This window comes from Schistocerca serialis, chromosome 10 (genome assembly GCF_023864345.2).
Source record: "Schistocerca serialis cubense isolate TAMUIC-IGC-003099 chromosome 10, iqSchSeri2.2, whole genome shotgun sequence".
Lineage (NCBI taxonomy): Eukaryota > Metazoa > Arthropoda > Insecta > Orthoptera > Acrididae > Schistocerca > Schistocerca serialis.
In genome coordinates, this window is record NC_064647.1 from 75,114,757 (window position 1) to 75,258,935 (window position 144,179).

Below are 144,179 nucleotides of genomic sequence, written 5' to 3' on the forward strand. Positions count from 1 at the left end.
TGTTCTCGAATGAATATTCGACAGTGTTTAAAAGTGTTCAGTTATCCCATTGTGGTGGGTATACGTTCCGTTTTCAGGATGGGGTATACTCGTACATAGACGACAGACTCACGTTTCAGTATAATTTTGGAAATCTATTGGAGCATATCAAAGGAAAGTGACAGCATCAGTTCTGAGGGAAAATAAATTGTTTAAGGTACTGAACAGTCTGTTAAGTGGAATTTTAGTATGTTAATTAATATTAACACCGACCGCAGTGTTGTAGTGGTCAGCACACTGGACTTGCGTTCTGGAGGGCAACGGTTGAAACCCGCGTCCGGCCAACCTGATTTAGGTTTTCCGTGATTTCCCTAAATCACTTCGGGCAAATGCCGGGATGGTTCCTTTGAAAGGGTACGGCCTACTTCCTTCCCCATCCTTCCCTAATCCGATGGGATGGGTGACCTCTCTGTTTGGTCTCCTCCCCCCAAGTCAATCAACCAACCAACCTTTAATTATTGTAGACTTATATCCCGATGATTCCTTCATCAAGACAATGGCTGATTTTCTGCGGAGAAATTGTGCGACCTGATATGGTGATCTGTCTCCATTACCTTGTCATCGATATATGTTAACCGTAAACTTTCTCCATTTGCGTCCGTCCTTCACAAACGGAAATTAGTTCCACTATCGCTTTCACCCTTACCCACTTACACTATGAATAGTGTGTGAGAACGGCGACTGTCAGTGACACTCCGAATGTGTCCGAATTTCTCTGATTTTGTCGTCGTCGTCATTTCGTGTGGGAGGATACCATGTCTTGCCTCATCCTTCCTGGGACACACGCTCTCGGAATTTTAACAGTAAACTTGTCCGTGACGGACATTGCCCTGCTACTCTCTGCCTCTTATCTCCACTATTAATATTACCAGACGAGCAACAGTCAAGATTGTCCAAGTAGAAAAATGTCACTAATTACTACTTTTGTGACTGTGGTGCCCTCTATGAGCAATCCATAGAACGATTCTTTTGTAAGCTACCCTGTTAATTACATTGCTATATGATTTCCATCCGTAATACAGGGATTTTTGGACAGCATGGTTGTGGAGATGAAGCAGCGACTACTGTGATTAATCAGTTATTCAAAAACAGTCTGAAATAATAAATACGATTGAGACTGTTTTTAAATAATTGACGTAATAGTGGCCGTAGCGGTTAGCACATCTGCCTAATGAGGATCACTCCTCGTGAGGGAGAGGCGCTAACCTGTGTATGAATCCTGGTGTGAAGCATGATCGTTACAAAGAGCAATAAGAGGAGAGGGACAAGGGAAATAAATATTAGAGGACATGCACTAAAAATAATGAAAATTTATTCGAGTACCTGGGGAACATAATAGTAGAAAGCAAGAGTAAAAACGAGGAGATTAGTGAAAGGGGAAAGCAAGTCAATGGTGTCCTGCGATGCATAAGAAACCTGGTCTGGAGCAAGGGTTGCGCCTTGATTTAGTGGCACATGGCACACTTAAGCCCCACGCCACTCGCAGTTGACGTCAGGGCTGCTGATGTGTTCCTCCCATGGCAGAGAGCCCATGAATCAGGAACGCAAGTGATCGAAGTGCTACTATGAGTCGACAGCACGAAATCTACTGTGTGATGTCAAAGAAGCCACGGGCATTGTGCAGGGTGCCATATAGTGTTATGTATGGCCAGCAGTGGTTGCCTCCTTGGTTGGTTGGCACGCAGAACTGCTGCCTGGTCTTGGGGCCTACAATTGGGGAGAGAGTAGCGGTTATCAAGTCGACAACACAAGGGAGCGGCTCATACAACAGAAGAATTGGCCGGCTGGTGCTGTCTTGTAAACTGGCAGTTGGTCAGACAGCAGTGGAGCCTGAAAATTTGGGAGCAAGCATCTGGGATGACTGGTGGAATCTGTGATAGAGGGCTTGTATGTAAGGTGGATGTTGCGGTAGTGCCTGAAGATGTGTCCCGTAGAGCAATGGAACGTTACAGTCCTCAAGGGGTGAAGTGGCGACTGGCGACTACAGTTGGTTCAAATGGCTCTGAGCACTATGGGACTTAACTGCTGTGGTCATCAGTCCCCTAGAACGTAGAACTACTTAAACCTAACTAACCTAAGAACATCACACGCATCAATGCCCGAGACAGGATTCGAACATGGGGACTACAGTACAAGCATGTGGTACCGAAGGGTCGAATACGTTGTCTTGCTGTTCAGAAGTCTGTTCCCAGAGAGCATCGACTGGGACAGAGAGTTGGATTGCGTGTGTGTGTGTGTGTGTGTGTGTGTGTGTGTTTGTGCCTTCCATACAGTGTTTCCCAGGGACCAGGGCAAGTTGCAATTAAGTCTGTGTTCTGTATGACTGCGCTTGTACTTAGACGTAATAGAGAAGGCACTACTGCCTGATAGCGTATATGAGCAGTGGTTGTACGCAAAACTGACCATGTTCTTAGACTCCCGTTAACAGATTTTCGGTGTAATTGTTATGCTTGGTCTTTGGGTTAACATAATTCTGGACCATCTTTAAGCAGTACTGAGTGGACTAAATTTTGCATTTGTGATTTAATGATTCTTCGGGGAATAAAAGTATTCAGATTGTTCAAATGGGTCTGAGCACTAGAGGACTTAACTTCTGAGGTCATCAGTCCCCTAGAACTTAGAACTACTTAAACCTAACTAATCTAAGGACATCACACACATCCATGCCCCAGGCAGGATTCGAACCTGTGACAGTAACGGTCGCGCGGTTCCAGACTGACGTGGCCAGAGCCGCTCGGCCACCAGCGGCCCGCAATAAAACTGTCTTGGGGTAAATCAGTCCATAGTGATGTTCACTTAGTAATACTGTTTTTAGTTTTTTTTCCTGGTGTTATTTTAAGGAGTTTGTGAGCACAGTAGTCTAGAGAACGCATTTAGTATCAATTATTTTGCTGCCTGATGCAATTATCACTAAGCGTTATTATGAACTTTCGTCTATTGATTATTTTGTGACATATCCTAGCGTAAAATAATTCTGTTGTTTATAGTATCATCGACATTCTCGCTTTGTTCTTTAATTCTTGCTTGTAAGTCTCACTTTTCTAGTGTTGGATGTTGGTATTCCGCCTTGAGTAGGAGAGCTTTTAATGACAACTCGAATCTGCTGCTCTAGTGTGTAACTTAAGGAATTCTGTTAAGGGTCTGTTGTTGTTGTGGTCTTCAGACCTGAGACTGGTTTGATGCAGCTCTCCATGCTACTCTATCCTGTGCAAGCTTCTTCATCTCCCAGTACCTACTGCAACCTACGTCCTTCTGAATCTGCTTAGTGTATTCATCTCTTGGTCTCCCTCTACGATTTTTACCCTCCACGCTGCCCTCCAATACTAAATTGGTGATCCCTTGATGCCTCAGAACATGTCCTACCAACCGATCCCTTCTTCTAGTCAAGTTGTGCCACAAACTCCTCTTCTCTCCAATCCGATTCAGTACCTCCTCATTAGATATGTGACCTACCCATCTAATCTTCAGCATTCTTCTCTAGCACCACATTTCGAAAGCTTCTATTCTCTTCTTGTCCAAACTATTTATCGTCCATGTTTCACTTCCATACATGGCTACACTCCATACAAATACTTTCAGAAACGACTTCCTGACACTTAAATCTATACTTGATGTTAACAAATCTCTCTTCTTCAGAAACGTTTTCCTTGCCATTGCCAGTCTCCATTTTATATCCTCTCTACTTCGACCGTCATCAGTTATTTTGCTCCCCAAATAGCAAAACTCCTTTACTACTTTAAGTGTCTCATTTCCTAATCTAATTCCCTCAGCATCACCCGATTTAATTTGACTACATTCCACTATCCTCGTTTTGCTTTTGTTGATGTTCATCTTATATCCTCCTTTCAAGACACTGTCCATTCCGTTCAGCTGCTCTTCCAAGTCCTTTGCTGTCTCTGACAGAATTACAATGTCATCGGCAAACCTCAATGTTTTTATTTCTTCTCCATGGACTTTAATACCTACTCAGAATTTTCCTTTTGTTTCCTTCACTGCTTGCTCAATATACAGATTGAATAACATCGGGGACAGGCTTCAACCCTGTCTCACTCCCTTCCCAACCGCTGCTTCCCTTTCATGCCCCTCGACTCTTATAACTGCCACCTGATTTCTGTACAAATTGTAAATAGCCTTTCGCTCCCTGTATTTTACCCCTGCCACCTTCAGAATTTGAAAGAGAGTATTCCAATCAACATTGTCAAAACTTTCTCTAAGTCTACAAATGCTAGAAACGTAGGTTTGCCTTTCCTTAATCTATTTTCTAAGATAATTCGTACGGTCAGCATTGCCTCACGTGTTCCAACATTTCTGAGGAATCCAAACTGATCTTCGCCGAGGTCGGCTTCTACCAGTTTTTCCATTCGTCTATAAAGAATTCGCGTTAGTATTTCGCAGCTGTGACTTATTAAACTGATAGTTCGGTAATTTTCACATCTGTCAACACCTGCTTTCTTTGGGATTGGAATTATTATATTCTTCTTGAAGTCTGAGGGTATTTCGCCTGTCTCATACATCTTGCTCACCAGATGGTAGAGTTTTGTCAGGACTGGCTCTCCCAAGGCCGTCAGTAGTTCCAATGGAATCTTGTCTACTCCCAGGGCCTTGTTTCGACTCAGGTCTTTCAGTGCTCTGTCAAACTCTTCACGCAGTATCGTATCTCCCATTTCATCTTCATCTACATCCTCTTCCATTTCCATAATATTGTCCTCAAGTACATCGCCATTGTATAGACCCTCTATATACTCCTTCCACCTTTCTGCTTTCTCTTGGAAATCACATATATTCACGCCCGAGGTAGGATTCGAACCTGCGACCGTAGCGCCTAGAACCGCTCTTCCACAGCGGCCGGCTCCGCCACAGTTTCACAAGGAGTCCGCATAAATCCGTTCGCTGTGCAGGTCGACAGCTGAAGATGCCTCCGATGTCCGTCTGGCGTGTGTTGCGTCGATGAAACCGAACAAAATTTAGCTACTGCAATCTTCGTAAATGTGACAAACGACAACGTGTGCAGTTCTGTAATTTCGTTCTCGGTAAGGTGGAGAATGATAGTTTTCTTCCACGTTTAGGGTTTGGTGACAAGGGAACATTCCATTTAAATGGAAAGGTAAACCGTCATAATGTGGGAATATGGGGTACGGAACAACATCAAGTTGTACAACATGAGAGGGACTCTCCAAAATTTAATGTGTGTGCAGTTTCACAGGAAAAGGTGTATCGTCCATTTTTCTTTGCTGAGAACACTGTTACAGAGAGCACATGTCTCGATATGCTTGATAACTTTCTTTTCCCAAAGTTGGAGACTGATTCGAACGACTTCTTTTACCAACAGGATGGGCACCGCCACACTCCCACCTGGAAACCAGGGAATTTTTAAATCAAAGGAGTGCTGAATGATGTATTGGTCGCACTGGACTAAATGATTCAGCCTTACGTCACTGGCCTCCAAGTTCACCAGACCTGACTGTATGTGATTATTTCTTGTGGAGGCCTCCGTTATCAACAACAATGAATAAACTGAGACATCGCATGACAGCAGCTGCGGAAGCTGTAGCTCAAGACAAGCTCGCTGCACTGTGGGGACAATCTGAATACCGCATTGACATAAGCCGAGCATCTCATATTGAACACCTATGAAAAAGTATGAAAAAAACTTTTTGAGTTTCCCATTCATCAAAAAACAAAATTCATTGTATATGTTTATCGGTTTCAGAAAAATAGACGTGCCAAATCGGATTATTCTTTTTGATACACCCTGTATTAGATTTTTGTCATATTTGGCTAGCGAATTATTAACTTGTCATTTTGTTGCATAACGCTTTTATTACTGTGACTGTATTAACTCTATTATTATTTCTGTGAGAGGTGTTTGATGTTTCACAGAAGGAACACCCCTTACTCTATAAGATGGTGTTGTCTGTGAAATTGATCTTTTCTTTACTTGTAATTAAGTACACAAATATTTTGTATGAATGAGTCAATTTTTTGCTGACAAGTACACAAGTAAGTAGAAGCTTCTCTGGAAACCTCTGGCTATGATAAGAATAAGTATTGTATACATAGAGATGTGCTTTCGAAAGAACCATTTCTCAGTGTTGACGCAAGTGTAAATTTTTTTCACAGGCAGGCTGTACATGATCTGAAAAACAGGAACCAAACGCAATAGTTAAATTGAACGTTTTCCTTTCGGAACTGTTTCATGGGAACTGCTTAGTGGAAACACTGAGGAAAAACTTTTCGCTACCGGTACTGTTGGAAAAAACGTAATTACAAAGACTCAGTGTTTAGAATAAACTTTGAAGAGAAGTATATATTGTGAATAATACTAATTATAATGAAGAAGTCTATTTTATTTTTGGAAAGGCTATGACGAACGCTGTACCAACAGGTTTCTGAAAATGTCTCACATTTTCATATTCATGTCATTAGGATGTCATAAGTCATTCAATTCCTCATCTGAGTTTATAGTTTATAACACACATATTCATTCCAAAGTAATACAATCTGTTTTCTGAAGAATCTACAGTAATTTGGCTACTAAACATATAGTCATAATAAATGTACAAAAGTGTGTTCATTTACTGTCGCTTTATTTATTTAAATTGGCAGTTACAATTATTACTGGCCTTATTTATGATCATATGAGGGCTATCCAGAAAGATGATTACATTTTGGTATTAAAAAAATGAAATATAGGAAAAACTTATGTTTTATTCATGCGGAAGTGACACTTTAATGCTATTTTTTAACATAGTCTCCATTGAGGCGCTTTTCACAGTGGTGAACAAACTATGAAATTTCACTGTCATAAAACTGTGCCATCCAAGACGTCAGCTAGTTAGTCACCCCCCCCCCCCCCCCCCGCCCCGCAGTTCTACGTCGTAATCAAAGTGCTACATTATGAGCCAGGTCTTCATCATTGTAAACAGTATCACATACTTCAATCATTGAGAATCAGTTTTTTTTTAAATCTTCTCATTGACTTTTGCGACTAGGTCATCAGTCTCAATGCTTGGTCATCCACATCACTCTTCGTCATGAACATTAGTTCGGCCACTTTTAAATCTGATGCACCACTGGCGCATTTCACCTTCAGTGATTACATTCACTTTACATGGTTGCCAGTAAATTCCATTTGGTTCGTGGTTTTTTGCCACAAAAACGGTATTACTAATCACACATCACAAATCGTGGGATTTTTCAGCTGTAGCACACATTTAAAACTTTTATTGTGAAGTAATGGGAAGCGACATGAAATTCAACTCGTAATGGTGGATGTCAAATGCTCAGACAACAATACGGCCCTTCTAGCCCCACCCATTGTTGCTGTAGGTGAAAATGTAATCTAATTTTTGGATAGCTCTCATAATTAAATAAACTTATTGTACATATTGTCTATGCTGTTAATTTTGTTGTTTTGCTATTCAAGGTCAAACTTCACTGCCATTGTATATTGCAAAAAATCTCTATTGCTTTTCAGAAATCTACTAGTGATATTTATTTGTAATAAAAGCGTGAGTTGGTTCATGTACTTCTTTTAATTTGTATTCATCTTTGCTGCTTTTGCATCCTTATGTTTAGAGATTAATGTGAAATTTGGAATATTTATTTCATTAATGGCATTTATAAAATAAATCAGCTATGGTAAGGCTATATTGTCTGCTGGGAAAGATAAAATAGATACAAGAAAGTGCAAATTTGGCAAATATTGAATGAAATGGAATGACTAGGTTTATATACAAAAAAAATTGTAGTCACAGAATCTTACGAATTTTCTGTGCATATTATTCTGAGAGTGTATTATAAGCATTGGGGATCAGTTGAGTTTCATTTATGAAGTGTTCAACACTTTCCTGTGTAATTTACGATACCTATTTGCACTAGAGTTAAGTAATTCATTTAGGCAGGTAAAGTATAAAAAATCATTTAAAATTGATAGCAAATAAGAAGATTATGCCTTTTGGTTCTTATTTTTCACTTTACATAACTAGGGTCTACATTGTGTTATACGAAAGAGCTCATCATGCCAATATTTCTTGTGGAATTGGGAAAATAATTAAAGGTAAAATATGGAAACATTGAGGCAATTAGAACTTGATTTCTCTTTTGCACATTCCAGGTGACGCCTAATCAGGAACATCTAGTTCTCTGAAATTATGGAAGTTTTATTTGTAAGGGTCTGAACTGAATTTTATTGTTCAATACTTAATTAACTACCTCCTGATTCCCAATTATGAAATTAGTTTTGTTGAACACATTTTATTTAGAGAACGATAATTAAAAACCATAATGAAAACAAGTCTTTCAGTTCTCAAAGTTGCCACCATAAAATTTTTAATTTAATTTAAAGTACTGAAATTCCACTTTTATGCCAATACCAAATTACATTTGCATTTATTGTAATTACCGTTTGATGGAAAAGTTATGGTGCCTCTGAAAGTTTTTGTTCTTATTATTTCTCATGCCAAAGCATAACATAAATATCAAAGTGGAAAGCTCACGAGCAACAGTTCTTGTACAGTCAGCTGAGTACTGTATCGCAGTATCTCAGTCTGTCAGTACGTTTCAGTCCTTTTTCATTTCAATTTGTCTACAGTTCGTAGTGCTTAATTTCTTATGTGTCGTTGCTACGAATGTGAAAATATGAAAATATCATTTTTTTCTGTTGAAATTAGGTTTGTAAGAATGTGGTTAATTGAAAAAGAAACAAAAACCAAAAAAATATGGATGATTCCAAAAACAGCATATCAATCTGCTTTGAGACCTACCTGCCTCTTGTAAGGAAGACAAAGCTTATTACCTGGATTCAACAAACAAGGTTAGTGATCATGTGGATACTTATATTATTTCCTTCCAAAATTGAATCATTAACTGCCAAAATTGTATTATTATTAATACAAGTGCAATGCAGTTATCTGTGAACGATATTTGAATGAGTGAATGTTTTGCTATTTATGAATGAGATGAACATCATAAGTGAAATATTTTAGTGATCATCCTAAATTTGGAACAGAACTTTACAGTGACCAGACTGAAGTAAAACAGTTCTCTACATGTTGTAAAATAGAAGCCGCTTTACACTGAGTATTTCTGCTTGTCATGTAGCTGGCAAGACTTTTCAGTCCCTAAATGAAAATAACCAGGTAATTTGTTGGGTTATTTAAACGAGTATGGTTATAATTTTCTCAGTAATTTATAGGGATGCTTAGTATCTTGCTTCATGTCTACTGGGGTACTGCTGAAGACCTTCGCAAAAGTATACAGCACCACACTTTTAACTCTCAGCAATGAAGCATCCACACGTACCAGCTGAGTTTCATGTGACTTCCCATTACTCCACAATAAAAGTTTTAAATGTGTGCCGCAATTGAAAATCACACGGTTTGTGATTAGTAATAACGTGTTTGTAGTAAAAAATCCATGAACCAATTGCAATTTATTGGCAGCTGTGTAAAGCGTATGGAAACAATGTAATCACTGAAGGTGAAGTGCGCCAATGGTGCATTAGGTTTAAAGGTGGCAGAAATAATGTTCTTGATGAAGAGTGAAGTGGATGACCAAGCATTGAGACCGATGACCTGGTCACAGAAGCCAAGTGAGAAGATTAAAAAAAAACTGATTCACAATGACGGAACTGAGCAATACTATTCACAATTATGAGGACCTGGCTCACATTGTAGCACTCTGACGATGTGGCACTGCAGGCGGACGTGACTAACTAGCTGAAGTCCGAGGCGGCAGAATTTTATGACAGTGAAATTTCAAAGTATGCTCACCACTGTGAAAAGTACCTCAATTTGTATGGAGACTACGTTAAAAAGTAGCAGTAAAGTGACAGTTTCAAATCAACAAAACATAATTTTTCCCAATATTTCATTTTTTAACACCAAAATGTATTCACCTTTCTGGAAAGCCCTCTCTCTCTCTCTCTCTCTCTCTCACACACACACACACACACACACACACACACACACACACACACATACACACATACACACACACACACACACATATATATATATATATATATATATATATATATATATATATATATAAATAAATATATATATATATATATATATATATTTGTGTGTGTGTGTTATATTAACAATCAATACGCTCGACACTGCACATGGATCAACACTATGTGTTGTCTTGACACAGGATAGAGGGAAGACAAGTGGTGAGGCGCAAATGCAGGAAGACAAGTGCGCAGTGAAGGCAGGTTGCTGACTTGGATTAGCGCTAAACACTAGCGCAGGGCACCTACGAGCGATGCAGATTCTGCGACTCGACTGGACACTTCCAGCAGGAGACTCATGGAATTCAGGAGTCTGATTAAGACTATTTATTTGCTATCAGACTAATTTCTACGCTGAAGGCAAATTCTAAACATTAGAAAAAGCAAAGGAGGCAATTGGCAGCACAACAGAAGTCATTGACTGAAGTCACGGGTTCAGGTGCTATCAGAAGCAGCGAACGCCAGCAGCACGTTGAGTACACACTTGAGAACAGCACTCCAAGTGAGGAAAACAGACGTCGGAGCTTACCGACGCTGACCACGGCTCCCCAGCAGTCTGACAGAACTCTCCTCTGAACACAAAAAACATGGTGTTTTAGAGAATGGTGGCCGCGCACCGTTTCCCACTTCCCACAGTCGACCCAGCAATCCACTGGCACTTGACAAGCTTCGGCCAATCTGGTGAGTCGTTCTGCACCTTCAGAGAGCCTCTGGCCAACAACGTTTAGGTTCCTCCCCTACTCCTACCCGGTAGGTAGGGATGATTCTAGATTCCACATTAACAAATTCCAAGTTTCGTATCAACAGCGTTCAGCTGAAAGCTAAATGTCACTGCCACTCCTATTATTACCAGTCTGTGAGCTTGTGGGTTGCTATTCTGTCACTCTGCTTAATGGATTAATCTGAGATGTACCCTTTACCCTGTGGCACCTCCAAGATGCAATTTCCACCCCCACACCACTACAGAAGTCAGACAGACGCTCCTAACGTTCTAAAGAGAAATGCCTGAAAAACATTCAGCAATAAATATCTTCTGAAGTCGTCCACTGTAAGGAAACGACACAAAAATTCACAAAATTTCTTACATAACTATTGGGATACTTGGGTACTGGAGTGGTGCTAGTTAGTGTAAGAAAAACATGAAACTAACAAAAATTATTATTTATTTTGATAAAATTCTGAGAAATCACAATGGCACTTTTAGTTATGAACTGAACAAGTTATTTCTGGGTTCTTTTCGGAATGTGAAGTTACCTTTCAAGAATAGGATTCGCTAATGAATTTTCTATATTGTTATTGACTTGGCAGAATGGCTGAGAGCCGTGCCTACTCACCTTGAACAATTATCCGATAGAATGTTGCTAGGTAAGGTCGAGGCTGTCACGTGCGAAATGCAGTGAAGTGTACTGTTGTGGAGGAAATACGGAGCTCGCAAGAGGTGTAGCCCACAATACCGTAAGCTGCAATGACTGCTGTCTGCACCACTCACTGCTGACAAATAAGATAACTCTCGTACTATCTGGATTGACCTTCACCAATCAAACTCTCCCTACACCTTGATGAAGTCAAAGACACCTATTCGCTCCTAGTCTAACTACTGGCGTGGTACACCGTTCAGATAACCAGTCCACCGCAGTGCCACTAAAAAATTCGGTCGCAGGCGTTTGACTATAACTCCGTTCACACCGCACAGTAAGTGTGGTGGCAACAACAGTGAACAACGCTTTATCGCAAGGACTCAATACAGAGTCGCACTCCGATTCGCTCTCGGCAGAAGTGCTCTCCCAGTGAAGTACTGAGGAGAGACTTGTTCCTCGCTGTTTTAGTACACGTACGAGCGCACACGCTCTCGTTATGTGTTCTCGTTCCAACAGCAACAATGGAATGGGCCCTCTCCACGCCAGACGTGAAGGGGTATATCTTTCGGTCTCTTCCATTACTCCTTCAGCTCAAGGCATCAGGAAATTTGTCTGCCAATCAGCATTGCTCTTCTAAAATGGGAGAATGACGTTTCGTTTAAGGCGACCAGTCTGTAAATCTGTAGCATCGGCGTTTGGCGTTTGCTGTCTGCCTGTGAAAATCTCTGAAACTGCATGCTATATTTGTAAATAATGCGTAGCCACACAATGTAGCCACACAATGTAGCGGAATTTGCTTTTAAGCCGAACACGGGGTCGTTCCCCCTTTCACTCGAGCAAACGCTATCTGCTCTATGGGCGGTCACTGGCCAACATAGATACACTGAGTCGTCCTCTGAAGGGACCAGCCCCCCGGCATGTGGTTTGCATCTCCTGAACTAAAAGCCCCTGCGACCGTCGTGTCTTGAATGTGTGTGTGTGTATGCCAGCATCGAGTATTTCAATATCGGTGCGCATTTGCGATTTATTAGTTATTTGCATATCGTTTACATGAAGTCATAGAACATTGACTTTATCTTATCGAGTTTGGGTTCGAATGAAGCGTCTTGATGTGCGGAATATGATTATGAGGACGGAATATGTAAGCAATGAAGGTCAGGAGACCACGACGTCTTACAGCAGCAGCAAGTGATTTACGTCACTTGGCCCCACCCTCTGTCCATCTGTGGGTGGGGACTGTTGTGGTATCACTCTAGCCTGTGCTAACCCACTGACGTCACAGTTCTCAGGAGCAAGTATCAAGCTTGCCGCCTCTGTTAAGACGTATTTTCGTAGCCATTTTCTACAGCGACGCCTTACGATAGCGTCTGGGCGGTGGATGGAGTTACCAATTAATTCTCCGAAGTGAAACTTCTCCCCTGGGACAGCTGCACAGAACGTCAGCAGTTTGCGTAACTCTAGTATTACTACACTCCTGGAAATTGAAATAAGAACACCGTGAATTCATTGTCCCAGGAAGGGGAAACTTTATTGACACATTCCTGGGGTCAGATACAACACATGATCGCACTGACAGAACCACAGGCACATAGACACAGGCAACAGAGCATGCACAATGTCGGCACTAGTACAGTGTATATCCACCTTCCGCAGCAATGCAGGCTGCTATTCTCCCATGGAGACGATTGTAGAGATGCTGGATGTAGTCCTGTGGAACGGCTTGCCATGCCGTTTCCACCTGGCGCCTCAGTTGGACCAGCGTTCGTGCTGGACGTGCAGACCGCGTGAGACGACGCTTCATCCAGTCCCAAACATGCTCAATGGGGGACAGATCCGGAGATCTTGCTGGCCAGAGTAGTTTACTTACACCTTCTAGAGCACGTTGGGTGGAACGGGATACATGCGGACGTGCATTGTCCTGTTGGAACAGCAAGTTCCCTTGCCGGTCTAGGAATGGTAGAACGATGGGTTCGATGACGGTTTGGATGTACCGTGCACTATTCAGTGTCCCCTCGACGATCACCAGTGGTGTACGGCCAGTGTAGGAGATCGCTCCCCACACCATGATGCCGGGTGGTGGCCCTGTGTGCCTCGGTCGTATGCAGTCCTGATTGTGGCGCTCACCTGCACGGCGCCAAACACGCATACGACCATCATTGGCACCAAGGCAGAAGCGACTCTCATCGCTGAAGACGACACGTCTCCATTCGTCCCTCCATTCACGCCTGTCGCGACACCACTGGAGGCGGGCTGCACGATGTTTGGGCGTGAACGGAAGACGGCCTAACGGTGTGCGGGACCGTAGCCCAGCTTCATGGAGACGGTTGCGAATGGTCCTCGCCGATACCCCAGGAGCAACAGTGTCCCTAATTTGCTGGGAAGTGGCGGTGCGGTCCCCTACGGCACTGCGTAGGATCCTACGGTCTTGGCGTGCATCCGTGCGTCGCTGCGGTTCGGTCCCAGGTCGACGGGCACGTGCACCTTCCGCCGACCACTGGCGACAACATCGATGTACTGTGGAGACCTCACGCCCCACGTGTTGAGCAATTCGGCGGTACGTCCACCCGGCCTCCCGCATGCCCACTATACGCCCTCGCTCAAAGTCCGTCAACTGCACATACGGTTCACGTCCACGCTGTCGCGGCATGCTACCAGTGTTAAAGACTGCGATGGAGATCCGTATGCCACGGCAAACTGACTGACACTGACGGCGGCGGTGCACAAATGCTGCGCAGCTAGCGCCATTCGACGGCCAACACCGCGGTTCCTGGTGTGTCCGCTGTGCCGTGCGTGCGATCATTGCTTGTACAGCCCTCTCGCAGTGTCCGGAGCAAGTATGGTGGGTCTGACACACCGGTGTCAATGTGTTCTTTTTTCCATTTCCAGGAGTGTATTTATCTCCGGTAGCCTAAGCGTTACCACTTTTGCCTGTTCTCTGCATTGTGTCTCTGATTTCCTACCTTGGAGTGTCCTTGATGTCTCCAAATAGCGTTACAATGTAGTCAGTATATGAGAATTATATTTACTAGGAAAATATTTGAAAATAGTTATAAGAGTCTAGGCACATTTATTGAGAGGTGTACGGTTTCGATTATTACATAATCATCTTCAGACCTACTTACAGTCACTAAGCTGTTCCTGCTCCATACACAGTCATTGTCCATCAAAATGGCTAGGTTGAAGATGAACATGTAATGACCGTAAGTGGTCACCCTGAATAAATGCGCCTTGTGAGCTGGAGTGTTGCAACACCGGGACTCTGCCTAGCCGACAATGGTGTGTGAAGCCACGCGACGGACTTGGATCTACACTGTTGTCGATTTCCAAGCGGCATTAATTATACAGTAGTGTTTCCCAGAAAGGAGGGCAGCACGGGCTTGTGAATGCTGGTCATCTTGTGTAACGAATGTGGACTGGTTGCCGACGAGAGAAGGTTGCATGGTGAGAAATTCGTGAACTTTTTACTTCCCGTGTTGTCGAAGATTGTTAACGAGGCCATTCTAATTGTCGCCATGTAAGCCACCTGTAGTCGCCGGAATAACAGTTGATTCACCTTCAATATCGAGTGGATAAGTTGCTAAAGCAAAAATCAATATTGCAGTTCGGCTGTTCTGATAGTTAGATTTTCTTCTGGGTCAAGTTAATAAAGGTTATGTGTACGAACTGGATATACGTGCTTCCCCGGATTTGTACTCTTAATTCCATAGAATTAATAATGTAGATTTTAAGCCTATGTTTAAATGTGTGTTTTATCTGTTGCAGTAATGCTGTTGTCTGGCGTGTAAGTATTGTTGTTTTGAGGGTTTTTCTGGTCGGCCATTAAACCGCAGTTAATGTAATGTTACTATAAATGCCACTGGCATGAGGTAGTTCACCGTAAATTTTGTATTTGTCGCTAGTAAGCAGAAGCAGTCTGAATTTTGAACGTCCTTGCAACTGAAATAAAATTAATTTTACTATTTACCCTTGTAAATGTAAGGCATTTAACTTTCAGTTAGCTGAAACTTGGCATTTCTCCAGTTTTTGTATTTTTGTTTTGTTTCTTATGCTCATAACATATTTTCTTAACGCAGTAAGTTGACTTCTATGCAGTAAGAGTAATCTCGGATTCCAGTGAAATTGCCTGACATGTATATTTCTTTTAAAATAGTATTCCTGGCGCAATTGTAATTCCGTAGTAGTGCTTTCCCTTAGTTAAGCGCCTTCAGCTAATCTGTCCTGTGGTTCCTTTTAATCTGCATGCGTCCTTGTTAATTTCTGTTGTTGTTATGGGTGCACTTTAACTAACAAATTTATTGCATTCTCTAAATGCAATAAAGTCGCCCTCTGTCCAACCTTGCAAAATAGTAATTGTACACAAATTGTACTGTCTTCTAGTTCCCAATCGCCTTCTGATAAATCGGTTATCCTATTTTTGATTTCTCTTCAGTAATTTTGTAACGGTATCTGTTGCTACTTTCATTAAAATTCTTTGTAGCTGTGTCTTACACAATTATCAATAAACTCCTATGCAATATTCCTAACAAATAAATGTATCCCTGGTAGTTTACACCTCATTTCCCCCCGCACCCCCCCCCCCCACCCAATTATCAGCAACAGTGAACGATTAATCGAGTTATTTGGGAGAGCGGTGTGTGCAATTACACACGAAATCCGTGGGCAAATCAGTATCGCATTCTTAGTGAGTACCATCTCCTGGCGGGGGGCTGTATTATTACCTGAACAGTTATCAGAGTTACCGTGAATTGTTATAGCGTGAGAACTTAATTTGGAAAAGCAATACTGCAACTGCAAGCTTCTGAGGAAAAATGCAGCTGAAGTGAACTGCGAATGTGAGCATGATTGGGTCTAACAACTGTAGAAAGCCCATCACGTACAAAATAAATGGTATGAACTGTTATCCTTTCAAACTTTTCACTTTAATCCAATAACTGGATATATAGTTCCGTTAAACTTAAAAGCCACGGCTCACTCCGCCCACTCCTTATTTCTCTTCGTGCCACTGTCTGGTCACACTCCCAACCAATGTGATCTCTAACGTGAGAATGCATCCAGTTGAGGTAAATGTGGTAAAGAAACTGCCTATACTGGCTAATGAATGAATTTGCATGTAGAAATAAGAATTCGCGAATTTGATGGTTTTATTTTAATTGATTTTCCAATTTTGAAGGCACAGGGACACTGTTTTCCCTTATCATTGTGGGTTCATATTGCATACAGCTCATTTTTACTTGGGGTGGAACGAAACTGAGTGGAATCTAGAGAGAAATTATAAAAAAAAACTAAATAGTGCCAGATAAGAGGACCATTTGGGTCTAGCCAAATGTAAATTACATGAAATGTTACCAATTACATTTCTTGTAATTTACGTCATTTCACGACGCACAGAGCTACACACTAGTCTGATGTTATTGTATTTCTACAGTGAAAAGCAGTACTTTTGACGATGACATGTATACATGTCGGACGATTTTAAAGTCTGGCTTGTGCCGAAGCAAACTCTTTCGCATTGCTACTTGAAAATGGCCCTAAGGCCGTAACTGCAATAGTGATATAAATAATTTCTACAGTCAACGGCGAATATGATATCCTTTAAAAGTTTGCGTTATTTTCGTTGTTTTTAATTTCTGAATTTGGGCAACTGTGAACTACAAATAACTTAAGACTTGAAACTTCATGGTAGATTAAAACTGTGTGCCGAACCGAAACTCGAAATCGGGACCTTTGTCTTTTGCGGGCAAGTGCTCTACCGCTGAGGACGAATCGTGAGTCGTGTGCTTGGGTAATATCCGTAGAGCACTTGCCCGCGAAAGCCAGAGGGCCAGAGTTCGAGTTTCGGTCTGGCACACAGTTATCATCTGCCAGAAAGTTTCATATCAGAGCACACACCGCTGCAGAGTGAAAATTTCATTCTGGAAACTTAAGATTTCTTTGCTTATCTTCTCCTCCTGAACGTTGAAAGGTCTCTGTTGGATTCCTTTCATGTTTGATTTCTTAAATCTGTTGTCATTTATGGAATAAATTCCTCTTCTAAATTTACTGTGGCGTTTCTGACTATCTGGGAGAAGACTGAGTAGTGGAACGTGTTATTTTTACCCGTAAACAAGAACGATCTGTCACACTACTACACTTTAAAACACAGTTTATATGTAATTCATGTCACACAGTCTCATACGGAACCTACATCCGCTTTCTGTTATATAATGTATATGATAAGATACTGTCATCCCCCTTCCCTTCTGTGTGAGAGGATGAATGATCAAATGTGTTTGTAGTTGCATGCTTGAGGGTAGCAGACAAGGCTGTCTGCTAGAGAACAGTAGGACCAACGTCGGAACAGGTAGCTACGCTTTCTTAAAGCAGAGAGGTTTCTATCCTTAGTATGGTTCTGTCCGTCCGTTGTCATGTTGGTATAGGAAGCTGCTCCTCTGGCCACTTCCGTTTGTCTTTGTGAGCCACCCTCAGGAAGCACGCTCGGCAGTAGGCAGTTGCTGTGGGACCGTGGCGAGCGTCTGAAGTGGTAAGATCTCCGGCTAAGTGCGTGTCTGCTAAGTCCATAGGACAATGGATTTGTTAAGTTCAGCCTAACTGAAAATTTAATCATCTTTATTTCGGGTTTAGCTCTAAAATATCTAAGGTTATCTTAAATTGCAGCGTAGTGTAATTCTCGTGTGAAGTTCATATTATTTTCCGGTTGTTGCTTTGTTACTACTTTGTGAGTAAAGTGGAACCACGTGTTGATCAGTAACTCTAACTAAGTTCATCAATCTTAAATGTGAATGCTTGTGTGATTATAACGTCTCGTCTTGACAATATTTTACAATATAGCAACTTTTCTTTATGCTTTTCTTTATGTTCAACCCACGTGGAGTGTACTTTGCGAGACCAGTACCACGTGCTTATATAACTGTTTGACCCATCAGGTTAATAGTAAGACGTTAGTAACCAGTTCAAGGTTTTTCTTTTGTCAATTGCTTTTCGATCGAATTTATTTTAATTATCAAAATTACTGTGGAGTTATACGTTTTCTGTAAACCAAGTTGACCACGTGGAGCATGTGGTGTAATCATCAAAGTAGCCTTCAGCTATTCCTTTTGGGAAGATTTTACAAAGAGTTAATATGAATTTAGTATACCAGTGTGTGGTAATTACATGACGGCAGGATTGTGTTACGAACGTAATTTCTTTGGGTGAAAACTGAATCTGTTGGTTGTGGTTAATTTCTCCTTGCTTATGTTTCAACGTTCTTTGGGTGTTGTTTTGTGAATGCAGGGTTGTATGCAGTCTCCCAATCTTGGCTCCATATTTGATGTGTTCTGTAAGATTAAAATCTCACATTTTTACAATCCTTAATCAAGGCACCAGCTCAGCTATAACTCATGTATAATATGCTGAAATTTCAATGAACAATCTTAAAATAAACTTCCAAATATAAACTGATTTCTTTCTTTTTATTTAAATTCTCCTTTTCATATATAGATATATTACCGGTTGTTGTATGACTGTAAAAGATTATAATCAATGTTAGTCTGTTTGGGAATTTGGTAAACTTAGACTAGATACCTGATGAAACAGTTGCTTAGTAATACAAGATTAACTTCGCCAGACAGCTCACAGCTTTTAACCCGCTTTTATTCTACTATTAGCACCCGATTTCAGCATAGCAAAATTAAAGTAGCAACTTTACAACGTTTTCAGTCTTTTGCTTCTTTCTCTTCTCTCCTCCGCGGAAATAATCCGTTTGCGCCTCCAATTTGGTGGTTTCTCTTGAACTGATTTTATGCTATTAATTGTACTTCCAAATTTTCTTCTATTTTGGTGTAATTCCAACGACCGCTGTGATGTGTCGGCAAATGTGCCAACAACTTGTAGATAGAGGAGGCCCGAATGCACGCTATCTAACGCAGACGGGCGTGAATTCTGGAACAGGGTAAGTAGTGAATGTTAATAAGAAAAGTATGCAGCTCCTCGAATACTTAACTTTTAATTATCCTTGTGGTACATCGCTCTTGATAATACAAATAAGACTATCTTCAGATACGGTTAATGGCGCCTTGCTAGGTCGTAGTCATGGACTTAGCTGAAGGCTATTCTAACAGTCTCTCGGCAAATGAGAGAAAGGCTTCGTCAGTGTAGTCGCTAGCAAAGTCGTCGTACAACTGGGCGAGTGCTAGTCCGTAACTCGAGACCTGCCTTGTGGTGGCGCTCGGTCTGCGATCACACAGTGGCGACACGCGGGTCCGACATGTACTAAATGGACCGCGGCCGATTTAAGCTACCACCTAGCAAGTGTGGTGTCTGGCGGTGACACCACACGCTGCATCCATCTTCACCTCATCTACCATTTTAGATGTGGCTTTTAACCCCACCACGTCGTTGAAGATCCTTTGGACAGTCTTCATTCGTCGATCCTTAGGAGGTGTGCTTAAAACTTGAACCACCGCTTCCTCATTGCGTTCGAGATTTTTTCGGTGTACTTGTTTGTTGTGCTGCCGTCAAGGAAGGAACGACTTAAGCGTGTTCTTCGTCACAAAAACGCAAACGAACTTGTCCTTCTCCACCACAACACCAGCCTCACCCAAGCATCCGCACCCGAGAGCAGCTCACAAAATTACACTCCTGGAAATGGAAAAAAGAACACATTGACACCGGTGTGTCAGACCCACCATACTTGCTCCGGACACTGCGAGAGGGCTGTACAAGCAATGATCACACGCACGGCACAGCGGACACACCAGGAACCGCGGTGTTGGCCGTCGAATGGCGCTAGCTGCGAAGCATTTGTGCACCGCCGCCGTCTGTGTCAGCCAGTTTGCCGTGGCATACGGAGCTCCATCGCAGTCTTTAACACTGGTAGCATGCCGCGACGGCGTGGACGTGAACCGTATGTGCAGTTGACGGACTTTGAGCGAGGGCGTATAGTGTGCATGCGGTAGGCCGGGTGGACGTACCACCGAATTGCTCAACACGTGGGGCGTGAGGTCTCCACAGTACATCGATGTTGTCGCCAGTGGTCGGCGGAAGGTGCACGTGCCCGTCGACCTGGGACCGGACCGCAGCGACGCACGGATGCACGCCAAGACCGTAGGATCCTACGCAGTGCCGTAGGGGACCGCACCGCCACTTCCCAGCAAATTAGGGACACTGTTGCTCCTGGGGTATCGGCGAGGACCATTCGCAACCGTCTCCATGAAGCTGGGCTACGGTCCCACACACCGTTAGGCCGTCTTCCGCTCACGCCCCAACATCGTGCAGCCCGCCTCCAGTGGTGTCGCGACAGGCGTGAATGGAGGGACGAATGGAGACGTGTCGTCTTCAGCGATGAGAGTCGCTTCTGCCTTGGTGCCAATGATGGTCGTATGCGTGTTTGGCGCCGTGCAGGTGAGCGCCACAATCAGGACTGCATACGACCGAGGCACACAGGGCCAACACCCGGCATCATGGTATGGGGAGCGATCTCCTACACTGGCCGTACACCACTGGTGATCGTCGAGGGGACACTGAATAGTGCACGGTACATCCAAACCGTCATCGAACCCATCGTTCTACCATTCCTAGACCGGCAAGGGAACTTGCTGTTCCAACAGGACAATGCACGTCCGCATGTATCCCGTGCCACCCAACGTGCTCTAGAAGGCGTAAGTCAACTACCCTGGCCAGCAAGATCTCAGGATCTGTCCCCCATTGAGCATGTTTGGGACTGGATGAAGCGTCGTCTCACGCGGTCTGCACGTCCAGCACGAACGCTGGTCCAACTGAGGCGCCAGGTGGAAATGGCATGGCAAGCCGTTCCACAGGACTACATCCAGCATCTCTACGATCGTCTCCATGGGAGAATAGCAGCCTGCATTGCTGCGAAAGGTGGATATACACTGTACTAGTGCCGACATTGTGCATGCTCTGTTGCCTGTGTCTATGTGCCTGTGGTTCTGTCAGTGTGATCATGTGATGTATCTGACCCCAGGAATGTGTCAATAAAGTTTCCCCTTCCTGGGACAATGAATTCACGGTGTTCTTATTTCAATTTCCAGGAGTGTACATTGGACTGCTCGTCCTCCAAACTCTCGTGCCTTCCGACTTCCATCTGTTTGGTCCAACGAAGGATTAACTCCGCGGAAACCAGTACGTAGACGATTGGGAGGTTATTGACGCAGCAAGACATTGACTCCGACGTCGTCAAGTAGAGTGGTACCAATCCGGCATACAGGCCCTCATAGCAAGGTGGCGTAAGGCCGTCGCAGTGAAGAGAGATTATGTTGAAAAACAGGAAAAAATGTGTTGCATTAAGTATTGAACGTCTCTCGCAAATTTCTTAGTGCTATGAAAATATTTGTAAGGTTTAAAACAAAAAACGTGGGACGCAAGCAACAGGTAAAGGTATGGAAGTGAACTATTCGTGCATTAAGTAGTAAGTAGTGTAATAGTGAAGAGGTGAACTAAAAATTAAACACCGCCAAACAGGCGATGAAGGCCCAACGGTACCGACCGGCCGCCGTGTCATCCTCACCCGCGTCACCAGATGCGGATATGGAGGGGCATGTGGTCAGCACACTGCTCTCCCGGCTCTATGTCAGCTTCCGAGACCGGAGCCGCTACTTCTCAGTCAAGTAGCTCGTCAGTTTGCCTCACAGGGGCTTAGTGCACCCCGTTTGCCAACAGCGCTCGGCAGACCGGATGGTCACCCATCCAAGTCCTAGCCGAGTGCGGCAGCTCTTAACTTCGGTGATCTGTAGGGAACCGGTGTTACCACTCCAGTTGGCCAAGGAGGTGAAGTACTCATACATAAATTAGCCCTACGTATTGCATGCACCAAACGTTTTTCGTTTTAAGTCTTACAAATTAAAAATTTACAATTACAAATTTTCGAAACTTCCTCTAAGGGGTTACGAATCTGTATGTGGATAGGACAAATTACGCTGACAGAAAAATATCGCTTCACCAATTAATAAATAACGTGTTGTTGTTGTGGTCTTCAGTCCTGAGACTGGTTTGATGCAGCTCTCCTTGCTACTCTATCCTGTTCAAGCTTCTTCATTTCCCAGTACTTGCTGCAACCTACATCCTTCTGAATCTGCTTAGTGTATTCATCTCTTGGTCTCCTTCTACAATTTTTACCCTCCACGCTGCCCTCCAATGCTAAATTTGTGATCTCTTGATCCCTCACAACATGTCCTACCAACCGGTCCCTTCTTATTGTTAAGCTGTGCGACAAACTCCTTTTCTCCCCAATTTATTCAATACCTCCTCATTAGTTATGTGATCTACCCATCTAATCTTCAGCATTCTTCTGTAGTACCACATTTCGAAAGCTTCTATTCTCTTCTTGTCCAAACTGTTTATCGTCCATGTTTCACTTCCATACATGGCAACACTCCATACAAACAGTTTCAGAAACGACTTCCTGACACTTAAATCTATACTCGATGTTAACAAATTTCCCTTCTTCAGAAACGTTTTCCTTGCCATTGCCAGTCTACATTTTATATCCTCTCTACTTCGACCATCATCAGTTATTTTGTTCCCTAAATAGCAAAACTCCTTTACTACTTTAAGTGTCTCATTTTCCTAATCTAATTCCCTCACCATCACCCAACTTAATTCGACTACATCCCATTATCGTCGTTATGCTTTTGTTGATGTTCGTCTTATATCCTCTTTTCAAGACACTGTCCATTCTGTTCAACAGTTCTTCCAAGTCGTTTGATGTCTCTGGCGGAATTATAATATCATCGGTGAACCTCAAAGTTTTTATTTCTTCTACATGGATTTTAATACCTACTCCGAATTTTTCTAGAGTAATGAAATTTCGGGAATCCATTTGTCTAGGTAAGATTTGTAATTGATTCACACTATAAGATCTGAGGTTAACGGAAACGCGTTATAAGCCATTGCAGATTGTGAAATGCTTGTACATCAGTGAGCAGTGTAACCGCAAGAATCTTGAATGCAAGGATGTAGATGTGCTTGGATTGTGTTGGACAGGTACCGGATGTCAGTTGGTGGAATGGAGTTCCTTGCTTGTTGCATTGGTTCGTCAATGCAGCAGTGGTTAATACTGTTTGTGGGTGACGCTGCAGTTGTCGTTCGATAATGTCTCATATGTAGTCTAATGCAAACAAATATAGTCATCGAGCAGGCTAAGGCAATATGTCGACGCTCTGTAGAGCGTGATGGGCTGCAACAGCGGTGTGTGGGCGAGCGATAACGTGTTGGAAAACACATCCTGGAATACTGTATATTCATAGTAGCACAAATGTTTGAATCAGCAGATTGACGTACAAATTTGCAGTGTGGGTGTGTGGAATAACCACGAGAGTGCTTTTGCTGTGATACTAAATCGCATCCCAGACCATAACACCCAGGTGCATGTCCATTGTGTCCAGCAAACAGACAGGTTGGCTGCAGGCTCTCAGAAGGCCTCCTTATAACTAACACCCGGCCATCACTCACACCGAGGCAGAACCATCTTTCTTCACAAAACACGAGACCACCACCCTGACCTCCAGTGAACTCTCACTTGACACCACTGAAGTCGCAAATGGCGGTTATTTGGGCTGAATTGATTGCACGCTTCAGGGCGTGTGGCTCGAGCTTCTCTTGGAGTAACGGATTTGTAACAGTTCGTTGTGTCATTGTGGTGCCAACTGCTGAGATTACTGCTGCAGGTGTAGTACTATGCACCAGAGACAACGCCGAGCACTATGATCTTCCGTCCAGACACGAGTCCTCTTGTGACTGTAGATTCCCGTGGCCACCGCTGCCAGCAGTCGTGTTCTAACATTCTGCGCGGTGTCTGTTTGTTCTAGGTCGTGTCTCCCTACCACTTTCACGCAACGATGCTCCGAGCGTGTTTTTAGGAAACTGACTAGTCTGAACCTGGGACCTGTTGCTGGTAAAGAGACGCCAGACCACACAAGACAAGTAGAGTTCAGAAGAGTTCAGTCAGACTAGCGATGACATAATCAAATACTTAATGATTTCAGCGTCAGCTCCACTGCACTCACTGTAAAAGAATCTTAATACTAACTAAATTTAGCGGAAGGGATTAAAGGCATTCCTATTTTTAGTTAGCTGGTAAAGTAACGTCGAAAAAGCAGTTAAGTTTACCATTGGAATTTTTATTCTACTCACAAAACATTGTTTATAAATTGCACTATTGATAAAAGGAAATAGTTTAATACAGGATGATAAAAACCAACTGCGTTCAACAAAAATGTGAACGAATATTCCCTGAATGGGTTTCCAATTTCTACAATGGATCGAAGGATGACCTATGCCATATCACATCTATAATCTAGGTTTAAATTAAGTTTCATAAAAGAGAAAACTATCAAAAGTGGTCTACAGTGACCCTCAATTATCTTTAATTACTTATTTAACTTGTCGTAAATTACAGTGACTGATGTGGCTTCTCAGTAACTATATAACAGAAAAATCATAGCGTTTCAGATTTCAACTTCAAGTAGCAAATGTGAATACCACGAAGTTTAATTGACGATCGACATTAGTATTACGTAAAAAGGGGATGTAACAGATGAGACTTCTGCAGTTCTGAGTCAAGGCTTATGCGCTCTTATGCAGCATCACGTGCGTTCATTACCTTGTCGGTGGTTAGGCAGCATCAGGGGCGGCCGGCAGCGCAGCTCCACACACCTCGCCGTCTCGGTAGCAACTCTCTCCAACTTCTCCTTACTACTGTTTACCGAAGTTGGTTTAAGAAAAAGGTATCTGGCTGTGTCTTCAACTGAGCAATCAGCGTCTCAATGTTAACCTTAAGCTCCGCCTACAAAAATTCTGTCTATCCAATGAGAAACGTTATACTTTTTGTGGTGGGGCTATGTTTTTAATGTTTGCTACGTAACAGAGCCACGTTTAGTCTCACGCTAAAACGTGCAGCTGGTGTGGCCCTTTTAGTGTTATCGTACCATCTATACTGTTCTTCTGGAGGGCTCTATCTTTTAACATGGGCTGGTGGATGGAACTCTTGGCGGTCGGCGGGCGATGCGGGTGTCGCATTGTCCCGCTCTTATCGTAGGGCCTTCCAACCTACACTGCTCTGCCCTTGGCTTCTGTTCTAGTTTCTCCCCTCGGAACTGCGTCTGTTTCATGGTGGGAAGGTATGATATGCATTTAGATGTTCTTGTGTTAGTCTGTGGTATTCCATTTGCTCACTCGTTGATCGTATTACTTTGGTTAATTGAATGTAAGGATTTATTCGGAGCTATGTGACATATTGTCGGATTTGCTATCATGTCAGGGTTTTCGTGGAAGTTGTTGGATTTGCCTGACACCTTACAATGTACATTGGCTACATTCCTGTCAAGTCTTTCTGAAATATCAGAGAAGGAACTGTTCACGGTGGCAGACAGTCAAGGAATATTTTAGGGAATAGGTTTTAAAAAAAATTGTTTCAAAGGCCCCAGTGAAATCTGTACAAGTTTCCTCCCAGTACAACTTCGGCTGTGCCCAAGTGACAAAAGTTGCCTGCCTGCCAGAATCGAGGCAGTTCTGTCCAGTTAAAGCTGCTGACAAGAGATGCCTTGAGCCCTTTGCTGGAACTGCTAGCGAATTCGCGGCATCGGTTTTAGCGAATAGCGTGCGTGAGATACAGGTGCGGGGCGCCCCCCTCCCCTCCCCGCCGCTTGAGGGGCCTGCCCCATTGAAACCCAGTCAGCCCGCACGCTATTGGTTCGTTTCTTTCGTCAGTCGACTCGATTGAATCGAGTAATCTAGTAGTTGTACTGCCATAAGTGTTCCTCGTCTTACAAGCAGACAAAGACACAGGGAAAACTTCGATCACAATGATGATGCTACGACATATTGGAAAAGAACTGTTTTTATTCCAACACTGGACCATGTTATGACTGACATGAAAGAACGTTTTGCTGGAGAGAATATTTATCATTTAAAATTCAACACACTTTTGGCCTCACAACAACTGAAACATGACGGTAATGATGTGGCACGTAACTTGAATCAGTGCTTAAGTACCGTTTTTTGAAGAAGAATCACTCTTTGTGATTAAAAAGAGACTAACGGGAGAGAGTCTTCAATACAAGCAAACGAGCATAAACGCCTTTAGTGACCGTGATTCTGTTATCCAAGCGTTGTCTGTTTGTCCTAGATCTGACCACCCTACGTTGCACACGTACAAAATATTTGCCTGTCTAGCTGTATCTATTGCTACTGTACAAAGACATGGCTGAGGTCGACAATGAAGGAGGAACGACTTAACTGCTTATCTCTATTGAACACGCACCCTGACACTGATTGTCCTATTGAAGGTGTAATTAACCAATTTTCCAGGAAGAATAGGCGCATAGTATTCATCATTTAAGGAAGAGAACCACAACTGTAACTTTTATAAGATAGCATTGTCTCTTTATATGTGTATAAATTGAAACAAAACTTTCTTAAACTTGGCACCTGACTTGATTATTCTTTACTACTGTAGAGGACAAGGGGTTATTTTTAGCAAATATGGTGCGAAATTTTGATTTAGTGTGTTTCAGTGCGCGATGCGGCAGCCTCACGGCAGACGGCGGACGAAGGCTGGCCGGCACGTTATGCAGGTGACACAGTTTTGCAGTGAGCGTCGGTATGTGTGTACGTGCGCGGCAGCCGTCAACAGCCAGAACGCGGCATTAGCAGAACTACGCAGGCACAGGCCACGTGTACCGCGGTTGCGTTAGCCAACTCATCGATAACCTTCTAATAATCAAGTGGCTGCGTAACCGGAGGATTCAGCAGCAGTCTGTACCATTTAAGGGCATCAGAGGTGGGCGACGGTATTTGGTTCGACCGATTGGGTGTTCGGTCGCTGTCATGTCTTCATCAGTGACGCTGTCCTCGAGGACTGGCCGGCGGAGGGCATTGCGCGCTGCTGCACCGGCGAATGCCTGCGTTGTCACTAGCCGCCGCGTCTTCAGGAGGCGAGCTAGGCCGGGTCTCACGATTCTAACCTCCTACCGCCTACGCTACTGCTGACCGAGCACGGCGTCACGTTCCCCGGGCTGCGTACATAAGCACATCTCCACCACGACACGAGCAGAGGGGCTGAGCTACCGGAAAATGTACTGCGGGAACCAACAATAAAGATTGCTAAAAACAGCCACCTTCTTGTACCCAGCCACGCCCTACAACCCCAACCACATCACCTGACCCGGTCATCCTGTTACTCTTCCGTAAATGTAAAGGTAGCTCAAGATAGCGCCCCCTGAGGTTTTTCTGTATCTGCGACTAGATACAGGTCACGTTCGTGGACCCAGGGGGATTCTGGGTCCCTTGTGATTCAGAACTCGAGCAGAACAGGCGTCTTTCTTGGGAGGCAAGAGTCTTTGCCTCTGCATTCCAAGAGCGGCCACCAACATAACTTAAGATGAAACGCCTACCCCCTTCTGTTGCCCATTTACTCCGCTCTGAGCGGAGGCTTGGTGCTGTAGCGCTCTGCCAGACGCTGGCGTAGGTATGTACAAGCACCCGGCGCCAAGTGTGTCACAACATGTGTGCGCTGGGCTACACCGAGCTGCGTCTCGTAGCCCACGTGCCTGCTGCCTGCACCCAGCCCCATGTGATGGTCGCAGCAGGTCTACTTGTCAGCAGCCGCCCACTACGTCTGAACCGGGCGCCTAGGCACGGAGCAAATACGCGAGTTGCGTTCTTAAGGCTCCCGTGGCCACTGAGTGGACGGGCCCGCTGCGGCTTCCTCGACGCTGCCGCCGCCCGGCAGCTGCGTGCCTCCCACTGACGCCGCCTGTCAGATGAGTGCAGCCTGGCTGGCTCCGCTGCCACACTCCTGAGCAGCCGAGATGTCCGCGTGGCGGGCCGTGCAGCCGATGCTGCTGCCGGCTATCTGCGCGGCCCACCTGCCGCCGTGCCGCCCCCGCTTTCGCTGCCTGTCAGCCCCCAGTAGCCGTCAGAGTCCTGGTCTCAGCGCCGTGCAGCCAGCCGCCCCGCCGCCCACGCGGCTGCTACGCGGGTACCGCGTGCGTAGGCCCTCAGCCGCCGCCCCCACCTTCGCCGCCGCATTCTGCCGTTCATGACATTATCTTCAGTTTCCTTTTTGAGTCGCAATCCTTTCTATTTATTTTTTCATGTCATTTCTACGCCCTCTGATTTTTATTTAATCGTGTCAGAAGCATCGTACATAAAATCAGAATGATTAACACATACATATCAAGTACATAACAAATACAAAAATAGAGTATACAGATATATAAGCAGGGTCAAGTAGTATTTTATTTCATGGACCAGAACCTGGCCACGTCCAACGCTTCCGGGGTGTCATTCATCAAATCCGTCATGGTGCAGGTGCTTGGGCACAGCACACACTGCGTGAGGTGGATGGTGGTTTGAGTGTGTCCACAGTCACACAGTGCTGGTTCATTTGAGAGGCCCCATTTGCGCATATTCTCTTTGGATCGTGTGACATCAGAGCGCAGCCTATTAAGAGATTTCCATGTCGTCCATCCTTCCATATGGCCGGGAGGGAATTCTTCGTTTGGGACTAACCATTCCCCAAGGTGCGCATTTTCTTCTCACCACATTGCCAGCCTCACTTGCTGCGGTGTCTCGACGATGTTTTCTGCTGTGATTTTAGTCGACGGCGGGCTGGCTGGTGTTTGTACAGCGGGTGGGCAGGTGAGGTCAACGCCTTCGTCTTATCCTTCCTGGTCGTTACATTCCTTCTAATATCTGGTGGCGCCACGCCTGCCAGGCAGTACAATTTATCAGTCGGGGTTGGTCTCAGACAGCCTGTGATGATGCGGCAGGATTCATTAAGCGGTATGTCCACTTGCTTGGCGTGACCAGAATTGTACCACACTGGGCACGCGTACTCCGCTGTTGGATAGCACAAAGTCAGAGCTGTGGTTATCACCATTCCAGGCTGTTCCCTCCATGTAGTGGCCGTTAGTTTGCGCGCAATGTTGTTTCTCGCGGCTAATTTGTGTTTAGTGTTCATGCAGTGCTTTTTACAGGTGATAGCTGTATCCACCCCCCTTGAACCATGGACCTTGCCGTTGGTGGGGAGGCTTGCGTGCCTCAGCGATACAGATGGCCGTACCGTATGTGCAACCACAACGAAGGGGTACGTGTTGAGAGGCCAGACAAACGTGTCGTTCCTGAAGAGGGGCAGCAGCCTTTTCAATAGTAGCAGGGGCAACAGTCTGGATGATTGACTGATCTGGCCTTGTAACATCAACCAGAACGGCCTTGCTGTGCTGGTACTGCGAACAGCTGAAAGCAAGGGCAAACTACAGCCGTAATTTTTCCCGAGGAAATGCAGCTTTACTGTATGATTAAATGATAATGGCGTCCTTTTGGGTAAAATATTACGGAGGTAAATAGTCCCCCATTCGGATCTCCAGGCGGGGACTACTCAAGAGGACGTCGTTATCAGGAGAAAGATAACTGGTGTTCTACGGATCGGAGCGTGGAATGTCGGATCACTTAATCGGGCAGGTAGGTTAGAAAATTTAAAAAGGGAAATGGATAGGTTGAATACAAACATCTCAAAAATGACATCGACAGGAAGTGCAAAATGGCTAAGCAGGGATGGCTAGAGGACAAATGTAAGGATGTAGAGGCTTGTCTCACTAGGGGTAAGATAGATACTGCCTACAGGAAAATTAAAGAGACCTTTGGAGAGAAGAGAACCACTTGTATGAATATCAAGAGCTCAGATGGCAACCCAGTTCTAAGCAAAGAAGGGAAGGCAGAAAGGTGGAAGGAGTATATAGAGGGTTTATACAAGGGCGATGTACTTGAGGACAATATTATGGAAATGGAAGAGGATGTAGATGAAGACGAAATGGGAGATAAGATACTGCGTGAAGAGTTTGACAGAGCACTGAAAGACCTGAGTCGAAACAAGGCCCCGGGAGTAGACAACATTCCGTTAGATCTACTGATGGCCTTGGGAGAGCCAGTCATGACAAAACTCTACCATCTGGTGAGCAAGATGTATGAGACAGGCGAAATACCCTCAGACTTCAAGAAGAATATAATAATTCCAATCCCAAAGAAAGCAGGTGTTGACAGATGTGAAAATTACCGAACTATCAGTTTAATAAGTCAAGCTGCAAAATACTAACGCGAATTCTTTACAGACGAATGGAAAAACTGGTAGAAGCCGACCTCGGGGAAGATCAGTTTGGATTCCGTAGAAATGTTGGAACACGTGAGGCAATACTAACCTTACGACTTATCTTAGAAGAAAGATTAAGAAAACGCCAACCTACGTTTCTAGCATTTGTAGACTTAGAGAAAGCTTTTGACAATGTTAACTGGAATACTCTCTTTCAAATTATGAAGGTGGCAGGGGTAAAATACAGGGAGCGAAAGGCTATTTACAATTTGTACAGAAACCAGATAGCAGTTATAAGAGTTGAGGGGCATGAAAGGGAAGCAGTGGTAGGGAAGGGAGTGAGACAGGGTTGTAGCCTCTCCCCGATGTTATTCAATCTGTATATTGAGCAAGCAGTAAAGGAAACAAAAGAAAAATTCGGAGTAGGTATTAAGATTCATGGAGAAGAAGTAAAAACTTTGAGGTTCGCCGATGACATTGTAATTCTGTCAGAGAATTCTGTCAGAGACAGCAAAGGACTTGGAAGAGCAGTTGAACGGAATGGACAGTGTCTTGAAAGGAGGATATAAGATGAACATCAACAAAAGCAAAACGAGCATAATGGAATGTAGTCAAATTAAATCGGGTGATGCTGAGGGAATTAGATTAGGAAATGAGACACTTAAAGTAGTAAAGGAGTTTTGCTATTGAAACGTCCCCTTTGAACAATTTATACACGACTGTGCTTAACCTGACACACAATATTTTGTTAGCGCAACGCAATCTGACTTTCAAAATTCCCTACAAAAGAATGGCCCTGACTAACATTAAACTATACCTTTCACAAATCACTTACCTCACAAAAATCTTCGCTGCTCAAGCTACTGCAATACAGCGAGCGCCACTACTGCCAGCTAAATAAAAGATTCAAACTACTGAAGGCACTAACTACTCATAGGGATAGTTAGCAAATGAAAGATATTAATAGAGAACAAACAATGTATTTACCTTGATATCATCATATATAAATATAGCAGTTCATGACAAATTTCAAAACTCCGCCATCTCTCTCTCCACATCCACCACTGCTGGCGGCTCACCTCCAACTGCGCAACGCTACGCGCTGTTCACAGCCAGCTGCCGCTGCCCAACACTACAATAGCGAGTATTACAACAATGCAAAGCAGACACAGACTGCCCACAGCACAGCCAGTGATTTTCATACAGAGGTGGCGTTACCAATAAAAAAACCTAAACAGCCTACTTACATAGCCCCCATGCTCCCCACAAAAATTTTTACAAATTGGATTGGGCAGTGGCCAATACAGATTTGAAAAAAAATTTTTCATAATTACAATAACAAAGAAATCAAATGCACACACTTATTGATATTATGTTGGTCAAAAGCTCAAATTTTCTCACAGCCTATAAAGATAGTCCTGATTCATCACAGTAAAATAGCAGTGTTTTTCTCAAAGTCTGAGCAGTAGAAGAAAATGCACACGGAAGTAGTGGATTTCCATGCAGTCTTGAAGAAGTAGTGTTGTCCTTCCAACGGAAAGACAGTGCTGACTCTTGACATGCTGACAGGTAATGGGCCACAACAGAGCAAACCCACAGCAGAGTTCATTCGACGTTTTGAAGAATATTGTAGGTAGGTCATCACAGAGCAGACCCACTGTAGTCCTGGTAGAGATTACGGGTTTGGTGGGCCATCAGAGGTGCAGACCCACTGCAGTCCTTGTAGAAATAATGATATTGATGGATCATCAAAGATGTAGACCCACTGTAGTCCTTGTAAAGATAACCAACAGCCATCTGTTGTGACTGTGCAGGTGTACAATCACCATTGAAGAGTCTTGCGGATAATATAGCAAGTCCATAAACCACCACTTGTGCACTCACAAAGTTTTTGAAATTGTCCTTAGAACCAGCAATGCTGTTATCTAGTCCCTTGCTGAATTATTAACACACATGCAAACACTAACAGTCCCTACTTCTCACATATTGTCCATATACTATGACCAACAGAAACGTGTGCAGTGAAATGTAATTAACAAGTTAATAATATCATGAACTGGTGACAATTACAATTTTATAACATAATAATACAATAACAAAGGTACAGAATACATTATTAAAAACATAACAATACAGATAACATCTGCAGTACAGGCTTTACAAAAGAATCGAACTAACATATACATCAGTGGAATTATGACATGAGTACATACATAAAAGATCACAATAACTTTTGAAACATCAACTTCACACATGAGCATTAAAACAAAACAGAATTAATAATATCTAACATCTTTACAAAGTAAATAACATATTATTAATGCCAATTATATTCGAGGATAACAGTATTCCTCATCATAGTGAATGTAGCTTAATATTAAAAGAAGAAAAAATTCTATGAAACTACACAGAGACAGGAAGAAAACAAATACAGAAGGGTACACAAACACATAGTGGGATAACACCAATGGGAAAGGACAGGGTTCGTTTTCAGTGTAACATTTGGTACTGCAGTCCAACCCAAAACTTCATATATCTTTCCTCTTATTTCATCCTTTGTTTCCACCAAAAAAATTCTATCTAAGCATGCTTTCTGTATTTATATGTTCACACATTTCTTACCTCAACATTTATTTCCAAGAAAATCCTACCTAAACCTGTTTTCTCAATGCATTTCTTCCAATTCATCGCAACTCATTCTCTTAGAGGCTACCCCCTCTTAAGCTAACTTAAATCTACTGAGATCAGATATTAAACTAAGGGACGAGGCAATGCAGCAGCACAAAATAAGTAACACAAACAGCAATGATAAAAAATACAAAAGGCAAAGCAAGCAGCATAAATTACAACTCATATAATGCAATGAGCAGCAAAAATAAAAATAAATCAATAGTAAAACTAGCTTAACAGAGTAATACAAAGTGAAATTTAGTAGCATTATGCCTGGCAAATAGCAGCAGAAATAACTTATATCTAAACATGACATAGCTCAAGCAGAAAAGATATTACAGTAAAAACAACAATGCAGATAAGGGAAGTGTATATTCACATCTTAATATCTATGTAATTAAAGTGGTGCACCATAACAAATTATTGTAAAAAAAAAAATATTACCATGTACTTGAAAAGAAAATTATGTGTTACTGTTACTAGTTCCTTCTTATTGTTCTTTCCTTTCCAAGTGCTCCTTTTTTAAAGAATGTGGATCATAAAATAATTATTTAATAGATCTGTTGACAGAAAGTGTTCACATTAGCAAATGCATTTCATTTTATAAAAGCAATGCTGCAACACAGCTGGAAACGAGATATCAAATGAAATAAGCAATTACGCAAACCAAAGCATAAAAACATCATTCAATAGCTATGTGGAATTTCGTAAGTCAGTAGCTCTCAATTCTCGTAGAAAGACACTTGTCATAATCAGGTGTGCAGATGTAAAAATATTTCTTGTCATTTTATTAGGCATTTCAGTAAATATCATAAATTACGAGCTCCACAGTATGCTTTCAACAAGGAAATGTCAGTAGCGCAGACAATGGCCTTCCCTTTCTTTTTTTTCTACCTGTGCTTCTGATGAGGCACTCACTAATGACTTGTTCTCCCGGCGTCTGACACAGCTGCGTGCCCATGACGCATTACGTGCAGGTGGTCACTTAACTTTCTTACGGAAATATTTACGACGACAGCAGTTTTCGCTACAGTGACAGTCTCATATAAAAATTTCACAGGTCGAAAATTTGCGTTACAAAAGTGTAGAAACAAAACCCTATAAATATAAGTGTCCAAATAAAATATTCGTCAGCATTGTGATACAGTCACGCATTTACGCACATTTCATAACTCTTAAAGTACAATTCTTGGTTTCCAACATCCTGTTTCACAAGTCAAGAGTCCCTACCCACTATTCATTACTCCTTACCTTATTACACATATACGTATCCATCGACACTCGTCAATATTTCGTCATTATAAATATGAAGCATAATCAAATAACTCATATAGCCTCAGCCTATTAATCATAAACATACCTCAGCAGCATAATACACATCGTCGTAGCTTCCTCCAATAATTTCAAAACCTAAAAAAATTCTCTGCTCATTTCAATAGTGTCATCTACCTCAAACGTACTTTAAAAATCATGATCTCATACCAAATACATCATTCAAAGCTCTCATAGTATCACAATGGTTCCAAAAAAATATGAAGAGCTCACACAGTACAGACAAAATACAATTTCGTAAGTGTGAAGTTATCCAACTCTGTAATTGCGTAAACATCTGTCACTGATGTAGTAAAAAACATGTTTATCTCTCAGTTAAATGATCAGATAGCTGTGTAATTCTGTGTTTTAGAGAAATATGGTACCGATGTGTAAAGTTGTATAAGCAAAATACCTTATTAGCTAGGGTTCCTTGTGGTTGCCACACACATGGTACACAAAGTAAACGTGTACCCCCCTGAGGATTAATGTAATTATACCCTCAGGTGTTACAGATTACAGCAATGGAATGAAATGTATCATGGAAAACTTTCTTTGTAATTCAAAAATCTTTAAAAATAAATGTTTTAAGTACAAAATTAATCACTCAAATGCGTGTCCTGTAGCGCTAAATGTGCGTCTTGCTGTAAGATAATTCTGTGGAAGTGTCGTAATTATCGTCCTCCGAAAGCTAAGTTCTGCAGAAGTCAATGTACTTACCCCATCAGAAACGAAAGTGAAATGCTTTGTGTATAGATATCATAATTATTATGCACATTACTGTGATCAAGAAAATACTATACTGTAAAGTATTGTTGTGCTAAGAAAAGGGCCTCACATTGTAGCTTACTACTAAAACATGTTTTGCTTTCCAGAAGAATTCAGAAAAACTGTGCGGATATAAAACAGAAACACTGCAAAAGCAACATTGTAAATTGTCACTCATTAGTAGTGTCGTGATAAAATCGTGTAACTGTCACATAAACTAACACTGTGTCATCTGGTATCTCACAGAAAGTACTTTAAATCCAGAATATATTTTCAGGTCAACCAAAATGTTGCCTTAAAATCTCATTAGCAGTACTGGTAAATGTTCTATGTATGTGAGCCTTATAGTCGTTACGTAACCGTGCAACAAACAAGCAAGAATGTACAAATACAATACTGTGTCGTCTGTTCATTATAACAATGCATTCGTAATTTCTGTTTAAAATGTTCCCTAGGTTCTAGACTGGATATTGTACTTCAAACATTGTTGTATGTTAACAGTTTCTTAAGCATACTAGTAACGTGAAGCGAAACGTTTTATGGCAAAGACAAAGTTAAAAAGCAGATTATCTCTCAATAAACGGTTTTACGTGTGAAATGTGGTGTAAACCTTTACTCTTCCTAGTGCACAGAGTTTCAACTTCAAAGCAATTATCATGTTGTATACAACGGTAAAGAATGCTAAAATTTTTCTCAAGGCTAGCGTCTTATGTTATTTTTCTCGGAGTCAGCGGGCGCACGCGGCTGCCTGCTGTGCGAGTCATTGCCTATTGTCTCTTTATTGGCGCGCGTCGTTATTGGGATTTGGAGACCTAACTTCTACAAATTCACCGTGACGAGAGGGCCCTGCTCTGTTTGAATCCCGCCAGTTCTGATGCAATTCAGGTCTGTCGTTACGATCACATCGTCTGTCGTCATGTCGGTAGTTCCTGTAGAGTCTCTCTTGTCGGTTAAGTGGTGGAGAATTTCTCCCTGAATCGTAACTGCGCGCTGGACCGTTGCGTCTAAAGTTATTCTGTCTCCCTTGATAATAATTATTTTGGTTCCCAAATTGTCTGTTTCTCTGATTGTCTCTGTGGTGGTCATTACTACGGAAATGCGATCTTTCTCTGTAACAATTATTACTCTGCCAGTGGTTGTCATATGGGTGGTGTCTGTTTAGGTCACGATTTGCGTTGTAAGAATAGACCAGTCGTGTCCGGTTATTGTTTCTGTCGTCACGGAATTGTGACGGATGTGACCTGTAATTGTTGTGTCCTTGTTTTCGCGTTCCGCGATTATCAGTGTCAATTTCTAGTTCTTGTAACAGACCCTGAAATGCTTCAATGTCATCTTTGCAACGTCCTGCTAAAATAATATGTCGTAAATGTTCAGGCAATTTGAGTAAGCAAATGCGGATGAGTTCTGAGGGGCTGTATGGGTTTGAAAGATATTGATTCTTATGCAACATGTCTTCAAAATATTTGACAAGACTGGAAAATTCAGATTGTTCAAAGTGTTTCATCATCATGATGCTATGTTTTACACGGTCTTGTGTAGCTTGAGACCAATATGCTGGGAGGAAGGCATGGTAAAACTCTCCTTCACTGTGGCAATCGTGAATTACCGATCGCATTCTTACAGCTGGTTCATTCTCTAAGTAGCCACACATAAATTCTAATCTGTGTTCCAACGACCAGTTGGGAGGAAAACAATGAGAGAATTGATGGAGCCATGCTTGTGGATGAATGTCGTTGCCAGAATTCTTAAATGTTTTGAATTTACGTGTAGTAATGAACAGCTTATAGTCAAAATCATCATGTCGGCGAGTCGCATATCGGTCATTGTTAGGTCGTGTCGGCCGTTCCATCTCAAAATTCGGTGCACATTGCCAATTTCTTTCATAACTTCCGAAATGCCCTGTGTTATTATTTTGCGGCTTTTCCGTATTTCTAAGTCCCTCTTCCCGTGTTGGAGAGCGAGTGTCCTCTGAAATACGTAATTCTTGTATTACCTGTGTCAGCTGATCTTGTACTTCCCGGATATCTCTTTGGTGTTGCGTATTAATTTGATTCTGATTTTGTTTGAATTTCCTAATTTGTTCATACTCTTCTGTGTCAGTGAAGGCTACAGGTGTTGTGTCATTCAGATCATCATCTACCTTTGTAGATAAGTTAGTGAACTGATCTGAAAGTTCGGCTACTTTATCCGATAGTGTACTTATTTCCTGTGTGTTTTTCTGAACCAAGTTTCAGAGTATCTACTGTGTCCTTTAAGTTTTCCTGAGTTTTTGCAAGTTGCGTAACCGAATCGGTAGATGCAACTGAGTCAAATTTAGCTTGCAAGGTCTCATGATTTTCATGAACAATAGTTTGCAGTTCTTTTATGGCTGCTTCGTGATTCCGTAACGCATTTTCATGCCGCGAAAAAATAGGTTGAAAATGCTCACAAATTTGTGTTTTTACGTCATTACAGACTTTTTGACATTTCGATTCAATGTTATGTAACTCAGTAGTTAAGTCTTCACGTGTTTGTTCAAGAGTTTGTTCCAATGAGTCTAACTTTTTAAGATTTTGTTCCACTGTGTCTAACTTTTTGAGATTTTGTTCCACTGTGTCTAACTTTTTGAGATTTTGTTCCACTGTGTCTAACTTTTTGAGATTTTGTTCCACTGTGTCTAACTGTTGCTGTGTTTGTCTCTGGTGTTGTTCCATTGTGTCTAACTTTTCAAGCTTTTGTCCCATTTGTTGCATTAATTGTAATAACAATGCACTGGTGTCTGAAACATGTTCCTCAGTGCTTTTCGGGAGTGAAGTTGCACCGGCAACATTCACATTTTGACAAGCGGAAAATGTGTCTTGACTCATTTGAGAAAACGGTGAGAATCCAAAACCTGAATCTACAGTATTTGCGAGATCGTGTCGTGTCATTTCGGCTTCCTGAGGCGAGCTATTGCCGACCGATCGGTCGATAATGCTTCCCTCTTCACTAATTGTTTCACTGTCCGTGCCATTGTTTGCCGCCCGCTCCATTTCCCTATGCACGATTACCAAATTACTACTTTGAACATCAGTTAATTCATTACTCGGTGGCGCTAACACACTGCTTTCATTTTCACTGTCATTTCTAAGTTTACTTTGGAGCCTAGTATTACGTTTTTCACACGCCATTATTGTCACAGTATTTCACACGACAACACAGAAAAACACAATTTGAAGATCAAAAATAAGAGAACACATTAACATAGCACTGAAAATAATATCTAGTTAATTGCAAGCGCAGCTGCGAAATATTTGGTGCAAATCTACATGCATGCCACAACTGTTTTACTATACAACAATGAAAGACTGCAACTACAAAGGAAATTCTCTCTATGATTACGCGCTAGCAATAAACAAAATCTACACTAATTACACAAACTACAAGAAAAATCAGAAGATTCCAGTGAGGTATCCTAGGCTAAGGGTCGACATATGAAACGTCCCCTTTGAACAATTATACATGACTGTGCTTAACCTGACACACAATATTTTGTTAGCGCAACGCAATCTGACTTTCAAAATTCCCTACAAAAGAATGACCCTGACTAACATTAAACTATACCTTTCACAAATCACTTACCTCACAAAAATCTTCGCTGCTCAAGCTACTGCAATACAGCGAGCGCCACTACTGCCAGCTAAATAAAAGATTCAAACTACTGAAGGCACTAACTACTGATAGGGATAGTTAGCAAATGAAAGATATTAATAGAGAACAAACAATGTATTTACCTTGATATCATCATATATAAATATAGCAGTTCATGACAAATTTCAAAACTCCGCCATCTCTCTCTCCACATCCACCACTGCTGGCGGCTCACCTCCAACTGCGCAACGCTACGCGCTGTTCACAGCCAGCTGCCGTTGCCCAACACTACAATAGCGAGTATTACAACAATGCAAAGCAGACACAGACTGCCCACAGCACAGCCAGTGATTTTCATACAGAGGTGGCGTTACCAATAAAAAAACCTAAACAGCCTACTTACACTATTTAGGGAGTAAAATAACTGATGATGGTCGAAGTAGAGAGGATATAAAATGTAGACTGGCAATGGCAAGGAAATCGTTTCTGAAGAAGAGAAATTTGTTAACGTCGAGTATAGATTTAAGTGTCAGGAAGTCGTTTCTGAAAGTATTTGTATGGAGTGTAGCCATGTATGGAAGTGAAACGTGGACTATAACTAGTTTGTACAAGAAGAGAATAGAAGCTTTCGAAATGTGGTGCTACAGAAGAATGCTGAAGATAAGGTGGGTAGATCACGTAACTAATGAGGTGGTATTGAATAGGATTGGGGAGAAGAGAAGTTTGTGGCACAACTTGACTAGAAGAAGGGATCGGTTGGTAGGAAATGTTTTGAGGCATCAACGGATCACCAATTTAGCACTGGAGGGCAGCGTGGAGGGTAAAAATCGTAGAGGGAGACCAAGAGATGAATACACTAAGCAGATTCAGAAGGATGTAGGTTGCAGTAGGTACTGGGAGATGAAGAAGCTTGCACAGGATAGAGTAGCATGGAGAGCTGCATCAAACCAGTCTCAGGACTGAAGACCACAACAACAACAACAGCTCTATCCAAGGTGACGCCTAAGTATTTTGGTGTTTCGCAATGTTCCAGGGGCACTCTTTCCCAGTTAAGTTGTAGTCTTCTTGCAGATTGTCTGTTATTTAGGTGGAAGGTGCAGGTTTGTGTTTTCCCTGGGTTGGGTAGCAAGCTGTTCGAGGGCTTCTGACAGATTCTGTTCAACAGTTTCAAAGCTGTCTGCTTGAGCGGTAATGGCGCAATCATCTGCATATATGAAACTTTCGTTGCCTTGGGGGAGGGGCTGGTCATTAGTAAATATATATTAAAGAGTGTTGGGGCCAGTACGCTTCCTGAAAGTAGGTTCCTACTTCTTGCTCCACAGACCTGATCGCTTTAATCCCCTGTGCCTCCATCCCGCGTCTGCAAGTTTTCCGGAATCGTTGCACCGTGATGGAAGTGTGTTTTTATTGCAAACCCTGGCACAGACACGAAATAAGAGCCTAGGCGTTGTAACAAAAGCGACAAACCATTATACGCTGACGATCCTGGTATTGTCTATATTGTACAGTGTACTACTGGTACTAGGTGACTTGAGGTTCCAAGCGCACACACACAGTTGTAACTGCACGATTAGCTCTTGCCTTGCCACAACCGATAGGACGCTGCGTGGCATGACGGATTGCTCAACGAAAGGACAGAACTTTTTCTGCCATCTCTTTCTCTTCTTTCTCGTCTCTCTGCAGTCTCTTTCCTGACCTTCCATTCTTTTTCCGCCCATGCCTTCTGTTTTTCGTAAGTGGTAGTTGCTTAACTGGATAACTCAATGCAATAATCTACGAGCTATAATGATGAAAGAGAATTGATCTGTTGTATCCCTGTAAACTGATAAGAGAGAATATGATGGCTTCCGGCTGTTATACCGTACAGGGCACCGACGTTCTGTTGATTTGAACATATGAGGTTGTTTTGTTGAGGTTACTTGTAAGCAAACAAGAAGTCCTGTGCTTAACGTAGTTGAAGATAATTATGTGCAGGCAAGATTTCCCGTGTCAGTTGTTCTAACTGATGTTGTTTCTGCTATAGAGATGATTTTTTTTGCTGGGGTAAGCTGAGGAGAATACAATGAATGCTAATTATGCTGCTAATTGTATGAGAGAAGATGATTCAGTGATGTAAAATGGTCTGTTTTATGCTGTCGCCCCCAGAGGTCACAGTATAAACGTTAGTTTACCATGAGTCATTCTACCATGCAGCGAGTTTTCAGTTGAAACAACTATGTGTTTTCTGAGTCGTTTAAGTTGTATCTTCTGTCACCTGCGAACGCTTACTATAAGCAGAGAGCGTGTGGTACAAACACGTAGACTGGCGCAGCTGTCGCCTTGCGATAAGCCAGCCACACCCCCACACGCTACCATTTCCCATCCCCTTCTTCCTCTTGTCTGCCGTAATTAAGTCTAATTTTCGTATTTTCATATGATTTACAAGTCATTTATCGTATGGGTTTTGAATGACAATGTACTGAGAGCATTATATAGAGTGTGCACGTCAAGTGGTTTTATATAAACGTTAATGGTTTTGTGAGAACATTGGCTCAGGCCGTTGTGTAGAGTGTTTAAATATTTCTGCAGGTTCTGAGATGTTTAAAGGTACCCTCTACCAACTACTGTATAGGTCTTTGTCATGTTTGCCTTAGTCAGCTTGGCCGTAGAATTTTGGTGTTGTACTGTATTTCAGTTGTACACTACTGGCCATTAAAATTCCTACACCAAGAAGAAATGCAGATGATAAACGGGTGTTTATTGGACAAAGGTATTATACTAGAACTGATGTGTGATGACATTTTCGCGCAATTTGGGTGCATAGATCCTGAGAAATCAGTACCCAGAACAACTATCTGCACGAACCTTGATACGCCTGGGCATTGAGTCAAACAGAGCTTGGATTGCGTGTACAGGTACAGCTGCCCATGCAGCTTCAACACGATACCACAGTTCATCAAGAGTAGTGACTGGCGTATTGTGACGAGCCAGTTTCTCGGCCACCATTGACCAGACGTTTTCAATAGGTGAGAGATCTGGAGAATGCGCTGGTCAGGGCAGTAGTCGATCATTTTTTGTATCCAGAAAGGCCCGTACAGGACCTGCAACATGCGGTCGTTCATTATCCTGCTGAAATATAGGGTTTAGCAGGGATCGAATGTAGAACAACGGGTCGTAACACATCTGAAATGTATCGTCCACAGTTCAAAGTGCCGTCAATGCGAACAAGACGTGACCGAGACGTGTATCCAATGGCACCCCATACCATCACGCTGGGTGATACGCCAGTATGGTGATCACGAATACACGCTTCCAATGTGCGTTCACCACGATGTCGCCAAACACGGATGCGACCATCATGATACTGTAAACAGAACCTGGATTCATCCGAATAAATGACGTTTTGCCATTCGTGCACCCAGTTCGTCGTTGAGTACACCATCGCAGGCGCTCCTGTCTGTGACGCAGCGTCATGGGTAGCCGCAGTCACTGTGTCCGAGCTGATAGTCCATGCTGCTGCAAACGTCCTCGAACTGTTCGCGCAGATGGTTGTTGTCTTGCAAACGCCCCCATCTGATGACTCAGGGATCGAGACGCGGCTCCGTTATAGCCACGCGGATGAGATGCCTGTCATCTCGACTGCTAGTGACATGAGGCCGTTCGGATCCAGAACGGCGTTCCGAATTACCCTCCTGATCCCACCGATACCATATTCTGCTAACAGTCATTGGATTTCTACCAACGCGAGCAGCTGTGTCGCGATACCATAAACCGCAATCGCGATAGGCTACAATCCGACCTTTATCAAAGTCGGAAACGTGATGGTACGCGTTTCTCCTCCTTACACGAGGCGTCACAACAACGTTTCACCACGCAACTCAGGCCAGCTGCTGTTTGTGTATGAGAAATCGGTTGGAAACTTTCCTCATGTCAGCACGTTGTAGGTGTCGCTAGCGGCACCAACCTTGTGTGAATGCTCTGAAAAGCTAATCATTTGCATATCACAGAATCTTCTTCCTGTCGGTTAAATTTCGCGTCTGTAGTACGTCATCTTCGAGGTGTGCAATTTTAATGGCCAGTAGTGAAGATCTCTTTTATTGACAAGATTTTGGTTTTCTCTTTCGAAAGATTACGTCAAGTATACTTTACTCTACTATGCTAGTTATTCCAAGTCGGCTTCTTTGAATATTTCGTTTTGTTGTCAAACCTAGAATGTGCAGCCCCTCTGTTCTGTTTGTCTTTTATTGTTCAATAGATCGCAATAGTTCGAAATTTCATCTAAATTTTGTAACGAACGTTCCACTCTTCCACTGCTTTCCAGATCAGCTATGACCACTGTCGGATCAGAGTGTTCCCCTTTTTTCTTTCAACGCGTCACTAAGAGTTAAAAATAATTGCCTGTTTTTAATTCTGTTGTGCGCCGAACTGACTGTTTCCCTTCAGTCTCTCTTTATAAAACTTCCCTGACCTGTGTCCAGCGAAATTAACATTATTTTTTTTTTCTTACCTACAAGTTTTACACGGTATATTAGGTCCTGTACTACTCTGTCACACTCCGACCCTTACGTATCGGAATTTTCGTCATCTTGAGAAGGCCTTGTTGTAGTTTTTAAGAGGACAACAAAGTCTTATAAACGACTGGTCAGCGTCTTCTGAATTTTGTGTTTGCTGAAAATCGACGGAGAGATCGACCCTGCCATCCTGTACTGATAAAAAGAATATGGGTCAAATGGCTCAGAGCACTATGGGACTTAACTTCTGAGGTCATCAGTCCCATGGAACTTAGAACTACTTAAACCTAACTAACATAAGGACACCACACACATCCATGCCTGAGACAGGATTCGAACCTAGCCTACCGTAGCGGTCGCGTGGTTCCAGACCGTAGCCCCTAGAACCGCTCGGCCACTCCGGCCGGCACTTGTTTCAAAATTAAAACAAGTACTGTTCTAACTATCGGAACTGAACGGTCTTAAACGTTGTTTTCTGTGTTGTCTTGCGCCTTGTTTTGCCATACAAAAAAGATCCTTCCATGTACAAATTTGGTATCGCTCTATACTTGGTGTTTAACCTGCTATCAGACAATGAGGTCTTACTCTGTTTTTGCAAGTACTTATCGTTATACCACCGGTACACGCTATCAGATGCGCTTAGAAAAACGTTATCCTCAAGATCGGTGTAGTAAGTATACGTGTGCTGTGCCAAGTGCTGCAAGTGCCACCTCCCCCCCCCCCCCCTCCAGCCCTTTCTACTCCCTCGCACCTACCTGTCCGCTCTTTCCCCTCTCTCAAGATGTGCGTAACGCCGCAGCTAATACCCCCCTCTATCACCCTACTAGAGAGAAGCACCATTAAAGTTTGTCGACGTCACACACGCATGTACGAGGCCCACGAGAAAGACAGGCCGCGGCGCTCAGCTCAGCAGGCAGAATGCGTTTCTAGACCTGTTAACTCGCAGCTGGGTGTGTCCGTACTAACGAAAATTGCATCTTCTACTGGAATCTGCTATTATAAGTCTTGCTGATTAACAGTACTACAAAAAAATTTAATTTTAGTACAATATATAAATGGTATAACGGATTGTTTATAGCCGCTTAACAGTCCTCATTTCATACAAGAAGTGGTGCCTTATGCAACTGATAATCATTTTGGCCTGATTTTAATTTTATTGTACCCCAGTATAGCCTAACAAATTATAAGTAGTCCTATGAACTTCTGTTCATTGTAGGACTAATAACAGCGGATTGCAGTAGAAGCTGCAATTCTCGTTTGTACGTACACACCCAGTTACGAGTTAACAGGTGTAGAAACGTAGTTTGTCCGCTGAGTTGAGCGAGTGAAGCCCGCCGCTGTCACCGAGCGGTTCTAAGCACTTCAGTCCGGAACCGTGCGACTGCTACGCTCGCAGGTTCGAATCCTGCCTCGGTCATGAATGTGTGTAATGTCCTTAGGTTAGTTAGGTTTAAGTAGTTCTAAGTCTAGGGGACTGATGACCTCAGATGTTAAGTCCCATAGTGCTCAGAGCCATCTGAACCATTTTTTTGAGCGAGTGAGCGAGCGCAGGTCTACCTTCGTGACGTAGGCGCCTCGGCCTGTCTTGCTCTTGGGCCTCGTGCGTGTAGTGTCTTTTTCCCCGCTGTGGTGCAAGGCACGTGATCTTCTCCCGTCAGTTCGAAGTTTGATTACAAACTACGCGTGCGTTTCTCTAGCGCAGAATCACATTCTAGCTGTGAATATTTTTGTATTTTATTATAAAATTATAATATATTTATAAAATCTCTGCATTCTTCCTCTTCCTTTATGTGAAGTTTTGTGAGTAGCGGTTAGCTGTTCTGTCACTGAGGATACACGTTTTAATTATCTTTTCTAGAGGTTTCTATGTGTATTTCTCCACGTATATAACTTGGTTTTACATGACATCCCGTGGAAATCGGGTTTTCTGCCGGATATCGGCGTCTACCAAACACGATATTTCGACGTCATTACTTGACGTCTTCATCAGGTGTTCCCTGAGACTGGCTGCTTGCTGGACCGGACCGGGTCGCATATTTATGCCTGCCTGGTGCCTGGTGTTCTGTTTGCCGTTCTCTGGTCGGTCCGCGCCCGCGAGTCGCGCTATCCTGCCGCTCTAGGTGTTCCCTATTCCGTCCGCGCCCGCTCCGGCCGCCTCCAACTGCGGTCGTGGCCTCCTGGTGTTCCCTTCTCGGTCCACGCCCGCGAGTGCCGCTCCCCTGCCACTCTGGACGTTCCCTATTCCGTTCGCTCCCGCTCTGGCCGCCTCCAACTGCGGTCGTGGCCTCCTGGTGTTCCCTTCTCGGTCCACGCCCGCCGGTCCGCTTCATCAGAGTGTCGTCAACTTAGGAAAGGTAGTGTTTACCAAGGAGGAATTTACTACAAACAGCAGATTACAAGAAGGAAAGAAGGTACTTCACGTTTATTTATATGTCATCATGCTGGCGGTGGAGGAAAGAGAATCACAAGAAGAGAGCGCTACTTAGCAAGTTAGCGAGTAAGTAGTGCACTGGGCCGCTTGTAGCGGTCTCTGTCATGAGATGGAGCACCAAGGCTCCGGATGAGAGGGTTCGCAGATTCCGCAGAAGAATGATACAGTTGTCGTGCTTGGCGTTGGAAACGGGCGATGACGTAGTCCTTTTGGGCCGCCTCGTGGAGATAGTGAGACGGAAACGTGGCAGGAACGTGAAAAATACGGCGGAGAGCCTTGTTCTGTAGCTGCTGAAGGCGATAAACGTGCTTGTTGGCCGCGTTTCCCCAGACGGCGCTTGCATAATCCATCACCGGGCGGATAAAGAGGCGGTAGACCAGAAGCCCATTCCGCACGGAGAGCGCAGAGCGTTCGTTGAGGAGAGGGTATAAGGCCCCCAGACGTTGGTGCACTTTAAGGCGGACAGCCACTGCTTGCCGTTGCCACGTCAGTTGACGGTCCATGATGACACCCAAGTAGGTGGCGGCGTCGCTCCACGCAATGTCCACACCAAACAGGCGGATCGGTGTGACCGGCGGCGAGTGTCTCCTGGTGAAGATGACGGCCTGGCTCTTGAGGGCATTAAAGAAGACACGCCATCGCGTCGCCCACGCCTCGAGGTCAAAGCAAGCATCCTGCAAACGACGGTGGAGAGCTGCGGGCCATCGGCTACGGGTGTAGAGAAGGGTGTCATCAGCATAGAAGGCCCTCTCGACGCGTGGAGATCGAGGAAGGTCGGACGTGTAGAGAGAATAGAGCGTGGGGCCCAGGACTGAGCCCTGCGGAACGCCCGCCGTTATCAGCCTGGTCGAGGACAGGGCGTCGCCGATCCGCACCTGAAAGCGGCGTCCCCGCAAGTACGAGGCGAAGAGATGAACGATCTTCCTTGGGAAGCCCATATCCTTGAGCTTGTACAACAGCCCGCTATGCCACACACTATCAAAAGCCTTCGAGACATCTAGAAAGATGGCGCCGCAGAATTCCCTGTTGTTGAAGGTGAGGGTGATTTCCTCCACCACACGGATCAACTGGAGGCAGGTGGAATGCCCCTTCCGAAATCCAAACTGCTCAGGCGGAAGAAGACGTCGGTGGTCCAGGAAGTCCCGTAAGCGATGCAGCAGGAGCCTGGTCCACGCCCGCGAATGACGTTCCCCTGCCACTCTGGACGTTCCCTATTCCGTTCGCGCCCGCTCTGGCCGCCTCCAACTGCGGTCGTGGCCTCCTGGTGTTCCCTTCTCGGTCCACGCCCGCCAGTGACGTTCCCCTGCCACTCTGGACGTTCCCAAAAAAAAAAAAAAAAAAAAAAAAAAAAAAAAAAAAAAAAAAAAAATCGCCTGTTTTTTATTATTATTTATTCTCCTGCTCTTTGTCAGAAAATCTGTAGGCTGCAGAGCGGCGTCCTAAGCTGCTGCCAGCCCGCCCCCTTTGGGGGGAATTGAAATTCAATAAAGAAAAAAAAAATGGACGTTCCCTATTCCGTTCGCGCCCGCTCTGGCCGCCTCCAACTGCGGTCGTGGCCTCCTGGTGTTCCCTTCTCGGTCCACGCCCGCGAGTGACGTTCCCCTGCCACTCTGGACGTTCCCTATTCCGTTCGCGCCCGCTCTGGCCGCCTCCAACTGCGGTCGTGGCCTCCTGGTGTTCCCTTCTCGGTCCGCTCCCGCGAGTGACGTTCCCCTGCCGAACTGGACGTTCCCTATTCCGTCCGCGCCCGCTCTGGCCGCTTCCGACTGCGGCTGAGGCTTCCTGGTGTTCCCTTCTTGGTTCGTGCCCGCAGTGTGCGGATGTCTAAGGCTCGTTGTTGGTGTTGGAAACATATTTTCTCCGGTATTGCTTCAGAAGTTCAAATGCCAGGTTCCATGCAGTGCTTTGCTGGTATCCTGCTTCCCGGTTAATCAGGTTTTGTGCCATCTTTATCTCTATAGATTCAGTGATGACACTATCCCAGAACCTGGGGGTCTGGACAATGACCTTGGTGTTCTCATAATCCATGGAATGTTCCAACTCTAGGCAGTGTTCTGCTATTGCTGATTTTGTGGCCTGCCTTAGCCTGGTATGTCCCTGGTGTTCGTTAAGTCTGATTTCCACCGTTCTAGTCGTTTGGCCAATGTAGGACATACCGCATTTACAAGGAATATTGTAAATGCCAGGCTTCCTTAAGCTCAGGTCATCTTTGACTGTTCCAAGTAGACCCCTGATTTTGCTAGGTGGGCAGATGTTATGTTTCATTAGTATTCTGCTGAGCTTGGTAGAAACAGGCCCGGCATACGGTAAAAATGCCAGCTTCTTGATTTCTTCTTCTTGCTCGTTCTCCGGTGTATCCTGACGTCTAGCGGGATGTAGAGCTCTGCGGATGTCCCTGGATGAGAATCCGTTGCTAGCAAACACTTTTTGAAGATGTTCAAGTTCCCCTGCCAGGCTGTCAGAGTCAGACAGTGTCTGAGCTCGGTGTACGAGTGTTCTAAACACCCCGGTCTTCTGTGCTGGGTGGTGGCAGCTGTCGGACTGCAGGTATAAGTCTGTGTGTGTTGGCTTACACAATGTGGCTGAAGGTGCCATCCGCCTTCTTCTTCACCAGGACATCCAGAAACGGAAGCTGACCTTCCTTTTCTAGCTCCATGGTGAATTTAATATTCGGATGCCTTGAGTTCAGGTGGTCCAGGAAGTCTTCCAGTTTTTCGCGACCGTGGGGCCAAATGACAAATGTGTCATCGACGTATCTCAGGAAGCATGTTGGCTGGTAAGTGGCAGTGGTAAGAGCCTCACCTCCAACTTCTCCATGAACAGTTTGGCCACTACTGGCTGGTTTTACATGTTTATGTATGCTAGTGAAACTCCCCTGATAATCTGAAAACTGTAAACTCTAGAAACATTTGACAAGGAGATATGTTTCTTGAACTTTGTCATCGTAGAGGAAAAAATAAAGTTGTACCCGATCCTCATTTTCGATTGATAATCCAACAAGTGGTGGTTTTCGTCTTATCCTTCAGTTTTTCTAGTTGTAATTTTAGTCTTAGATGGCTGTTTGTTAACAAGTATTGCAACAAGTTTTCAGAATATTGTGGTTGAGTGTCACTATTGGGAAAAACATTAAAACTGTGTTTTATGCTAAGCACAAGATCTTATACTTTTTTGGTGTATTTTTGTATTCTATCTCCTCATACACTCCTGGAAATGGAAAAAAGAACACATTGACACCGGTGTGTCAGACCCACCATACTTGCTCCGGACACTGCGAGAGGGCTGTACAAGCAATGATCACACGCACGGCACAGCGGACACACCAGGAACCGCGGTGTTGGCCGTCGAATGGCGCTAGCTGCGCAGCATTTGTGCACCGCCGCCGTCAGCGTCAGCCAGTTTGCCGTGGCATACGGAGCTCCATCGCAGTCTTTAACACTGGTAGCATGCCGCGACAGCGTGGACGTCAACCGTATGTGCAGTTGACGGACTTTGAGCGAGGGCGTATAGTGGGCATGCGGGAGGCCGGGTGGACGTACCGTCGAATTGCTCAACACGTGGGACGTGAGGTCTCCACAGTACATCGATGTTGTCGTCAGTGGTCGGCGGAAGGTGCACGTGCCCGTCGACCTGGGACCGGACCGCAGCGACGCACGGATGCACGCCAAGACCGTAGGATCCTACGCAGTGCCGTAGGGGACCGCACCGCCACTTCCCAGCAAATTAGGGACACTGTTGCTCCTGGGGTATCGGCGAGGACCATTCGCAACCGTCTCCATGAAGCTGGGCTACGGTCCCGCACACCGTTAGGCCGTCTTCCGCTCACGCCCCAACATCGTGCAGCCCGCCTCCAGTGGTGTCGCGACAGGCGTGAATGGAGGGACGAATGGAGACGTGTCGTCTTCAGCGATGAGAGTCGCTTCTGCCTTGGTGCCAATGATGGTCGTATGCGTGTTTGGCGCCGTGCAGGTGAGCGCCACAATCAGGACTGCATACGACCGAGGCACACAGGGCCAACACCCGGCATCATGGTGTGGGGAGCGATCTCCTACACTGGCCGTACACCACTGGTGATCGTCGAGGGGACACTGAATAGTGCACGGTACATCCAAACCGTCATCGAACCCATCGTTCTACCATTCTTAGACCGGCAAGGGAACTTGCTGTTCCAACAGGACAATGCACGTCCGCATGTATCCCGTGCCACCCAACGTGCTCTAGAAGGTGTAAGTCAACTACCCTGGCCAGCAAGATCTCCGGATCTGTCCCCCATTGAGCATGTTTGGGACTGGATGAAGCGTCGTCTCACGCGGTCTGCACGTCCAGCACGAACGCTGGTCCAACTGAGGCGCCAGGTGGAAATGGCATGGCAAGCCGTTCCACAGGACTACATCCAGCATCTCTACGATCGTCTCCATGGGAGAATAGCAGCCTGCATTGCTGCGAAAGGTGGATATACACTGTACTAGTGCCGACATTGTGCATGCTCTGTTGCCTGTGTCTATGTGCCTGTGGTTCTGTCAGTGTGATCATGTGATGTATCTGACCCCAGGAATGTGTCAATAAAGTTTCCCCTTCCTGGGACAATGAATTCACGGTGTTCTTATTTCAATTTCCAGGAGTGTATTAAGGGAATTAGTAATTTTTAATGTCTTTCCAGTAAAATGGTACCGCGGTTTTGATGAGATATTGAGCGATATTCTTATGTAGGATAATGAATATTAACGATTTACAACAGATCTATTCCCTCAAGCACTTTTGCCTTATGTTCTTTTTGTAATTGTGATTTAATGATGTGACACGTGTTGATGATTTTATTTTGTAGTTCTGGGAATCGGATAAGCATTTAAAGGAGTATGTGTTTTCAACAATTAATAAGTCAAAACTATATTATGTCTAGGAAGCCCTTTCACTAGTTGCATTCACCCTATGAATATTTAAGATCATACCAGATCCTCACTTTGCATCTGGACAATATTGTGTTGGATCTTGAACACTAACTTATGAGAAATATTGATTATACATACCCATTTATGAGACCTTTATTATTTGTTGTGTAAACCAGTAACCATTTAGACCACAGCTTGGCCACATTTCAACCTTGTTAATTTTCAATTGCCTCAGATTTATCTAATTAATTTACATTCGAAACTAGTGGTATGCATAAGGACCGTTAGCCCATGAGGTAAATGGATTTTAAATGAACAGGTACATCTTTCCTTTTGCTTTACTGAGATTTTCATTATTACTTGACTGCATTGGCCTTTTTGCAATGATGTATCCAAATTGAGACGGCTCATCAGAGTCTCTGGCTAGTTTATGCTACAATTTTTCCAGTTGAAACTACCGGTTAATTTTGATCTATCTGTAATATCTCACTGTTTCTTTCTCCCTTATTGTGTTCTCCTAAGTATGCTACAGTGTGTCATGTTCTGAACAACTGTTACTGGCCGGCCGCGGTGACCGAGCGGTTCTAGGCGCTTCAGTTTGGAACCGCGCGGCTGCTACGGTCGCAGGTTCGAATCCTGCCTCGGGCATTGATGTGTGTGATGTCCTTAGGTTAGTTAGGTTTAAGTAGTTCTAACTTCTAGGGGACTGATGACCTCAGATGTTAAGTCCCATAGTGCTCAGAGCCATTTGAATCATTTTTGAACTGTTACTGTACGAGGTGGTATAAGGTATTTTAAATTGAGTAAGTGGAATGTTAATATTAGAAAGTCATGGATTTTGATAGGTAGCCCTTGCTAGCCCCTAATTTTATCCATAAATCCAGTATTTTGTCAGCATGTCGTCTTTTAAAATGATCCAGCGGAGTGGAATCAAACTAGACGCTAAATATTTGCCCGATTGCTTTTATGGACTTAATTTTACTTTTTTATTCATCTGATTTTGGCAGCTGGATTTAGTTGTGCACCAGAACTACCCCTTCAAGTGGACCAATCTGCTTATGTTCTTCAGTTGTTGTTTTATCATTACTGCACTTAAGCACTATTGTCAGAGTGTAAATTTCTGACGTTCTATGAAAATCAACCACTTCCTTGCATCCAATAATTCACTAAATGAAAATAAGTGTAACAGAGCCGTCCCATAGTATTAAGGCCCATACCAGTGCAATCCGTCTTTCTGGGGAGTGAGTGACAACCTTTTGTAAACAATGTGGGTCCTCTCTGGGAGGGGGAAGGAATGTACAGGGTGACAGCCACTCAAGGAATATTGTAGGGAATTGGTTTAAAAAATTTTATTTGAAAGGCCCCAGTCAAATCTTTTCAAGTTTCCTCCCAGAGGAACTTCAGCTGTGCCCAAGTGACACAAGTTACCTGCCTGCCAGAACTGAGGCAGTTCTGTCCAGTTAAAGCTGCTGTCAAGAGACATCTTGAGCCCTCTGCTGAAACTGCTAGTGAATTCAAACCATCCGTTTAGACCAGTAGTGTGCGTGGGAAACAGACCACGTGTGTGGACTCTGGAGGGCTCTGCAGTGCAGAACGCAGCTGCTTCTCTCTCTTGTGATCCAGACCCCGAGCACAACAGATGTCTTTCTTGTTCAGCCTCCAAGATTGGACTACACCTGGTAACTTACTCCCCAGGCGCGCCCCTCGGGTTCTGTATACTGAAATATGCTCTCTTAATTTGATTTAATTTCCTGTCCTGACATTTAACGGCAGCCCTGGATGCCCATCACAGGTCCTGACTGCTCGACCACCTGTACATTGTCATCGGCAACCAGATCCAACACCCACCTCCCTCTACCTGCGTATGTACAGATTATCTAGTTTCTCGTAAGGCTATTACACGACCTCGTTAAAATGCAGTGAGGTGTTAATAACGGCGGCTTTGTCGCCTTGAAGGCTTCTTAGCTAATACCAACTCACTACATCTAATCTCAAAGTTAACAAACGATCAACCGTTACAACGCGCGTTTAAAGCAAACCCCTACTTGCATCCTCCTAGTCGCGCTACTATCGCCATCTTACGCGACTGGTGCGAAATTGGAATAGACGTCATATTTCAGATGTAGGAAAATGCCTACTACTTTCGTTTATGTCTCTCGACTCCTTCTTGGAGTTGCAATATACATTTCCATTAGTGTAACTATTACATTTTTATCCAGTTTTTAAAAAAAATTGTTTGTTAAAAATTCGTTTTTATAACAATAATTGTGTTCTGATTTTTAGTTTTGTGGATGTGAAACTTTTCAGTCGATGTAAAACGTTTTGGTGAGATTACAACACAGACATGTAGTAAATTTTAGGTTTGTTTTAGTTTCTGTCCATCTGACTCAAGAACTGACGTATATCTAGGGAAAAGACTGTGAGGGTAAAAGTTAGAGAAATCTGAGCTGACACAGGGGCTTACAAGCAACTCTTCTTCCCGCAAACGGTTTCCTTTTGAAACATGCATGTTTTTCCAGTCGCTCGGGACCTTATGTTGGGCAAGAGATTCGCAGTAAATGCAAACTAAGTAAGGAGTCAATGCAGTAGAGTGCTCTCTGTAAAACCGAATTGGAATCCCATCAGGACCTGGCGATTTATTTATTCAGCTGCTTCACAACCCCAGGGATGTCTATCACTACATCCCCCATATGGGAATCTGTACGAGACTCAAACGGGAGTATGTTTGTATGATCCTCCTGCATGAAAGATTTCTCAAACTCTAAATTTAAAATTTCAGCTTTCGTTTTGCTGTCTTCCGTTGCCAGGCCAGACTGATCAGTGACTGGATGGAAGCCTTCGACCCGCTTACAGATTTTATGTAAGATCAGAATTTCCTTGGGTTTTCAGCAAGATCTTTTGCTAAGGTATGACGGTGGTAGTGGTCGTATGCTTCGCGCATCGCTCTTTTTACAGCAGCACGAATCTCTGCTAACTTTTGGCTGCCCTCATTCTCTTGATCTTTCTTGTACTGCAAGAGCAATTGTCTTTGCTTCCTGAGCATTCTCTGGATTGCGCTGTTAAATCACGGTGGGTCTTTTCCGTCCGTAACCCTCCAATATGTGATTTACAATGTGTTTAAAATTTGCCCATAATCCTTCCACATCCATCATACTGGAGGTAAATGAAGTCGATTCGTTTACTAAGTGGGACGATAACAGCTGCTTATCTGCTATTTCTAGTAACAATACTTTCCTAGTCTTCTTGACCGAATTTTTAACTTATGTAACCATAGTCGTAATGACAACATCATGATCACTAATCCCTGTCTCAACACTGACACCACTGTCGACGAGTTCTAACCTCTGATTAAAATTTCAAGTCGCTAGCTCATCAGGAAGATAGTTTAAAATCCATTGCAGAATTTGTACCCACTTTCTATGGTCAACTGTGCCCATCTGCTAGCATACTGCCTGGAACACATTCCAATACTAACCGCACAACACGTTAGTTCTGCAGGTAGCCGAAATACCAGGCGTTACCAATTCTTTTAAACCCCATCAGATGGGCCAGAAAGAGAGTTAATATCGCCTTATGGAGTTGTGAGCTATGCTTAAAAATTCAGGTAGCTAGCCCATTGAGAAGTTACCTTAAATTCAATTGCATAATTTGTACCGAACATCAGAGAGACAAGAAAGCAACCTAACAAGAATGTGGTAAAACATTATACGGCACAGACACCATTGGGGCTCGTGGGGCAGACACGTAGATGTAGGTGGAACTCCGTGGAGAGTGACAGCGACGCAGTTTGTGCGCAGCCCGTGTGACATTACACGGGAGGCAATATCGTACAGCCCGTAGTCCGGAGCCCTCGGTAGCCAGCAGAGTTCAACTGCGCCTCTGGCGTAACGGCCGGGGGCGTGGGTGGGGAGCGCCGCGGGACTGTTCGCGGTAACAAGCCGGGCAGACTGACGCGCAGGCCAACAGCTGCGCGGGGAGGACCCGTCGACGATAAAGCTATCTGCGCCGCGCCGCGCCGCGCCTCGTAAAGGCAAACTGCCCGCCCCTTCCTGCCCCCGCGGGGGCGGTCCGCTGCCGCCTCTGCCGCCCCCCGCAGGCCCTTTAGGGCGGGCGTTCCGTTCGCTCGCCTGGCCAGATGCGGCCTCGCAAGTTAGTGTCGGCTGCGGCCGTAACGTCGTTGAGTGTCTAGGGCCGGTCGCGCGGATGGCGTCGTAGACTAGAAGCTCCCGCACCGTTACAAAATTGTCGCCTTCACCGGGGAAGCTAGCGACCAGTCAACACTTGGTGTATGCGAGAGTCGCTTGACACGGATAGGGAAGCTGACACGACCTGAGGAAATACGTACATCCTATCTGATGTCAGCTATACTGCAGAGCTTTTTATCAGTACTGAAAGAAACGAAAACTAGGATGAGGGCATCAATATAATAATTTTTTAGTCAAGGACATACAATGTCCACCCGCATTAATTTGTTCAGCTGTAAAAAACTTGAACAACAATAACGTTCTGCAGCGTGGGCCGCTGTGAGATGTGCGGGAAGAGAGTCATTCAGGTTCTGGAAGGTACCGGCAGGGATGTGGAGGCATGGCGAATACAGGGCGATGACCAGTTGTGCTACGTTTCTCGTCTGAGGATCCGTGACGCAAACAGCCCGAGGTAGGCACAAATTTTCTAGGTTGTGTTTAAATTCTGGAGGACTGGTGACCACTGAAGTACAGTAAACACTTCCTGGTGCTCTTCGAACCACACAAGTGCGCATTGCGGTCCATCCCATCGTGCCGAGGAAAAACTGCATGTATAGGTGGACGTGATAAATTCGTTGTCTCCCAGAATGACGACTTCACCTACGGAATATCACAAAAACATACCCCAGACCATAACGCTCCCTCCTTCGGCCTGTACCCGTCCTTTCAGACATTCCATGCCCTACACGCCAACGTCCGTCTGTCCAATGCAGCATAAAACGTGATTCATCTGTAAAGGCCACCAGTAGCCACTCACAAGGAGACCGCACGACCGTGGGGTCGGGGATTTGTCCGAAATTTTGTGTGTTGAAAGAGGACCTCTAACACCTCACGTGGTTAAAATACTAGGACGCACTACCCAGAAAATCACGGCAAAAATAGATCCAAAGTTTCTTAGGTGCCGTATGAGCATAAAATGTTAGTCTATTGCCGAGCCGCCGTCTGGCGTAGATGTTTACCCCTCGGACTCTTACGCGAGAGGTCTCGGGGTCGATTCCCCCTCTGGCATTTTTTTTCATCTCTTTCATTTTCTTTTGTTATTTCACCAATTATTCAAAAGTTTTGCGAACCTACATTACCTTTAACAAATTAGTTACATTACTGAATAAAAATTATTTTCTTTTTGTCCAACAACAAAATTCATGGCGGTGGATTTTCCATTTTTAATTGTAAATTATATGAGGGGAAACATTGGGTATTTAATCAGAATAGCCGGCCGGTGTGGCCGTGCGGTTCTAGGCGCGTCAGTCTGGAACCGCGTGACCGCTACGGTCGCAGGTTCGAATCCTGCCTTGGGCATGGATGTGTGTGATGTCCTTAGGTTAGTTAGGTTTAAGTAGTTCTAAGTTCTAGGGGACTGATGACCTCACAAGTTAAGTCCCATAGTGCTCAGAGCCATTTAATCAGAATAACGAAGTCGATTGGGAAACGTTTAGTTTTTATACATATAATAATTATAAACATGAACCACAGTGGTCACTATCGTAAAAACAAACAAAACAATAATTTTTGCGACATCTTGCGCAACATATAAAGGGAGATATTTTTCAATCACATGGCGTTTGCAATAAATTTGTACAAAAACATGCCCCATTAACATTTACGAAAATGTTTTGAGTTTCGGACAATTTTTAGGCAAACCAGGCATATTGAATCATGTCTCGGAATATTGGTGACGATAATTGACGGTGAATTATAGAATGAATTTTTATACAATCTTCCCGGGAATTAATTTCAAGATTCTTCTTTAACACTGCACTGCAATTTTGCAAGCAACAGAAGAAAAAAAAGTGCCACGGGAGGAGTCGAACCCAAGACCCCTGGCGTAATGGTCCGAGCGCAAACCATGTAGGCCAGACGGCGGGTCGGCAGTGGACTAACATTTTATACTCATAACGCATCTAAGAAACTTCGGATTGATTTTTCCCGGTATTTTCTGAGTAGTGCGTCCTAATATTTTAACCACTTGAGGTGTTAGGCGTCCTCTTTCACCACACAAAATTTCGGACAGATCCCCGACCCCACGGTCGCGCCGTCTCCTTGTCAGTGGACGTCCAGTTTCTGTACTGGCGTGCAGATTCCAGCCTCCGTCGCAGATGAGCAGCAGTCAGCGTTGGTGTCCAGCGTGCTAGGTTTCTCTGTTGACGGTACATGGCTCGAACAGCCCGATTCAGGTTGTTCCACAGATTCTCGATTATTGGAGTAAACTCGTCGTGGTGCTTTTTGAACGACGCACGACCACACACGTAAACTGCGAGCCGTGTGACACATTGCATTGTCCTGCTGGTAGGTGCCGTCGTGCCTAGGAAAACTGCATGTAGGAGTGGACAAGGCCCCCAAGAACATATACTTACTTGTGTTGATTCATTGTGCCTACCAAAATCACGAGATCACACAGAGAATGCTACAAAAACATTCGCTGGACCACAGTGCTCCGTCTTCCAGCCTGGAGCCTTCTGACGATTGTTGCAGGGCGTTTGCTTTTAGACGCTGTTTCACGCCGTACACGCCAACGACCATCTGTCCGCTGGAGCATGTAACTTTATTCATCTGAAAAGACTACCTGTCATGGACCTCCAGCTGCGGAATTGGCGTGAAAATTTCAGTCTTCGTCGACGATTGACAGCAGTCATCATGCGTGGGTGAACCAGGCGCCCATTGCAGAGGCCCGTAAGCAGGAACTTCCGCTTCGTCGAGGAGACACTGTTGGTAGTCCCCTTATTCATCTGCGTGGCCAGTTGCACGTCTCTTCGCCCGTACAAATGTCCGTCGTTCATCCGGTTCATTCATGGCCTGTGATGGACCACTATTGCCTCGGCGCCGGTTTGTGACAACTCCTTTTTGCCATGGAAGGTATAATTTAACCACAGCTGCACGCGAACAGTTCACAAATTTAGCCGCTTTGGAAATACTTCCGTCCTTCTCCCAAAAGCCAATTATCATGCCCTATTGGACGTCACATAAATCGCTCTGCTTCCGCATTGCGACGACTGCACTGATTTGCACTCCCCCCCCCCCCTAATCGCTTTATATACCTTCCACTGCCAGTGCTGGCACAGTGGTAACACCAGTTCCCGTCAGATCACCGAAGTTAAGCGCTGTCGGGCTGGGCTAGCACTTGGATGGGTGACCATCCGGTTCGCCGAGCGCTGTTGGCAAGCGGGGTGCTTTCATCCCTTGTGAGGCAAACTGAGGAGCTACTTGACTGAGAAGTAGCGGCTCCGGTCTCGGAAACTGACATACGGCCGAGACAGCGGTATGCTGACCACACGCCCCTCCATATCCCCATCCAGCGACGCCTGTGAAGTGAGGAAGACACGGCGGCTGGTCGGTACCGTTGGGCCTTCATCGCCTGTTCACTTGCAGTTTAGTTTAGTTTTACTGCTAGTGCTTGCGCTGAAGCGCCGATCCTGTCGCAGCAACTCAGCAACGATGTCTGCAGCAGGGGAAAGAAAGGCAATCTGCAAACCAACAGGCTTCAAAACAGCCTAACCATGTACCCAATATCGACGGTCCGCCACAGATAAAATTATAAGTTCTTTTCCCAGTTACTTGAAAAATCCATAAAGAAAACATTAAGCTGTAGCAGATTCAACCTAGAAGATAAGGAAAGACGCAGCAAAATTCACCAGCCCCTGTTGTAGAAAAGTTTTATCGTAGAAATATTTTTGACAGTTCAACAAAGTCACAGAGTTTTTATATGTTCGTTGGGCGGTCTGACACTCCTTGATATCTGTGCCAGAATAAATTGAAATTCTCATTATTTTTCTTTAAATAATTAATTAATGCCACTAAATAATTAATCTTGTTCTCATTAAACGAAATATTCCACTTTAAAACCCATCTTCTTGACCACAATATCCGATAAAGTTTTAAAACAGAATTTTAATACACTTCACAGTATAGATTATTTTCAAAATGTCAATACGTGTCGACTTCTCATTAATAAAACTTTAAATTAGTTAATTATTGAAGATCGTCCACACTGCTGATAAAACTCTACCAGACTCTCTTCAAGAAGTCTGAATTTTAATAAAATTAGCAAATTTCACACATAAGTAATATTTACGATGTATGTCGTAACAACAGAGTCAACTGACCGTTTTAACTTCCAACTCGAAGTTTATTTAACAGTTGATAACCAATTGACACCAAATTACAAACTTTATCATTCCACCTTCAACATTGAACTCCTTTTCATTTTATAAAAAAAACATAAAACATATTTTAATAATGGTCAGCATGATGTTTCCAGGTTTCTTCCAGCCGCCGGCCGTCGACTACGATGCAATAGTGGTTGGCTCTCGTCGTCCGCCACGTCTGGAGTCCCCACTGGATCATCCTGCTGCCACGCTCGACATGAAAGAAAAGAAACAAAATCTGTTTAAATAACAAGTCTCCACTTAACATACTACAAATAAATAAATAAATAAAATATATATTAACATTTCTTACCTGGCGTCGCTCAAGCGGTAAAGAAACGCGATGTTTCCTTATTAGACTTTTGAAACACCACATGCTGCCATATGTCGCCTATAAGTGGCTATTGCACGTTGACATCGAACATAGGTTGTGGTCAGACTCATTTGAGTGGACCGTGTTATTCTGAGCGAAATATGATGCACTATTACTTCCAGTCTAAGGAAAAAGGCTTACACATCTTCCTGCCGATAAAAGAAAGTTTGCATGCTGCACGCGTGACATATTTTGCGCGGATTGGGCTTTTCGACTAGCACCAGCCATGCTAGTGCCAGTTTTTGTTTTAACATAGCTTGGTGTGAAACAAAATAGCTCTCTGCCTCTATGTCTACAAGGTACGTTTAAAAAGAACCGATATGGAGCTAGCAAAATAAAAAAAATTCATAACATTTTTGGGAAATAGCATTCTGGTAAGTCACATAAAATTAGTGAAAAACAGTCTAGATCGCTATGGTTGTCTTATTAAAATGTCAATTAACCATTCTAGGCATCGTCAACTTCAGCTGACGGTGATGTCTGAAGATGGCCTAAGACTAGACCGAAACCGGTCATTTGAATAAAATAACCATCGCGATATAAACTGTTTTTTCAAGTGGGTAAAATAAAAATCGCTGAAGGGATTGTAATACGACTGCCTACTGAAGAAGGTGCGCTGAGGCCCCAAACTCGCCACCGGTGCAGAGCCACGTGAGGTCAGAGCGAGCAAGGGAACGCGTGTGTCGGCCACCGTGCTCGATTCTGCTGAAAACGGAGGAATGGAGGCTTCAAAGGCGGGTCAAAGACATGTTGTGCGTTTTCTTTCAGCGGGAGCAGTGAAGGGGACAGAAATTCATCAAAGAATGGCAAAACTTTAGGGAGAAGACTGAAAGTCCGTTGCAAGGGTGAAGGCGTAGCACAAACAATTTAAGGAGGACGATGACAAACGATCTGGAACGCCACACCACATTACCGGTACACCTGCCCAACAGGCAGATGCGCCAACTATTCAAGACTGGTGAGTTACGGGGACAGCCATTCCCCACAGATCGGATTGAAGGTGGGAATTGTAATGGACGTGCAGTGCTCTCCATCCACTCGTTCCTTTCCTTCATGAATTTCCGTTCCCAGCAGCCCTCAAGAAGCTCGGTGCGTCCATTTGCTCCTCTTTCGAAGCCTCAGCTCCTCTGTGTCCAGTAGGAATGAGTGCGGTTCACAGTCGATGAGTCCACACGCTCACTGTGTGCGGCCGTGTTCCTCTAGCGGCGAGTTTGGGACCTCACAGCTTTTGTGCGGTCCGGGCCTTCTCTGTAGGCAGTGTCATTACGATCTCTTCAGCGGTTCTCATTCTACAGTCCCTGGTTCGTTTCACTGTGAATGCATCTTGTAACTCTGTTCGGACGCGTGGTCACCGGCTGCAGTTTCACGCCACCCGGCCTCAGTTCTTCAGGGTCATACGGCTGTATGCCCTTGGCTTAAACAACGCTTTGGAAGCGCATTTTGTTATGGCTCTACCGGAGATGTTTGGTTTTGAAACTCATTTTTAGGCTTGCTTCAGATTTCCATTGAAGGGGAATTTAGTTTTCCTTTTGATTAATTTCAAATCTTGTGTCTACAAGGACACATGTATCCTGGCGTCCTTTATTCAACTGTGAGCATATGTGGTATTCAATACCCCTTTAATTCAATAACAAGTGAGTATATTTGTTTAATAACATTAGGTTGCAATGCTTTTGCAGATGATATGGCCCTGTTTTCTGAAACAATGGAAGAAGCACGGGAGCAAATCCTTGAACTAAAGAAACAAGCAACTAAAATAGGTCTTCACATCTCGTTTGAAAAAACTAAGATATTGACAAACATCAAGCACTCATGTAAATACCTCAAAGTTCAAGAACAGAAGATCGAAATAGTAAAAGAATTCAAATATCTCGGAGAATGGATTAGTTGTAATGCTGGGGAAAGCAAAGCAATGGAATCCAGAAAAAATAAACTTGAATTGGCCTTACAACTAACAAAAAATACATGCAACAAAAAATCCCTTTCATAGGGGTCCAAAATTACACATTACGAGACAGTGATTAAGCCAGAAGCACTGCATGCAGCAGAAACACTTAACATGAATTTTAAAGGCCAAATGGAGAAACTTGAGCTAAAGGAAAGAACAATTTTAAGAAAAAACATTGGGCCAAAATTTCAAGACAATAAGATTATATACATCAAAAATGAAGCTCTGTACAAGACAATTGAAAAACTTTCGGATTCTATGCGAAAAAGAAAAATTTTTTATGGTCATCTTCTCAGAATGAATTCCAACAGATTAACTAAACAAATCTTTGACTTCTCCCGTAACCGAAAAACGAAGCCCAACTGGTTTAAGGAAACTGAGAAAGACCTAGTAGAATTAAAGATTTCAGAAAATTCACTTATTGATCGAACAGCTAAATTAATTACTAAAGATGAAAACACAAGGTTCAAAGACAAATCCACACAAAAGTCCAAACCCCTTATCTCGGAAGGAAAGAGGAGAAGAAGATCAGAAAGAACAAAGAAATACTGGGCTCTAAGAAAAGAACAACGCCCAAAGAAATGATTGATCCAGCGTATCCCAAAGAGGGTGAAACGAAAGAAGAAGAACATTAGTTTGTGAATACTGTAGAAATGTTCAAAGTCATGGCCCTTTGTGCATATAGTCTGATGTTTCTTGCAGCATTCTAGATGCGACTGCCTAATCTCTATTTGAAGCCGTTTCAGTTAGAGCACATTCGTGTCCGATATTTTGCTGAATCTTCTTTTTTGTTTCCGTAACCACGTGGTTATGCAAGTTCGCGACCTGCAACTGCGCATGCCGTAATTCCTCGTCCTATTGGGGAATTGGAATAGCGCAAAATGATAAAATATCACTTGATCAGTTTCTCAACCTGTAAAATAATATCGACCTTTCTGCTTAAATTAGTGCAAAATTTGTTAAGAAATTCTAATTAGAAGTATTTTAGTTTCATTTTGTAAAAATGTGTGTGCGCCCAGGAAAGTTATCCAAATTCTGATGTGTTCGTATTCAAACCTCGGCATTTCCGAAAACATTAGGCATAAAATATTTTACTCCACTGTTGTAGAAACGTTGTGCTTTCACTTGGTACCACTAACATAGCAACCACGTGTTCACAGTTCACTTCTTCATCTGTGAGTTAGTGTTTTGAGGCCAGAGTTTCGATTGTGCCTCGTTGAGAGTTTGTTACCTGTCTTCCTGTTTCTTTCAGTGCTGAGTAACATAGTTTATCCGGTCCCTAAGAGGATTAAAGAACTGGAGTTCCGTGGCAATCGATTTACACCGACCTTTTGTGTAAGTGATTACGATTGAATTTCTTGTCGCACTCGTAATACAGATGTACCCCCGTAATAATAACTTTTTGGAGTTCCCTATCACCATAGAAGTTCTATTCCAATGGCTCTTACGGAAGCAATCAATATAGAGACTTGAGGCATCCTGATCATCTCAAATAAAATGGCTCTGAGCATTATGGGACTTAACTTCTGAGGTCATCAGTCCCCTAGAACTTAGAACTACTTAAGCCTAACATCACACACATCCATGCCGGAGGCAGGATTCGAACCTGCGACCGAAGCGGCCGCGCGGTTCCAGACTGTAGCGCCTAGAACCGCTCGGCCACTGCGGCCGGCTGATCATCTCAGAAAACGTCCCTATGTTTGTACCTCGAATAAAAAAGTGTCCGTCGATAATCACGTATGAACTCGTGTGCCTAAGAATGTATTTGTTGGTACAAAAACTGAAATTTGAAGTCAGTAACAGTGTTACTTCATTCAGTAATGGTCATCTCCGCGCTTGACAATGCGCGTGATGTTAACTCCATGAAAGGTTTTCCACTTCTGAACAAACTGCGACTAAGCAACGCTCACTATGCAACTGAATTTATTCAGTGTTACATGTACATTTGTCTCACAATTAATTAAACCAATGACATTCAAATTTTCCGAAATAGTATAAAATAGTTGAAAGGTGCCAATGAAGTAGAATCATGGCAATAACTGGCTTATTGTCTGCATCAGGGAGATTTATATGAAATTTTCATCCGTTAAAAAATGGCTTAAAGGTACAAAATTAGTAAATATAATGTCGCAGAAGAAGCTGAGTAGCACAGTCATCGCGCTGTAGTGGTTATGATGCTAAACTGTTCCATGGAGGGTCGTGAGTTCATTACTCACCTAGACTGTACAATTTTAATTTCTGAATTCGTTTCGAGTACATTCTAGATGTATCCATAAATGTACTGGTATGTTCTGTAACTGTATGTATACCGTATGTGTTCTGCCCGGAGGCAGTTCTCTACCCGCTCTTGTATGTGCGAGTGCTGAATAAACCTTCGTTAAGTTAGTGTTCGTCATTCATGTAATTTGCAACTCCTTCTACGTCACAATATTATACTTACAGAAAAGAAACATTGATTCTAGTTCAGTGAACATGCAGAAAACACAGAATACATGAGTACTAGTTCTCACAGAATGTATCAGTTAAATGCTCTTCACTATTCAGGGGCTAGAAGTTTTGTAAGTAAATCAAATTAAGTTGTATTTCAGGTTCAACAGTCTGCAGGAACATACGTATTGGACGAGTGTTGATATATAAGAGAAATCTCTTTACAGTAAAAATAGCTATGCTCAGCAACTCTCTTTTGCTAATATCACCTGATTATTTCCTTCAGAGACGCAGGAACATTTATCCTACACTGCGCTTGCGAAAGTTAATAGTTGTCATTAAGTAACTTACTGCCAGGTGCGTTAACTCAGTAGCTTGCCTGAAAAACGGCTATGAATCAGTTCAGAATTTTGAACTAAATTTTTGGAATATAATTTGTAGACAAGGCTTATCTTCCGGAGTTATATACACGTACAAACCACAGAAAACGACGTACAGGAAGAGAGTGACGTGTATGGACAAATCAATGAAAGGAAAACAAGGAAACTACGTCGAACAGAAATATATAGACTGTGACTAGCAACTAACAAGGGAAACCATAAAAATGCGAGACCTTCCAACCTAAGTCAGAGCTCTACTGAATCGCCCTGTATACAGAAAAATTTCAATTAATTTACAGTTGAATGGAACACACTTTGCAGCCACTCCCAAATTCAGTACCTAGGATCTGACAGTGAAGAATAATCTCCAATAGCGTCGAATAAATATGAGACGACGTTCGGAAAATATTAGCAACAGTAAAGAGAACTGCTCCCAATAACACGACGCCAGCCACTTCTTAGTCTCGAACACTAAACCCGATCCAAAACCAAAAGAGGAATACTGGAGGCTGGATAAAGGCTCACACAGCCTGTTTCGTCATGGCTGCAAAAATAAAGAAGTTTTCTTTCGCCACATAACATCACAGCACTATGCACTAAGACAAACGAGAAAGTAGGGGGAGAGATATGCCAACTTCCTAAATAAGACAATTAGGTGAAGTACACCGGAATATGCCAACTGTCCTGCTGTAGTGGCCACACTTGTTCCCGTCAGATTAATGAAGTTAATCAGTAGCAGTATTCTGCCGTGACAGATTAGTTTGTTACATACTGTCTTTATACAGGGTCAGTCACTAACTATTGCCACCTAGAATAACTCCGAAAATATGATAGTTGCTGAAAAGTTTGTTGGACAAATATTGCATGGGAAAATGGGGGCCATAATATGACGTAGGTTTTTGGTTGCTATGTGGGGTCGCGTCAGAGATATGATGGTCAACTTTGTTTCTTTTTTTATAAAAAGAATGGGATGCTGTAGTTTGGTACTTATTTTTTAATAGCGGCCATCGAGACGAATCCAATATGTGTAACAGTAAGGTGTTTGAAGGTCACAAAGGTGGCACCATTTATAGAAGGTGTTCGAAGTGATGTCTACCGGTATCAATGCAGTGCTGCAATCTTCTTATCATGGACTGAATGGTATTCCTTATCAAAACCGGCACTTATCGAAGCACATGCTCTGACAATTCTCTCTCGTATATCGTGCAAATAGTAAATATTCGCCGAATATGGTGAATTCATCTAACGTGCCATTGACATGTAAACACCATTCGACGGTTTCGCAATACAACACTAATAGAAACGCTAAGACTAGTATCGTCGAATCAAGCGAATGTGAATGATATATTCCTTCGAAGAACAAGTCGATATGCTTCTCATTTACGGAGAATGCCAACAAAATTCAGTGAGAGTGACAGACTTATACGCTGAAAGATATCCGCAACGTATCACCCTAGACGTTGTACATTTAAATGTGTGTATGATAAACTGAGAACAACTGGATCTTTAACGCATCGGAAACATATCCGGCAAAGGAAAGTTACTAACGAGGAAACGGAAATTGGTACTCTTGCCACTGTGGTTCGAGATCCTTGTGTTAGTTCGCGTTAAATAGCGAGGGAATCTGGCGCGAGCCAGAGTAGTGTTGTTCGTGTTCTCCATCGCCATAAATATCATCCTTACCAAATCAGTCTCTACCAAGAATTAATTGGCACGGATTGTATGCGTCGCCTTGAATTCTGCCGATGGGCTCAACTTCAGATTCAGAGGGATGACACATTTATTAATTTGATTTTATTTACTGGCGAGGCTACATTCACGAACCATGAAAATGTTAATTTGCATAACATGCATTATTGGGCAAATGAAAATCCATGTTGGCTGCGGCAAGTTTACAGCAAAAACCGTGGTCGGTGAGTGTATGGTGTGGGATTATGGAGGACAGAATTATAGGCCCCTATTTCATCGAAGGAAATCTTAATGGTAGGAAGTACATCACATCCCTGCAAGATATATTACGTGTGTTGCTGGAAGAAATACCTTTAGAAACAAGAAACAGAATGTGGTATCCACACAATGGGTGTCCGGCACATTTTTCGATCGTGGCTAGAAATGAGTTGCAGACACAATTCCCAACTCGTTGGATTGGACGCGGAGGAGATGTGTCGTAGCCGGCTCGTTCACCAGACTTGTCACCTCTGGATTTTTTTCTTGTGGGGATTCGTAAAAGACATTGTTTATAAAGACGTTCCAACTACACCGAAGATATGTGAGAAATAATTGTTAGAGCATGTGCTAAGACAAGTGCCGATGTGATAAGGAATACCACTCAGTCCATGATAATAAGATTGCAGCACTGCATTGATACCAATGGTCATCACTTCGAATGCCCTCTGTAAATGGGCGTTCATGCCACCTTTGTGACCTTCGAAGACCTTACTGTAACATATATTGGATTTGTCTCGGTAGCCGCTGTCAGAAAATAAGTACCAAACTACAGCATACTGTGGTGTCACCGCCAGACACCACACTTGCTAGGTGGTAGCTTTAAATCGGCCGCGGTCCATTAGTACATGTCGGACCCGCGTGTCGCCACTGTCAGGGATCGCAGACCGAGCGCCACCACAAGGCAGGTCTTGAGATACGGACTGGCACTCTCCCCAGTTGTACGGACGACGTAGCTAGCGACTACACTGACGAAGCCTCGCTCATTTGCAGAGCAGATAGTTAGAATAGCCTTCAGCTAAGTCAATGGCTACGACCTAGCAAGGCGCCATTAGTAACATTGCATCTATCTAAAGAGTCTCACTTGTATCGCCACAATCTCCAGATGTACCAAAAGGATGGATTAAAGTTAAGTATTCCAGGAGCTACGTACTTTTCTTTATAGCATTCATTACGTATCCTGTTTCAGACCTCTCGCCATCCAGCTTTAGCTAAACGCATGCCTTTCGGCTTCCTCTCATTGTGTCTAGGCTGTCTTGTCTAGACACAACATTTTTTGGCGACGAGTCAATGGAAAGGGTCTTGTTCTTTCTAATTGCTTACATTTACTTGTGTCATGGCTTCGCAAGATGTACTGTCCGAATTTTATCGCTTGCAGAATCAGCAGACGCAGGCGTTATTGGATGCCCTTGGACAGCTCGTCCAGGGTCCACGTGCAATGCAAAACGATGCGGCGGCCGCCGCTTCACCGCTGCCGCCGCCACAACATGCTGTTGCACCCCAGTTTCGGCCCTACGATGCGACCGAGGAAACATGGACGGAGTGGTCACGCCAGTTTGGATTTCATCTCGTCGCCTACAGAATTCAAGGTAATGAGCGGCAGCCTCATTTGTTGGCGTGTGTAGGGGTGCAAACGTACCGTGTGATCGTGAAATTATTTCCCCGACGCGACGTAGCAACTCTGTCCTACGAAGAAATTTTGTCTGCTGTAGATGCCTATTACAAGGAAACAGTTAATGTAGTTGCAAAAAGGTATACTTTCTTTCGTACGAAGCGTACGGCCGGTCAGACTAATAGGGAGTGGGTTGCAACATTGCAAGGCCTTACTCGGGATTGTGCTTTTGAGTGTGAATGTGGACTCCCTTATTCAGATACAATGGTACGTGATGCAATTGCACAGAACGTTTCTGATGTTCGTATACGGGAACAGACTTTGATACTGGTCAATCCCTCCCTTCAACAGGTGATAGACATATTAGATAGACAAGACACACTTGACTTTGCTCAGGAATCATTTGCAACTTCGCCAGCCGTGTGTCACATTAACCGGCCCGCCGGGCGCGCTGCACGGACCGATAAACTGCCCTCGCGCACGTCCGCACAGCTGCCGCCACGCTCTAAACCAGGTGTGCCGCGCCAGCATACAAATGCAGTGAAATCATGCCCACTGTGTGCTACTAGACATTTGCGTGAAAATTGCCCGTCACGCCAAGCTATTTGCTTTTTCTGTAATAAGAAAGGACATGTTCAAAGTGTTTGCCAGAAAAAGCTCAGATCAGACAATCACAACCATTCCAGGCCCTTTGCTTCGCGCCAGAATCGAACCAAGAATACTCAGGCTCATGAACCTTCGCCCATGGACATTCATGTAGTTAATTCCACTTCGTCCAGTGCCACTCTTTCTAACAGTGACAGTGTTCGTCCCACACAAAGTGTGCGTCGACGTCGCCGGAAATCACGTCCATTAGCAAGTGATTCTGTACCAGTGTCTGTTCCTATTGCACAAAACAGTCGCTCTTGTCGTCAGCAGGACAATAAACTTTTTGTAGACTTGGACTTTGAAGGCAAAGTGATCCCATTCCAGCTCGATACCGGAGCTGCAGTTTCATTGATCAATCACGACACGTACAAACAACTGGGCAAACCTCCGTTGCGTGCCGCAAATGTTAAGTTAAATAGATATTCAGGTCAGAATATCCCTGTGTTAGGACAGTGCAGCCTTCTTGCAACATACAAGGGACAAACAAAACTTGTGTCGTTTCACGTTCTTCGTTCTTCTACTGCAGTGAACTTGTTTGGTTTAGATTTATTTCAGTTGTTTAACATGTCTATAGTAAATTAGGTCCTATCAGTGAATTAGACTGTGCCTTCAGACAGTGTTTCTCGTCTGTGTGAAGAATTTGCAGACATTTTTGCACCGGGCTTCAGTTGCGCTAAAAACTATGAAGCACATTTGGACCTGAAAGTCAACGCGCAACTGAAATTTTTCAGAGCGCGCAATGTTCCCCACGCATTGCGTGATGAGGTCGCAAGAACATTAAACGATTTAGAATCACAAGGAGTAATTGAACGTGTGCAGGCTTCTCTCTGGGCCTCACCCTTAGTAATTTTGCCAAAACCTTCCGGGAAATTGGGACTTTGTGTGGACTTCAAGGCAACAGTGAATCCACAATTAGTGATTGCAACTTATCCTTTACCCTGCCTGGAAGATCTTTTTGATAAACTGTGCCCGGGTAAATATTTTTCAAAGTTGGACCTAGCAGATGCATACTTGCAAATACCAGTGGACGAGGAATCCCAGCGCGTCTTGGTGGTTAACACGCATCTTGGTTTGTACCGATTCAAAAGACTGCCATTCGGGTGTGCATCCGCCCCTGCATTGTTTCAGCAATATTTACAAACTGTTTGTGCGTCGGTCCCTACTGCAGCGAACTATCTGGACGATATTGTGATCTCCAGAAAGACAGCCGACGAGCATTTAGCACACCTACGAATATTATTTCAGGTATTGCGACAAAATGGTCTTCGCTTGCGGAAGGACAAATGTGTGTTTTTTGCTCGTGACTTACCATACCTGGGCCATGTCATCAATGCCCAAGGCATACATCCCAGTCCAGAGCACCTCCGTGCCATACAAGAATTGCCTTCGCCGCAGAATTTGAAGCAGCTACAGAGTGTGCTGGGAAAAATTGATTACTACCACAGGTACATCCCGCGTGCCTCTTCCATTTCAGCTCCGCTTCATAGCTTACGCCGTAAGGGTGTTCCGTTCGTCTGGACGACGGAATGCGAACGCGCCTTTCGCCAGTTGAAATCGGCGTTGCTTTCAAATACTTGCCTTACGCCATTCGATCCCCAGAAACCCCTTTTGTTGATGGTAGATGCATCGGATTTCGGGATCGGTGCTGTGCTTGCGCACAGAGATGGATCGCATGATCGCCCTATTGCCTTTGCGTCCAAATTGCTCTCGTCTGCGCAAAGAAATTATTCACAGATAGAGAAAGAAGCTTTGGCTCTCGTGTTTGGTGTTACTACGTCCCATGATTTCTTGTATGGTCGTCACTTTACCATCATCACAGACCATAAACCTTTGACGTCGCTTTTTAATCCGAACAAGCCTGTACCTTCGCGTACAGCGCAGAAATTCATTCGCTGGTCTATTTTCCTCTCGCAGTACCGCTACGATATCTTGTATCGGTCCACTGCTAAGCACGGAAACGCCGATGCGTTATCCCGTTTGCCTGTTGCTGAGGATAGAGCATTCGATTCTTCCGAACTTGCTTGCATGTTCATTGATTAGGAAACCGATGAAGTGGTCGAACCGTTTCCGATTAATTTTCGTCGTGTAGCTACAGCCACAGCTGTCCTTGCTACCGTTTTGCGTTTTGTTGCTACGCAATGGCCTTTGTCAAAGTCTCGGATCGAGGATCCGTTGGTTCGCCGATTTTTTGCTCATAAGGAGAGACTTTTTGTTCGACGTGGTGTTTTGTTGTTGCGTTCTGATAATGATCAGTCCAGAGTCGTGGTCCCACGTTCGTTACAGTCCTCTGTCTTACGGCTTCTTCACCAAGGACATTGGGGTATAGTGCGAACGAAACAACTTGCTCGTCGGCACTGTACTTGGTTCGGAATCGGTGCTGCGATTACGAATATGTGTTCTTCTTGCATGGCGTGTGCCGAACAACAATCCGCGCCGCCGCGGAAAGTCTTTGCATGGCCAAAAGCCACTTCCCCTTGGCAACGCTTGCACATCGATTTTGCTGGTCCATTCTGGAATGCTCGATGGTTGGATCTGGTAGAAGCTTTCAGTAATTTTCCTTTTGTTGTCCGGATGTCTTCCACGACGTCATCTGCCAGCATCCAAGCGTCGTCTGCTATCTTTTGCATTGAAGGTCTTCCGCGGACTATTGTTTCCGACAATGGCCCACAATTCATGTCCGCAGAATTTCAGTCATTCTGCCAGGCCAATGGTATTCAACATCTGACATCTGCGCCGTTTTCGCCTCAGTCAAACGGTGCCGCTGAACGATTGGTCCGGACTTTCAAGTCACAGATGTTGAAGTTGAAAGAGTCGCATTCTCGGGAGGACGCGTTGTTGCTCTTTTTGTCCTCGTATCGCTCTCAGCCCCGAGATGGTCGCTCGCCGGCTGAGTTGCTCCACGGTCGTCCTCATCAAACCTTGATGTCTTTGCTGCACCCGCCGCATCAGGTTCCTGTGCAGCGGCAGACTTCTGCTTTTGCTCCACGCGACGTTGTATTCTATCGCAATTACCGAGGTTCACGGCGTTGGCTCGCAGGGCGCATTCTTCGCTGCCTCGGCCGCGCGATGTATTTGGTTTTGGGGGCCTCTGGTGAGGTGCGTCGGCATCTCAATCAGCTGCGCCTCTGTCGTCGCACGGGTTCTGCCGCTCCCCGTCTGCTTTCAGCGACGGTGCCGTCCGGTCAGCGCCCTAGGGACCCATCTACTGGCTCGCCTCATCCCCAGGTGTTACCGACGATGCCTTCCATTTTGCCCCATGGCGACGCGCCGCTGCCGCCTCCGCCGCCGCCGCCTGTCCTCCAGCCGGCGCCGCCCGCAGTGGACGCTTCGCTGCAACCGCCAAGCCCCTCCCTGGGTCACGCGCCGCCGATCGCTTCCCGTGACCAGCTGTCCTCCGCCATGGAACTCTTGCCCGCTCCGGACCACATGGCGTCTTCGCGCGTCGGGTACCCCGACGCAATGGCCACCACAAGGCAGGTCTCGAGATACGGACTGACACTCGCCCCAGTTGTACGGACGACGTAGCTAGCGACTACACTGACGAAGCCTCGCTCATTTGCAGAGCAGATAGTTAGAATAGCCTTCAGTTAAGTCAATGGCTACGACCTAGCAAGGCGCCATTAGTAACATTGCATGTATCTAAAGAGTCTCACTTGTATCGCCACAATCTCCAGATGTACCAAAAGGATGGATTAAAGTTAAGTATTCCAGGAGCTACGTACTTTTCTTTATAGCATTCATTACGTATCCTGTTTCAGACCTCTCGCCATCCAGCTTTAGCTAAACGCGTGCCTTTCGGCTTCCTCTCATTGTGTCTAGGCTGTCTTGTCTAGACACAACACATACCATTTAAAAAACAAAGTTTTCCTTCATATCTCTGAAGCGCCCCAACCTAGCAACATTAAAACAGCGTCATATTATGGCCCACGTTGTTCCATGCAACTATCATACTTTCGAAGTTATTCTTGGTGGCAATAATTAGTGACTTACCCTGTATATGTGATCACCAAGATGTTTACCACAAACTGAGGATGGGTTTTACCCGAAACGCGTCGAATACAGTCATTGATTTATCAGTAATTTATACAACATTTCCACGTGCAATATGGTCACATTCTTACTGCGTGAGTTGACCACTGTTGGGCTGTGTGACATGGTGTATACTCGCGGATTATGTCATTTCTGGAGACCGAAAAAATGTTCTCCGCAGAAATCTACAGAAATTCTGCAAACGACAATCATGTGAAACTCAGCTCGCTCTAACCGCAGAATGCAGGTTTTAACGGCAGGTATTTGCAATATTTCTGATATCTGTACAGCGATGGTGGCAATGCTACTGATTTAATGAGACCATTCTTTTGAATACAAGAAGTCAAAGGGCGTTAATTAGTTTACAATTCGTTAACCTCTTATTGTTGCTGATACAAATGCTGCAATCCGTTTTTTTAACCAAAACGCGCTGCAGAAGAACTATGCATAGAATGAGCCATACTGCTTTTGAGCAAACCACCTAGCAAAACTAAACGTGAGATGAAAGCTCTCCGAGATTTAAATTCTAATAAAGACATTCTAATTCTTCCAGCAAATAAAGGCAATGTTAGAGTAGTAATGAATAAGAAGAGGCTACCACAGTTAAATTTTGCATTTGTTAGAACCAGGAAGATACACTGAACTTGAGGGGGATACTTCAACTTCTGTTTTCAGGATAACGAATAAGCTAATAAAGACGTCTTCGTTTTCTCCTAAGGAAAAGGAGGATCTCATCGAAGCAGAAGCACTGTCACGAAAAATACACAAAGAGGGCATCCAACTGAGGCGAGTTGTCAGAGACTCTGATTATGTGATCTATGGGACTGCCGAACACTTATCCATACTCCTACATTTACAGAAAAACTGACACTTACATTAAAGATTCTGGACGTTTTATCAACACATTAAAATCCTTCAGGCTGAGTCCAAGTGATATGATGGTCAGTTTTGATGTTGCACCACTGTTTACCATTATTCATCTTCGTGAGGGGATGTTACAGTTGGAAAGTAGTTTGACAAACAGTATATCAGATCTCTTTAAACGTTGTCTCACACTAACTTACGTTCAATGGCATAACAAATCCTATAAGAAAACTGATGGCAAGGCTATGGGGCACCCACTCAGCGCAATTGTAGCGAATTTTATATGTAGAATTTTGAAGAAGCAACCCTTCAGAAAATGAGGTAGAAGGCAAATTACATTTTTTGAGGCACAGGTACATAGGAAACTTGACAGAACGTTAGCGCTTAAGCTCTTCAGAAAACCCACTCACACAGATAGGTGCCTTCACAGTCATCACCCCAAGGAATCTGAGAACCAAAGTGCTTGGAAGCCGAGTCGGACATTTAAAGAACGGTCTTCGGATGAAATGGTTGCTCTGACATAGAGATAAATAGGACACTACGTCATAAAAGATCTACAGCGTCTAATAAAAAGTAATCAACTTAAGGGAAACTTTTAGTATAGTTTGTAAAAACTATCATGGATCACGTCTCTCAGAAAACATGGTGTTGATAGAGTGATTAAATCAACAAAAACGGTGCGCAAAAATTTCAACGCAGCAAAGGATCTACGCTCACTGCTGACTACAGCAGGAATGTATAAAATCCGATGCAATTGTGGGCAAGCGTATATAGGAACCACAAAAAGACACATAAACACACACACGATGGGACACAAGAGCAACTCAGCACCTGACAACTCGGATAAGTGAGCAGTAGCAGATCACGCACTAGGACAGGCAAACCACCAGATCCGCTTCGCTGACCCATGGTTTCAGCATGAGCTAATAATTACTACGCTTGTATGTAGAGAGAGGACATAGAAATACCAAAGAAAAAAATTCAACAGTAAAGAAGAAGGGCTGAAATCAAACAAGTTTTGGGTCTTAGTTCTAAACAAAACAAACAGCGCCATCCCTTCCCCACTACAAACTCCATAACATACGTCGGCGCAGTGTTATGACACCCAGCAAATCGACCGTAGCTTGGATGCATATAAACAGTTCTAGAGAAGCCATTGTCTGACAGACTGACGGCACACAGGATACTGCGCGGGATGAGCGACAAGCAGTTCGGCTTTCGGCCGGGGCGATTGGCCTCTGACGCAATTGCAGTTGCGGCCGAGATCTCCAGCTCAGCCCCGCACAAGTACGTCGTAGGCATCATGGTGGACATCAGTGGCGCCTTTGACAACCTGTGGTGGCCCTCGCTCTTCTCCCGCTTGCGTGAGAAGGATTGCCCAGGGCCCCTCTATGGGTGTCTGTGGAGCTATTGTGAGGACAGGAAGGTTTGGCTATCGTCGCCTAGCGGAAAAACAAGTAAAACCATCACGAAGGGGTGCCCTCAGGGACGTGTACTGGGGCCACTCTTTTGGGATGTAAACATAGAACCATTACAAGAGAAATTACAACTGAGCGAGGATGTGCTAGATGTGACAGCCTACGCTGACGACCTCCTCCTGTTGGTCGGCGGCCGTAGCCGTGAGAACCTAGGACCCAAAGTGGAACAAGCAATAACATCGCTCGCTGAATGGTGCCATGAAGCAAAAATGAAGGTTGCACCAAACAAATCCACGTACCTATTGTTGAAAGGCAGCCTGGTTAGAAATCCAACCATAAGAACAGAGGGAATACCAGTTCTTCGGCGCCACGATGCAAGATACCTACGAGTTTTAATTGATGAGAAGTGGAATTACACATCACACACAGATACTTTATCGCAACGAGCCCTAGAAGTCTTAAACAATCTCATCAACGTAGGTCATATGAGATTCCATCTGCCACTGAATCTCATCAAACTCTACCACAATAGCATTTTAACGTCAGTAGTAGGATACGGATGTGTGGTGTGGGCAGATAGGCTCACGAGGGTGAGGCCTGCCATGACTGTAAGAAGGGTGCAGCGGCATATGTTATTAAGCTCTGTTGGGGCATAACGACCCACTCCTCGAGGGGGGGGGGGTTATTGATGTTAATGGGGCTGTTCAAATGGTTCAAATGGCTCTGAGCATCAGTCCCCTAGAACTTAGAACTACTTAAACCTAACTAACCTAAGAACATCACACACATCCATGCCCGAGGCATGATTGAACCTGCGTCCGTAGCAGTCGCGCGGTTCCGGACTAAGCGCCTAGAACCGCATGGCCACCCTGGCCGGCAATGGGGCTGTGTCCATTGGATATATAAAGTACGGGAACAGGCAGCATGGTACTGGATAACTAAAGGGAAAACTGAAAAGACTAGGGAGATTATGGGAGTACAGGTAGGTGATAAATTTGCTATTACAAGAAGAGGGGAGGAGCTATGGCAAGAATCATGGGAAAATGAAGAAACGGCGGGAATGGTACTCCAGTTACTGCCAAATATCAAGGAAAGATTAGAGATGGGTTGCTTTGAGCCAAGCAGGGGTCTGCTGCACTTCCTTATAGGACATGGACCATATCCAACATATCTAGGTCGATTTGGTAAACAGGCTACACCAGCGTGTGACTGTGGCCCTCAAGACGGCACACGCGAACACATGATCTATGACTGCCCATTGTATGATGACGTGGCGAATGAATTGAGAGTTCGACTACCTAACAGCGACACCTATTCCTTAATACGACGTGCTGACACCTTTCATGTATTAAACAGTTTGGCAAACGAGATATCACATAAAATTATGAGGGAATTTATTAGGAACCAAAATGGTTAATATATAAACAATCCACTCTGACTAAGGTGCACCTGCCCAATACCGCCGGGTGCGGAATGGACGATCGCCATCACGACCGGGATCTGCCGCGCTTCAGGATCAGGCAGGCAGGTGTATCAGAATTCATCAACAGTAAGAGTACTTCCAATTAGATAGTAGATATTAATAGAAGTATAAGCTAGAACGTAGACAAACTAACAGTACTAAGAAGACTAGGGAAGGGAACGATTTTAAGTAACTTGGCCAACTCAGTGCCAGGGGCACGCCCACTGGGATTAGCTCGGTGGTCAGGCAATAAAGAGTAGGTTTGTAGCTTAACTGGCACACCTGTAACGCTGCAGAATAAATTAGCTTAATAGATTAGACCTTGTCCACAGCATTGTGCCAATTCAACAATTTAAGTAGAAGTTGCATTTGTTACTGTATTAACTAAACTAATTAGTTACTGTATTAACTAAACTAATTAGTTTAGGTGGATGGTTATTTTGTATAACTATTATTGTATTGTATTAATAAAGAATTTTTTTCAAATAAAACAAAAAAAAAACAGTTCTGCCTGCTGAGCTCGTCTGAGTCTGCAACAGCTACCTGGGTCGTTAAAGCCTCTGATGAAGTCTCCAGCAGTGGAAGACGAAACGTTAGGCACAGAATTATGCCTCGGACCATGACCTAATGACCATAACACAAGGATGACCGATATTCCAGCTCACTCTGTTCGTCCATGAGACCCATGAAGAGATAGAGATACCTGTGACCAGGTAAGTGCTGTGTTCCTTGACTTCTAGAGGGCTTCCCATACAGTTCAGTCCAGCTGCCTAATGAACAAAATGCGAGTATACGGAATATCAGACCATGTCATTCTGAATGGAAAGAAATCTTCAGATTTAAAAGTAACTTCGGCTGTACCGCATGAGAGTTTTGGAGGTCATTACTTCCCACAGTACTCTGAGGTGACAGACGTCATGTGATACCTCTAACATCATGTCGAATCCCCTTTTCCCCGGCGTAGTGCAGCAACCCGACCTGGCATGGACTCAACAAGTCGCTGGAAGTACCCTGCAGAAACATTGCGCCATGCTGCCCCTATGGCCATCCATAGTTGCGAAAATGTTGCCAACCATAACCTCGATCCTCATAAACGCCCTTACGGAGCCACCAGCAGCTTACACAGTGCCTCGTTAACAACTTCGGTCCATGCCTTCGTGGGGTCTGCGCCACACTCGAACCCTTCCAGCAGCTCTTACCAATCGAAATTGGAACTCATCTGACCAGGCCACGGTTTTACAGTCTTCTAGGGTGCAAACGACATGGCCCCGAGCCCATGAGAGGCGCTGCAGGCGATGTCGTGCTGTTAGTAAAGGCACTCACGTCGGTCGTCTGCTACTATAGCCCATTAACACCAAATTTTGGGGCATTGTACTCACGGGTATGTTCGTCGTACATCCCACACTGGTTTTTGCGGTCATTTCACGCAGTGTTCCTTGTCTATTAACAGTGAGAACTCTACGCTGCTGTGTTACCGATAGTGAGAGGTACGAGGCGTATTCGGAAAGTAAGGTCCGATTAGGTGTGAAATAGAAACCAGTGTGAAAATCCGATGGAACTTCGTACAGATGTATTGGGCAGTGACTTTAGTGTGTCTGTCGATCGCTTCGCGTCGCTCTTTTCCGTTCAGAGCGCAAAGTGATCACTTAGAAATGCCTGAAACAACAGTGTCTCCCGCCAAGCATGTTGATCTGGTGAGAGATTTCGCCTGAAGCTATGCAGCCCACATAACACAAATGTCATGCGTTCCTTTCTTCAACACAATTTTCAACCGCATTCTGCAGGGCAGTGAAGACGCTTCTGTTGCGTTTTCGATGGGAAGTGTTTGATCACCCACAATACAGCCCTTAATTGGCTCTCCCCATTGTTCATCTCTGCTCACCTGAACGGCTGGATACGTAGACAACATTGTGGCACAAACAACGAAAAGCAGATCAGCATAGAGAATTGGCGGAAAGAACAGGCGGCTGCTTTCTGTGACGAGGGTACTGGGAAGTCTGTACAACACCACGACAAATGTTTAAGTCGGAGCGGCGACTATTTAGAGAGATAACTGGAAGTTATGGCTAACTGTTGTGAATAAACTTAAATTCATTTCGAGACCCATCGGACCTTACTTTCCGAACATCCCTTTTAATTCCTCAAATTTAATATTCTCAGCACACTCTTGACACTGTGGATTTCGGAATACTTAATTCCCTAACCATTTACGAAATGGAAAGTGCTGTGCGATTCAAAGTCCGTTGACTCCCGCCGTTCTGCCATAATCCCGTCTGAAACCTTTTCACATGACAGCTTGGCCAATGTAGTGCCCCATGATACCTTGTGAACACGATACTGTCGCCATCTGTATATGTGTATATCACTATCCCATGGGTTTTGTCACCTCAGTGTACATGCATAAATAGCCTAGTGGGTAAGGACTGAAGTTCTGTGTAGTTTTCGCTGACGATCCTGTGATGTACAGAGAAGTCACAATGCTAGAAAACAGTATCGATGTGTAGGACGAACTCCAGAGGATCGATGTTTGGTGCAGGAATTGGGAGTTGGCCTTTAACGTAAACAAATTTAACGTATTGAGTTTATGTACCCAAAAAGACCCACTATTGTATCATTGGACGACGGCTGGAAAATAAAAGGAAGGAACCGCATTCATTAAATATCTGGGAATATGCTTACGGAGCGATATAAAGTGAAATTATCACATACTCTGCACCCAGGAAAGGCAGTTACCAGACTGAAATTCACTAGAAGAATTCTCGGAAAGTATAGTCCACACATGAAGTATAGTCCACAACTCTCGTTCGACTGAAACTCGAATATTGCTCGCTAGGCTGGGACACTTACCAGACAGGATAGATAAGGAAAACAGACACAATACAAAGAAGAGAAGCACCTTTCGACACAATTTTATTTAGAAAGCGCGAAAGGGCAATGGGGACCCTCAGCCAGCTACAGTGGCAGACGCCACAAAAGAGGCATCATGCATTACTGTGCGGTCTAATGAACAAATTCTGAGAGGATTCGACCAATACATAGGGGTTATTCAGAACGATGTACTCAATATAGTATGTCGCAGAATATAAATAATACATGAACTGTTTACATATTAATGAAATGAGGAAGTTTCAAAGTTTTTTTTTAAATCGAAAGTCGCTCTGAGCACTATGGGACTTAACATCTGAGGTCATCAGTCCCCTAGAACTTAGAACTACTTAAACCTAACTAACCTAAGGACATTACACACATCCATGTCCCAGGCAGGATTCGAACCTGGGACCGTAGCAGTCGCACGGTTCCGGACTAAAGAGCCTAGAACCGCTCGGCCACTGTGGGCGGCAAGAGGTTTATATATATATATATATATAACACACGCTATAAATATTCAATGTGCCCCCTCTTTGCTGCATGGAAAAAGCTAAGCAGTAGCCAAACTCGTCCCACATGCAAACAAGCACGTCTTCTGTCACACAATCCACCTCAGTAGTGAAATCGTTACACAGGGTGGCCGGAACTGTTCGGTCAGGTGTGATGTGAAGGCCTGCTTAACACAGTGGCACAAGGAAACTTCACGGGACATGAGGTCAGCAGATCTTGGTGGTCACAAGTGTAGAGCAGGAATGACTTTCCCATTTCTCGTTGAGGAAACTACTTGTGGTGTGCATACTGTAAGACCTTCGGTACACACACCATCAGATTATTTGACTTGTCGCTCTAACGAAGTAGGCGAGTGTCAGCAATATGTCTCGTGGTCTTATCGTGGCGTGTTTATCTTCTGCCGTTAGGTCAGACGATAGAAATGCCACTTGCACGCTTAGAGTAGCAGACTGACGGTGACCAACTTTAAACAGAACTTGATTAATTTTCACACACATTTATTAAAATAATAACAAGCATAAAATAACTTAACTTGATTCTGGATGCTATTTACAATTGACAATCTGAAGTTCCTTTGGTCTTGGTACGTTAATCTTATCCTCACATATCTCTGATACTTGACAAAGTGTCTATACATTTCTCTTCATGGCTATGTATAGGAATATGGTAATCTTATTAGGCGCAGACTGAAACTTGACTATAGACTGGTACAGACAGATGCAGACTAATGCAGACTGACTAATCGGAGGTCTGTACACTCGTTATAATACCTTGCGTGTTCATATATCACTGCGCGAGTGTGATCCGCGAGGCGAAAAAGTTCTACGTTAGCAGCAATCTCATTGATTGGCATCTCGGCGGAAGCAGAATTTCGTCCGTCTTTATGGCAGCTCCATCTCATAGAGCGGAGACGGACGAGCGCTGCGCCTGCGCTGTTGTTCTTAGCGGGGCGCGCTCTAGTAGGAAAGTTGTGTACGTGCTGCCTATGCGGGACTATGTACACAACAGTACTGATTTAAAAATCCTTAGAAATGACGGTACCAGTGGGGAATCCTGTTGCAAAATAAAGTCTTGTGAATCTTTAATGAATTAAGGAAAAACCAATATGTCCAGGTATGGGATTGAACAAAGCTTTTTTCTTTGCAGAAATATCCAGTTTGCTATAATTGCTTCAACCGACAGCATACGCTTTTTCTAGTTGGTGGTTCAATGCTGAATCTGAGCGAAACGCTCTCTGCACTGTAACTGCCGACTCACTTCTTGTAAATTGAAGTAGCAGAAAACGTTTCAATGCATCAGAGCCATCTTATTCATAACTGCTTATCGGCGCTAACACCCTAGCGGCCATTTACGAAATTAGTTGTTAAAAAAACATAATTTTGTACCTCCCTCTTTTCTTTGGAATGTAGACAGTCTGTGTCCCATTTATATGTTGTGAAATGCAAAATAATTAGCTTGTGGATATCCATCTTACTCTATGGATGAGGGAAATCAGCTGATGATATATGTTTGAAAAAGTACCACCATAGCTGTATCTTGAGAATGTGTTTATTCTATCACACGATCAGTTTGATCTTCACATTACCATCACCGTCATGAGTAATGTATTTTTGAGAGTTCAAGGACAAAGAGTATACTGGATTAAAAATTCCATGTTATAAACCAAGACTCTAATTGTATAGTATTCCCCACTCAAATCTCATCACAACTCATTTGCCTATATCTGAAAAGCGAAATTACGATTTCTTAAAAAAAGAGACAATCTCATAAATTTTTACCTTTATAAATAAGAACTGTCAAACCTTCCCTATCTATATCATCGATTGAAATTTAAATTAATCATCTCAAAGGTACATTTTAACTGTAAACATTTTAATAACATAACTTAAACTTTATTGAATATAAATACAACCAAAACAAAATGAACACCAAAGCTGAGAAAATTATAAGGAAAGTATGGATTGACTTACAGAGATTTAAAAAAATTATTGTAAGGAAAATGGTTATGCAAATGTAACTAGACAAAATATGTTGGAATTTATTGATTATTTTAGTAGGAGAGAAATGAATAAAGAAATGAAGAAGGAAGAACTAAAATATAAAATTATAATACAACTTCGACCAATCTGTATAACAGAAAAACTCAAGAATTATTCCAAACTTAATAAACAAAAATTAATAGACCTTATTTTAAATCCAGATGACAACATTAATAACAATGATAATGAATTGAATAAAAGACCTTTAAAAGGCTTCTGTAAAGCTGGCCAGTGTGGCAGAGCAGTTCTAGGCGCTACAGTCTGGAATCGCGAGACCGCTCCAGTTGCAGGTTCGAATCCTGCCGCAGGCATGGATGTGTGTGATGTCCTTAGGTTAATTAGGTTTAAGTAGTTTTAAGTTCCAGGGGTCTGATGACCTCAGATATTAAATCCTATAGTGCTCAGAGCCATTTGAATCATCAACTTCTGTAAAGATATGAAATCAATAATTGATTACTTTGACACAAGTATTATCCAACAATAATATTTATGGACTTCCGCAAATCAATAAGAGCGTGTTAGGAAAAATGACAGATGAAAATTGTGGAAAAGTTTATTTGGAGCACATTAGTGAAAGATCGAGAATTTATGCTTATGAAGTTAGCATTAAAGAAGAGAAAAATGTAAAAGAGTTAAGAAACCTGTTGTAAAATGAAAGTACTTTTGAAAAAGTGATTAACTGACACAATAAAACAACATATAAAATGAATTTGAGTAGATTATTTAAACAGGAAATGTATATAGTTGAAAGTAATAAAATGATGATAGACATGGTGTATTACAAGAGGCTATTAATAGATTACCATATGGTCATTATAAATTAAAACCAAATAAAATAAAAGATGATGAAAATGATTTCTCATGAGAATTGAACAGTTGCATAAAAGATTAAATTAAATTCAAATATAAATTTAATGTTTTTCCAAATAAGTGATTCAAACAAATTTTCCACAAAAAGTTTAGCTTTTTGATAATTTCTCTCTTTATTTTTTTGACAAATTAAAGCTATTTCCATATTTTTGATTGATCACAGTTATGAATATAATTAGAATAAATCTTAATTTTCTTCCTATATTTTTCAGTTATAATTGATTTACTATGCCAGAAATGAAGATGTTTCTTTGTTTCATTTTAAAAATCACTATAATCTAATTTTGAAGCCATGTTCTGTTTTGTTATTTTTATTTAGTTATGAATTCCTTCTTCTTGATTGCACAGTGAACAAATTATTTTATTTTTCTTTTTCTTTCAGAAAGAAAAAATTTAGTGGAATATATAGAAATTGAGTCGCTTGTGGATTTAAAAAATTAACAAACTTATATTTAAAAACAAGCCAGTTTTAATAATTATTGATGAAAGAACAATCTATGGTTTTGTGAAAATCATGTTAGTGATACCTTAGGGTATAAACACTTTCGAGATGCTTTAAAACAGCAATTAAATATTGTAAAACATATGAAAATTTCAATAGTGATATGCCGCTGCTGTTTAAAATATTCATTCTTGTACAAAATTTATTAATGGACCTGGTTTATATTGTTTAGCTCTCATTTCACAAATACCATTTGCAGAAACTTTTTAAGATTAAGTTTATGAAGAAGTCGTAGCATCCATTACAAAACATGGAGAACATAAAATAAAGATAAATGTATAATGACTATATAAAGCATTAATAAATCATTTAAAATAACTGAATAAAATTAAGGTTGATTATATACAAAAATCAAATGAGCAATTTCATAAAGGTGTAGAAATTTTACATGAAAAGATTGAATGAATAAATAGCTTCTCACCTCATGTTGTTCCTCCATTAAGCAAACAAAATTTAAGAACAACTTTTGTTATTTTAATATTTCATGATTTTAATTATGAGTATTATGCATTGAAGCATAATTTACAAGTGTACAAAATCCATAAGATATTATCAGAAATAGACATTTAAATTGTGAAGTATTTTTAAGAAATCATTATGTTCCAAATTCAGTAATTTTATATCAACAAATGAAATAAACTTAAAGAATTAATTGCCACTGAAATAATTTCAAAATGAGAACAATCACATGATGATATAAATAATCTAACAATGGCTTCATAGAATATAAAACTAAATTTTCAAGTACTTATTTCATAGTTGACTTTAAAATAATATTCATGAAGATTTTTATATACTTCTACTAAACAAAATTCATTAAAACCATCTGATTCCAATAATTCCAATTTACAATCCTCAAATGATTTTTATATAAAGTGGTTGTTGTTAAACTTTATATGAATAACAAAATAAACTCTACCTCTTTTAATGAAACAATAAGTACAATGAATATTATACTCAATGAGAAAAAATGTTTGAATTCTCAGTAACACTCTCCACTTATATTTAAATTTTTGGTTAATATTAAGTTACTTTTATTTACCTAACATTTGTGTTATTTATCAAATCCTAACCATTTAACATATACTGTAATACCTTTCTTATATAAAACTGTTTAAACGAGATAAACATCTGGTATATTAGTTTTTAGAAGATCTTGGTCTTAAAAATCTTCTTTTATTTGTTTGCCATTTAAACCTTTCAGTTTGTATGTGGTGGGACTAGAATGAATAACAGTTACAATTTCTAAAATTTCTGATGACCAGTTAGCAGTATACCCATTTTCAAAATTTCCTTTTAATTTATTCTTACTTTGTCACCAAATTTACATTTAAATTCAATATCTAATAAATTTGTTTCACAAACAGTTTCGAATAAGATTTTTTCAGTTTCTTTGCTTACATCTTTTGGGAACATTTTTGTAGTTGAATTTTTCATGTTACAATATTTGACAATTAATTTAGAAACTAAATCAACCTCTCTATAATTTCCTTGAAGAACAAATTTCTTCCATGTATTATGTTTCAATGTTCCTGTAAATCGTTCAAAAACAGATGATTTTAATTCAATAATTTTTGAAAAATGATAAATGTTGAATTTTCTCATTAATTTTTGAAATTATTTATTATAAAATTATTTGCCACTATCTGTTCCATTATTTTCGATCTTGTGATGAATATTTTTTCGACAGAATCAACTATATTTTTACCTGTTGCATCTGTAACTGGAAAAGTCCAACCAAATTTTGGAAGACATCTATAACAGTTAGTCAGTATTTACATCCTTTATTTATTTTTAAAATTCCTTTCAGATTACCTGAGTCAGCTTGCCATAAATCATCTATTCCAAACGAAATTCAAATTTATTTCAAAATTTTTCATTTTTTTCTATTAATGATTTATTTATGAACATTTAGACATTTGCTTGGAATTTTTTTTTATCATATTTACTCTTTTTACTTTTGCACACTACGAAAAGACCTCAAATTCTTTGTCTTCCATTGTCATTTCTTAATCTATGGCGATTAGGTGTTTCAGTAATATTTTTGCACCTCAAATAGTAAATATGATTATCAGTCATCATTTAAATAGAACAAAAATAATTAAATTAATTCACCAAATACTATAATCTTTACATCAATGGGAACAGTCTTAATGTAATCTTTGAATACTACAGTTCCATTTGTGAACTATTTTGATTGACTGGATGCCAGGAGTTATTTTATGAAGTTTGCGAAGCACAAGCATCCAAATATCAGAAATGATTATATGTTAAATCTCTGTTTACATTTTCACCAATAGCAACACCTTTTTGAAGAATAAAATCATTGATGGCTGTGCATTTTTCTCTTGCCTCCAGTCATAATAGTAAATTCGTTTAATTATTTATCAAATACTTCATGATGAAGATTTCTTAACTTATTTAAATCTGGAGTCAAATTTATGTTTATGTGAGTTCTTCAATCCCCTGCTTTTGTAAAGTATTTACTTAGTAAATTCTAGCAACATAAATATTGCGCTGTATTAAAATACTTGTATATTAGAGTTTTGTAACAATATTTGATAACTCATTCTGTAAATATTGTTTGTTCACTAGATCTTTTGCCCCTATTGGATCATTTAGATTCATGATTCTTTTACCTTTAATACCACTACAACATCTAGCTGCTTTAAAAATGTGATTTATTTGTTTCTGAAGTTTTTTAATTTACATGAACTATTTGTGAGTCTACTGATGATTGAATATTTTTGATTACTGGAACTAATTCATTATTAATATTTGGTTCTAATGTTTGAAAATATATTATTTTCTCTAAATTGATATTAAGCTTATTTCCAAAAATGCCCATTTATTTAATTTAAAATATTATTAAACTTATAATTAATACATAATACTGTTAAAATAAATAGGCACAATTGGCAACAAATTACTTTACTGAAGTTTAGTATTCTCTCGATATTGCAGTACAGATTATTTTTCCCAAGTACTTATTAGGGTATATTTCCTCCATATGAATCAAAAACAGAGTCTATATATTTTTTTAATTGCAGTGGGTGCTAGCATGATCAGAAGTATCTAAATTTACTATTCCACATTCTAAAGATTTTGGCTCATTCGGTGATACACTAGTCAAAAAAAGGAGATGAAATTATTTGATATTTAATTTTTAACTAATTATTCTATGTCAAAGTTAGATAAGGGATTATTAAATTTTCTTATTATTTCTTTAAAAATTCCTTTAAATTACTTACTTTTCCATTACTAAATCATGTCTTTTTAGTTATTCTAATTCTTTATCACCTTTTATCTTATTTATAACTTTGTTTGCAATTCCTGCAAAAACACCAGGAAAAACCAAGAGCAGTTAAAAGTAATTGTAAAATTCTGTCATCGTGTTATCGAGAAACATCTTTCTTTTTTCGTTAGATATTCAACAATATTTTTCACAACAGAAGTAGTTAATGAAACAAGTAAATCTTTACCACTTGGTTCTCTACCTTTCTTTTTTGTGAATCAGTTAAAAATGGTATCATGTTATTTAACTGTTCATTGCTGAGTTTAATATTTAAATGAATTTTGCCGCTAGATAGCACAGACTACTCAATCGAAAAGTTATCCACTTATGTAGACCAACAATTAGTACAGAATGTTTTATATTCCCCATACATTTTAAACAAGTTCTAGTCCCATACCTAATTTTCGCTTTCCATCCGTTATTCCTCTAACTGAACTTGCAGCTATTTTTTCTCCTTATGAAACATCTGGAGAATGCGTTTTCCTTTTGCAAATAATTGAACTTTTTTACAAGCTTCATGTCGTTTTTCTAAATCTTTATTCTCTCTATAAGAAATATATGTTCTGTACATGTTTCATTTAATGAATTCATTCCTTTATCTCCTCTAGCTAAACTTTCTTCTAATTTGGTTCACATGCCACAAAAATTTATAGCCTTGAAGATGCATTTAAAATGGTAATTTGTTAATTACAGCATTAATTAATTGTTTCCTGTAATTTTAACAATCCAAAACGTGTGTGGTAAATTATTCAAAAGTCCAATTAAATAACAAATTCCTTTAGGATAATTAGTAATAAAATCACTAAGATCATTAGAGAACATTTGAGATATTGCTACTTTTTTCTTATCATTGCAATTTTCGATTCCAGCTAATTCTTCACCATGGAAAGTGCAAATCTATCAGTCATCCCTACAGCCATATTCTAATGGTTTTTCTGAATATTGTTTTACTAAACCTTTACCCCACATGGACCTTGCCATTGGTGGGGAGGCTTGTGTGGCTCAGCGATACAGATGGCCGTACCGTAGGTGCAACCACAATGGAGGGGTATCTGTTGAGAGGCCAGACAAACATGTGGTTCCTGGAGAGGGGCAGCAGCCTTTTCAGTAGTTACAGGGGAACAATCTCAATGATTGACTGATCTGCCCTTGTAACACTAACCAAAACGGCCTTGCTGTGCTGGTTATGTATATGGCTGAAAGCAAGGGGAAACTACTGCTGTAATTTTTCCCGAGGGCATGCAGCTTTAATGTATGGTTAAATGATGATAGCGTCCTCTTGGGTAAAATATTCCAGAGGTAAAATAGTCCCCCCTTTGGATCTCCGGGTGGGGACTACTCAAGAGGATGTCGTTATCAGAAGAAAGAAAACTGGTGTTCTTCAGGTCAGAGCGTGAATATCCAGGTCCCTTAATCGGCCTGGTAGGTTAGAAAATTTAAAAAAGGAAATGGATAGGTTAAAGTTAGATATAGTGGGAATTAGTGATGTTTGGTGGCAGGAGAATCAAGACTTTTGGTCAGGTGAAAACAGGAATATAAATAGAAAATCAAATAGGGGTAATGCAGGAGTAGGTTTAATAATGAATAAAAAACAGGAGTGTGGGTAAGATACTACAGACAGCATAGTGAACGCATTATTGTGGCCAAGATAGACATGAAGCCCATGCCTACTACAGTAGTCCAAGTTTATATGGCAACTAGCTCTGCAGTTGATGAAGAAATTGTAGAAATGTGTAATGAGGTAAAAGAAATTATTCAGGTAGTGATGGGAGATGAAAATTTAATAGTCATGGTTGACTGGAATTCGGGAGTAGGAAAAGGGAGAGAAGGAAACATAGTAGCTGAGTATGGATTGGGGGTAAGAAATGAAAGAGGATGCCGTCTGGTAGAATTTTGCACAGAACATAACTTAATCAAAGCTAACACTTGGTTCAAGAATCATGAAAGAAGGTTACATACATGGAAGAATCCTAGAGATACTAGAAGGTATCAGATAGATTACATAATGGTAACATAGAGATTTAGGAACCAGGTTTTAAACTGTAAGACATTTCCAGGGGCAGATGTGGATTCTGACCACAATATATTGGTTACGAACTGTAGAGTTTCATGGAGAGCATAAGGGAAAAATAGACAGGAATGGGGGAAAGAGGGACAGTAGATGAATAATGGGTAGCTCTGAGGGATGAGGTAGTGAAGGCAGCAGAGGATCAAGTAGGTAAAAAGACGAGTGCTAGTAGAAATCCTTGAGTAAAAAAAGAAATATTGATTTTAACTGATGAAAGGAGAAAATATGAAAATGCAGTAAATGAGGCAGGCAAAAAGGGATACAAACGTCTCAAAAATGAGATCGACAGGAAGTGCAAAATGGCTAAGCAGGGATGGCTAGAGGACAAATGTAAGGATGTAGAGACTTATATCACTAGGGATAAGATGGATACTGCCTACAGGAAAATTAAAGAGACCTTTGGAGAAAGGAGAACCACTTGCATGAATATCAAGGCCTCAGATGGAAACCCAGTTCAAACCAAAGATGGGAAAGCAGAAAGGTGGAAGGAGTATATAGAGGGTCTATACAAGGGCGATGTATTTGAGAACAATATTATGGAAATGGAAGAGGATGTAGATGAAGATGAAATGGGAGATATGATACTGCGTGAAGAGTTTGACAGAGCACTGAAAGACCTGAGCTGAAACAAGGCCCCAGGAGCAGACAACATTCCATTATAACTACTGACAGCTTTGGGAGAGCCAGTCCTGACAAAACTCTACCATCTGGTGAGCAAGAAGTATTAGACAGGCGAAATACCCTCAGACTTCAAGAAGAATATAATAATTCCAATCCCAAAGAAAGTAGGTGTTGACAGAAGTGAAAATTACCGAACAATCAGTTTAATAACTCTTTATAGACGAATGGAAAAATTGGTAGAAGTTGACCTCGGGGAAGGTCAGTTTGGATTCTGTAGAAATGTTGGAACACGTGAATGAATACTGACCTTATGACTTATTTTAGAAAGAAGATTAAGGAAAGGCAAACCTACGTTTCTAGCATTAGTAGACTTAGAGAAAGCTTTTGACAATGTTGACTGGAACACTCTCTTTCAAATTCTAAATGTAGCAGGGGTAAAATACAGGGAGCGAAAGGCTATTTACGATTTGTACAGAAACCAGATGACAGTTATAAGAGTCAAGGGAAACAGTGGTTGGGAAGGGAGTTAGACAGGGTTGTAGCCTCTCCCTGATGATATTCAATCTGTATATTGAACAAACAGTAAAGGAAACAAAAGAAAAATTCGTGGCAGGCATTAAAATCCATGGAGAAGAAATAAAAAATTTGAGTTTTGCTGATGACATTGTAATTCTGTCAGAGACAGCAAAGGACTTGGGAGAGCAGATGAACGGTATGGACAATGGCTTGAAAGGAGGATATAAGATGAACATCATCTAAAGCAAAAAGAGGATAATGGAATGTAGTCGAATTAAGTCGGGTGATGCTGAGGGAATTAGATTAGGAAATGAGACGCTTAAAGTAGTAAAGGAGTTTTGCTATTTGGGGAGCAAAATAACTGATGATGGTCGAAGTAGAGTGGATATAAAATGTAGACTGGCAATGGCAAGGAAAGCGTTTCTGAAGAAGAGAAATTTGTTAACATCGAATATAGATTTAAGTGTCAGGAAGTCGTTTCTGAAAATATTTGTATGGAGTGAAGCCATGTATGGAAGTGAAACATGGACGATAACTAGTTTGGACAAGAAGAGAATAGAAGCTTTCGTAATGTGGTGCTACAGAAGAATGCTGAAGATTAGATGGGTAGATCACATAACTAATGAGGAGGTATTGAATGGAATTGGGGAGAAGAGAAGTTTGTGGCACAACTTGACAAGAAGAAAGGACCAACTGTAGGACATGTTCTGAGGCTTCAAGGGATCACAAATATAGCATTGGAGGGCAGGGTGGACGGTAAAAATCTTAGAGGGAGACCAAGAGATGAATACACTAAGCAAATTCAGAATGATGTAGGTTGCAGTAGGTGCTGGGAGATGAAGAAGCTTGCACAGGATAGAGTAGCACGCTCAGGACTGAGACCACAACAACAACAACAACAAACTTTCACCAACTTTTTCAAATGAATCACGAAGATTTCTTTCTTAAAAATAGTGAAATATTATTAAAAAAATTATTTTTATGAAATTATTATATTTATTTCCTTTACCTGATTTAATTTTATTTTGATGATTTTCATTATATATGGCATTTGAGTCGAATAAAATTCTGTGGTGTCACTGCCAGACACCACACTTGCCTAGTCGTAGCCTTTAAATCGGCCATGGTCCATTAGTATACGTCGGACCCGCGTATCGCCACTGTCAGTGATTGCAGACCGAGCGCCACCACACGGCAGGTCTAGTCTAGTTAGACTCCCTAGCACTCGTCCCAGGAGTACAGCCGACTTTGCTAGCGATGGTTCACTGCCTACATACGCTCTCATTTGCAGAGATGACAGTTTAGCATAGCCTTCAGCTACGTCATTTGCTACGACCTAGCAAGGCACCATATTCAGTTAACATGAATGTATTCTTAACAAATAATATTGTGAATCATGTACCGTCTAGAGCGACTTTCATTATTAATGGATTAAAGTTAAGTATCAAACTAATTATGTCCGCTTACTGAATTCTAATTCCTTCTTATATTCCAGACCTTATTTCAGTAGAGTCGACAGTATATGTTTTTTTAGTTAAAAGGCTCATTAATCCATCTCTTCATATTCTTTTTCACAAACATTTGATTTTTTTTTCCATTGGGCACTAAAATTAAATTACTACCATATTTTAATTGATCAACAGACCTAATTCAAAATTTGCTTCTTCACTATGATGACAAATTCTAACATCGTTTCTCTTACATTTATTTATGAAATCTTTGTCTCCTAATTTTATTTCTTTCACATAATTCTGTAACAAATTATTTATGTCATACTCACTTAATGTGTAGTCATACATAGCAGGATTATCATCAACCCATTCATATTGTGGAGTTGTTGGTGTATTGTTTAATTCTTCTAAATAATGTCGTTATAATGAACCATTTGTTTTTCAACTTCTCTATTTTAATGAATTGCTTTTAAAACATTTTTCCTAATCCTTCAATTCTTTGTTTTTTTTTTTTTTTTATAAATTGTATCAATAACTGGTTGCTCTTGTCTTTTAAATTTCTTATATTCTGTTTTTGGTTTTTTCCATTTCTTAAGCTCTTCATTTAATTGTTCCTTTACTTTTTTATTTCGTCTGGCTTTTTTAACAACTTGTGGAGTGTATTTTGCAAACAATTACTAAGGATGAAAAAACACAATAATCATTTTTTATTTTACATTCATAAATTACATTCAAGTTTTTATGGTCAATGTTCATTTGTTCCTCATTTTTAAGATCAATATGTTTATTTTTAATGTTTAAAAAATCCCAAATTTTTTGTCTATATTTACCTTCATATTTCTTTAAATCTATTAAACTTTAAATCTCCACCAACAAATTCATGATAAATGTGATTTAAATTTGTATCATATTGTCGAAAAATAATTTAGAAATTAAAATTATCTCTAACTAATTGTTTTTGTATTTTTAAATATGTTTCACTTAGATAAGAAGACTATTCGTTTATGTCTATCTCTACTAAAATATTGTCTAGCTATATCTTGATTTTCAAGAATGAAAATATCTTCGCATTTATCCAATGGAATTATTTTGAATTTGAGTAACTATTTATTCATTAATTTTATCCTGAATTTTTCAATCTTTTTATAAATTCTTAATATTCTTGTTGTTCTACACTTTTTGAATAACCATTCAAATGATTAATTTTTTTCAGTTTAACCATCCTGGAACTAAAATGTAACTTTCGTTTATTAATGTAGTTTTTCCACAACCAATTGGTATTATGATTGCACATAAAACAGAATTTGAAAAACTGAGTGTTTATTTTTTAATTTCATCTGATTTTTAGTCCCCATTCCATCATATATTTACATAAATTTTAGTGATGTAAAAAAGTAGATTGTTTCAATTGAATGATAATTTGCCTGTTCTGAATCAGAGATAAACTGTTTCACTTGTTGGTTTTATTCAACTTTTTAACTCTGAATATTACATACAAAAATTAACTGTATTGTGACAGAGAAACTATAGAAATACCTGTAGGTCAGTATAGTTTTAAACATTTTGAAAAATTTATTCAAGCAAAAAACCAAATTTTCACATCAAATCAGATAAAATTTTAAATAGAATTGTTATCAAAAGTGACATATAATTACATATGGATATAAAAGAAGATAATAATGCAAATATGCTAGGATTTACTAATAACCTTATTAATACACATGACCAGACTCTTGCTAAAGATGTACCTAAAATTATTCCATTTGAATTAACAGATATAAAGTTTAATCTTGCTGATGGAATGTTTGTTAAACATAATGACAATTTTCATTGAGAAACTGCTATTATTGCTTCATTTAAACGTAATGCTGAATTTGGAGGACCAATTTTTGGTACTATTCAGAATTTAGAAATGACTATTACTGAGGAAAATGATAATTTGATTGACTTCAATGGGACTGATGTAACAGTTGTATAAGAAATGAATTAATAAATTTTTCCGTTAATAAATCATGAACCAAATCGAGAGTTATCAATTTTAATCATTTTCCACTGATGAAAAAACAAAAATTATTTAAACCATTTTACAAAGAAAATAGAAATTAACATTAATATTAGTGATGGTTTGATTCATCATAATTACTTGCAACTTTATATGACTTTTGGTGTTACTCACATAGATTGGACAAATTTTTCAAGAAACTATCGTAAACCAAATATTTAACTAATTGACAATTAAGTTTTAAAATTGTTTGATGTTATTAAATTATAAAAGGAAACAATATTTTATCTACAATTGAATATAATTTTATTTCTGCAACTCTTATTAAATTAACTTCATCCCTATCAAATGAATTAATTATGGAAGTACATATTCTTCACTATGGTAAAATTAAAACTAAACAAAATGAAGTTCTGTATCTATCAGAATTATTTGGTGCATTATAATGAAATTATTTGGGATAATAAAAAAATTATGTGGGAACATTTTACTTGGAGTTCTGGTGAAGATCAAGAAGATTCTATTCTTTATTGGACTATTGCTAAAATAGTATTCTTCCTAAAGAAGGTAAAATTGTTGTTAAAAGTATCGTAATTCGTGTTCCTGTTGTTAAATATGAAGCAGAATAACCATTTGAACTAGAACAAGAAAGACCTATAAATCCAAAAATTCCGATTTCTTTCTTTGAACTCCAGTCAAGTGAATTTGCTGGACTATGGGGAAAATAAATTTTGAACCAGATATTACTAATTTTTATAATTCTACAGAATTTGATATGCCTTACTTTATTTTCGTTGTTTTCCAGACTAATCGAAAAAACCAATCAATTGAATAACTCTTCTTTAATCGATCATGTTAAATTATGAAATATCTATGAGAAAGATAGAATAAGTGAAATTTTCCTTCAAGAATTATGGAATCTTGATCCACCAGACTTTTTGAAAGCTTTTGATGCTTTTAGAGATTTGAAAAGAATTAGTCAGTTAACTAATGAAACTTCCTGACAGATTAAAACTGTGTGCCAGACCGAGACTCGAACTTGGGACCTTAGCCTTTTGTGGGCAAGTGCTCTACCAACTGAGCTACCCAAGCACGACTTACGATGGGTCGTCAGAATGAAAATCTCATTCTGCAGTTAAATAATGTTTTAAATGTAAGACCATTCAATTTTATTCAAAATTGTTCTGTGTATAATTAATATGGCTACAAAAATGTATGTTGCAACTACTGAAAAAATAACAATAAAATTATGTGCATTCTGATATGAAAATATACCTAATGATACAATTGCATATGTTATTATGATAAGAAATTTTGACTTCATGTTTTCATTACCTTTTGAAATATTTTCAGAAAACTATGGAGCTAAAAACTCGAAACTCAGATTTTCAAAAATTAAAATGTTTTTCCAAACATTTAAATTTTTTCTGTATAAATATAAATGAACATGAGTGGTAACACTGAATACCTGTTAACTGAACTTAACAATAGTATTAATATTTATGCAGAAGCATTCATTAAAGTATCAGAGCTTAAAAAAAACCATAAATAATGTTTCAACTCTAAAGTTGAAAATTTACCTGCTTAATCTGGGAATAAAGTTTTATTACTTTTAGATGATAAATATAAAATTGTTCTTCCAGAACATTATACTAAAATCCTTACAAATGACAATGATAAATTAAACAACATAGTAGGATTACATTTTATTTATTGGGGTAAAAACACGAATAAAAGTCTTCTGGTTCATATTACTGAAATTGAATGAATTTTAGATTTTTTAATTTAATTTTTGAATATTAAATTTTAATTGAATGAAAATATCGTTTTTGTAGGTACGGATAAATTTTTGGTGAGAGGGATACTGAGAAATTAGAATCGTGTTTTATAACCTGGAATTTTTAATCCAATATACTCTTTGTCCCAGAACTCTCATAAATATACTGCTCTCAGGTCTGCTGCCAAAAGAGTATTTGATTTCCTTGGCACATTTACTACGGTATGATTGTTACTAGCACACGCAGTCTTCAGGTCCCCAGCAAAACCTCGGCTACTAATGAGGCCTGAGGAGACGTAAGCCTCAGAATTCCAGGACTATATAAAATATGGTGTGATTGTGGGTGTGGGACGATTTTATGTCGGACATACTGAGCCTACTATTGAACAATGCTGTGTAGCGAACGAGACATGTTTTCGCCTATCGTATCCTGAAGAATCAGCTGTGCAGCGGAACGTGCTCTAGAAAACAGATATTGGCATTCACCGAGATATCTGTTACCATAAGGTCTAATAGTTTCTGGGACAGCATCATGAAAGAAGTGATCGAGATAAAAGATTTCTGACAACGCCCTCAATAAAGAAGGCGGTCTGGACCGAAGCTCGGCTTGCAGCCTACCATCGGAAGACTGAAGCGGGCGCAGCAAGCACTCGATGAAAACTTCACAACATATAGCGCTGACGTGAGCACAAGTGACGTCAGCGAAGGCAGTGCAGTTATATAAGGACGGAGCAGCAATCTTTCGATCGTTACCACTTGACGATGGCTGAGAAGCACTCGTCCGAAATCTCGTGGATTTTAAATCACTTGATGCGGCTGGAAGCCGGAGAGAATTTTGTCAGTATATATTGCTGCAAAACTACACATTGGAACTGTTTTATTCGAATGCTGGCAAGTATTAACGAAATGTGAAATATTATAGTACCCGATATTAGCACAAAACAAACATGAACTCTATATAATACATTCAATTTTAGTTCAACATGGTAAGATGAAATATATTAATTAATTAAATTAGTGTAAGTGGGAAAAAAGTGCAGGTGGTATTGGGTTAATAACTAATGGGAAATCGTGTTCTCCAGTAGCACGTAACGTTGGCAGTTACATTACGAGCGACAGCCTTCTATGCGAAGTGGAGCAGTGCAGGCAGGATTTGTGTGGAGTGCCGCCGGCTCCCTCCGGCGTCTCTCGTAGCGTCGGAGGCGCTTCCACTTCGGCGTGCATGTGACAGCTGTCTGCAACGTGCGGCTGGGCGGTGGGGGCGGTGGGGGCGGCGGCCGTGCTGGGGGCAGTGTCCTGCGCCACTCCCACCCCTCTGCGGCCGCGCCCATCCACTTCCGTGGAAGCAAACTGCGTCGTCAGTCCACACTCCAGTACAGTAGTACAGTGTTCTCCAAAAAGATTTGTCCCATTTCACACGACTGTGTATTTTCTGCATTGAGTTGTGTCTCATTTTTTTTCGAATTTCATTTTCCTTCGTGCACAACTCCTAGTTTATCCCTTTTAAAAAGAATTTTAAGACCTATTTTGTTGAAATTGAAAACGAGGAATCCTGCTGTAGCGGCCGATAATTTGCGTCATGTCACTACTTGTTGCTTACTGGTGCTTAGCGTGTGTTTGACTGCTGTCACACTCCAGAACGAAATTTTCCTCTGCCGTGGTATGTGCGCTGATACGAAATTTCCTGGCAGATTAAAATTGTGGGCCAGACGGAAATCGAACTCGGGACATTTGCCTTTCGAAGCAAAGTTTCCTGCCGACTGATTCACCCAAGCACGATGTAAGCGCGCTGTCACATCGCTGGCTTGGTTGCGGAGTATCTTTGCGGGTAGCCGCGTCTGTAGAGTCGAGGACGAGACACGGAACTGTTATGTTGTGTAGTGTGGAAAGTGCGTCAATAAGTTATTTAAAAATGAGCAGCGTTGCTGATAACATATTTATGTATCCTCTCGTTGCGTGTCGCACAGCATCAATCATCCGCGCCGTGTTCGGTCTCCAAGAATGAACTAATGTGAATCACTAATACTATTTACCACAAAAGAGTGTATTTAAGTGCCAGTGTCTTGTAGCGAGCGTGAGGACGTGCGTTTGATCATCGCGTTTCCGCATCATCTACAATCAACCGCGCCGCGACTGTTATGCGCACGCTCGTACAACTGAGATCTGTGAACTGTAAATTTAACTTTGTGAATAGTGTTTATATCATTACTACGAGGTGCATTCAAGTTGTAAGGCCTCCAATTTTTTTTCTAATTAATTACTCACCCGAAATCAATGAAACTGGCGTTACTTCTCGACGTAATCGCCCTGCAGACGTACACATTTTTCACAACGCTGACGCCATGATTCCATGGCAGCGGCGAAGGCTCCTTTAGGAGTCTGTTTTGACCACTGGAAAATCGCTGACGCAATAGCAGCACGGCTGGTGAATGTGAGGCCACGGAGAGTGTCTTTCATTGTTGGAAAAAGCCAAAAGCCACTAGGAGCCAGGTCAGGTGAGTAGGGAGCATGAGGAATCACTTCAAAGTTGTTATCACGAAGAAACTTGCGTAACGTTAGCTCGATGTGCGGGTGCGTTGTCTTGGTGAAACAGCACACGCGCAGCCCTTCCCGGACGTTTTTGTTGCAGTGCAGGAAGGAATTTGTTCTTCAAAACATTTTCGTTGGATGCACCTGTTACGGTAGTGCCCTTTGGAACGCAATGGGTAAGGATTATGCCCTCGCTGTCCCAGAACATGGACACCATCATTTTTTCAGCACTGGCGGGTACCCGAAATTTTTTTGGTGGCGGTGAATCTGTGTGCTTCCATTGAGCTGACTGGCGCTTTGTTTCTGGATTGAAAAATGGTATCCACGTCTCATCCATTGTCACAACCGATGAAAAGAATGTCCCATTTATGCTGTCGTTGCGCGTCAACATTGCTTGGCAACATGCCACACGTGCAGCCGTGTGGTCGTCCGTCAGCATTCGTGGCACCCACCTGGATGACACTTTTCGCATTTTCAGGTCGTCATGCAGGATTGTGTGCACAGAACTCACAGAAATGCCAACTATGGAGGCGATCTGTTCAACAGTTATTCGGCGATCCCCCAAAACAGTTATTTCCACTTTCTCGATCATGTCGTCAGACCGGCTTGTGCGAGCCCGAGGTTGTTTCGGTTTGTTGTCACACAAAGTTGTGCCTTCATTAAACCGTCGCACCCACGAACGCACTTTCGACACATCCATAACTCCATCACCACATGTCTCCTTCAACTGTCGATGAATTTTAATTGGTCGCACACCAAGCAAATTCAGAAAACGAATGATTGCACGCTGTTCAAGTAAGGAAAACGTCGCCATTTTCAGTATTTAAAACCTCATTCTCGCCGCTGGCGGTAAAATTCCATCTGCCGTACGGTGCTGCCATCTCTGGGACGTATTGACAATGAACGCGGCCTCATTTTAAAACAATGCGCATGTTTCTATCTCTTACCAGTCCGGAGAAAAAAAATCGGAGGCCTTAGAACTTGAATTCACCTCGTAGTGTCAAGGAGGACTATTACCAGATGTCAGTATGTGTGACGAGCGTAAGAACTTTCGTTCGATCATTCGGCTTCCGCATCATCAACAATCACCCGCGTCGTGTCGGTTACGCATACGCTCAGCTGAGTGATATTGTGGGCAGATAATCATCAAGGTTGTTATTTGGGATAAACATTTATGAATTAGAATGTAAACAGTGCAACCTGCGATGTCCTTTAATCGTCTCAGAAAATAGTTGTTCATATCAGACGTAGAACAGTGTTCTGTTCTGACGATGCGTAGCTCCTCTCACTCGCTTGCATATTTCGATAGATAATTTCACGCAAGCCAGCAGCAGTGTGGAGCAGAACAACCGCCGCTGGATTATCAGGTACGTGGTGTGGACAGGGCGCACGGTCCAGAAGTAAAAGCCAGTTTTAGGGTCCCTCACCCCCATTTGTACCGCCGGGCGTGTTACAAGGACTCGTCCTCACAGATTCACGCTAAAGCGACAAAGGACATGAGAAGGCAATATGCGCATAAACAAATGGCTGTGGTATTGCGTACGCAATGATGCAGTACTTTCCAAAAAAAATTGCTGCCAATAGTTACGAAAAAACTAACTTTACAAGAAACTTGCAGGAAAAATATATTTCTTTTACGTCAAGTGAGCATACGATCAAAAACGCTTACATCCAGGGTGACTGTAATTAAAGCTAAACTTTCAAAACGCACTGTAGAAATAACACCACTCGTCAGAATGACGTCAAATTGCAACGGAATATTATCGGAGAAGGGGGGAAACACATGGCAGCAGAAAAATACGTAAATTGAAACACCTCTCATGCGCACGACCCATTGAAGGTGGTATGAAGCCAGATACACGGCTTTTCTAGCTTTCGCGTCTGCGTCGTTCGCCATGACTGTTTCAATGCAGCATTGCGCTCTTCTTGTAAAGCTGTATTACAAGAATGATTTCAATTAATACAGCGAAGCCGGATACCAGTGTGGGAAAGAATGACAATTTATTTATTTCATTGATCACATGTGCACTTCCACAAAATAAATCCCTACATCCAGTTTGGTGAGATCTGTGAAATGAATGAATGTATGGTCGTCTGCTAACCGCAGATAGTGAATGTGACTATATGATCATCTTTGAGACGATCTTTTGGTCACCTTTGGTGGAACCAAAGAGATGAAATTTACCGGAGCTTTGAGCGCCTGAAACGTGGCTGACCAATGGGTAGCATGGTCTTCCCCCACCTCGACGGAGGTGCGAGATGACCTGAAGAACGGCCATGTTTCAGTACTCTGCCGCTGGATCTTGTGTTGGTAAGACCTGTCTTAGGCGTGCTCTGTAAAGACAAAAGAGTGGAGACCTGGTATGCATGTGAAATACTTAAGAGTAGTTTAGAATAATTATTTCTCTATTTCAGGAACTTTTGTGGGGAGAATTAAATGACAGGCAGGTAATATTAAGGGGATCGTAGTAATCTTCGGAAGTGACCAACGGTCACAATTAAACCACGTGTAGCAATAAGTTGAAATACTTCCGAGTGCTTAAGCTGAATTACTAGCGTGTGTACTATAAGTGGGAAATATTTAAGAAATGGCGTGTGCAGGACTTGAAATTAGAGACGAGTACTTCCACGTGGTAAGTACTGTGTGAGTCTCAATCTGTGTATGAGACAAAGGATAAAGAGAAGTACTCGTCCATGGTATCAGGTAAGGACTCGTGTCTGTGATGAATATGTTCTTAATATTACTTTGCGTGTTATGTTTCCGTGTGACGCTTGATTCAAACTGTAATACTCTGAGAGAGAAGCAAGGTGAGTAGCGAGCCGGTGTGTGTGTTGGACCTTCCATCAAGCTACGGACCCCCTTGAAGATGTCTCCCGCAGTAGGAGACGAAACGTTGGGAATCACCACAGAATTCATCAACCGACCACGGCATAACAGCCCGGATAATTATAATGGACAAGGTGAGTCAGCCGTCTATCCAGCAATGCCACATGGCTTGCACTGCACAGGAAGACGTGCATATATCCTCCAGAGTTCATAGTAGGAAAGAAAAATTACGTAGTGGGGCAGTGTCGTGTGAAACTGGGATAAATACTAATTGAAGTGGGAAAACTGAAAGCCATGTGATTATAACGTTGTGACTATTCTTTGTATTGAATATTGCCAGTGTGATGTATTTCATGAAATTTAAGTATGTGTGGTTGGCACGGGAGAGTAACAAGATAGTTTCAGAGGCAGTGGGTTATGCATGTTCCGTTTTGTACCGCTCGGTCTGGAGGAAATTTTCGTAATGATGGGTGTGAGAGTCGAAGTGTGAGATATAGAAAAAGATCCACCATCCTATCCAGAAAGTGCACTGTAGCATTGAATAATTACGAGACCATATGATAGAGAATCACCAATGTAAAGCCATGCCCATTGGGCGGAATTTATCATGTGTTATTGTTGTAGGTTATAGAATTTGTGTGTTAAGTTATTGGATTTATCGGAATAAATAAGATAGTGAAAAGAAAAAGATTGGTGGCCTTTTCCTTCGAATAGTATGTTGTCACGATACCCAGAATTTATAATGTGTGCGCCATTCATATTCAGTGCGACGGCCACGTGTTGATCAAAGCCGTTAAATAAGAAAGAAAATGTGGTATTGCCAGTGCGTAGTGAACAGTCAGAGTTGTGTAAATTACTAATAGTGAGATGTGCGTTTCCGTACCCTTTGCGTAATATTCAAACAGGAGAATAACTTGTAACTTAATTGTGAGTACTAGAGTTCATGTTACTCGATAAATAAGAATGAGTCCACTCGCTTGGCAGACCACTCATCTTGCAGGCCTGACTGCTTGATGCCACAGCATGAGCAAGGCATGTGGGTGCCTCTCAAGATAAAAAAAAAGGCTCCAGTTTCAGGAAAATTGGATGATTTGTTCAAGAGAAAGAGCTTCACAAACTAAGCATGTGAATAACGCGTTGGTCCACCTCCGGCCCTTATGTGATTAGTTATTCAGCTTCGCATTGATTGACAGAATTGTTGGATGTCCACCTGAGGGATATCGTAGCATATTCTGTCCAACAGGTGCGTTACATCGTGACAATCCGGAGCTGGTTGGAGGACCCTGCCTATAATGTTGCAAACTTTCTCGCCTGGGAGACATCCCACGTCCTTGCTGGCCAAGGTAGTATATGCAAACATGAAGACAAGCAGTAGAAACTCTCACCGTGTGCGGGCGGGCATTATCTTCAGAATGAGATTTTCACTTTGTAGTGGAGTGTCCGCTGATACGAAACTTCCTAGCAGATTAACTTTTGCGGGCAAGTGCTCTAGTAAGTGAGCTACGCAAGCACGACTCACGACCCGTCCTCACAGCTTCACTTCTGCCAGTACCTCGTCTCCTACCTTCATATCAGCGCAAACTCTGCTGCAGAGTGAAAATCTCATTCTGGAAACATCCTCCAGGCTGTGGCAAAGCCACGTGTCCGCAATATCCTTTCTTCCAGGGGTGCTAGTTCTGCAAGGTTCGCAGAAGAGCTTCTGTGAAGTTTGGAAGGTAGGAGACGAGGTACTGGCAGAAGTGAAGCTGTGAGGACGGGTCGTGAATCGTGCTTGGATAACTTAGTCGGTAGAGCACTTGCCCACGAAAGGCAAAGGTCCCGATTTCGAGTCTCGGTCCGGCAGACAGTTTTAATCTGCCAGGAAGTTTCGGGCATTACCTTGCTGAAATGTAAGCCTGTGGTGCCTTTCCACGATGGGCAACGAAATGGGGCGTAGAATGTCTTCAGCGTACCGCTGTGCTGTAAGGGTGCTGCAGGCGGCAACCAATAGGTCGTGCTATGAAATGTAATGAAACCCTGGACCGTTTGTATCCCACCACTGACTGGGGCAGCTATTGACACGTCTTCGGCTTGAATGGAGTAGGATTGCCTTGAGCGATGAGACCCATTTCGAAATGAGCCCTGGGGACCAGAGAAGACGTGTCTGTGGACGCCCCAGACAGCGATGGGGTACCAATCCGTCTGTCGTCCACCACACAGCCTGATAACTATGAGTGATGGTCTGGAGTGTCATTTCGTTTCCTGAAGCACCCTCACAGCACAGCCGTACATCGACGATATTCTACACCCCGTTTCGTTGCCCATCGTGGAAAGGCAACCTGGATTTACATTTCAGCGCGATAATGCCCGCCCGCACACGGGGAGAGTTTCCTACTGCTTGTCTTGTTGCTTGACAAATTCTACCTTCGCCAGCAAAGTCGCCGGATCTCTTCCCAATCGAGAAGGTTTGGAACAATATGGGCAGGGCCCTCGAAACAGCTCGGGTGTTCCACGGTCTGATTCACTTCGACAGAATTTGGTACGATATCTCTCAGAAGGACGTCCAACAACTCTGTCAATCAATAGCAAGCCGAATAACCGCTTGCGCAAAGGTCACAGGTGGACCAACGCGTTATTGACTTGTTCAATCTGTGAAGATCTTTATCTTGAATAAATCATCCAGTTTTGGTGAAAGTGTAATCATTTGTTTGTTGATTTACGTTAAACTTACGGATTTCCGGCCCACGCGGGTAATTCCTTCGTGGTATGGCATTTTTGGGTCTTAGAGCGTGTATTTGATCGTATGGTCTTATCATGTTTCGTTCAATAAATCACTGCCTTATTGTCCTCCATATGCACAGCCCGCAGAAAAGCAGAGACGGTAATATCCTTTAGCTACATAAAAAATGTCCGTTCATCGTCAGTTTCTGGACTTCAACTTAAAGCCACTGTAACGTACCCTCTCTGTTATTGTTTTTGTTTTTTGTTATTGTTTTTTTTGTCATTGTAGTTGTAGAGATATGAAATTATTGTAGCGGTTTGCTTAGTCAGCCGTACTTCGGAATTTTTTGACATTAAATGGAGCCTGAAACTTGCGTAATAAATACAGCGGCATAAACAAAAATTAATTGCGGAGATGCAATCGACAGAATATTAACAGAAAAGCTTTAGAAGAATGCTCACGACTGACTAGACACATTCACAGGGTACGTACATTCGTGTACGAGTGGTTGCGATCTGATGAGAAAGATCTATCTTAAATTTTTTTTATGTAAAATAATTACGTCGTAACACACTCGGAGATTGCGAACGTACAATCAGGGTAGAGGCACATACTTTCTATCATTCCCCGTGGCCTGGGTAAAAGAATTGCAATTATTTGAATTTAAGAATATTTCTTTTTCAATCGGACTCCTATTTTTTTATACGAAAAGGAAGATTGCAGGTTCTGGATGTCTCGGCAAAAACACATCGAAATTAATCTTAGCGGCCACCAAAGGAAAGTAGTGAGCACAATCACGTACCTCTATTGTTGAGCAGCGCCGTCGTAAAGATCGTCGCCTCCGTCTAAAATTCGCCTTCTCGGATTAACAGAATAATTTGTACTCCAGTGGTATGGGATTTAGGCTTGATCTTGACAGAAATTTTTCATCATTTAACACCTTCATTTAACACACACATAGACATGAAACTATACAGTACGTCTTTACGCCAGCACATCAAAACAAAAAGGTAGTTAATACTAGAAGTAATAAAAGAATCTCGAAATTAGTCCTTTGTCTCTCAATGATAAAAAAGTTTTTTAGAGTATTCCTCTGGTATTACAGTCGAGCAAATTCTCTTCTTGTATCTTTGAGATCAAATTACAACATTTTTTAGTTCCTTTTCAGCATTATGAGGGAAAAGAAAATACGTTTCTAAGCCGACGTACTTATTTTTCATATTGTACTTGGGCAGTATTAGCCATAACGGAACGAAGCATAACGAAACACCCGGAAGTATTTTTAACCTCATAGACACCTGCGCAATGTGTCAAAGGGAGCTGCGCTTTCCGAGATTGATTGCTAGGTATAGAATATTTCTTTGCAGGTGCTTGCAATTACGAAAAGTTGGAAGTTGCGACTGTTGAGACAAGTTCCAAGTTTCCACTACGGGTCTCCCTACTGCAGCCATCTCGCTGAGTAGCCTGCTCGCACATTAAACAATGTACTCTGAGTCGGGATGGTGATAACGCAGCAACAGATGTGGTTATGCGTTCTCTGCTTCGGCTGGTGCTGTTCAGCTGCAGCTGTGCAGTGTGATTTACGGCGAGAGTGTGGCACTGCGCCTCCTACATCACAAAGCATTCGACGATGTGACCAGAAGTCTGAAGACACAGGTAGCTCACGCGAGAGGAAATCCACGCAAATCTCCCCTGTATACTCGTTCAAGGCGCTGTTGCGTTCACCAGTTTTAGTATGTAGTCCACACAAGTCTAATCATTGTGCCAGACGAAAGTCAGCCGCTCATCACGTGTCTGTCTGGTGTGTTTTGCGCTGAGTTTTGTGTTCCGAAAAACACCAACTACAATAAGCCTCTTCACGTTGGTGATAAACAACAACAACTTGTAGAGAGTTTTTTAAATTCATTGTGGGCATGGACGTGGAACATAAGAAATTATGATCCATAAAATTCCAGGCGTACAGCCCCATAAATTTGACTTCGTCTTCTAATATTTCGGCTGAATTCCGTTCAGCCATCTTCAGTGAGCCGAGGTGACTGACGTTCCAGCACTTGCTCCGTCCAAAACACTGTGGGCTTCAGGCTTGCAGATTCCATGGTGAAGGAGGTATGTTGACGACACGTTTGTAAAAAAAAAAAATGGCTCTGAGCACTATGGGACTTAACATCTACGGTCATCAGTCCCCTAGAACTTAGAACTACTTAAACCTAACTAACCAAAGGACATCACACAACACCCAGTCATCACGAGGCAGAGAAAATCCCCGACCCCGCCGGGAATCGATCCCGGGAACCAGGGAGCGGGAAGCGAGAACACTACCGCACAACCACGAGCTGCGGACGACACGTTTGTAGTGTGGCCCCTTGGTGAAGACAAGTTAAAAGGATTTTTAGAGCATTGGAACTCCATCCACAGACAAATTCACTTCACGATGGAAATCGAAAAAGATGGATGCCTTCCAATTTTGGATATGCTGGTACGGTGTAGAGATGATGGCACCTTGGGACAAGCGGTTTATCGAAAACAGACCCATACGGATTTATATTTACGCGCAAATAGCTGCCACCATCCTTCACAGATGAGTGTATTCATTGCTGACGAGAGCAGTCTGGAGGACGAGCTTTTGCACCTGAGAAGAGTTTTTGAAGCCAACGGGTGCTCACAACAGCAGATACATAAGGCGCTACAAATAAAACCAACTGTGGATATAAGAAAATCAGCAGAAGATAAGGACAGTTTTAAATCGATGGCTTTTCTGCCATACGTGGGAAGCCTATCGTCACAAATAGGACGGATCTTCAGTAAGCGTGAAGTGAAAGTGATTTATCGCCCTCCAGCAAAGACAGCAGCACTCCTGGGTTCCGTTAAAGATGATTTGGTGCTTCAGAAGCCTGGATTTTACAAGAGCCCCTGCCCTAAGTGCGGCCGTTCATACGTCGGACAGACGACACGTACTATCCTGGAGAGATGCACAGAGCACCGCAGGTACACTCGGCTCCTACAGCCTAATAAATCTGCGGTGGCCGAGCACTGTATTGACACTGGCCACTCTATGGTGTGCTATAATGTCGAAATTTTAGCCTCGACTTCATCCTTTTCGGACTCAGTAGTGAAGGAAGCAATTGAAATCCGGTTGCCGACGAATTTAATTAATAGTGGCTTCATCTTGGAAAAATCATGGAATCCGGCAATTTCTGTTATAAAATCACAAAGAAGTCGCGACGGTGCAGCTCGCAGGGATACATCGATATCACCATGTGGATCGACTGCGCAACCATAGATATATTTCCATGCATATGCCATACGCCTCTGCCGCCGATTAACGTCTCTGGTGCCTTGTGCATCTGTGGCCGCATGCGCAGTGGTGCGGTCCACGGCTTTAAAAGGACGAACAAAGTGCTGGAGCGTCAGTCACCTCGGCTCACTCTGAAGATTGCTGGACAGCATTCAGCCGAAATATTAGAAGTAGAAGTCAAATTTATGCGAATGCACGCCCGAAATTTTATGGATCAGTATTTGGGCAGTGAGAATATGAAGATGAACGATAGTAAATTACTTTGACGTTTGGTGTTCACTGATGAGTCTGAGTTGTATTTAAGTAAAAAAATGAACCACCACAGCATATGAATCTGGGGAACACGGTAGCCTCATGCTATAGTTGAGCACGAGAGAGACTTTCCAAAGCTTCAAACATTTATCGCAGTCTCTCAGGTAACAACTTACGGCCCGTTCTTTTTTGTGGGAAAGACAGTTACGGGAAACAGGTGCTGTATAAAGGGTTTTAGGGTATAGGTGCAGATTTCTGATCACTGGTAGTTTAACATGTACCCATTTCAGCGTGTTAGTTGCTTTTCTCTGCGTCTAACACTTACAATAAAAGCATGACGTAATTTATTATCTGATTGTTTCTGCGCGGTCGTAACTCCACTCTGAAGTGGCCTACGCCTGTTAGTTTAGACAATCCGTTTTGCTTCGAAGCATACACACTTCAGTATGTGACCTTCTAAAACTAAACTCCTCCCGAACAGGCCATGAAGGCCCAACGGTACTGACCGGCCGCCGTCTTATCCTCTGCCCACAGGCGTCACCGGATGCACATATGGAGGGGCATGTGGTCAGCCCACTGCTCTCCCGGTCGTATGTCAGTTTACGAACCGGAGCCACTACTTCTCAGCCAAGTAGCTCCTCAGTCTGCCTCACAAGGGCTGAGTGCGACGCGATTGCCAACAGCGCTCGGCAGACTGGATGATGTGACCTGCTACCTAGCCGAAAATAAATATTAACGCCTTACCTGTGCCACGCATACTTGGAGCTACTAACCAACCTAAAAGATGCTACTCGCAATAGCTATAAGTATTAGTGTGCAAATCAAGTAAATATTGATGTAATGTTGTTCAGCTGAACAGCAAATGAAAAACTTACTAAGTGAGGGAGCCATCAGTTTGTGACCGAGCGAGGTGGCGCAGTGGTTAGACACTGGACTCGCATTCGGAGGACGACGGTTCAATCCCGCGTCCGGCCATCCTGATTTTGGTTTTCCGTGATTTCCCTAAATCGCTCCAGGCAAATGCCGGGATGGTTCCTTTGAAAGGGCACGACCGACTTCCTTCCCCAGTTTGTGACGCTGACTGGACGGTATTTCAAGCCTGCGTTCCCTGATTTCAGGTGCAAAGTACAAATGAAGGCTAAATTCGTCCTACTTCTGATGTGCAGCTGCTCGAAGCTCAGGAAGACCCGTCAGGATTTTTCTCATCATCATGGGCTTTTTCCATTGCATGAGAAATGTTGTCCACCCCAACAAAGTGTTCACCATCCACTGCTACACCATGGGTGACACTGGATCTCATTTCGAATCCAGCAACGTCTCTTCTGAATAGTCCTCAAACTGAATCACGTACTACTCTGCGAAACTGAACAGTTGCATAAATGGCTTTATCAATTTGTAACCATTATTTATGCCTATCTTCTGGTAAACCTTCCGGGATGTAAGGTCGTGGTCCATGAAACTCTTCAGCTCCTAACGTTTCGTCCAGAGCTGCGCTGGACATCTTCAGAGGGGTGTTTCTCCTCCGTTGAGTCTTGCCGGAGAAACACCCCTCTGAAGATGTCCAGCGCAGCTCTGGACGAAACGTTAGGAGCTGAAGAGTTTCATGGACCACGATCTTACATCCCGGAAGGTTTACCAGAAGATATGTCATCCGGTCGTGAAAGCTTTCATATCATTATTTATGCATTTAGCACAATGAATAGGGTACTATAACAGGTGCGAGCCGCGAATCGAGCCGGTACCCTTATATCGCGCTGGCTTATCTGCGAGAGTGTATTATTTTACTGGCAACCGCTGCGGTTGGTCGGCAGTGACTTAAAAAGAGTGCGCGGCGGTTCGCAAACAGCAGGTAGTCGGTGGCAAGAACCGGGCTGTGAGTGGCATGGTGGTTAACCTACCAGCACTGCCCTGTGTGACAACGTGGCGTAGCGTGGCGTGGCGTGGCGTCTTCCTGGTAGCGGAACTGCTCTTTGGCTGCAGGCGGGAAGCAGACGCGGTTGCTGCCAAGGGCTGTCGGTGTTTGTCTGCCCCCGCCGTGTCCAGTCATGGGAAGGGGCCCAGTTGCTCGAAGTGATATTAAACTGTGAGCCACATTCACTGCTCCTCGTCTGGCTGCCCAGTGGGTTCGTTCACTATGCTGTTGCGGCTTTAACGCCGTTGTGTCCAGCATTTATACCCGTATCGGTGAGGTGTCTCGTCCGAGCTCGTTGTGTGGTTCTAACTGTCACGTGGTTGCTGTGAACGTGGCGTTAAGAATATAGAAAGGAAACTGACTGTGTATTTTGGGGACCTAGAAACGACGGAGAGGCTTCGTCCCGACGTAACCCTCAGCGGTTCACGACCCCACAACAGGCCACAGCAGTCCACCCACCCCACCGCCGCCCCACACCGAACCCAGGGCTATTGTGCGGTTCGTTCCCCAGTGGAGACCCCGCCCCCTCCCCACTGGGAACGTCTCATACCGGACGAGTGTAACTCCAGATATTTGCGTGGTAGAGTAATCATGGCGTACAAGTATGTGGGGACTGTGTTTGCGCAGAAATTGCCGACACAGTGTGACTGAGGTGGAATAAGGGGAAAAATATAAAAAACTCTAAAATGTTGAACACCATAGGTGACACCATTTTAGAGTTTTTTATATTTTGCCTACTACGTGGAGATGCACCTTGGAAGACACGGCTGAAACAAGGGAAGTAGCCACGATGTTTTAATTTTATCAGCAATTTTATTGTGCCTGGTGCATGTACCATTTTAGCGAGTTTTAACAGGTTCTTTTACTTTTTATTATTCTGATGATGGAAGCTTGACTTCCGAAACGCGTCAATCTTAGTGTTTTACACTATAAACAAGTGGTTGAGCCGATATATTTTTTAACATAGAGGAATAATATGGTGTATTGGATTCCTGAATGAACTTCACCTGCTTTCAGAAAAAAAGTGTTGCCTTACTTCTTCAACGTCCATCGCTGATGTAAATTGCTAAATAAGAAAAAAGTCTATATGTTGTCTAATTCTGCAGATCCCCTAGTCACATTAAGAGTGGCATGCGTGGTATCACACACTCCAGGCAATACCGTTGCTAGCACGCTACAACAGTGCACTTCCGCACTAGCAATTTTTGGATTAGCGAGCCTACTAAAGCACTGGACCGAATTGCAGGGCTGCAGGAGAGAAGCGGCGCTGAGGGGGAAAGTGTGTCAGTGAGGCGTCATTAAGGCGGGCCCGAGGCGAGGAGTATTTTCGCCGGCAGCCGCACTTCTTCTTTAAGCGCCGGCGAGTTTAAAAGGGAAAAACAACGGCGCCCCGAGGATGGGAGGAGCCACTTTAATTATCATGACGACGTCACGGGAGCCGGGGGGGAGCGGCCGCCGCGACTCAACAGGTGCTCGCGGATTGTCTAACTTAATTAACGCCGCGTAATGGATGGCGCGTCTCGCGAGTGGCGGGGTAAAAAGAGGAAAAATAAGAGAGGAAAGGAGAGGAGCGGAGAGAGGCAGCATAAAGACGACTTCTTCTCCTTTTTTCCCTCCCCGCCTGGCCTCTGAAGCCTCGCGTTGATGCTGCGGCGCTCCACAGGTGCTAATTTCTGGCGACCGCCGAGTCTCCCGAGGCAACCAGGCCTCTGGTGAACTCTTCCTTCGCTCCTTACAAGCCGTGTCCCGGAAACTTTCCGCGGAAACTACAACTGCCCGCCACTAAGTACACCGCTGGCCACACCAGGAAGCGCAGCAAATAAAGAAATTTTGCTGATAAAATGAAGAATAATAACTGTTTTGGATAATAGCTACAGGGTTTCTAGTCGGCTGGCAGTTTGAAATACTGCGACGTTTCGGCGACAGTAATACTACAGTACTCGCCATCAAAATTGCTACATCAAGAAGAAATGCAGATGATAAACGGGTATTCATTGGACAAATATATTATACTAGAACTGACATGTGATTATATTTTCACGCAATTTGGGTGCATAGATCCTGAGAAATCAGTACCCAGAACAACCACCTCTGGCCTTGATACGCCTGGGCATTGAGTCAAACATAGCTTGGATGGCGTGTACAGGTACAGCTGCCCATGCAGCTTCAACACGATACCACAGTTCATCAAGACTAGTGACTGGCGTATTGTGACGAGCCAGTTGCTCGGCCACCATTGACCAGACGCTTTCAGTTGGTGAGAGACCTGGAGAATGTGCTGGCCAGGGCAGCAGACGAACATTTTCTATACCCGGAAAGGCCCGTACAGGACCTGAAACATGCGCCCGTGCATTATCCTGCTGAAAAGTACGGTTTCGCAGGGATCGAATGAAGGGTAGAACCACGGGTCGTAACCCATCTGAAATGTAACGTCCACTGTTCAAAGTGCCGTTAGAGCGAACAAGAGGTGACCGAGACGTGTAACCAATGTCACTTTAATATTTCTAAAATTTAAAAACCTCTCTCACACCGGCCTGATTTAGCTTCACTGATCAGGATGGTAAAAACATGCGTATATTAAGGGAATTTTCATTGACAAAGCAGGCTTATCACATTCACACAGTTCAATACTGTTCTATCCTGATTAAATTAAGCTTAACTTAAATTCCATAAGGCAGTGAAGCAATTTCAAAGTCTCGGTGCGACGAAAATTGTCAGTCGATCTACTGGAAACACTTGTAATAATTATTAACTTTCGGTGATCACATGGGGAAGACCGGAGATATGCTGGTAAGACCGTGTTAGCCCATTTATTTGAAGTAACTGGATATCTTGAGCGTACAAAACGGCAGGTTCGTCCAGTGTAAATCAGACGTCCCCCACTGATCCCGTGCAACACAGTGTAGTAAGCAGACAAAAATCTCATCAAGATGGCGACTAGCTCAACAATACATACATATACATCCTTCTTTCACGATTAATCGGCAAGAAGTCCCTATTCTTTTCATAAGAGAAAACATAGATAGCAGAGAAGCTATTCCATGTAGTAAATGGACGCTCCAAGGAATAATTGGGCTTGAAACTACTTTGCACTGATAATCGGTAAGATAAGAAGAGATATTTCGAGATATGTACTGAGTTATATAATTTATTAAATTTCTAAAAATATCGCGGAGAGACCGCTGCAAGAGACATTACATCGCCCCTCGCAGCGAGTAAAGTTGATATGTATCCACTTTGCGAGCTAACTATTGGCTTAGCTAACTCGTTAGAATTTTGTGTAACATACGTTCCTATAAATTTTAAGAAATTAGTAAGAATTTTTTGATTACAAGAATTGAAAGAGATTTGGTATCTTCGTTACCTAGATACCTAGTTGCTGCTTTCACGTGTACTGGGGCATACCCGCATCCCACGTACACAACCAGGGAAGATGGACTTATATAGCTGTTAATCAGGTCTACCTATTCAGGAACTGGCCTTCACAGGGAAACCCCGGAAAACCTGAAGGCTTAGACCCCAACTAGATATCACAGATGATAGGAAAGACAGAATAATTTAGAAATTTGAAGGATATTCTAGAATTCATAGGACAGATAAAATCTGCCTCATAGCCAAAAAAAAAAAAAAAAAAATATTTACACATGCAAATTTTTTTACAATCTTCTGAAAATTTTTCTTCATCGATGTCCTGCTGAACTGCGGTGAAACTGATCGAACAGGAACATGGGACACGGCACGGAGGACAGGCGTCGCATTGGCGTACCGGACAGGAGACGTAACGGATTTGAGAGACCAGAAGAAACCTCAGGAACACGTACTCAGGATTGTGGCATGAAACAATCGAAATTCGTCTAAAGATTGGTGAACTATTAAAGATTCCTGGAAGAGAAGGGTAAGTCGAATTTCTCCAGATTCATTTTTGAACTCAAATATGGACCTGATCCATCCAATCTTCCATCTGAAGAATGGGAAAATCCATTCGTCTTATACTTTCCACACCTAGGTGTCTTAATCGATACTGTAGTTGCACAATATCACAACTCCAGATCGGAAAACAATTTTGAAAATATGGATAATTTCATCCATCTTCTTGAGTAAGCCGAAAGGTTCTAATCCTGGTTTTAATTGTTTATTTATTTAATTTGTTTTTTCGTTGGCTTTTCCAGGTGGAAGTAGATCTGAATCTTTCCTAATTTGCTTTCAAGTACGAATGTGGATAGCATGTCAGAATGTTAAAAACTTTATTATTTGATACAATTTCCAAAAAAAATTATATATTACTCATACATGATTAAAATGAAATTTTGCTGAAAGAGAAAGTTTAATTAAGTCTTGCTGCAAGATCTCTCCAGTTGAAATTAATTTTTCTCTTTTATACTCCAATTGCCACATTTTCTCATGAACATATATGAATGCAATATAACAATAAACAAATCCAACTGGAAAATGACACATTATTACAAATTCAATGAAGAACTTTCTTATTAACTCTAATTTTATAAACACACACTAAGCTGGTTAATTAAATTCTCTTGAATAGAATTTAGCTCACGCCAAAAAAAACCAGCGAGTCTTTATATCTGTGGACAGTAGCAATCGATTCTAATTTCCTAACGCGGTTCATTTGTTCTCCTGTGAACTGTCAGTTTACAAATACTAACTTCACACGCAAGCGCCGTATTCGATCATATAGTTTGAGTAAACTTATTCTCACTGGAGATTAACATTCCCTGAATGTATATTATTTCACACGCACTAGCTTCTTTGGTGATCATCGTGTAGACAGATAATCCGTAAGTCTTCACAGCAGCAATCGCTACAGTTCCACTTACTTTTCTAAATATTCCTATACTATCACAGAAGCAATAGCTTACTGTTCATTGAACTATCACAGATGCATGCAGTCATTTAACCTATCACAGTAGCTGAAGCATACTGTCCTTCGCACTTCACATTTTTTTTAAACACCCAAATACTTCATACTGACTTTTCATTTAATTTGAAAAACTTTCCTTAAAAGTACCTCTTTAGGTCTACATGGGCAAATAATCCTTTTATTCTTCCAGAATCCGGATATGCTAATAAATACGCACCAGGATTCGGTACATCAACTATTATATATGGACCTGTATAAATTAGATTCCATTTTCTAATGGTCTTCTTCAACCTTGATGACTTGATGTGTCTTCTTAAAAGAATTTTTTGTCCGATATTGAAAGTCTGAATCCGTTTGATGTTTCTGTCATGGATTTCCTTTCGCTGTCTTGCTTTCTCCGTAATATTAATGAGAGCATTGCGAATTTCTTCTTCCCATGACATTTTGGTGTCCTCGAGTTTAGGCAAGTTATCTACCCAAAAGTTTCTTTCGTTATCTCTGAACATCAGTTCATTCGGGGTAAAGTTTGTAGAACTATGAGGTAAATTATTATAAATCTGCTCAAACTCGGTCAAATAGTTTATCCAGGTAGTTTGTTTATCATGACAGTACGTTCTCAGAATCTGTTTAGTTCTCGAAAAACCCGTTCAATTAAATTCCCTTGTGGATGATAGCAAGATGTAAATATCTGTTTTATTCCTAGTTGGGATACTAATTTTCTCCATAAATATCCAGTAAATATCTTCGCATTGTCAGAGATTATAGATTTTGGAATCCCTGCATGAGGAATGTAGTCATTTACAAACTTTACTGCGGCAGCTCTTGCAGTTGCTGATTTTATAGGATATAGTTTAACATATTTTGTAAACATACCACAGAATCCAATAATGTACTTAACACCACCTCTGGCTCTAGGAAGTGGTCCACAAATATCACATGATATACGTGATCTTGGTGCTTCAGGTATTATTGAGTGAAGCGCAATTTTATTTCCCTTGTTGTCCGGCTTAGCCTTTTGACAGAGAATACATTTCTGGATGACTTTGTGCACTTTTCGCCTTATATTTGGGAAGTAACAATAATATCTAATCTTATTAGCACACTTTACAACACCAACATGACCCCAGGTCAAATGTGTAAACCAAATTAATCGTTCTTCATATTCTTCGGGTATGTAGACACACCACTTTGGATTCTCAGCCTTCCCAGATTTAAAAAATAAAATATTATTCACAAGCCGGTAGTATTCCAAATTGACCATAGGATTTTGTTGATTGAATTGTCGTATTATAGCATTCCATCGTCGATCCTTCTTCTGAAGCTGAGCCATTGTCTTACATAAATGAATATAATATAACTTGTAATTATTTTCTTGAAGAAGAAGGACTGGAAATTCTGCCTTGTTATTTACATCTAGTTCAGGTGTTATTCCTTCTGGAGATCTTGACAACGCGTCAGCTATAATATTTTCTTTTCCGGCTACATGAATAATTTGAAACTGATATTCTTGGAGCGCCAGCGTCCACCTCGACAAGCGAGGATGCAGCAACTTACAAGTTTGTAAAAAGGCTAGTGATAGGTGGTCACAATAAACGGCTATCCCTGAGCCATATACATAATAATTGAACCTTTTCAAAGACCAGATAACTGCTAAAGCTTCCAATTCCGTAGTGGTATATGCTCTTTCACAGGTGGATAAAACTCTACTAGCAAAATGCAATTGGACAAAAGGTTTTTACACCATCGATGTACCTAATTTGAAATAAACAAGATCCTAATCCCACATCTGATGAATCAGTGGCTAAACAGAATCCGACATTCATATCAGGGTGTTATAATAACGGAGCATTTATCAGTTGATCCTTAATTTCACAAAAAGCCTTTTCACAATCATTAGACCATTGCCATGGTACATCTTTCCTCAGGAGCCGGTTTAGTGCTTCAGAGTTCATTGCTTGAGTTTTAAAAAATCGACGAAAAAATGAAGCCAAGCCTATAAAACCTTTCAGTTGTCTTCTGTTTCTTGGAGTTGGAAAATTTTTTATAGCACTAATCTTCGCTTCTGTTGGAAGAATGCCTTTTGCATTAATCATATGTCCTAAGAATTTAATTCTCTGTAGAGAAACTTGGGATTTTTTTAAATTTGCCGTTATACCAGTTTGTTTGAACACAGCAAAAATCCTCCTAATAAGTTTTACATGTTCCTCCCAAGTTTTAGAGGCAATTAATAGATCGTCCACAAAAATTGTTATTCGACTACGTAGTTCTGGTCCTAGGGCATAGTCCAACGCAGAAATAAAAACTCCAGAGCTGATATTGAGACCAAACGGAACGACCTTGAACTGATAGCTTCTCCCTCCATATATAAAAGCAGTATATTTTCTTGAGTCCTTATCTAACTGGACTTGCCAGAACGAACTTCTCAAATCAATACTGGTTAAATAGGATACATCTTGAAATTTCTGTATTAACTCATCGATGTTCTCCGGATGTGTGCGCACAGGTACTATAATTTTGTTAATTTCCCTTGCATCTAATACCAATCGAACTTTTCCTCCTGGCTTTGGTACAACAAGCAACGGAGAACAATATGGGCTGTTCGACGGTTCAATAAGATTCCAGTTTAACATTTTTTGTATCTCTTCCTGAACTGGTTGTTTTAATCGCCAGAGAATGGGATAGTGTGTGCGGCAAAATGTCTTATGGGGCTTAATCTGTAATGTACAAACATATCCTCTAATAATTCCGGGCTTTTCATCGAAAACTGACTCATATTCTGTTAATATATTGAATAATTGTTCCCTCTGACTATCCGTTAGGCAATCTAACTCAGCAATCTTCTGTTCGACTGTTTGTCTGAAATCCTCTTCTTGAATTGACTTGATCGGTAGTCGGCACATATTATTATTTTCAGCACAAATCAACTGCACAGCAGCACCACGGAAATATCGCTCATACACTGCCTCCTTTCTCAGTAAGATCAGTGTAACAAATTGATCTTCGGTTTTAAAATGCACCTTTCCTTCTACCAAGTCCAACTTGCAATTGCAGGCTTGCAAAGTTCCACTGCCAAGAATACAATCTACTAACAACTTTTCCAGTACAAGGAATGTGCATTGTTTAGCTACATTTCCCAATTTTATCTCTATAAGCGTTTGTATCTTGACGTTCCGGGATTTAGCTCCCACTGCACCTATAACTCGGCAATTTTGTACTGGTAGGACAGGGATTTTCTTAATTTTACTAATTCTGCGAAACAAATTTCCGGATACTACGTCTGTAGATGAAGCTGTGTCCAATACAACATTGGTTAAAATTCCTCCTACTTCTGTGATGATCTGAGACACAGGAACCCTTTTATCTTCGACTACACAGGCCTCTAAGTCTCTTGTCAGTTCATCTGTCAGACGTTCCCCACTGATCCCGTGCAACACAGCGTAGTAAGCAGACAAGAATCTCATCAAGATGGCGACTAGCTCAACAATACATACATATACATCCTTCTTTCACGACTAATTGGCAAGAAGTCCCTATTCTTTTCATAAGAGAAAACATAGATAGCAGAGAAGCTATTCCGTGGAGTAAATGGACGCTCCAAGGAATAATTGGGCTTGAAACTATCTTGCATTGATTATCGGTAAGATAAGAAGAGATATTTCGAGATATATACTGAGTTATATAATTTATAAAATTTCTAAAAATATCGCGGAGAGACCGCTGCAAGAGACATTACAGCACCCCATACCATCACGCCGGGTAATACGCCAGCATGGCGATGAAGAATACACGCTTCCAATGTGCGTTCACCGCGATGTCGCCAAACACGGATGCGACCATCATGATGCTGTAAACAGAACCTGGAATCATCCGAAAAAATGACGTTTTGCCATTCTTGCACCCAGGTTCGTCGTTGAGTACACCATAGCAGGCGCTCCTGTCTGTGATGCAGCGTCAAGGGTAACCGCAGCCATGGTCTCCGAGCTGATAGTCCATGCTGCTGCAAACGTCGTCGAACTGTTCGTGCAGATGGTTGTTGTCTTGCAAACGTCCCCATCTGTTGACTCAGGAATCGAGATGTGCGGATAAGATGCCTCTCAGCTCGACTGCTAGTGATACGAGGCCGTTGGGATCCAGCACGGCGTTCCGTATTACCCTCCTGAACCCATCGATTCGATATTCTGCTAACAGTCTTTGGATCTCCACCAACGCGAGGAGCAATGTCGAGATACGATAAACCGCAATCGCGATAGGCTACAGTCCGACCTTTATCAAAGTCGGAAACGCGATGGTACGCATTTCTCCTCCTTACACGAGGCATCACAACAACGTTTCACCAGGCAACGCCGGTCAACTGCTGTTTGTGTATGAGAAATCGGTTGGAAACTTTCCTCATGTCAGCACGTTGTAGATGTTGCCACCGGCGCCAACCCTGTGTGAATGCTCTGAAAGCTAATCATGTGCATATTACAGCATCTTCTTCCTGTCGGTTAAATTTCGAGTCTGTAGCACGTCATCATCGTGGTGTAGCAATTTTAATGACCAATAGTGTACATTAGTGGAGTGGCCCCGCTCCATCTGGCTACGGCCGGCCGGCGGTCGGAGAGGGAGTTGAGGCTCCAGTGGTTGGGGTAGCCGGTACTCCATTCGCGTCTCTGTGCGGGCATTCCGGCTAGTTGGATGATGCTGGTTGCGCTCTTGTCGTTCTGCCGCCAACGCCAGAGGCCATGCCGCACTTAGTCTCCGTTGCACAAAGTCGTGAACTCGTATTTCAATGGATTCTTTTACGACGCCGGTTGCTCGGCAAAGCCTGGTATTCTGGAATGTAACGGTGTGGTCGTCCCCGAGGCCACGCTCTGCTGTGCCTGGTTTCTCTGTGTGGCCCAGTCGCACATGACTGCTGTGGTCCTCGCAGTATTTTTTGCCCACATTCACAGGCGACGCTGTATATTCCCGGTAAGCGCGTTTTTCATGGTTCTTTTGCAGAATTAATCGCTCTGTCATCTTTGCCGCTGATTGGCAGATGGTTTTGAAATTGGTTTATTCGGTTAGCGTCGCAGTTTTGGCTACGAGCGGTCCCAAGTACCGAAGGAAAGCGCGTGTTCCCGGTTTGCAGCATCCTGTCTTTTCTTGAATGCCCTACTAATCTTTTCTTTGCTGCCATTTTTACAGAATACTTCCTTCAGGTGGTGTACTTCGTCCGGGAAACTTTCCTGCTGAGAAACCCGCCATTGCCCAGGTATTCATTTTGCCAGTTGACTATTAGAAACGAAAACAAAAAATGAACTGTGTTTGAAGTGTAAGAAAGAAAAAAATTTATTTACACCTCCTCGTGAAAACACATTTCAAATTTTGACCCAGTCATACAAAGAAAAATGCACATTGTACAATTGTATAAGTACGATATCCAAATGAAGAAGTTCAGTTTCTGTACGCTGGGCGCAGCTACTTCGCGTTTCCTCAGCGCGTTTTGTAAACACGTATACGGCAACGTCCCGTCAAAGCTCTATAGACTACCGTTGCTTTCGCGTACAGCCACTGCGCTTCGTAGTTGAAAGCTGTCATTACTGCTGTCAGGGGTCAGGGGTTTGCTAAAATTGACTGTAAGAGCGTCTTAGTAGTAAACAATAAATGTATTAAGACTTCATAAATGGTGTGACATTTTTTCACACTACTCATTCTTTATGACTTTATATCTCATGAACTATGCTGTGTAGGTTCCTCTTACCCCCACAGCGATTGTTGTCTTACACTAAGGGATATGTGTACCAAGTTTGGTTGAAATCGGTTCACTGGTTTAGGAGGAGATGAGGAACATATACCATATATACGGCGATCGTTCCGAAAGTAATGCCTCCTATTTTTATTCATGGAAAAGTCATGAGCTACACAAATCACAACAGCACAGATAAATAGAGCAATTTTTCCACAAACTCACCACCATTCGTTATGCACTCTTCCCTACGATGAACCAGAGCCTGCATGCCGATCTTCTAAAAATCGGAACCAGCTGAGGCTAAGCACTTCCTTACAGCTTTGACAACAGCATCACAGTCTTGAGAATGCTCGCCACGCAGTCCACATTTCAGAGGCCCAAAGAGATGGAAGTCTGGAGGTGCTAACTTGGGACTGTGCGATCGATGTGGTGAGACAGTCCAGCCCTATTTTGCAATGAGTTGCGTGGTAGCAAAATTGTCGTGGCGTACGGCGTTGTCATGCTGCAGATGTTGGTCTACTTCTCTAATCTTACCCTGGAAATTCGGCCTTTCAGCTTAGTCAGTCTCGTCTTGTAGCGTGCTGAATTGACAGTTTCTCCAGGCTCCAGGACTTCCAAAAGAACCACAACCGGGCTATCCCAGAAGATTTTGCACATCACTTTGTCTGCAGACGGCATTCTTCTTCGAATTCCTTCCTCTTTTACGGAGAATTCGCATGTCGCCAATCCATGGACAGTCTTTTGGATTCCTCCAGGTGGTCACAACACGTCACATCTCCGGTGATGATGCTATTCCGAAAATTGTCATTTTCATTTTGTGTAAGCATCCGCGAGACCACCTCGCCCAGACTTCGCGATAACCAACATGTTCAAACATTGTGTCCAAGCCACTGCAGCCGACATTCAGTGTTCCACACAATTCTCTGGTTGTTATCCGACGATCAAGACTGATGAACTGATCAAGACGCTCTTCATTGAGAGGGATGACAGCTGTGCAGGGTCGACCGGGCTGTGACTTTCCATGCACACTCTTTCCACCATCTTGAAAATGCCGCCCCCATCGCCACACATTGCTCACGTCTATTGTATCGTCTCCGTACACCTTTAGCAAGCGTCGATGGTTTTGATTCGGCGCAATTTCTTCATCAGTGAGGAATTCAACCTCGCTTCGCCATTTTATACGCGCATCCGTATCAGACTCCATTTTGAAACAGTCCTCTGCTGGCGCCACTACTGCAGGACAACGGAACCCCCTGCAAATGGAAGAGAAAGGTTCAATCATTAGTACCATACCACCAAAATCTGGCGCGGACATCCAAAGTCACCACAAAAAAGTAGGAGGCATTACTTCGGAACGACCCTCGTATATACATACATACATGCAGTATCTGTGAATGACGGGCGGCCTACGTACCAGAGTGGTTAGTTAGCACTCTGACGTTATGCTGGTTGCTGGCAGCTCATTGCATGCAAGCAAATGTCAACGACCTAGCGTTCCATAGAGGAAATCCAACATAAGAACCGCCTTCCGATCACTGCCGAGGACGAAAGTGTGGCTTGGATGTGCGAAAGATCCACCAACACTGAATGTACCAAGAATATACAGCAAACTCTGCGAGGAGCATGTCACTCGTGTACTACTGGGATGAAATCCCGAGGAACAGGACAAGAATTGGACCTCCGCGGAGGAAAGCTAAACCCCGGTTATGACAGCATTCGTCATTTCTCACAATTTTAATTCTTTTAAAGCAGATAACCTCAAATGAAAAAGGACTAATGCCACAAAGAATTCGAACAACTGTAAAACTGTTAATGACATTACAAGTTCAATTATTGTGATTCACAATCCTTTTTTTTAAAGAGACACGAAAAATTTATATTCTTAGTTGAGGAATTCCTGAATCTCAATTGGAGGAGCTACAGAATTGACATATAAGCTGCCGAACGAATATTCAACTCTGAACAACTTGTGAATTTAGCACAACGAAACGGGTAAAAGAACTTACAATTGTATTTAAAGCGATACCAAGTTATCAGTGGACCCCGAAACAGTTTCAGAGCAACAATTTTTAAGGAAGGTCCCTTCTAAGAGAATGAATTAATTAGCAAAAATACAACTAAATAACAAGTGTTTTTAGTCAAGGGCAGAGAGTCCTTAACGCCACAGGATTTGCACTGGCACCAACGATCACGAGGCTAGGCAGAATCTCGGTACATGAGGCACTGAGGAACAGGTGGCTAATGGATACAGAAGGAAAGGCAAACTCAACTTAGTGATGCTGCTATAAAAGTGCCTAATCTTGAAGCTGCTATTCAACTGGCTCGCCATCAATCGGTCGCGGCGCAGGGCTCCTGTTGCATTGTCGTCCTGGAGGGAGGTCCGGTCAGCGTGCAATTGGCTGATGTCTTCTCACAGCCATCTCTTTTCTACCGTTCCCAACTGATATGCCGGCGCTTGACTTTACGCCATAACAAATAGCCCTTCACCAAAGGAAACACCAGGTAAATAAACACCTAAGCTCTCTTCAGTTAGGTGCTAGTTAATGACAACTTTTTTAAAACAAACTGCATCAACTTACTGCCCACTAAGTTAGAATCTGAGTGTACATTAAACGAAGTTTTAAACAAATTCATTCAGTAAAAACTCTAAGAGAGACAAACCAACTTTAATATAATTTGCAAACCGATTAATTAAATTGAAAATGGTTTCAGTTACTTGCGCCGAGGTATAGTGAGAGAGGTGAAATAGCACTCCCAATATTTTTGAGTGTTGAGGCATGAAGGTAGGGCTCGAGACGGATGCAGTCACGTAAGAAAACCCAAACAAGACTTTACTTCAGAATCACACAGGGTAATGGCGAGCAACTAACAAGTTTCTCCTTATTAAAGGACTCAATACACGCCTTCTGGACCTGGACAGGCCAATCATCTAAAACACAACTGAAACCAATATATATTAAAACACGAACGTGTGTTAAATGAATAACCAAAGTTAAGTACGAACGAGCAGAAACTTGTATGATACCAGTACCCCGGCAGGGGAGAATATTAAACAAAAGGTGTTCAAATGTATGTGAATTCCTAAGGGACCAAACTGCTGAGGTCATCGGTCCCTAGACTTACACACTACTTAAACTAACTTATGTTAAAAACAATACATTCCCATGCCCGAGGGAGGACTCAAACCTCCGGCGGGAGGGGCCGTGCAATCCGTGATATGGCGCCCCAAACCGCGCGACTAATGTTAAACAAGAATGACGTGTCGACGAAACCTTTGGGTCAGTACAATAACCTTAAACACACTATGAGGTCAGTATGAAGGGCACTGATCTTGACCTGCTGAGAAATTCTTCAAATTATTTGGTTAGAGTGACAAAAACATTAACAAGGGCGCAATTACAAATGTAAAATCTTAAGGCTATTGAACCATGAAATTTAACTTTCAAAATCTTTTCTTATTGAATTTACTTTATTTACTAGCGATTCGTCAAGAACATTAACACATTTAATCACACTAGGTGAGCCTGGAAGTAGTTGCCAGGAAGTAACTGATGGAAAATGAAATTACTTTTAACAAATGTGAATTTTATTCCTAAAAGCTTTTTTCAAAACATATTTAAAATTATAAGCAGAAAAGCACCCTAGAAATATCAAGTTACAATTTTATTTAGAGGCAGACAGAGCAATATTGACAGTAGGAGCCTTCGGGTTGAGAAGCTTGCCTTCTCCCTTTCAGCACGGCCGTAGGAATGACCGCTCACAACAACCTCTGAAAGAGTACACTGGTGCAAATCTGCAACACCCCAGATTACTTTAAACAAAAAATTTTCGACAACTCACACAAACACGTAAACTACGCACCCCGTAAGAGGGATAGAAATGGTAGAACCCCCAAATTATTTGCCACCGAAAGTGCAATTTTTTTAATTTTTTTTTAAAGGACACTTACGGTGGAAGGGTGGCAACCTTATAATCTAAAATCACTATTTAAATAAAACCCATAAAATGCAAACTTACATAAAATGTACAACATGCTCTACATTACACATATACCACCTCGCAAGATGATAGGCAAGACAAAAACACACTTCAAGAGTTCGGCCTTTAAGCAATAAATTCGTTACCACCGAATCCGACAAACATGACAGAGGCAGCTATTAACTTATGGTAGACCGACAGACACTAAATGCCTAACAAATGCGGACGGGAGAGAAACAAGCAAGCTGGGGACGAGAGACTGACCAAGAAAACAAGTAGAATTTAACAAGTGAATGAAACAACATTTCACAAATCACTTCTAAAAACTACGATGTCTGGCGTAGACCTGGCGCAGGACCCCCAAAACGCTCTCCCGAACCGTCCGCTGCCAGCCGCTTCAACGGACGCAGGAAGGCGCGCAGATCTCCCGTCTCGTGGCGTCGCAGCTCGCACCGGCCAGACCGATCTCGTAGATTGGCTCCTGCTGCTCTCGTGTCTGCCGCGAAGCCACTACGCCTCGCTATACGGCGCGGCCCACTGGACTGCCGTGGCGACCTCACATGCGCCGGCGCTCCAGGCGGACAAGTCATCTCGTGTCTCAGTGCGCGACCGACCAACCGATCGATCCAACGGCCGGTGCCCATTGCCTAAACAAACTCGAGCAGACTGACGGCCTAACGCGCAGACTCAGATGCATGAACTCAGCCCCGTCCGGCCGACCACAAGCTAAGTTCTGTTACTGGCAGAGTGGCAAGACTCTCATTTTCTGTATTTAAAGTTTGATTCCAAACGACAGACATACTAGCACTCCGACGACAGACAGTCACTAACTCTCGCACAAATGCAAACGAGAGACAGACCAGCAACTGGTGACGCGAGACTGAGCTAGCCTCACTGCAACTGCCCAACTCCTCTGGCGAGCTTATAGCGCCCCTTAAATGCACGTGAACAGGCAACCTTTTCCATTTTCCACCAGAGGGAGACACCAAAGCTGCGACTGCCACAGCGGCGCCACCGCCAGAAACGGAGAGCGACTGCTTCTCACTACGCGCTGCGGCGCGCTCTTCAAAACAGAAAATTTTACCACGGCTCAGCTATATTGAAACAAATACACTCACAGTAACATTAATAAATGTAATACGACGCAAGAGGAAGGCTGAAGCAGCCCGCTCCAAAACAACGTGCGTCGTCTGCAACCGTGGGGTTGAGCGTCTCGCCAAATGCACGAGGGACTGTAGACACTCGCACGGGGCGCACAGCGTCCAAATTAACTCCGCATAAACCGGCAGGAATGCGGAGGGCTGACCCAATTACTCCATGAATGGAATGCATCAGAGGAACACCTTCCCAAACACGGATCATTCTAGGTTCCCCATAGATGAATCTTCCACCGTAACGGTTCCCGCGTAAAAGGCAACACAATATTTCAACACGGCCACCGACTGGTGCCCAAACGATGGTCTCTTCCTCTCTCCCGCTCCCCGGAGAGACCGCTCTTCAGAGATCACCGCAAAACTCTCAACGTCGTGCAGTCGCGCCACATCGCGGCGCGCCAGAACGGTGGATCCACACCAGTAGGCCGCGAAGCAGATATCGATACCAGCCAGCATGGCACGAAAAATCAACCACAGCAGACCGTAGCCTTGAGGAACACCTCACCTTCGACTTCCAGTACACCAAGGAGCTTCAGTGAGCAACCGGCTATTGGGACGGCGTCATAAAGGAATTCACTGAAATACGGGTTCACGACAGTGTTGTCCAACAGAGATGAAGGCTACCAACCGAGTGAGGTATAGAGTCAGCGGCAGACTGACGAGAGCGCGACCAGCCCCGCTCACAAAGGTTTGCGAACGGTGAACCAGCTGTTCCCACTACCGCAGCCTTACCTCTTTCCGCGCCCGCGGCTACGAACAGTACACGGCCACCCGTAGCCATGTCGAGGGTGGCACTGCGCTAGTATAAATATTGGAGCATCCGCATATGTAGACACTTCGCCTGAAGATTATTCGAGGACGTATCTTTGACAGTGATGAAGCGGTGCAGACAGGGGTGAGGTTGTGGTTTCGCCAACAAAGTCAAACATTCTACAGTGCCAGTATCAACAAATCGGCCTCTCGTTGGGAGTTACGTGTTCGCCCTCAGGGTGACTATGTTGAGAAATAAATATGTAGACATAAAAATGAAATGAGCGTGTGGCATTGTGGGCCGGGAGGCCCCATCCGGAGAAGTTCGGCCGCCGAGTCTTATTTCAGTCGACGCCACATTGAGCGACTTGCGCGCCGGTGATGAGGATGACATGATGGTGAGGACAACACAACACTCAGTCCACGAGCGGAGAAAATCTCCAACCCGGCCGGGAATCGAACCCGGGGCCCGCTGGGAGGCGAGCACGTTACCACTCAGCTAAGCAGGCGGACTATGTAGACGTGAAGATGTAGAATACTAATACCGTTTGTTTATTTAAGAGTTTTCACACAAATAAACTCGGAGGCATTTCTCCTCTGCACACTCTCATAGATAGCTTTACGCCTACCTACCGTGTTCGACTGCACTGAAATGCTAATCAGCTAATCATTTGAGTGTGCAGCCGTGTGGTATACTTCTTGCCATTTTGACGTTGACGTGCTGCTTTTATGGTGCTGCAGTTTCAGAGATAAGTAGTGTATTATACTGTATATTTAAATCTCACCCCTTGTTCCTCTACTTGCAAGTTATGGGTACTCCGATTGAAGGAATTTTGATAAGGTTTTCACTAGCAGATAGATACTGACAAGGAAGGTTCGTCTATATAATTTATCGTTTACAGTAATGAAAATCAGAAGAAGAAAACGGAGTACTTGTGCCTAGGAGAGGAAGGGGAAGAAAAAATGGAGTGGGATGGACAAAAATTTAAGAAATTCATAGTTTTCGCTGCTTAGGATCGACAGTGTGTAGTGTGAAGCCATCGTACAGCATCATTGGCTGGGGACCCCGCTGGTCGTAGCACAAGTCTTCTACTTGGTGCCACTTCGGTGACTTGTATGTCTTTGTAACGAACATGAGATGAAATCATGTGGAGAAGACGAACATAATTTGGTGGTTATTTGAGTTTAACATTTTGAATATGTAACTATAGTACAGTGGAAATTCAATAAGACAATTACTGTGGTACTTCGCCACATTTTATACTCGATCTGAAAAGCATAGGAAGGGTGTGCAAAAGTCAGTTGCGACGTCAGCAAAGCTCTGTGGATCAGAGACGGCGACAACAACTAACGCCCATTGCAAGGCAATGGATGTGTCTGTAAGAAGAACTTGTGGCATTAAAGTTGAAGAGATATCAAAGAGGATTCAAGAATGAAGACTACATGGACACGGCACGAGAGAAATCGGTGCCTATGTTTGAAACAGCATGGCAGAAATGATAATGGAAAGAGACAGAAAAAGGTGAACAAGAGGAAGATCAAAAAGAAGATAGATTGGCTGTGTAATCGAGGGCTGAGGGAACAACATCTAAGGGAAAGGGATGTATGTAGCGGAAGAAAATGGAGGAGACTTGCCAAGAGCGTCAACTCTACACAAGTGTGGGTAGCTAAAGGAAAAATTGTTCTAAGGTACGACAAGGTCATGTACCTAGGACCAAATATGCTGTTCAAATTTAGAAGCATTACAGTCCAGAAAATCTAGTCAACACTCGATTTGATACCCTTCGTGTAACATTGTTACAATTATGCAACCAGTTGTAAGTAAGCAAAGACGATTTAACACTAAGTATAATCAAAATGGAGTTACAAATTAAAGACTTTAGAAATAGAAGCTATTGACAGCAAACATTGTCGAGACATGGACTATTTTTAAGACATTAAAGAAATTCAGTTCATTTGCAAACATGACGGGTCGCTGTAAAGAGACCTTCTGTTTGAAGGCACAATGTGGTGCACAGTAGGCGAATATGGATTAACTATTCACACGTTGTGTAAATAGTTTTAAAAATATACAGAATTGTACTCACCATAAAACTCTGAAAGATCCTAAAATAGCTATAATATGCTGTACACCATTTCAAAATGTGTATAAGTCGTTATACACTCCTGGAAATGGAAAAAAGAACACATTGACACCGGTGAGTCAGACCCACCATACTTGCTCCGGACACTGCGAGAGGGCTGTACAAGCAATGATCACACGCACGGCACAGCGGACACACCAGGAACCGCGGTGTTGGCCGTCGAATGGCGCTAGCTGCGCAGCATTTGTGCACCGCCGCCGTCAGTGTCAGCCAGTTTGCCGTGGCATACGGAGCTCCATCGCAGTCTTTAACACTGGTAGCATGCCGCGACAGCGTGGACGTGAACCGTATGTGCAGTTGACGGACTTTGAGCGAGGGCGTATAGTGGGCATGCGGGAGGCCGGGTGGACGTACCGCCGAATTGCTCAACACGTGGGGCGTGAGGTCTCCACAGTACATCGATGTTGTCGCCAGTGGTCGGCGGAAGGTGCACGTGCCCGTCGACCTGGGACCGGACCGCAGCGACGCACGGATGCACGCCAAGACCGTAGGATCCTACGCAGTGCCGTAGGGGACCGCACCGCCACTTCCCAGCAAATTAGGGACACTGTTGCTCCTCGGGTATCGGCGAGGACCATTCGCAACCGTCTCCATGAAGCTGGGCTACGGTCCCGCACACCGTTAGGCCGTCTTCCGCTCACGCCCCAACATCTTGCAGCCCGCCTCCAGTGGTGTCGCGACAGGCGTGAATGGAGGGACGAATGGAGACGTGTCGTCTTCAGCGATGAGAGTCGCTTCTGCCTTGGTGCCAATGATGGTCGTATGCGTGTTTGGCGCCGTGCAGGTGAGCGCCACAATCAGGACTGCATACGACCGAGGCACACAGGGCCAACACCCGGCATCATGGTGTGGGGAGCGATCTCCTACACTGGCCGTAGACCACTGGTGATCGTCGAGGGGACACTGAATAGTGCACGGTACATCCAAACCGTCATCGAACCCATCGTTCTACCATTCCTAGACCGGCAAGGGAACTTGCTGTTCCAACAGGACAATGCACGTCCGCATGTATCCCGTGCCACCCAACGTGCTCTAGAAGGTGTAAGTCAACTACCCTGGCCAGCAAGATCTCCGGATCTGTCCCCCATTGAGCATGTTTGGGACTGGATGAAGCGTCGTCTCACGCGGTCTGCACGTCCAGCACGAACGCTGGTCCAACTGAGGCGCCAGGTGGAAATGGCATGGCAAGCCGTTCCACAGGACTACATCCAGCATCTCTACGATCGTCTCCATGGGAGAATAGCAGCCTGCATTGCTGCGAAAGGTGGATATACACTGTACTAGTGCCGACATTGTGCATGCTCTGTTGCCTGTGTCTATGTGCCTGTGGTTCTGTCAGTGTGATCATGTGATGTATCTGACCCCAGGAATGTGTCAATAAAGTTTCCCCTTCCTGGGACAATGAATTCACGGTGTTCTTATTTCAATTTCCAGGAGTGTATTTACAAATACAGCGCAAAACGCAAACTCATGTCTCACGATAGAAAATACAGTAGAATATGCTGGAAACTGTGTCTGGCGGTCTCTAGTCAACGTTCCAACATGTGATTCTAAATTCAGTCACTGGCTCGAAACACCAACAAGGTAATATCATGTGTTGGTAGGTAGACTATTCCCAGGGCACGACACTCTCCACTTTTCCGCATCTCATGGTATGGTGACAGAGGGTGTTTCTGGCAACGCTATCTTCTCTTCTGCTGTGTGTGAAGCATGGCTGTCCGTAGTATCCATATATTTTCTAAATTTGTGACTTTTTCGTGATGGTCACTGCGTGAGATATACGAGATATATTAGCTCGAAAAATATAGTTGCAGAATTATTTTTTTGTTTGGATTAAGATAGCTGTCCGTAGTCCTAGCACAGACTGAAATCGCAGTGCGACAGTACCGCATCACGCCGTTACAGAGGGCATGGAACACTTGTGCGGAATAACAACTTTCAGGAGAGGACGTTTCTGTGCAGCCTAGGGCACTTACTGGGATAAGCGTATTTTCGCAGGTCGTCTGGTCTTGAGTTGCCGAAGAGAAGAAACGTGAAAAAGAAAGATTTCGTTATGGTGACACACTGATCTCTAGATTACCCCAACGCCTCGGTCACGATGAAGTGTTTAGTTTGGTTGTGAGTTGGCGATGCTCACGACTTTGAAAGGGGGGAAAAAAACAAATGTTCAAATGTGTGTGAAATGTTATGGGACTTAACTGCTAAGGTCATCAGTCCCTAACCTTACACACTACTTAACCTAAATTATCCTAAGGAGAAACACACACACCCATGCCCGAGGGAGGACTCGAACATCCGCCGGGACCATCCTCACAGTCTATGACTGCAGCGCCTAAGACCGCTCGGCTAAACCCGCGTGGCATCCGAAAAAAAAACCTTAGTGCTCTAGGCATCCATAGCTGTAGTAATACATATTGCAAAAAGAATAGCGTGTACAACTATACAGTTATATACCACGTCATGTCATACAGCTGTGTCTCAGGCGCTGCACTCATGAACTGTGCGGCTGGTCCCGGCGGAGGTTCGAGTCCTCCCTCGGGCATGGGTGTGTGTGTTTGTCCTTAGGATAACTTAGATTAAGTAGTGTATAAGCTTAGGGACCGATGACCTTAGCAGTTAAGTCCCATAAGATTTCACACACATTTTTTTCATACAGCTGTAAGCGGTATTCATTTTGCAAAAAGGGAAAAAAAAGCTCTGTGCTTCTTGCATCCGCAGCTGTGGTAATACGTCTTGTTAAAAGAACACCATGCGCAGTTATACGCTCTCATATGCTATCACATAGCTGTACGCCGTGTCCTTTTGAGAGAAAAAAAAGAAAAAGAAAGAAAGAAAACGATTGAAATGCCCTGGAGTGTAGAGATGTCAACACATTCCACCGCGCATGTGTGACAAACTCGCCAGATGAGCCAAAAGAAAGCGGCTCAGCCCATTGCTAAATTGGGGAATCGTCCCGGACGTAATTCGTTTTCTGCATTTCAAGGCAGGAACAACGTCGCAACAGTCATTGCTTAGACGGAGGAAGTGTAGAACAGTAACACACCATAATTCACTCATAGCTTATCACTCACTGACTATAATCGGTAAACTCATGAGCATGCGAGCGAATCTCCCACTCTGCCTTCGTCACAACAGGCTGTTTCACAACTTTGTGCTGGACCTTTCGCGCTTCGAATCGGTGATGACGCAGTATGCAGATGAGCCTATTCAGCGTTAATTTTTAGATAAATGTGCTGAAACTAAACCGAACGCAGAAGATGACGGCTTCCATCTGAACCAAAAACAACGTAGTGAACGGAAGTGACAAATCAGGATTTATATATCTACTGAAGTACACAACCGAATGCCTGTTTCTCTGACTGCATGTTCGACAACTACGGATATATTCCGACAGGATTTTGAATGTGGTGCGGATATTTTGTACAATTCTGGGCTTATTGTTACGGTGTATTTTCATCACCAGGAATAAATTTTCTTTGACAGGCTGCGTTGAAGTGAATTCTTGCTGTACGAGAAGTATTCAGAATGTAACTGGGAATTTGTCACATGGCACGTTGTATGAGGGGCGATCAAAAACTTTCCATTTGAGGGCGTTTCTGCAGCGTAACGCGTCTCCGATGCTGTATACAGTATAAACAACGACAAGAAAGCAAAGGATCAGTGTCGCTCTCGACGTGTGTGAGGTAAATGCGGAAACATGAGCTATGGCGACATCATTACCAAATGTGTCCATACAGGACCGACGTGTGGTTACCCTTTTCTTGGTTGCCGAACGACACACACCGCTAGACATCCATTGGAGAATGAAGAATGTGTGTGGGGCAGCATGTCCACCATTGTGGAATGGAACGCCACGTTCCGTGCGCCAACTCAGCGGGAGACAGTGGAGCACCCAGCATATAGTCCTGATATCTCTCCATGCGATTATCACGCCCTCGGTCCCTTAAAAAAGACCCTGAAGGTCGGAGATTCCTGTCGGAAGAGGATACGCAGCAGGCAGTTCGGGCTTCTTCGTGCTTTTTTCGCGTACTGACTATGGTCTGTGCAGACTTCGAACGGAAGTTTTTTTATCGTCCCTTATACCTGTATTATTTTCTTGTACATATTATATCCAACTTCTCTTACAGCGTGGGCATTTTGTTCAAGCTAATGATTAGCGCCCAGTACTTGTCATCACTTACCTGTCATTTCTTGGATTTTATTTGTGGAAATTGTTAGCTGCTCATATAAGTGCACTAATTTTCTGAATATCACAAGAAAATGGCTCTGAGCACTATGGGACTTAACTTCTGAGGTCGTCAGCCTCCTAGAACTTGGAACTACTTAAACCTAACTAACCTAAGGACATCACACACATCCATGCCCAAAGCAGGATTCGAACCTGCGACCGTAGCGGTCGCGCGGTTCCAAACTAGCGCCTAGAACCTCTCGGCCACCTCGGCCGGCCTGTATATTACAAGCTACACCTTTGAACAGATTGTAATTACCATGAAAATTTACTGTACCGAATAAGCAACTGTTGGCTTTCTACAGACTGACAAAGCCAAAATACGAACCATGCCAGTATAAAGCGGCATTATTGCAATAGACACAGATATGAAGTATGTGAGCTTAATTTATTCTTTTCTTTGATTTGAAATTGCCAGAATTACTTTAATTTTTGTTGCTTTACTTTACTTTGTCTTATTCAGTTGGCAAGAATGACTTTGCTTCTAAAAACTATTGAACAACACTGATAACATGTTGAGCCTTTATTATTAATTACTTCCAATTCTCATTTTAGCAAACAAACAAACTGGCAATTATTTTCAGTACTTTTCTTTTAGTAATAACGACATTCGGGCATCTAATAACTGGAGAGGGATAGGGCCCTAAGTGGTGAAAATGACTGAGGATAATGACATGATCAGGTACCTACAGTTTTTACGTACAGCACTTAATTACTGCAATAAATTTCACTGAGAATATCACTGAGTAAGACCTCACAAAGTTTCTAACGTGAAAGAAAATAAATCAGCCTTACAGTTCGTTGCAGATGTTATGCCACTGTCCTCGATGCTTCTATTGCTGCATGTAATATAGTGGGCACACCTTGATTCGCAGTGACCAATAACGGGGCAGGTTCCTGACGTTATTGGAGCCTGTTACATGTGCCCACGCTCGCCACGTTCTCGGAGAGTCACCAGCAGTAAATGCGCCTCACACAGGCCCGACAGCGCATGCCACTAGCGTCTAACGTCTCACAGCCGAGTAAAAAGGCCGGTTCCCACTAGAGCGCGGCAGCGCGGCGTGCGGCAACGGCAGCGGCAAGCGTTTTCCGCGTTGACGCGGCGGCTCGCGGAATTGGCGTTCCCACCTGGAAACGGCAGACGCTAGCGGTAGCCAATGACGGACAGCCGCTGAGGTACGGGCTGGGACCCACCGAAACGATCGGTGTGTTTGAATAACTATATCTTACAACTGCATGAAGGAAAGACGAAGCTGGGTGAAGACATACCAATTTTTCATTTTCTGTACAATCTACTCTTTCACATATTTCATTATTCATGTTTTCTCATTTCACCATAAACAGATTTCGTTACTACCGTTCATGATTGTTCACTATCTCCTAACACATTGAAACAATGTACGACAAAATAGATTATTCAGATGGTTAAGCGAGACAAAAATTTAAAATGTGATACGGTAGCATGTACAGGAAAACAGTAAGAACACAAAGGCTTGGGGGAAGGGATGAAAGTGGAAGCCACCTGATAGAATTTCGCACAGAGCGTAATGTAATCATCGCCAGCACCTTGCTTAAGAATCATGAAAGAATAAAATATTTTTGGAACAAAGTTTTCGAAACCAGATTTTAAATTATAAGACATTTCCTGGTGCTGACGCAAACCTACAATAATTTATTGGTTACGAGCTGCGGTTTACAACTAAAGAGACAGTAAACGATAGCAAATTAAGGAAATGGAACTTGAATAAGTCAAGACCCACAGTTTTTCGATAATCTTAAAGTTACCGTAATGCAACGACTGACAGAAACAGAGGAAGGAATCCGCTAGAATACGAATGGATATCTTTGAGAGAAGAAGTGGTGCATGCAGCAGAGTACGTGAACGGGAAGAAGGTACAGTAGAAATCGTTTGATAAAACGTGATATATTAAATTTGACACGAGGGAAAAATATAAAAATGTAGCAAATAAAGTAGGCCATTGGAAATAGAAATGTCTATATATGATGTTAACAGAAAGTCCAAAATTGCAATGCGATTTTGCTCTTGGAAAACATATGGGGATGAAATATGAGAAAGAACAAAGAAAACTTTGCTCAAAGGAGAAGCAACTGTCAAGAACTCATTTGGCAAAGCCAGAACTAAGCAAATGAGAGAAGGCTAGAAAGTGGAAGGAATATGTAGAGAGGAGAGGGGGAGGGGTTGTACAAACTAACATAAGCACTATGTTAGATTCCTGTGAGATGTCTGAACACGCAAGGCAATACTGATCCTACCACTTAGCTAAGTAGACACACTGAGGAACTGCAAAACTGTGTTTATAGCATTTGCATGTTTAGAGAAAGGTTTTGACAATCTCAATTAAAACATTCTTTGAAACTCTGGAGATGTGGCCCTGTGTTTTATCGATGACAAGATTATCTACAACTTGTACAGAAACCAAACTGCATTTCTAAGACTTCAATGACTTGAAAGGGAAGCAGTAATTGAGAAGGCAGAAGTAGAGAGGATATAAAATGAAGACTGTTAATAACAACAAAAGCATTCTGAAAAAGAAAATTTTTTCACATCGAATATAAATTCTAATGACTGAGTACTATTTTACAAAGGTATTTGTGTGGAGTACGGTATTTGTGTGGAGTGCTGCCTTGTATGTAAGTGAAACGTGGGCGAAGTTCTGTCAAGAAGACAATGGACGCTTTCAAAACGTGGTGATCAATAAGAATGCTGAAGGTTAGATATGAGGATCGTGTAACTAAAGAAGAGGTACGGAATTAAATAGAGGAGGAAGAGGAAATTATGCCACAACTTTGACTACAAGAGGGGTAAGTTGACAGGACATATTATGAGGCGTCAAAGAGCGAGGACAAAGGGGTTAGGTGATAGTATTCTGATAATAATCATCTGTTGAAATGCTATTCTACTATTTTATCTATTAATGTAAGCAGTGAATTTACTCTTCCATGCACTCCTCCACAAAACATTTAAACCAAAACTGAAATCAGCTGAACACCAAATCTTTCAACCACTGTCTGACAACTACTGCATTCACTTTCAACTTTCTATAACTATCACTGGATAGCCACACACACATACAGATATAAGGAGAACAGAAATAAACAAACATTAGTTTTCAGCATATAATTCTTTAGGTTAGCAAAATGTACATGAACAAACCAAACAGGAAGGGACATGAGGTGAACACACTGTAGTTACGACTTCAAATCAGTGTTTTCGGTAAAATATCTACAGCTAGTGACAGAAGAAAAAAAAACATGAAAATGTGCTTATATCCATAATTTAAGTTTTATTTCAACCTCCAGCATGTGACCAGGTGAGGGGAAACGCAGATGTCCGCCAATAACTCGATTCACTGTAAGTAATCAGTTATTCACGTAAAAAAAGATGTGAACTGTTTTATAATCTGCAAGTATCACAAATCAAAACAAAACTGAATCATTCTAGATTCCACCAAAGATGCCTTAAAGTAAAAGGCGAAACGCGTGTTGAACCAATAAAGTACACTGGATAAAGAAAAAAACGTTTGTTACTTCCAAAGGAAATAATCAATAGCTGTAGATACTTAGCAAATTACATCTTATGACATACCAGTAAATTAGTCTCAGTTTAACTTCTCATGCTATTAAATGCCGTTTAAAAAATTCATCTATCCCTTCCGAAAAACTGTAGTTTCTTTCATATCTCGGTAGATAAACAGATTTAGGATATTTATCATGTTACGAAATACCTGACTTTTTACAAGTTATCGTTTGCAAAAAAACACGTTTCGATTTCTTGAACCATTTACGAAATTTGCTGTTGATACAACCACATGGTTTACGACAAGCAGGACGAAGTACCGGTCGCGTCGAGAGTGACCCGCGCGCGGTCACTGCACAGCCCATCCGCCGACATATCATTCAATATCTCGAGAACGGCGATAGCTATCGTTCTGCTCTCAGCTTTAAAAACAATTTCGATATGTTGGCTAAATTTCATACGCAATAATGTAGTACCTAAAATGAACTGTACGCAAAGTCCACACAATGCGTTTTTACCTCTGCACACTCATTAAAATTTCGTGTAAAGGTTTACGTAAATGCGATACAGCAAGTAACCACGACGAATAACGAAAAGAAATTAGGTCCTTTATCGAGAGAAGATATCAGACTGTAACATGCCCAAGAATCAAATTTTTCTACCGAATCGTTTCCTTGGAATCGGATGATAAGTATTTCATGGCTGCTGCCACGTCCGCACCAGCGGATCGGCGAAAGTTCGTGTGGCCCGGGGTTCCGTACCTGACGTCACGCTCAGCGCGTTCTGTGATTGGCGGCGCGCACCTGGAGCGCGGCACGCGGCAGCGGAAGCGGTTCGACATGGTCAAACCGCGACGCAGAGCCCGCCGCGCCGTGCCGCTGACGCCGTTTCCATGGCAACTACGCCGCTGACGCGCGGTTTTGACGCGCGGCAGCCCTAGTGGTAACCGGCCTTAAGGCCGGTTCCCACTAGAGCGCGGCAGCGCGGCGTGCGGAAACGGCAGCGGCAAGCGTTTTCCGCGTTGACGCGGCGGCTCGCGGAATTGGCGTTCCCATCTGGAAGCGGCAGACGTTAGCGGTAGCCAATGACGGACAGCCACTGAGGTACGGGGCAGGACCCACTGAAACGCGCGGTGCGTTTGATTAACTATATCTTACACCTACATTAAGGAAAGACGAAGTTGGGTGAAGAGATACCAATTTTTCATTTTCTGTACAATGTGCTCTTTCACATACTTCATTATTCATGTTTTCTCATTTCACCATAAACAGATTTCATGACTACCGTTCACGATTGTTCACTATCTCCTAACACATTGAAACAATGTACGACAAAAGAAATTATTCAGATAGTTAAGTGAGACAAAAATTTAAAATGTGGTACGGTAGCAGGTACACGAAACAGTAAGAACACAAAGGCTAGGGGGAAGGGATGAAAGTGGAAGCCACCTGATAGAATTTCCCACAGAGCATAATGTAATCATCGCCAGCACCTTGCTTAAGAATCACGAAAGAATAATATATATTTGGAACAGTTTTCGAAACCAGATTTTAAATTGTAAGGCATTTCCTGATGCAGACGCAAACCTGACTGAAGACTGTCAATAGCAAGAAAAGCGTTCTGAAAAAGAAAATTTGTTCATGCCGAATATAAATTCTAATGGTTGGATACTATTTTACAAAGGTATTTGTGTGGAGTGCAGCCTTGTACGTAAGTGAAACGTGGATGATGAACAGTTCTGTCAAAAAGACAATAGATGCTTTCAAAACGTGGTGATTCATAAGAATGCTGAACATTAGATACGAGGATCGTGTGACTAAAGAAGAGGTACGGAATTAAATAGAGGAGGAAGAGGAAATTATGGCACAACTTTGACAACAATAGGGGTTAGTTGACAGGACGTATTATGGGGCGTCAAAGAGTGAGGACAAAGGGGTTGGTTGATACTATTCTGATAATAATCATCTGTTGAAATGTTATTCTACTATTTTATCTATTAATGTAAGCAGTGAATTTACTCTTCCATGCACTCCTTAAAACATTTAAACCAAAACTGAAATCAGTTGAACACCAAATCTTTCAACCACTGTCTGACAACTACTGGATTCACTTTCAACTTTCTATAACTATCACTGGCTAGCCACACACACATACAGATATAAGGAGAACGAAAATAAACAAACATTAGTTTTCAGCATATAATTCTGCAGTTTGGCAACATGTACATAAACAAAGCAGACAGGAAGGGACATGAGGTGAACACACTGCAGTTACGACGTCAAATCAGAGTTTTCAGTAAAACGTCTACTGCTAGTGACAGAAGAAAAAGGAGCGAACATGAAAATGTGCTTATGTTCCATAATCTAAGTTTTAGTTCAACCTCCAGCATGTGACCAGGTGAGGGGAAACGTATATGTCCGCCAAAAATTCGATTCACTGAAAGTAATCAGTCATTCACGTAAAAAATGATGTGAACTGTTTTATAATCTCCAAGTATCACATATCAAAACAAAACTGAGTCATTCTAGATTCCACCGAAGATGCCTTAAAGTAAAACGCGAAACGCGTCTTGAATCAGTAAAGTACACTGGATAAAGAAAAAAGAAAGGAAATAATCAATAGCTCTACATATTTAGTAAATTACATCTTATGACATACCAGCAAATTAGTTTCGGTTTAACTTCTCATTCGACATGCTATTAATGCCGTTTAAAAAAATTCATCTATCCCTTCTGAGAAACTGTAGTTACTTTCATATCTTGGTAGATAAACAGATTTACGATATTTATCATGCGACGAAATACATGACTTTTCACAAGTTATCGTTTGCAAAAAAAAAAAAAAAAAATTCGATTTCTTGAACCGTTTACGAAATTTGCGGTTGATACAACCACATGGTTTACGACGAGCAGGACGAAGTACCGGTCGCGTCGCCGAGCGATCCGCGCGTGGTCACGGCATAGCCCGTCCGCCGACGTATCAGACAATATCTCGAGAACGGTGATAGCTATCGATCTGCTCTCAGCTTTAAAAACAATTTCGATATGTTGACTAAATTTCATACGCAATAATGTATTACCTAAAATGAACTGTACGCAAAGTCCACGCAATGCGTTTTTACCTCTGCACACTCATTAAAATTTCGTGTAAAGGTTTACGTAAATGCGATACAGCAAGTAACCACGACGAATAACGAAAAGAAATTCGGTCCTTTATCGAGAGAAGATATCAGGCTGTAACATGCCCAAGAATCAAATTTTTCTACCGAATAGTTTCCTTGGAATCGGATGATAAGTATTTCATAGCTGCCGCCGCGTCCGCGCCAGCGGTTCGGCGAAAGTTCGTGTGGCCCGGGAGTCCGTACCTGACGTCACGCTCAGCGCGTTCTGTGATTGGCGGCGCGCACCTGGAGCGCGGCACGCGGCAGCGGAAGCGGTTCGACATGGTCAAACCGCGACGCAGAGCCCGCCGCGCCTTGCCGCTGACGCCATTTCCATGGCAACCACGCCGCTGACGCGCCGTTTTGACGCGCCGCAGCCCTAGTGGGAACCGGCCTTTAAGTCTCCTGCGCGCCATGCTCTGACGTCACAGTCGCGTCTAGAGACAGCACTCCTGCAGTTTTTAGCTTTCTGCCAACTTTATTGCTTTTCCAAACTTTCTCTAGTGGCATTAACCCAGAACAAACACATGAAAAAAAAAATAATTTATGTAGGTGTAAGACGTCGTGGTCTCCTGACGTTCATTGCTCACATATTCCGCCCTCACAATTATATTCCGCACATCAGGACGCTTCATTCGAACCCAAACTCGATAAGATAAAGTCAATGTTGTATGAGTTCATGTAAACGGTATGCAAATAACATGTCTGCACCGTGGTTGAAATACTCGAGGCTGGCGTGCACACATACATCACAGGCACGATGGTCACAGAGACTTTTAGTTCGGGGGAGAGGCCGCACAACGGGACACCAAGCCCTTCAGAGGACGACCCAGCCCATGTCGGCCGGTGGCCGCCCGTGTAGCGGACATTGTGGGCCAGAGTGAAAGGGGGGAACAACCCCGTGTTCGGCTTAAAAGCAAATTCCGCTACATTGTGTGGGAGCGACCAGTCTACGCATTCTTTACACATAGCACGCAGTTTCAGAGATTTTCACAGGGAGACAGCAAACGCCAAACGCCGATGTTACAGGTTTCCGGATTGGTCGCCTTAAACGAAACGTCATTCTCCCGTTTTAGAAGAGCAATGCTGATTGGCAGACGATATTTCTGACGCCTTGAGTTGAAGGAATAATGGAAGGGACCGAAAGATATACCCCTTCACGTATGGTGTGGAGAGGCGCCGTTCCGTTGTCGCTCTTGGAGCGAGGAACAAGTCTCTCCTCAATACTTCACTGGCAGAGCACCTCTGTCGAGAGCGAATCGAAGTACAACTCTATATTGAGTCCTTGCGATTAAGCGTTGTTCACTGTGTTGGCCGACACACTTATTGTGCGGTGTGAGCAGACAGAGTACTAGTTAAGCGCCTGCGAGCGAATTTTGAGTGGCATCGTTGTGGACTGGTTATCTGACCGGTGTATCACGCCAATAGTTAGACTAGGGGCGAATAGGAATCCTTGACTTCATCAAGGCGTAGGGAGAGTTTGATTGGCGAAGGTCAATCCAGATAGAACGAGAGTTATCTTATTTGTCAGCAGCGAGCGGCGCAGACAGCAGTCATCGCAGCTTACGGTATGGTGCACTACAGCTCTTGCGAGCCCCATATTTCCTCCACAACAGTACACTTCATTGCATTTCACACGCGACAGCCTTGACCGTACCTAGCAACATTCTAAAGGATAATTATTCAAGTTGACTAAGCGTGCGTCTCAGCCATTCTGCCAAGTCAACAACAATCTTAAACTTTGTATAGAAATTTCATTAGCGAATCCTATCCTAGAGACGTAACTTCACATTCCGAAAAGAACCAGGATATAACTTGTTCAATTCATAACTAAAAGTTACATTGTGATTTCTCAGAATTTTTGCAAAAAAAAAAAAAAAAAAAAAAAAAAAAAAAAAAAAAAAATAATAATTTTCGTTAGTTTCATGTTTTTCTTACACTAACTAGCACTACTCCAGTACATAAGTATCCCACTAGTTACGTAGGAAACTTTGTGAATTTTTGTGTCATTTCCTTACAGCGGACGACTCCAGAAGATGTTTATTGCTGAAAGTTTTTCAGGCATTTCTCTTTAGAACGTTAGGAGCGTCTGTCTGACTTCCGTAGTAGTGTGGGGGTGGAAATTGCATCTTGCAGAAGCCACAGGGTAAAGGGTACATCTCAGATTAATCCGTTGCGCAGAATAACAGAATAACAGATGAACCACACACCTCAGACAGGTTACAGCACATACTGTAATGCTATTGTAAATATAGTACTGCCATTAATCTGTATATTTTAAATCTTTTTTTGTTCCGTAATAATTTTGAAAAATTAAGAAAATACTATAACGAGAATAAGCTTTTGTTAAGCGTAGTTTATCTATTTAAAATAACCTCTTTGTCGTAGGTGGAAGAAATGTATTAAAATATATTTTGTAAATAATTATGTAATAAGTACAGCTGTAATTAATTATGTCACTTTTGTATGTATATGCTGTCATGCAGTTGTAGATGGTTCATACTTAGGGTTTTTGTAAGCACAAGTGTAAATTGAAAAGGTGTAGGGATCATAGGTAGAACGGAACTCCGTTCTGTGGTGGAATGGAAAAGGTGGTGGGGCGCGCGAGTGAGATTTGGCGCGCAAGTGGCTGATATAGTCGGCAGCTGCCCTGCAAGTGGTGAACACGCATTACGTTGGTCAAGCACTAGAGGCCCCGAATGTACCTGTAAGACGGAGTTTCTGGCCTCGGACGTGTTATACATGATTGGCGCAGAACGGCAATAAATTAAAAGCTCAGAAATTTGCAGTTTTATCGTCGCCACCAAGAGGAAGACGGAGCTATGTACATCAAGAGCCGTACCTGCGTAATGTTACAACGCAGCACCACCTCACGCCACCTTCGGCATCAGTAACAGGCAAAGTACTTTATTTAGAAGTGTATCACAGTGTGAACCATCCATCTTCAATCAGTGGAATATAAGTGTTAAATGTACCTTTGTGTTTAACTTTTATTTTCCTATGCCATGTACCTCAGTAGGGTCCTTACCTAAACGAATTTATTCCGAGTATCCTGATGTTTATTGAAGCTTGAATAATAGTAAAATACTGGTAAGAGTACTGTTTTGGTAGTAAATTCTGAAAATCATTATTAAATACTAAAGTTTGCACGGATCAGTTTAAGGCCCATCGCTTTGCGTGACCATGATGATAAGTGTACAATAGCATTTCTGAAAGTAAAGTAACATAATTGTTTATCTGCAACTATCTTAACAGTAATTGTTCGTGTTGCTTCTCCATGTCAAAGAAAGCCGGACAAATATTGGAGTTAGTAAAACATTAACAAATATCAGACCTAAGGAAATGAAATTTAGTCGTGTTAAATAATAGTTTTGTCACATGAATGATAGCTATAAGTTTAATGTTTCTTTTGTATCCTTGTTGCCTTCTTTAAATAATTACTGAAGTATAGTGATAAATTCAGTAAGCAACAGAAAGTGGGATTAATAGTACTTACTGCCAAGTGACCGTAGTAAGTGAAAGTAGTTATATATTCAGTGTCGAAAATTGACTTCATCTTTTTGTGTAGACACTGTGCCCGATTTGGGCTGGCGGCCGTTTTATTAAGCGAAACAGTTTATTGTTACAACAGGCTTTGTCTGATAAAAGATTTCCAAAAGTAATTATTCTCACTGCTTTTCCCCCAAACTGTATGATTCGGAGAAAAATAGTTCGATACTTTACCATTGGGTTGAACACGGTTAAAATCTCTCTGCGAGATTCGATGGTTTGGAGTGTTAGTGCTGCGTGATTTTGTGGTGGTGTTCCTGCGGCTACTTACTGCACAGTTCTGACATTCCGAATCGCGGATCTTTCGTCTTTACAGTGGTAGAACTTAAACGTTCTGGTACCGTATTGACGAGAACGCGAAAGCACCGTTGCAGTATCACATTTCCAAATAATACACAATACCCGTAATCTAGACTGACACAAGTACATCATATTTACAATAAACATACTGTGCAAAAATTCTAGGTAGAACATCTGTATTATAGGGTCACACGGTGTTCACATGTTACACGACAAAACCCTAGGCCGTTATCGGGCTCGACCCGTACAAGTTCAGACTTATCCCTGTCAGTGTTCACCAGAGCAGCAATGATGAGATCCTAGACTTCAGTTAGAGTTTCAATATTTCTTTCACCTATCCCCAAAAGGTGATAAACTATTAAGGCTGGCAAAGAGGCGGATCTGCGTGTGGTTGAATGTATCAGCTATCAATTCAGGAAACAACCATCTACATCAACATCTACATCCATACTCCGCAAGCCACCTGACGGTGTGTGGAGGAGGGTACCTTGAGTACCTCTATCGGTTCTCCCTTCTGTTCCAGTCTCGTATTGTTCGTGGAAAGAAGGATTGTCGGTCTGCCTCTGTGTGGGCTCTAATCTCTGTGATTTTATACTCATGGTCTCTTCGCGAGATATACGTACGAGGGAGCAATATACTGCTTGACTCCTCGGTGAAGGTATGTTCTCGAAACTTCAACAAAAGCCCGTACCGAGCTACTGAGCGTCTCTCTTGCAGAGTCTTCCACTGGAGTTTATCTGTCATCTCTGTAACGCTTTCGCGATTACTAAATGATCCTGTAACGAAGCACGCTGCTCTCCGTTGGATCTTCTCTATCTCTTCTATCAACACTATCTAGTACGGATCCCACACTGGTGAGCAGTATTCAAGCAGTGGGCGAACAAGCGTACTGTATCCTACTTCCTTTGTTTTCGGATTGCATTTCCTTAGGATTCTTCCACTGAATCTCAGTCTGGCATCTGCTTTACCGACGATCAACTTTATATGATCATTCCATTTTAAATCACTCGTAATGCCTACTCCCAGATAATTTATGGAATTAACTGCTTCCAGTTGCTGACCTGCTATATTGTAGCTAAATGATAAAGGATCTTTCTTTCTATGTATTCGCAGCACATTACACTTGTCTACGTTGAGATTCAATTGCCATTCCCTGCACCATGCGTCAATTCGCTGCAGATCCCCCTGCATTTCAGTACAATTTTCCATTGTTACAACCTCTCGAGGTACCACAGCATCATCCGCAAAAAGCCTCAGTGAACTTCCTATGTCATCCACAAGGTCATTTATGTATATTGTGAATAGCAACGGTCCTACGACACTCCCCTGCGGCACACCTGAAATCACTCTTACTTCGGAAGACTTCTCTCCATTGAGAATGACATGCTGCGTTCTGTTATCTAGGAACTCTTCAAACTAATCACACAATTGGTCAGATAGTCCATACGCTCTTACTTTGTTCATTAAACGACTGTGGGGAACCGTATCGAACGCCTTGCGGAAGTCAAGGAACACGGCATCTACCTGGGAACCCGTGTCTATGGCCCTCTGAGTCACTAATAGCGCGAGGTGCATTGTTGGCGGTCACAGACAAAAAAAAAAAAAAAAAGGAGAGTTTGTAGACTTTTCTACGTGAAACAGAAGACATTCACTTTTGGAGAAATCCAAATAAGCCATTTACACTGTAACATTGCAGTTTGCTGTACCACATATGTGTACATTGTGACTATTCGATTGACGGTTTATATGGAACTTTCATTGCTTGCTAAAAAAGACGACATTCGCGTTTGATGATGCAGTCGCTTGTCCAGAAAAGTTGCAACAGCAGTATGTGACGAGTTTTCTGGTGTGATCTCTTGCTCAGAATCTTCCACACAGTTCGCTGCGGAATGCCCAATTTGCGACTTGCACGACGCGTACATTTCTGTGGGCTACGATGGACCCACACACTCTTCACTGTTTCACCTGGAACATCTAATCGACCGCAACTTCTCCCTTTACAGAGCGTAACTGCGTCCTAGAAATGTCGACAGCCGGCCGCTGTGACCGAACGGTTGTAGTCGTTTCAGTCCGGAACCGCGCTGCTGCTGCGGTCGCAGGTTCTAATCCTGTGATTTCCTTAGGTTGGTTAGGTTTAAGAAGTTGTAAGTCTAGGGAACCGATGATCTCAAATGTTAAGTCCCATAGTGCTTAGAGCCATTTGAACCATCTGAACTGTCGACAGCGCTGTAGAATATTTTGGTGGATTCGTGACTTGCCGGCCGGTGTGGGCGTGCGGTTCTAGGCGCTTCAGTCTAGAGCCACGAGACCGCTATGGTCGCAGGTTCGCATCCTGCCTTGGGCATGGATGTGTGTGATGTCCTTAGGTTTAAGTAGTTCTGAGTTCTAGGGGACTGATGACCTCAGATGTTAAGTCCAATAGTGCTCAGCGCCATTCGAACCATCCATTTTTTACTGACCCAAAGGTTTCGGGGCACGTCATTTTTTTTCCCACAAAATGCTTTCCGTTGTTTAGTAGCCGTTTTGCAAACTGCTATCACCCTGCCGCCTCGTGAATCACAGTCAAACTTACAAAGATGTAAACAGGACTTTAACTCATGCTCATTTCATTGCTTCTTAGTAAGAACGTGTGGACATTACATCGCCCAGTCACGTTAATGTGACTATCGTCTATGTTCGCCGACAGCGTGCAATAAGCACTCACACACGGCACGTAGCAGCACTAGCAGTGGAGGTTCAAATGGCTCTGAGCACTGTGGGACTTAACTTATGAGGTCATCAGTCACCTAGAACTTAGAACTACTTGAACCTA

General features: G+C 42.7%; 1 protein-coding gene across 1 annotated transcript; it reads right to left on the bottom strand.

Annotated features, from left to right (window-relative positions):
- Positions 1–54,475: 54,475 nt before the first annotated feature.
- On the bottom strand, positions 54,476–95,789 carry LOC126424552 (uncharacterized). The gene is made up of 2 exons (XM_050087299.1): positions 95,569–95,789; positions 54,476–54,794 (listed from the first exon to the last, which is right to left on the bottom strand). Exons 1-2 carry the CDS (start codon positions 95,787–95,789, stop codon positions 54,476–54,478), a joined length of 540 nt encoding a protein of 179 aa, XP_049943256.1.
- Positions 95,790–144,179: the final 48,390 nt, after the last annotated feature.

Excerpts from the sequence above, each read along its gene's own strand:
- LOC126424552 (XM_050087299.1), bottom strand. The coding sequence starts at position 95,789 with ATGGGCGCGGCCGCAGAGGGGTGGGAGTGGCGCAGGACACTGCCCCCA. Across the intron at positions 54,795-95,568 it reads CGCATAGAAGGCTGTCGCTC|GCGAGCGAACGGAACGCCCG; the intron begins GTAATGTAACTG and ends GCATCTGGCCAG.